Source organism: Telmatherina bonti, assembly GCF_933228915.1.
Source record: "Telmatherina bonti genome assembly, chromosome: 20".
Lineage (NCBI taxonomy): Eukaryota > Metazoa > Chordata > Actinopteri > Atheriniformes > Telmatherinidae > Telmatherina > Telmatherina bonti.
In genome coordinates, this window is record NC_136618.1 from 13,668,999 (window position 1) to 13,813,177 (window position 144,179).

The 144,179-nt window shown below is 39.1% G+C and overlaps 5 protein-coding genes across 5 annotated transcripts; 4 read left to right on the forward strand and 1 right to left on the reverse strand.

Moving 5' to 3' along the window:
* Nucleotides 1-1,339: 1,339 nt before the first annotated feature.
* On the forward strand, nucleotides 1,340-10,795 carry tnfrsf11a (tumor necrosis factor receptor superfamily, member 11a, NFKB activator; the record flags this gene model as incomplete). The annotated part of the gene is made up of 10 exons (XM_079259618.1): nucleotides 1,340-1,414; nucleotides 5,261-5,339; nucleotides 5,670-5,795; nucleotides 6,026-6,172; nucleotides 6,257-6,347; nucleotides 6,733-6,809; nucleotides 7,047-7,154; nucleotides 7,309-7,358; nucleotides 7,507-8,440; nucleotides 10,512-10,795. 10 exons carry the CDS (start codon nucleotides 1,340-1,342, stop codon nucleotides 10,793-10,795), a joined length of 1,971 nt encoding a protein of 656 aa, XP_079115744.1.
* Nucleotides 10,796-15,848: 5,053 nt separating this feature from the next.
* On the forward strand, nucleotides 15,849-18,551 carry LOC306770718 (retinol dehydrogenase 12; the record flags this gene model as incomplete). Its single annotated transcript, XM_079259619.1, has 7 exons — nucleotides 15,849-15,862; nucleotides 16,312-16,427; nucleotides 16,669-16,824; nucleotides 16,917-17,021; nucleotides 17,293-17,502; nucleotides 18,012-18,204; nucleotides 18,415-18,551. The coding sequence occupies 7 exons, from the start codon at nucleotides 15,849-15,851 to the stop codon at nucleotides 18,515-18,517; spliced, it is 897 nt and encodes a 298-aa protein (XP_079115745.1). The 3' UTR covers nucleotides 18,518-18,551.
* A 2,901-nt stretch (nucleotides 18,552-21,452) lies between these two features.
* On the forward strand, nucleotides 21,453-26,378 carry LOC306770719 (retinol dehydrogenase 12; the record flags this gene model as incomplete). Its single annotated transcript, XM_079259620.1, has 7 exons — nucleotides 21,453-21,463; nucleotides 21,881-21,996; nucleotides 23,964-24,119; nucleotides 24,345-24,449; nucleotides 25,589-25,798; nucleotides 25,950-26,142; nucleotides 26,276-26,378. 7 exons carry the CDS (start codon nucleotides 21,453-21,455, stop codon nucleotides 26,376-26,378), a joined length of 894 nt encoding a protein of 297 aa, XP_079115746.1.
* Nucleotides 26,379-28,349: 1,971 nt separating this feature from the next.
* Nucleotides 28,350-29,609, forward strand: sec61g (SEC61 translocon subunit gamma; the record flags this gene model as incomplete). The annotated part of the gene is made up of 3 exons (XM_079259458.1): nucleotides 28,350-28,456; nucleotides 28,794-28,897; nucleotides 29,503-29,609. The coding sequence occupies exons 2-3, from the start codon at nucleotides 28,804-28,806 to the stop codon at nucleotides 29,607-29,609; spliced, it is 201 nt and encodes a 66-aa protein (XP_079115584.1). The 5' UTR covers nucleotides 28,350-28,456; nucleotides 28,794-28,803.
* Nucleotides 29,610-30,462: 853 nt separating this feature from the next.
* On the reverse strand, nucleotides 30,463-113,719 carry tpk1 (thiamin pyrophosphokinase 1). The gene is made up of 8 exons (XM_079259457.1): nucleotides 113,650-113,719; nucleotides 104,153-104,227; nucleotides 94,726-94,795; nucleotides 76,895-76,967; nucleotides 73,961-74,056; nucleotides 64,795-64,941; nucleotides 58,782-58,890; nucleotides 30,463-31,159 (listed from the first exon to the last, which is right to left on the reverse strand). Exons 1-8 carry the CDS (start codon nucleotides 113,690-113,692, stop codon nucleotides 31,014-31,016), a joined length of 759 nt encoding a protein of 252 aa, XP_079115583.1. The 5' UTR covers nucleotides 113,693-113,719; the 3' UTR covers nucleotides 30,463-31,013.
* Nucleotides 113,720-144,179: the final 30,460 nt, after the last annotated feature.

Here is a 144,179-nt window from a genome sequence, read left to right on the forward strand (position 1 = left end):
AACACAGCCGTCATACTTCCAGTGCCGTACAACCTGAATTGTTGTGGAGCAACATCTTTATACATCAAAACAAGTTGTTTTTTAATTTGGGGCTATTAATGACCTCTGTATGCTGCCAGTTTAGCTTTGCTGTCAGGAGGCAACCTGATGTGAATGCTTGTGGTGCATTCAGAGTCCAGCAGAGGGTTTTTGTTTTTTTGTTTTCTTTATCGCTAAAAGATCTTAATTGCTACTGTGCAAGCTGCAGAGGCCCCACCACAAAACTGCTCCTCTCAGCAGGTTTTTACGGGAAGAGGAGGAGACGGAGGGCAGTCTTCTGGCTCCACTGGCCACGTTTAAAGCTGCCAGCATTCTTCTTTCCATTTAAACTCTTAAAGACTGAAGATTTCTATTGTTAATAATAGCACCCCCCCCCCCCCCCCCCCCCCCCCCCCCTTTCCTTTTCCATTTAACCAAGGCATCTATTTGAGATTTGCATAACTGTTATCTTGAAGAGAACATGTTCCCCCGCCATCCAATCTTCCCTCTCTTGACTTGTGAAAGTAGGGAAAGTAGGCTAGGCCATGCAAATTTACTGGGAAAGCATTCCTCCCCCCCCCCTCCATCCTTCTTTTCATGGGAGTTGAGATTGGCTGCAGCATTTCCTGGAAACAATCACAACACTTTAACAGTATAGATATGATGATGATGATGATGATGGCTCCAGGAAGTAGGTTCTATCCAGCCTACTCACTTCCATGACAGATGGCTCATGTGGGAAGTGAAATCTATGAATGTGACCACATGTTTTGCCTCCCTTATGTTACCTGGAAGAGTTTGGCTCTGAAGTGAGATCATCACTCCAGATGTGTGTCAAGTGTCCTGTCATTCAGAGGTCGTAAGCTTCACTTGGGATTTAAGCAACTAGCATAAAAGAAAACACACTTTTCTGACATAAGTCCATAGACAACTTCTTCAGGAACATGAGATCAGTGCAAGGACGAGGAAGGACGTTTTTCTGTGCGTAACAAGGTGGGAGGAGTTCCCTTTCTCCCTCCCTCCCTCCCTGCCTCCCCCTCATGCCGTTTTTTTACAAGCTGCAGCATGCAGCTCCCTCCACAACGCGTGGGTGAAAGCAGAAGAAAGATGAGGAGGGATGTGAAAACTGCAGCTGCCTGAGTTGGAATGAGACTCGGAATGCCCTGTGAGATGCGCGAAGCCTCCATCGCTTTTTACGCACGGAAGAAAAAGTGATCTGCAGTGATTTGAAGACGCTCGTGTGGACTCTTTCATTTGTGTTTTGCACTGGCAAAAAAGAGAAAAGTTTGTCTAAGAAGCAGCTGTTAATCAGTCAGCAAAGATGAGGATGAACTTTTCCACTAGCTGGATATTCCGCGGCTGGATAACGTGCGTCCTGGTCGCCCTTTACGCACAGGTAACACGTTATTTACAACTTCTAAGTGTTTGTTTACTAGTTAAAAGTGTTGATCCACTTTCTCTGCGCAACATCCATAATTCACTCAAGTATTTAAGCTCATGTAAAATACTGAGAGTCATGGCTTACTTATTTTAAGTATTACCCAACAGAGGATTTGCATAATGGGGGCCTGAAGAAAGGGTGGGAGACTTTGTGTTTTACACTCTGAAACTACTGGAAACTGGTTTATTTGGGTTGAGTCCACAGTTCCAGTGTTTTGACAGCAAAAACGCCGCTGGATGTTCCTCTTTCCTCCACCAAGCACCAACGAGCCAAATGGCACACCCGGAGCCTTACTGGATCCTGTCCAAGGTCTTCTTTTTTTCTTTTTTTTTTTAATGTTTTGCTTAAATATGTGTCCATCCTGCCTGCAACATTGACTTTAGGGAGTTTAGCTGATGATGCAGTTTGTTGAGTTCCTCGTTTCTCTCTGTAAAAGCACTTTTAAGTTATTACATAATGCTGCTGATCATGTCTCAGCTGACCGTCAGAGAAAAATGAAAAGGTCACAATACGCTGTTGTCTAGCAGCTAACACTGTCCAGGTGGAGTGGTTAAGATGTGGTCATGGTGGTGGGACTGCTGGGCACCAGTGAGGTATCACTGCCGGCATTTCCAACAACCATTACTGTAATCGTCCAGTCTTTTACTGGAACAGAGGCTCTTCCTTCCCTATTTTTCCTTGATTTCTCTGTCTGAGTCTCCTAAAGAGAAGGAAAACATGCATGAGATGATACTGTTCCTGCGAGGATTCAGAAACATTGGGACACAGGAGGAGGAAGAGAAGAAGTCCATGCTCAAATAAAGCAAGATGCCTGGAAAAGAAGCCAGTGTGTGCAAGGGGAATGTGTCGTTTTCATTTATGCTTTAAGGTGACTCTGCAAACTCTTGGCTTTGGTTATTTCTCACCGTCGCCGTTCCATCACTGACTCACAGTATCCCCCCAAAAATTCCCCTTCATTCTGTTGGGTTTCAACCACTTAGTCCATTTCATTCCAAATTCATCTCAAACTGTCTGTATGACGTTGAGCAATACTCAATTACTTCAAGATGTTCAGCGCAAAAGAGTCAATATTGTAATTCACAACAATGCTGTGCATTAGTGGACTGGTTGGCTTGCTGAGCCACAATCTAGGCTCCTGTATCTTTTTTTATTAACCATCCATTCATTCTCTCCTGCACTAATGCATTCATTCTGCAATCTTTGTTTTTTCAGTTATTTATTTGTCGCTGTTTCTCCTCTTTGTCTTCATGTCATACGTCCTTTTTTCATTGTGACTTTATTCACCATCTTGTTCTAAATCTGTTAAAGGTCAATCCACCCAGTCACTATCATTACGTTCAGTCTGAAGCAAAAGCGGCGTTGCCTCATAGCAGCAGAACCAAACTTGATGTGACTTTGAAATGCTCAGACATTTAGGGGAGAAATAAGTCATGTAATTACAGTACAGCTTTGTGAGGAGAAAGGAAGAGGTGATACACCCAAATCAAACTCCAGCACAAACATTTGGTAAAGAGATTATAGTTGCTCAAGATCTTGTTGGCAACTTTTATTATGTTCTTCTCAGGTAGTTACATTTCTGTTATATGTGCCTTTGTTTGTCTTCTGGTTTTTGGTTTTTGCTGTTTATGCAGGTTTTAATAGCATTTCCTCATTAGGTTATTTGAATTTGGGTTCACTTCTTTGAATTTTTTAAAAGACAAAAAAAGAGAGAAAAACAAAAAATGAAAATGTAATGTTATTTATGAAGCATGTATGAACTTATTCAATTTTTTGTGTAGGTTCTGCTTGTTTTAATAGTTTTAATAGATTTAATCACAGGTGCAGACATCATACCAAGATTTGGTTGCGCAATATGCTTTTACAGCTACTTATCACAGAACAGGTAAAACCCCCAGAGGCCTTAAAGTCACACCGTGCTTCTCTTGGCTCCCTGCCTACCGCTGCTGCAGCCGTTATGCAAATTCTGTTATCCTCTGGAATCAAAAGGAAAGCCCTCTGCATCATAGTCACGTTTGATGGGATCGCACAAGTATTGAAGTGTTTTGTTTATTTTTTGTTTTTTTACATATATAAAAAAAGACTGCAAGGAAATTGAGATAAAAAGGAGCCATACTGCCAAATGTAACCAAAGCGGTGAGACTTTATTTCATTCATATGTTCGACCTCTTCCCTTCTCCATTTCCACCATTTATGCATTCATACTTATATATTTAAATTTATATGATCATGTTTGCTTTGAGGTTGAAAGATCTATCCAGGCCGTGATGACAACCTATAATCTTACAGGGTGGATCAGCTGTTTTTCTTTCACATATACACATTTATATATTTAGTAAGTCAAAACAAATACCTCATGGACTTGAGACCCAATGTTTAGATGTGGCCTCGACAACAATAGAAAAATACAGTTCCCAGCATTCCTTTGGTTTCCTGCACATTCTGGCCTGACTTTGTGATTGTTTCAGCTTCTTTGTATGGGAATCATCCTTCTGTCACTTGGCTCTGTTGCAGCACATGGTCCTCATTAATGCTGCGGTGCGAGCATCTGAGCACCGCGCATCGTTATCCCTCTGGTTGGATTAGAAAACAAAGGCTGGCTGATGTGTGACTCTGAGAGGAGGTAGTTAAATGCATGCCAGTGTTCTTGTTAGGGATGTTTGTTGCCCAAAGCGGCACAGACTGAAACAGAGACCAAACAGAGTTCAACATGGAGGTGTGAGAGGGAGGCAGGAAGGGATATGATGATAAGAAAGAGGTCAGGGGCTAATTGTGATTTAGATTTACTGTTTGGGAACTGACTGCATTAAGACTTCATGTAAAGAATTGATTATGCGGGTAACATACAGATGCTCTGTGGGATAGAAAAGATGGCTGGTGAGTTGGGCTTGATGACAGGTGTGGAAGTTTAAATATACTTCCTCTGAATGTTGCCTGTGGGGTAAACTGAACATCTGCACTACCAGCAGTACAAATTACCGCATGAATGGCTGAATAAGTGTATGATTTCAAGGGAAAAAGGAAAGTGAAAAAAGCTGAATGACAAAGTCAGAGAGGTCGGTGCAAGGTCAGAGAGAAATCTTGCTTTCAAGTTGTATTTTTCTACTTTTATATATAGACGTTGTGGCTTTGGCATCAACTCTGTCATAACAGCCAAATACTCTAATTCAGCAGAGCAGCGAGGAGTTCGCAGGCCGCAAATTAAGGGCGAATGGAGGGCGTGTGCTGCTGCACTCATGTGTGAGACTTTGTTGTACATTTGCAGCCTTTTGTATCCACGCCAGATTTAATGTGTGTGTGTTTTTTTTTTTTAAAAATGCAGTTGAATCATCATCGTAGCAGCTGTGAACATTATACTTTTTAACAGCACACTGGTGGAGATCAGGAGCGTACCCACAAGTCCACAAGAGCTGATTTTCCTCTTATGTAACTGGGACAATGTGAGTTTAGTTTGCCATGCCGGCCCTGTGGTCAGGTGTTTCTGAGAGTGTGGAAACATTTCCTGGGCATGTCTTGGAAATCTTTTTAGCCATCCTCCTCCTCACATTACTCACAGCCATCTCATGAAATCACATGCTGCTTTGAAAGATGATCTGAACAAGATGAAAATGAAAAGCATGAATTCTACAGCAGAGAATTCGGGTTATCAAAGTCTAAATATGCAAACTTTTGCTTCATATTCTTGAGGTATGTGATGTACGAGTGTGAGAACTGATTCTTTTGATTCTTAATCCTCTATTATTTGTTGCCACGAAATGTCTAAACATGCATGAAGCTAATCTTAGGTTTTGATATTTCTTTTAGAATTCATTGTCCAAAGGTCTTCAGTGTGAAGTGACACAATACTTAAGAGACTCCAAATGCTGCAACAAGTGTAAACCAGGTAATAACACACTCGCACCAATTCACACTGACGCAAAATACAAGAGAGAAGTGTGAGAATCTGATTTACTCACTGCAACTGGCATCAAATAAAAATACATTTTCATTCACAAAGGCAAATCAAAAGAGGAAGGATGTCCATAAATGGAACATTTTGGCTTAACATAGCACAGACGTGCACGTGCTCTCACAACCATGCATTGAAATTTTAGTTTAGTACTTAAAAAGAGGAAATGGTTTGATTCATTTACCACTCTTTATCCATTGTGTCCCAGTTATTAAATCCTTCTGTCTGTCTTTCTTCCTCCTCTGGCTCTTGTCTTTTTATTAGGCTCCCGTGTGCTTTCTCACTGCAAGGGTTCGCAGCAGACGACATGTGTTAGCTGCAATCATGGTGAATATCAGCCTGGTATGACTCAAGAAACACGCTGTCTGCTGCAGAGAGTCTGCGATCCAGGTCAGTTTTGTGCACGGTGTGAAGCAAACTGGGCAGAACGGAGCAAAAGTTGAAAATATTCTCCAGGAAAATTGTCTCAAGAGGCTGCAGATGAGAAAATAAAGTCAGCTTCTATGATTTCTCAAGAGCAAATCCAGTGAAAATGTTCAAGAACTTTTAATGCAAAACAGATTCAGCTTATCGTTTATTTCAAGGATCTGTGCTGAGAAACTCACTGATGTGACTTCCAGGGAAGGGTTTCATGGCACGGCCTGAAAACTTTGAGGCAGAGGAGCCATGCCGCTGCCGGAAGGGCTTCCAGTGCCATCCCATCAACTGTGAATACTGTGAGAAGATACCCACCTGTGGCCCCGGTTTCGGTCTTGAAGCGGATTCCGGTAAAAAGCAGAAATCCTTGGTGGAAACATGTTCCAAAAGCCTTTCATTCAAAGATGTTTGAAAATGCATGTGCTTGTTTCCAGGCTCAGCAAATGGAAGAAAAATCTGCGTCCCGTGTAAGAAAGGCTTCTTCTCTGCAGACGATAATGCAGAACAATGCAAACCGTGGACCAAGTAAGTGCAAACACACACTCTGATAGGTTTTAGCCTGGAATGTTCTGATGTGTTTTGGAGGAAAAATGCCTTCAGGTTACTCTCCTCACCAGCTAGTATGAGTAATGTGTTCACCACTTCCCCTGGAATCCTGGCTGGAGGCACCAGCTTCCACTGCCGGCTGGTTCTGTAATGACGATAATGACGATGGTCAGAGATAGAAAGAAAAACAGTTTTTTTTGGCCACTTCTTTCTATTTATCGTCATTGTAGAGCCACTGGTACATATTGGCTGGTTGCCTGGTGTAAATATAAAGGGGAGGAAAGGAATAAAACAAATAGCATGTGAGCTTATGCAAATCTTCCTCTTCAGTCTTCAGTTCTTGTGATTTCGTCTGGTTTTGCAGTTGCAAAGCTGGAGGCAGGAATGAGACCCGGCCAGGCAGCGCCCAGGCTGATGCAGTGTGTGGACTGCCTCCGCATGGTAAGACAGACATGTTCACTTTATCTCAACATATACCGTACAAATCTTCAAGTTCTGTTATTGCAAAGCTCTTCTGAAGGTTAAATGTCAAAGAAAATGTCGAAAATCAACAACGTTTGCAGTTGACTGTTTGTATGTGACTGCTATCAGTCTGTAGAGAACATTTATGAGTGATAGCTGACGGACAGCAACAATAAAAAAATAAATAAAAAAGCTCTAAAAATGTATTTCTTCCAGGTACAGCACCCTCCTGGGCTATAGTTTCTGTCCTGTTAGTCATTACTGTTCTGTGTCTCCTCATTCTGCTGCTCTTCTGCTACAAGGACAAGCTAAAGCTACTCTCCGGTGAGTCAAAATCCTGCATTTTTAATACGGCTCTACACAAGCTTACGACTGATTTAATGCCTATGTCTCGAAAAATACATACATTTTTGAACACAAGTGGATTTCCTGTCCGCATGTTACTTCCTCATGAGATATATAATGTCAACTTTTTCAGTTAATCTTCGATCCTGTGTCCAGAATCTGAAGAGGACCAGGATACAGCAGGTATAAGATTTCTGTTGCCAAGCAATGGAGATGAATGAAGAAATTGCAAACCTTTATATTTCATACATCACATGTGGTTTAAAGAGAGACAAATGATACATTTCTTACTCGTCTTTTAATGTTTATTTCATTCTTTTGATCATTCTAGGAGACTTTGGCTCCTCTTTACCCAAGCGGAGCAGCAGGAAGACCTAAATGTACACCTTGTGAGATTACCAAACTCATGTACCAAGCACCCCAAGGTCCTGAAAATGATCCCCTGTGCAACTTCCCCGCCTCTGTCTCCGATGTCAGGGTCCCTCTGTCCTTCCCAGAGGAAATGACAGACAAAGGAGGGCTTAAAGAGAGAATGATGACAGAGGATCGAAGCGAAGGGTCGGCTGAACCGGAGGAGGTATCGGAGGAAGAGATTGTGAGCGTGTCTCCGCTTTTGGCAAGCTCCTGTGTGTGTGTCATCACTGTGCGTGAGCCGCTGGAAGTAGGGGAGAATGAGGACTGTAGCCAGGCTGTTAGTCCTGGAACACCGGGATCCTGCTCATGTGGTGGCCTGGAAGGAGACAGGGACGGAGAACAGAACGGAGAAGAGGACAAAAGCGAAAGAGCAGGAGAAAGCCACAGTGGAAGTCGAGAAAATACCGCATCATCTATGAGTGAGGCAAGCGTTGCGTCTCTTGTCTCGCTCTCTTGTCCTCTCCTGCACACCCACTCTGCGTTTCCTGCTTCCAGCCCACCCCCTGAGCTGTGCCTGCCTTTGTCTCAGGCTCAGGTGAAGCCACAGCTTAAATGTGACCTGACTGACAGATCGCTGGTGAAACAGGAGGGATTACACGGACTGACCAGCACAGACTCAGCCTCCACAGAAAACAGCTTATCCTCCGCCGTGACCTCAGTCAGCCCCCTGAAGACTTCTGTGTCTGTCGGAAATCTTTACTTGGACAATCTCCCTGAGGCCTCAGTCTCAGAGCGAGACCAGGGAATTTCCTGGGGGGATAGCAGGGAGAAGTTCTTGATGGGAGAGTCAGAACTGGAGTGCTTACCAGAGAGCCTCCACAGTCACCTGACTGAACCAAGTCTAACCTCAGGTGGGAAAAACCGAAAAATGAAACGATTTTCAGTTTAATTACATTACTTATTTGTGTGTTGCTCCTTCTAAACTAATTCAAACTTTATTTAAACAACAGAAGCTACTCCTATACATGATCTGATACTTTTCATAGGAAAGTTGTCTTTCCCCAGACTAGGTGGGACCAGCCACAAGCCATGGCTAAATGACATAGAGATTGGTTTTAATGGAAAGTTTTGCTGTCACATTGGTGCGACGTGTATTGTCCTCACAGGAACTCTTCATGTGCTGCCAAAGATAAAAATCTGCGGGAAACATGTTTATACAAAGCGCCTCCAGCAGCGAGTGATTCGCTCAGCCTGATGGGGACAGCGGTTAGCGCGAACTCCAGCGTTATTAGCCGAACACGTTGAATACAACTCATAACAGAGGATTGGTTTCAGTGCAACAATGAGAGGTTTGCCTGATTGTTTCCGAGAAGTATGTCTTATTAAAGTCAGTATTGAGAGCTGGATGCTGAATTCTGGGAGACCACACAGGGAGCAGGAAAAAGATATGTGTGTGTGTGTGTATGATGTCTCACTGAACCACCGGAACCACACTCTTACAAATACTCCTCATTGTGTGTGTGCGCGCATCAGTGTGAACTGTGCCATCTACAGCACAAAGCTCCTGTTTACCCAGAGTTCCATAGGGTTGCGCAAAGTGACCACAGCTTTAATTGAAGCAAGATGTGCAGCTTGAGTAATACTTTTATAACCCTAACCCTCCCAACAAAAACACACCATCTTTTTAAAGCTTTTTTTTTTTTTTTTCAACTCTCACTGATGACTATTTTAATTACAAGCCTGCTGGTTTAAAATGATTTCCCATCACGCAGTAATGACTAATTAACTCCAATTCCCGCATATGCTATTTCAAGGCTAAGTAAGAGTCAAAGGTTTCACCTGCAAACTCCAAAAGTCTCACAGCAAGCTCCCATTCTGCACATCAGAATTATCTTTTAGAAGCTGCTTATGATCGATATGGTCTTAACGTGACTGAATACACACATCTTTCTATCCCAGTGGCAGATTACCGGGAGAAAGCAGTAGATTTATTTTGAAGCTTGCATGGTTTTGTTGGACACCGAGTAAGAGAGGTGTTCTGCAGCAGTCTGGTTTTTACCTCTGCCAACGAAGCGGAGAGCTACATTCAGAAAAAAAAATGTGAGTGGAATCGAGACAGAATAAACAGAAGAACCCAAGCAGATTCCATTGAGCTTTGTTTTCAAAGCTGTGGTAAAATGACATATTTTCTTGCTCGACCTCTTAGACTGGTATTCTGGGAAAACAGCTCTGGGAACAGACACACACTTTCTGTGAGGGTGTGATGGTGTCTGCTTGTCTTTTGAACTTTTAAAGGGCGAACTTTGCTTTTCGGTGTGTGTATGTCGATGTATACATGTCCACCAGAAAGTGTTTGTTTTATTTAATGTGATTGTGTGTGTGTATGTGTGCATGCGCACGGATGAGACACGAGCTGTGAGTCACAGAGGGTCGGCTTGTTTTCTTGGCTGGAGAGTCAGACGGGAGTTGGGAGGAAGTAGGAAGCAGAGGCTTAAAGTCGTGAATTGGGACTTAAAAAACAAAAACACAGATTTTTCTCATAACTCACCTGATTGGTTTGGTTCTCAAACTTTACACCCACATAGAAAGTTCTCTTTTTAAAAAAAAAAATTATATTGTAAGATGTAATTAACGTCATGAGAGCTGTATTTCACCACATTCTGGATACATTTTGGTCTTCATAGGTCTTGAGTTTCTCACACTACATGTGCTGCTGGAGTGGCTAGAAGGAAATTATATGGTGGACAATGTAGCTGTGGTCTGTCTATGGTCATCCTGCATCGTCATGACACCCACTGTCCGTTAGTCACCCGAGGTTAGCCAACATGAAGTCCCTTTTTCACTCACGGGCCTGTGTTTGGTTGGGAATTGAAAGCCTTACGTAGTCATGCCGTGAATATTTCCACACATTTCATTATAAGGTGTTACATCACTTTCCTCTGCGTATAATCTCTTGTGTTTATGTCTTTTTTTTCCATTTAGGTTTGGTGTCTGGGAACCACAACACTACCTTCATCTCCAGCGGTCAGGTGATGAACTTCAGCGGCGACGTCATCGTCGTTTACGTTAGCCAGACGTCTCATGGCAGCGATGAAGGCGGGCAGGACGATGCCTTCGGGAGCCCCGTTCAGGAGGAGTCCAGTGAGACAGCTCTGTTTTTCCAAAGCAGCCAGAGACCGCAAGGAGACTCCATCTCCCACAGCACCTTGCAAGACGAGACGCTGCCGGTCCAGGAGGTGATGGAGAAGCAGCTCTCAGAAAAGTGAAAAGTGGCCAGTGTCAAGATGCTGATTGTCTCCACAGCCATCAGTTAGACCTTGCACAACTCTGACACTTTCTCTTACGTCACCTTGCTTCAACAAAGACAACATGTTTATTAAAATGACAGCATTGACTTCACTTTTCCAGTTTTTTTTTTTTTTCATTTTAGACCAAAGGAAGGAAAGATTTGTTCTTTGAATCTTTGAATTCAGTCTTTTATGATTGTTTCCTTTGCTTAATTTGTGACTGAATCTTTCCTGGTATTTATTTCTAGTGGAAATATTGCAAGACTTTTTCAAATGGAAACTCCCTTCTTTCCTGACAAGAAGGGGGAATTTAGTTGGGATGTTGAACTGGGGTTCAGACTGGAAAAAAAATTTTTTTCTTCTTTTTTTGTCATGGAAACACCAATTGGATCTTGACACCAAAAACTTGCTGCGGATTTAATTGGTCACCTTTGATTACGAAGAGCCCACGCTGAAGCCAGAAGTCTTTTCCTTAATACATGTGCCATCTGGAGGATTTTAAGACTTTCCTTACAAACAAAATATCCACCATGTGGAAATCGTTTTTAATATTTTCATCATAGAAAATTGAATTTTCTTGCTACAATGAGATCTGGCAGGACAGTATCTAAACTTGCACAAAAGTGGTGATGAATTTATAAGCATTTCATTGGTTGAAGTTTTGTTTTTCTGGTGTGCGGGATTGGACTGAAGCTATTTCACGCTGAAGAGAAATCTCCAGATTTGGTATGAAGCTTGTTTAGCTTGTATGTAGACATTGTATATTTCTCTTCTCATTGCACCACAAGTGCAGTTTTTAAAAAAAACAAACAAAAATGCTATGCATTTGTTAAGCTATTTTATTACTGTTTTTTTTTTTTCCATTTTATTTTAATGTGCAAGCATTGATGAAGAAATGTGTGTTTCAAATAATTTTACTAAGAAAATCCTTTATGTATTTTTTGGAGGTTGCAAAATGTGATTGATTTTTGTACAGATTTTAAAGTATGATGTATTTTTGATGTATTTTATTCTTTCTTTTTATGTGTGGTGTTACTGTGTGAAATCATTTGATGCCCCTATCACTGGGTACAAAATACGCACATTTTAACACTTTAAAGCAACACTATAGAACTTTGCGACAATAAAACTCTAAGTTTCTGAGGCATTTTGATGCTACACTGACATTTTTCATGCACATTCCTGGAGCTGCCATTGGCACGCAGAAGCCCAAAACCCAAAAAACCACATTCCACAATTTTTTTCCAGCCTGTAGCATCATATGACAGCTCCTTTTTTTTTCTCTTTAAGGCACCTGCACCACACACTCACTGCGGGATAGCAACACACTGGCCTAACGTGCTTTATTGCTGATTCAAAAATAAAATACAAAAGAACAATTAGAGGAAGCAAGAATAAGAAAGAACAAGAGGTAAGACAAAAGTAGACATTGAAGAGACTTTTACTGCCCGGAGAGCGCTCAGAGAAGAGACAAGACAGCCTTTATAACAGGGAGCCAAAATCAGAAAGATCTGCCAAAGTTCAGTAGTGTTGCTTTAAAGAAGCTGTTCAATCACAACTCCAACAGCTTTAACAAATCAACTTTCAAAAGAAAAAAAAAAGAAATAAATCATGTACATATAAATGAAACTTGTTTCAATGAATAAATATCAAACTATTTTGATTGGAAATTAAATGTGTTTTCAATCTAGTTTTTTCAAGCATGGCTGCTATTCTGCATTCCGTGGTTTCTCTCTGTCAAATTTCCTATTTTTGGGACAGACAAATTACAATGAAAGGCTTGTTGATCTCATGATGATCTTTAATCTCTGTGAGGCAATTTTAATTACATATGCGGTACAGCCTTATAGTCTTTGTCCCAGTGCTGACAGACAAGCAGCCTTTCATCAGGCCTGGGGATGGCAAGCAGCTGTGAGGAGAAGTCGCTCCAGCAGTCAGACCAGCTAGCGTCACAGAAAAGACCACATGAGAGTAACTGGCAGCATTCATTTAGGCCTGGTTTGGGTCAACAGGAGTGTGTTTATGCGTGTATGTGTGTGTGTGTGTGCGTTTATGTGCGTGTTGTCTCAGATTATTTTATGGTTGTTTGGGAAAACAGGAAGTTATGACTAGCTTTCACATGGTTTATAAAAGAGATGGCTGGCCGGCTAACAGAACTTGTCTGTAGAGGTAAAGTTTCAGCTTTTTTTTTTCTTTAAATGTGTGAGAGAGCAGTGAAGACAGGAAGTGTTAAATTCCTTAAAATTGCTAAAGTCCACCCTCTAGTGGTACCTGAGAGTCAGTCAGTCAGTCAGTCAAGCTGGAGCCTATGCTAGCACCCACCTGAGATACAACAAATAGAAAATAAACATAAACATGCAATGCTGGAAAAGACGTGAACATGCATTTTTCTGCATTTGTTTCTATCAGCAAGCTTCAAAAGAAATTGGATCTAATTATTCAGGCATATAACGTTGACTATATATCCTGACTTTGTATAGTGCACGTTGTTAGAACTGAACTGGGTCCCCTCTTGTCTTCACAGCTGCATTAATTCATCAAGATGTGGGAAATATTCCTGAAGATTTTGCATATTGAGGTGATAGCATGACTCAGTTGCTTCAGATTTGTCAGCTGGACATCCCTGATGAGAGTCTCCTGTTCCACCACACCCCAAAGGTGCTTCAGTGGATTAAGAAGGCAGCTGTGGACGGCGACTGTGGAGGCCACGGGAGTACGGACTCATTACATTCAAGAAACCAGTTGAAGAGGATTTGAGCTTTGTTACATGGTGCACTGTCCTGCTTTGTTAAAATATTTATTTTCTTATAATGACCCATTTATATCCACTGCAAATAGATATGAATAGATATAATTACCCATTTATATTTATTTGCAGTGGGTCCATATACATGGCAGCTGCCATATTTGTCCCACTATTTTTGCTATGGTGTATTTCAATGGCCAAACAAAGTGAGAAAGTGTAACATGAGAAACCTCAGAGTTTTGTTCTGGCTTTGCTTGATAGGTGCTCAACCAGGAGTCCCCAAGTCTTGTCCTAAAGCGCAACTATTTTGCAGCTTTTAGATGCAATCCTTCTCCAGCACACCTGAATCAAATGAATGGCTTGTTACCAGGCCGCTGCAGTGCTGAATGAGGGAATTCAGTCATTTCATTCAGGTGTGTTGGGGAAGGGTTGCATCTAAAAGTTGCAGGATGATAGAACTAGATGACCGGAGCATCACTTGAGATAAGTAGACACATTTAAAAGCACATAGAAGAAGACAGTACGCATGTACACAAATTGGAAGTGGTTTCCTTTATTGCAGTCAGTGCAGCGCTTGAGGCCTAAAGATGAACTCACAGATGAAAACATGTTTATGTCTGGATGAATTTTGGCCACTATGAGCCAAGCACAATTGTGCTTGGCTTTTAAAGGCATGTCTGTGCTCATCTTTGGTACTTGATGTCAATACTTCCTACACCCTGTACCTTTGATGCATTCTACATGAGGAGATGGAAAGATGCCTTTCAGTCATATGCAACAGATCTGTGAAGTCTCCTCTGATTCTAACATCAATAGCACACGTTGGTCCAGACAACTTCTGCTCACTTCATATCTTCTTTTTCTAACAATTTTGAGAAAAACATTCAGAGCATTCTATGTAAACCCCTTTCATTTTTCATTTTTTGTGAGAAAAAATTCAACTTGATCAGCAGTTCCTCAAATACTTAGACCAACCTTGTCTGCTGCCAACAACTGGACCACTTTCAAAGTAACTTGAATCCCTGCTCTTACCCTTCCAATGCTTAGTTTAAACTTCATCAAGTCATCTTGTATGTCTACATGCACACAGTTAGTGCTGTGTGATTCGGCCTAATGAAGTGACGACTGAGCGTAAATGGTGAATAAGTAGATATTAAGCAGAACTGCAGCAGCACACCAGTATATAGTTTAGTAGATTCTGTTTAAGGCAGAACTCTGCATATGGTAATTTTTTTTCCTCATGGTTATCTTGCCTTGTTTGCTGGTGCTGATTTCAGATTTCTTTGAGTTGTGGCGTGACTTTAGATGATCTAGACATTTAGCCACTCCAGCAGCACATGTAGCAACCAACCAGAGTGTCTGGTTGTTTCTCCTTTCATAGTCATTAAAAACAAAACAAAATATAGTCATTGAAAGCAAACATAATTCTCCTTAAAGAAGAACAAACCCAGTCTTGACTAATATTTTAAACTGAGCTCTCGTAATGCTGTCTTTAACATCAATCAGGACTAAAACAGCGGCAGCTATCAGCTACTGGAGCAGCAGCCAAACATGTTCAGTTCGGGGGACTGTGCAAGCCCAAGGAAAGCACCAGAAAATCCACATTAATAAAATGCTGAAATTACAGTCGTCTCACCTGTGGAAACAGGTTTTGAGTTTCCGCTGCAGACTTGCAGTAGATCCTGACAACCAAAGTTAGCTCGCTGAGGCAGTTTCTGGTTACTTCAGAGATACCAATTTTTTTCTGAAGTCATGATCTTTCAACTGTACTAATTATTTGAAAACTTATATCTCTAAACACTGTCTGATTTGGTTTAAAAAGTTCTGTAACTTTATATGTGTAAAACATCTGAGCACCCTCTGTATACCTGGCAGATGCTGCAGGGCATCATATATTAACTTTGGGAACAAAAACTGAAAAGTACGAAGCCACATAACATCAATATTCATGTTCAGTGCGACAAGTTTGATCAAACTAGCTCTAAATACAAAAACCTTCTCTGTTATGTAACCTCACTGAGATACTCACTAATATCTCTTGTCATGTGACCTTAATGGATTAGTTATAACAACTGACTTTGAACAGTGGGCCATTAAGAACCAATGATGACTTCCTGGTGCACAGAAAAGCATTTAAAGGAAAAATAAAGCAGTTGTTTTTATCAAATGTGCCTTCCTCTCTTCCACATTGCCAGACCAAAGTCCTGGAACAGCTTCAGTCAAAGAACGGGCGGCTTAAAGTTTAAGTGGAAGTTTTACCTTTTTATTTGGTCTCTAAACTCAAAGATGCAAACTTTAAGGTAAGAGATTTCTCCAAAAAATGATTAATACTATAAAGAAAGAAGACTGAAACAAAAAAAGACTTTTTAAGAGGTGAAGTTGTTGTGCATGGTTAGTATTCAGAGTAGCATAAAAAAGAAAAATCTAACACATTGATTAATTCCTGCAGATCAGAGTTTCAGCCAGTTAGAAAATGTTTCTTTGAGTTCAACCACGGAAACATCAAATCAATCTTTACATTTCTGTTTTAAACATGCCTGTTTCTGATGTTGTCTGTTTTTCCCGGGGGTGTGAAACACGTCACACACTTAGCAATAACTGCAAACCAACTTGTACTTACAAACTCACATGTATTTTTTAGATTGTTTCACAATTATTATTTCACTTTTTTATCTGACGGGACTTGATGTAATCTGTTCCATGTGTCAACACTGAACTAACCATTTACATCTCACGCCTAATTCATCAGGTCTCTGTTCCTCTCGAAGCTGTCCTCGGATGTGCGTTTAGAGGGGAAGACCGCCATAGTAACAGGAGGCAACACTGGAATCGGCAAAGAAACTGTTAAAGATTTAGCAGCAAGAGGCAAGCAGACACTTTTACACATTTAAAGACAAGCTAAGGCCATAATTATGGTTGTTTTCTCTGTAAAAGATGTTAAAAAATTTACATTAAAATGACCAAAATTAAATTCTACTGAGTCAATATTAATAAACAAAAAAAAAAACAAAAAAAACAGCAGAAGAAACTATTAACTTGTTCAGATTTCAGCGTGTGTGCACATGAAAACCCACTCACCATTATGTCATAAATCACTCCTTGGTAGGTGCTCGGGTGATTTTGGCGTGCAGAGACCTGGCAAAGGGAGAAAAAGCTGCTTCTGACATCATGACGGAGGTGAATGGAGCCAAGGTAGTTGTTAGGCAGCTCGATCTATCTGACACCAAGTCAATATGCCTGTTTGCTGAGAATATCTACAACAGTGGGTGACATGCACACACACTCTAACACACATAAAAACACAATTCTATGTTTTATAGCAACTGTAACACATAATAATATCCTGTTTTCCAGCTGAGAAGGTGCTTCACTATCTGATCAACAATGCAGGCGTGGCTATTTGTCCTTATGGCAAGACAGTGGATGGTTATGAGACGCAGTTTGGAGTGAATCATCTGGGTAGGAGATTTAAACGTAATAGAAATACACAACTTTGGGTAAATTTATCTGCATATTTTATGTTATGCATATATGGAAGTAATGATCACCCACTTCTTTCCAGTGTGTTTCTCCTAAACATTCAATGAATTGTTCCTAATTTCCTGGTTGTTATTTATTTTAAAGTAATGTAACACCTACAGGATGCAGCAAACTTTTCCTTTTTTTTTTTCTGTTGCTCTGAATTAGTCACATGTTCTTCAGTACTTCTGCTCCTTTTCTGCCTCCTCAGGTCACTTCTTCTTGACCTTCCTGCTGCTGGACTTGCTGAAACACTCGGCCCCATCCCGAGTGATCAACTTGTCATCGGCAGCTCACGCCATGGGCAAAATCCAGTTTGATGACCTGAACGCGGAGAAGGATTACCACCCTGTCAGGGCCTATGCGCAGAGCAAGCTGGCTAATGTGCTGTTTACCAGGGAGCTGGCCAAAAGGGTGGAGGGTAGGTTGTATGGCTGTGAAACAGAGACAGACCACGTACGCTTGATTACATGAGCCTTCTTGTGCTTGTTGGTCTATTTCTTTGTGCGTAGAAAAACTAATTTTTGTCTCTTGCCAGTGTGAGAGTCTCATGCCTTAACCACAAGTCCCCAGAGCAAGAATCAGAGCAGGCAGAAATGTTTCCAAGGAAAACACACAATCACTCTTCCACCAACCAGAGCTTGTTTGGCACTCTCGTGGTTAATCTGACAGTTTCTGCTGAAATAATAGTGTCTTTATAAGAACTTAGTCTTTATAAGCTGGAATTAGTTTATTACACTGTATGCATGGATTTCATATGCATTTTAAATTAAAACTGAGAATGAAGCAACTATACAAATAAATTCTAATTTGTTATTTAGGGTATTTCTTTTAATGTTAACTTGGATTAAACACAAAAGAATGAAGAGTCATAAGTATCCCGTTTATATAAGAGGAACCTCTGAAGCTAAATCCAACCTTGCTCTCCAGCTCTAGGTGTGATGGCATTCTCAGTGGACCCCGGCATGGTGAATACTGAGATCACAAGGCACATCCGGCGCCCTCTAGTGGATATTGCGAAGACATTCAGTTTCCTGATGAGGACCCCTGCTGAGGGTGCTTATACCACCATCTACTGCATCATAACCCCTGACAGCCAAATGCTCACTGGAGGATTCTACAGGTAGGTTTAAAGGCAGAAATTAGTCAAACATGGCCTCTCATTGAAGCAGAAATGACTGGCAATCTAACACCAAACAAATGTAAACAACAGCGTGTTTTTCATTTCTGTCATTGTTGGGAAGAAATGTTGTCAGGAACTGGAATATATTTATCAAAGTCATAATATCTAGAGAATTTATGTCTAATTTCGTCTTCTTCCCTCTTCGTACAGGGACTGTGCCCGTGCAGACATCTGCTGGGCGGGTCAGGATGACGGCACTGCCTTGAAGTTGTGGGCCATAAGCTGCCACATGCTAGGCATCCGCTGGAGATGAACAGCAGCAACATTCATATGCAGTGACACCCTTTTCATGCTATAAATTTAGCTAGTCTTACTCATTGCATGTGACAGACATGATTTGTGTGAGCAGACTAACACAGGTCTACATCAGACTATTGTAATAGTTGGTTGGAAACTAAACTGCTGAAATGAAATAAATGCAGAAATATAAAAATGGCTCAATAAACAAATTGACATGGCAATGAATTATACACAACAGAACAAAAGTTAATTTGGTTCAGAAAATGTGACAAATTTACATGCAGCAGTCTGTAATGTGTAATAACCTTAATGCATCGGAGCAGCTGTGAATCACAAGCTAACTTCTCAGGTGCTGTGATGCATCCTGTTACATTTTGAGAAACAAACATGTAAGTTTTATTCTCTAAATGGATCTTAATAAAGTAATTAAAGGTAATGATTGGATGAATTACACTGCTGAGTGCAGTAGACTGGACCAAACTGAGGAGCTGATCGTGATGCTCTTATCTGGCAGGGGAAGACTGGGAAATGAGACAATGACAGACATATTTATTCAGCAATTAAAATAATCAATCATAAGTTATTGAATTTATTTTTGTTTATAACAATCAGTGTGATGACAGAATTAAGGGAGGCAAGAGAGGCATGTTTTTCCCTGGCAGCAGCTGCTGTGGTGGAAAGAGGAGAAGAAGAAGGAAACCAGCATTTTGGGGAAGGTTCAGAAGGTTTATATGTTATTGTACACATCTGCAGCTGGAATCCTTTCAGTTACCTCATCTCCAAAACAGTCAACAGTCGTGATTTTTAGCTAAAGAAAGTGACATGCTGAAGTGCCTGTAGTCTCCTGTTGATAATCAGCCATTTCTGTGGGAGTGACCCTTTCAAACCCCCCTTTTCCCACCTGACGGCACCAGTGGCAGAACCAGAGTCAGACAGAGCTAGGCAGGCTTGTTCTCCCTGCGGTAACATCATGCTATCTGTTCAGTGTTGTTGACCAGTAGTGGAAGATCTGCCTCCAAGAAACTCTTTGAAAGAAACCTCCCCTCCAGACACACACACACACACACACACACACACACACACACACACGCACGCACGCACGCACGCACGCACGCACGCACACACACACTCACCTTTTATTACATATATACATGTAAAATTCTGACAGAGACATACAAAAAGGAAATTAATATGCTTGGAGAAATAAATATAAGGAGAAAATGCAAAACTGGAAATAACAAGGAAGTAAATATGACTGAATTTAAAAAAGTATCATCAATAAATGAATCAATTTTCAGTATTTTGGGAATAATAAAATCTAAAAGGAAAATAACAGAAATGAATAAATACAAGCATCAAGGTAATTTGGGAAAAAAATTAAAAAACATAAAATAAGTAAATAAACAGAAAATAAGGTTAAAAAAAAAAAAAAGTAGGACTATTTAATCCAAAGTTAAATGAAAAAGATTAAAAATAAGGATAAAAATCATGCACATAAATCACATTTTATAGGTCTCTCAATGAAAAAATAATATTTTAATGTTCTTTGTATGATTCATCACCATGACATTTTTTTATTGATCCTTTTTCTGTATTCATTTTTTATTTTGGTGGTTTCAAGTAGTTGATGTTTCCCAGTGAGAAAAAAAGGCATGAAGAAGATGCTCTAATTAAAAATGTCCTCAAGTATTCTTGTGAGTTCAATTGCAGTTTGTTTTCCTTCTACTTTCTTTCCAATTATTTTAATTCTCTGGGGAAAAGTATCCAGATGTTTGTTTTGCCTCTTTTATTGATTTCATTATCAACTTTTTAGATTTTTTGTTATTTTGTTGCTTTGAGTCATTTAAACAGCATGTTATTTCCCACTTTGCATCTTTCTGTTAATCTGTTTTGTTGAGTCTGCGATGGAAACGGTAACAACAATCTATTGTAATGGTGCAACTGGGAATTAATTATTTTTGCTGTCTTATGTGAAATAACTCATTTTCTTGTGTTAATAAGTGAGACAAGACAAATTAAACATTTAGAAGACAACCTACGAGGAACTTGATAATGAGCTTTAAGACTGCATGAAGAGTCTTGTTTACAGCAGAAAGCAGCACTGATGATAAAAGTACATCAGCTTCTTCTTGTTTGCTTCAGCCAGCAGCTGAGCAAAGACAGCCAGAAGGCAGATGCTGAAGACAACATGCAATCCCTGTTTGCCATCTGACATTTTCAGCCTAAATCACTTGCTACAGTTGTCAAGATACTACCATCCTTTGCTGTTCTAATACTTCTGATTCCTGGCAACCCCTCATGGTTTAATGGTTATTACCAAACAACCATTAAAAGTATTAAGAAATAATTGTAATGTTTTTTTTAATTTTTGAGTCACTTTATTTCTTCACTTGAAGGTTTTTTTATTTTGTTTTTCTTTTAAATTTGTTCACTCAAATTTTGCATGTGAAGCTAATTATTTTGAGCCCCTGCCAAGCACTGAAGGTCCCTTAGATATTTCAAAGGAAAGCCAGTGTGATATTACAATGGGGAAAAAAAGTAGCATGTGACTAATGGATTCTCTGAATCAAAGCAAGAGATTTAAAGGAGCAAATTTATTTGTTTTATTCAAATTCGTGTCACAATCTGCAGTGCTGAATTATGATCAGTTACTTTGGCTGAATGTAAAAAGCAGGAGCCTCGCTCTAATAGCAGGACTGTCAGACAGCAGGAGGCAACAGGAGAGCCGCCTGCTCCTCAGCCTGGAACTTGTGAATCAATTATGCGTCAGCTCGCTGCTGATTGGTCCAGCTCTGAGATGTGAAACAAACGCAGCGGGGAGGGGAGGGAGAGAGAGAGGGAGATGACAAGCACGAAACCCGCTGATGAACTGTGGGGTGCAGACTGAAAGAGGGTGCGTGGCTCATTTCACCGACCCTAAAGTGGAAATCAGTTGCTCTTGAGGAAGAATGTACTGCAGGTAGGAGGGAAAAAAGATTTCTTCCAGCTAAAAGGCTTGGCGTCTGGCTCCATTATAACAGGAATGTAAAATATTTTAAGCAGCTTAAACAAGAGGCAGCTGCAATAGGTTATCTTGTGTTGTTGGAATAGTAAAATGAAGGTGTTTGTGCCGATCCTTGTCATTATGTGGAGTTCAATTAGGATTTGTGTGGGTGTGTTAAATCTTTTCTAATTAGTTTGACATTTAAAATAAGCAACAAGACTGCTATCAGAGTCCCTGTTACCTACCATAAGATTGACCTAAACAGTTACATTTGCTGTAAGGTAACTTAACATTCTCCTCCATATCAGTAACATGTACAATGTGGATAAATTAGTACTTATAATGAAGGGTTTAATGATTTCCTTAATGGTTCTGCTTGCGTGTGCTAATCAGGAGTGTGTGCTGTAACCGCTGGTCATCTGAGGAGAGGTTAGATGGGAAAACAGTCATCATCACTGGAGCCAACACTGGCATCGGCAAAGAAACTGCTAGAGACCTGGCAAGGAGAGGTATTCCCCCATCCCAGCTGTGTGTCTGTCAGTGTTTGAATCATTTGTTTTTTTGTACACCATCACTGACTTTTAAACTGTAGCTTAACATGTAACCTCCTTCCCATTTCTCCAAACTGAAGCACCTTAGTGAATGAGCATTATCTTTACCTGTTAATCAGGCTTCAACTTCAATGTTTTTCTATATGGTTTGGATGGAAATATTGGCTGCATTGGTGGATTTGTTTTTTTTTTTGTTTTTTTTTTACCCTCACAGCGTAGCTTCACCTCATGTATCCACAGCTAAGGAGCTGGGAATGAGTGTCTTTATCTTATCTAAGTTTCGCACCTTGTTTAACATTCTACCAATCTGAGTGATAGACAGATGGCATTGATGTAAGGCTGGTGAGGCGTCAGGAAGACAGAGGGAGCATTGTGAGGGTCTGATCCCCTCCTCAGCCAGACAGACAACAAAGACAGATGAGGGGGTGCAGCCATGCACGGATACACACACACACACAGCAAGTAGTAAAAAACTAAATCTGCATACATCATTTGATTTATTCATCCGAGGTGTCGTCCAGCCACTTCCTGAAATAACCATCCATCAGAGTGTTAGGATAACAGTCCAAACATTAGCCCTTTTTTCTATTAATATTTAGATATTAGTCAAAATATGCTATTAGCTGCCATGGATCAAATTATAAGAGATCAACTGAATGATGAAAAGTTAAAAGAGAAGGAAAGAGGAGAAAGCGTGGAAAGAATAATCCCCTCTGCAGTGAAACAATGGCACTGTGCCTTTTGCTCCTGGAGGATTTCCTGTCAATTGATGGGATCATCTTTCAGTAAATGGGATTATGTAATGACATGATTAGATTTACACAGATTTATAACAGCCTGTGGTACCTGCAGGCTGCAGCATTCAACCATGGAAAATCTAGCCTAATCAAAACATTTCAAATCGCCTTTTTTGTCTGGATTTATAACTCCTGTTTTGATGCATTTTATATTTTGAAAAATGGAAATGCACATGGTGTTTTTACATGCAAGTGCTGTGACTGGACTACTTGTTCAGAAGTCTGAAGAGACTATAATACATTTAGTTATTAGACAATAAATATTTTAACATTGTGAAATCATCATTGGCTTATGAAACACCACGCTTGCGTATTACTTAATGCATATTGCTCTTTTACTGAACTGATTGAATGTGGCTGCCTTGGAAGTGTGGGAACAATTGGCTTTTCCCACAAGGGAGCAGCAGGACAGAAACAAAGACTCAGTGATGGGGCACAGATGCTATGCTCCAACTGATTAATGGCTCTTCTCTTTCTTAATTGCAGGGCACAGCAGCTATTTTGTTTATGTGGATGAGTGTGTGTGAGATTGTTTGTGGTATTGGGTGGTTTAGGGGTGTTGTCTCACTATATGTAAGTTGATTGTTTTTGTGGGGGTGCATGTATGCATGCTTGCGTTTGGCTGAGTGAAAGGGTGTATGCATGTGTCCTCAAAACCCCTTTCTGTGCTCATTAAGGAGATTGTGCAGTAATTTGTGTCAGCGGTGAATGAGGATGACATAGCTGAGAGGGTCTTGTGTTCATGCAAGTGGAGCAGTTGGCTGAATGAGATCCTGCGTGAGAGCTTAGAAATCATTAGAGGATGATCAGAGGTACACAGATTTGCAGACTCTATTACTTATCTGATGGCGGTGGTTTTGGATGACTGCAAATGAGCAAAGCTGCCAGTAGTTTGAGTTTGGAAACTTTAAATGCTTTGAACCTACACAACTTTTTTTTTTTTTTTTTTTTTAGTGGGGTGAGTGGGTAAACAACCTCAGTAAGTGAAATGAGAGTTGAGCATGAGTGGGTTGAGCAGACATAAACAAACAGTCCTGAGTTTACTTGAGCTGTAGAGCTGGAAGGAAACTGTTGTGGGATGGGGAGATTGTAAAATCAACAAGCTGACTTCTCATTGCTGCTTTTCAGGTGCTCGCATCATTATGGCGTGCAGAGACCTGGAGAGGGCTGAGGAAGCACGGACCGACATCTTGGAGGACACAGGAAATGAGAATGTAGTCATCAGAAAACTGGATCTGTCTGATACGAGGTCCATCAGGGCGTTCGCCGAAGTCATCAACAAAGGTAACAGTTAATACACGATCGATATAAACCCCTGAAAAAAGGCTCTTACAGCAAATGGGCTGGTTAAAACTCAGATGTTTTAGAAAAAAAGACATACACCTTGCATAATAATGCTGCTATGATGTAAAAATACTAGAAATGCATATTAACCTGATATCAACTACCTGTTTTCTCTTTGTTTTTGCTCCAGTTTAAAACATACATTGTGTTGTCTTCTATTTTCAGAGGAGAAACAACTGAATATTCTTATAAATAATGCAGGGATTATGATGTGCCCCTACTCCAAGACAACTGATGGGTTTGAAATGCAGCTGGGGGTCAATCATTTGGGTGAGTTATTATTCTCTCTGTATTCTTTCTTGTAATTTATAATCTGAATCTGAATTGTACTCATATTATTTGCAGAAGCAGACACAAATATGAGAACACGGTGGGGTTTGGCTGCTAAGTTAGGATAGATAAGTTAGGGCTTCATATATTCTTAGTAAAATCAGAAAGTGAAAAAAAAAAAACCCTGATTTAGAAGAAACATTGTGCAACTAAAACAACAGTAAGGAAATAAACTGCAATGCTTTCTTCAAGCTGTCATTGCTTTCACCTGTATTAGACCGTGACTTCTTCCAGATGATGTTTCCCACTGTGTTATTTTTGTCACAGGCTGTCAATTTGAACAGTCTGTGTTCGAACACGGTCGCCCACGCACATATGGACATCCAGATGCGCCCATGAAGACACATGCACAGTCCTACCTGCTTGTACAAACATCCTTTGCATGTGTCCATTTGAACTTAATGTAGATGTTTGGAGTTAAACAGGAAGTGGAGAACAATTGTAAGGGCAACGAAGCTATCCTTCAGTCTGCCTACAGGTCAACTTCTACTGTTACTTTGAGTGTGTGTTTTCCGAGCTGAAATGACTTTCTAGAAGTTTCTTTTTTCCTTTTTCCAGTGTTTCTATTTGTGTAAAGTTGGCATTTGTGCAGCACAAGAGTGACGGCATGTTTATTATCTAGATTTCTAGATCTAGAACAATATTAAAGACTTATGAAGAGTTAGAGGCATAATGTGAATTACCTTGAGTAATTACGATGGTGTTACATTTTGAATATCTGTAAATGCTTTCAAAACTATTAAAAGAAAGGAACATAATGGGAAATTAATGCAAATTTTGGAACAACTGGATATTGGATGTGAATATTGTAAAATGGATGATTATGAAATTAAGGGGCAAATATCATAAGATTGCTCTTCTTTCTGCTCCTTTTCATTCAAGCCATATTTAAATGGCAGTCTTGTTTTGTATTTATTTTTATGTTTTTTTGAATGAAATAAATAAAAATGAAATGAAAAGACTTCTCGCATATAACATGACACGTATATGATTAATGTAGCTGTGGCCCAACTTACAACAGAAAATATTCAGCTGTTCAGGAAGTGGCATTAAGTTTTGTGTTTCATGACTTTTCTCAGGTCATGTTCTCCTGACCTACCTGCTGCTTGATCTTATCAAGCGTTCAGCTCCAGCCCGTATTGTCGTCGTGGCGTCTGTGGCCCACACCTGGACGGGGCTTCGGCTGGATGACATTAACAGTGAGAGGAGTTATGACACCATGAAGGCCTACGGACAGAGCAAACTGGCTAACGTCCTCTTTGCACGCTCTCTTGCCAAGAGGTTAGAAGGTCAGGAAAAGTGTTTAAGATATGAACAAGCAAACATCCAGGGGATTATGTTGTGGACAGTCTATGTGATGAATAATACACAATATCATTATATTAACATAATAATATAAATGATAAAGTGTAGGTGACTGTGTAAGTGCATGTGTTGCAGGTACAGGAGTGAGTGTGTTCTCCTTACATCCTGGAGTGGTACAGTCTGACCTGTGGAGACACCAGCACCAGTGTATCCAGGTGGCAGTGAAGATATTCAGGATTTTCACCAAGACAACAGTGGAGGGAGCACAGACCACCATCTATTGTGCTGTGGAACCAGGTCTGGAGAGCCTGAGTGGAGGATACTTCAGGTAACTCTCAACCAGGATCTGCTTACACAACATAAGAGATATTTGGGATTTTTATCTCCTGCGTAAGCATTTGCATTTAATATTTTCTTTTCAAATTGAACAAAAACTAATTATTCTCCCTGTTTGTGTTTAGCGACTGTGGCCCTGCAAGCTGCTCAAGGGCTGCTGCTGATGATGACTTGGCTCGGAAGCTGTGGGAGGTCAGCTGCAACATGCTAAACATCCCCTGGCAGTGAAAAGTGGCAAATTAACTGTGCAATGAAAGACACTGTCATCTCTGCACTGTTGCGCACTTTTATAACTCCATCAGTGTTCTGTAAAAATGATGTATTTCATGACTCAGAGTGCAGTCCAAAAGGACTGCTCCAAAGTTTCTTTTTTTAATGTGCTGTCAAGAACAAATCATATATGGTGGCCAAATAGTATCAACAAACGGCATGATTACTTTTTTTTCTTGTGTGAAGGCATCTTTAAGAATTCACTAATACTTAAAATGTGGTCTGTTTATTAGTAGAATTTAATAATGGGGAAAAGAAATTATTTTACTTATTGTCTTTTCACTGTCCATTTTCAAGCGGATGAAGCCTTCCTTTGTTCAGATGGTTGTCTGTCCTGGGCATTTACCAGTAAAGGGGGTCTGGCTTTGGATAATAATAAATGGAGGTGTTAAATCTTTCATGTATGCCACAGACTTTTACTTCACAAGATGAGAATCAGAGGGTATTGTTTGCCAATTAACCTCTTTCTTCCTTGATCTGGCTGACATTTGCTTTCTAATTTATTGTATGTGGATGTATTGAGAAGCCAGATTGTGAACACAAAGTCACTTTGTAATCACAATGTGGCTGCACGCAGCGAGTGAGCACTTTATTAGAGATACAAAGTATGTTATGTAATGAAATATCATCATGTAGATATTTAACCTAACATAATGTAATATGAGACTTGTTTGTGACATGGTGTAAATAGTGCCACTGGGCTCTGTCAGCTTGACTGGTACAGATAAAGAAAACATGCAACACTTGAACTATTTATACTTAGAAGCAAAAAGAAAAAACAAACATTAAAACAAACCATCCACACAAACAACAACAGCAAAAGATGAGGACCTAGCTAAAAGCACCCAAAATAATGAGTCCCCCCATGGTTTATTCATCAAATAAACATACATGAAATCCTGCAGGCATGCCGTAGTGTAACGAAGAAAGAAAAATGAGCTAAAACATGAGAGTTGGGAACTTCTAATCTTAATCTAAACCACATGATGAAGTAATTACTAACTAAGGAATGTGGCATGAGCAAGATGTATGGTTATTTTGGTCTACTTCTAACTAACTGACTAACTAACTAAAGTGAAAGAACTTAAAAGGCCATTGTGAATCAAACCTTTCTTATAAGTTGTTCAACAAACATCAAAACAAGCATCATGAGCTGGTTTTGTACTCTTTAGAGATAATCTTTATGTTCTAATTATTTTCTAGGTATTTTGCATTTTTACAGCTGTGTCTGACAAAAGATAATCCTCAATTTCTTTGTTTTGAGTAATTTCATGGGGGATTTGCGAGTGTACTCAAAGTATTCATCATCTTAAGGATTCTAATTCAGATTTTGGACAGATTTTTTCTGTTCTGATGCACACTTTTTATTTCATCATTTCATCATCTGATCAATTATTTTGTGATAAAAAAAAAAATCAAAATAACTCACAGGAAAGGCTTTGCTCTAAAAATTAGATAAATGTTTGCTTTTTTTTAGGTTTGCTTGAAACAGGACCATTAGACCATTATCAGACGTATGCATAGACTCTCAATACAAAAAACTATAATTAAAATATTACTGCTTCAATGAGTCATATACCAAAAAGCATTTAATGAAAATTCAAATCGAGTCTGTATTTATTTATTTTATCTATTTTTTCTTTAACTTGTCAAGCATTTTAGAGAGCAGTGCTGGCTGCTGAGTAGTCCTGATCAATTTGCTTTGCAAAAGATAGCTTTATGGGTGCTAGGCTCCACTTTATATTTAGATTTCTCTTATTACTATTCATTTATTTAGAAAGTATACATGTTATATTTACGACAGTCAGTAAAAATAGTTTTTATGTAGGGTGAATGTCTGTCCGTAACTGTACTTAAACCTCCTATTCTGCAGGTGGCAGTGTCAATAGTTCAAGCAAAAATACACCATTGTACGCATGCGCTTTTTAAATCTACGTCAGCTCTTAGCTGTTCTCTAATTAGCGAGCTGAGTAAAGCTACGTGGCTCTTATTCCTCCGTCTCTTGTCTTAAGTCACGTCTAGAGGAACGCTACCAGGTAACCTTACATCCAGATTTGAATTAATGTTAGAAACCATAGCGTATTTTTATTGTGCTGCCTTTAAAGTTCTTTTAAGTATTATTTGTCAGCAATTTGAAACAGTTCTGTCGACACGACAACTAGCTTTTAGGAGGATAGCATTAGCTACGCGAAGAAACCCGAGGCTGACGTCTTAAAAAACACGATGAAGTCGGGGTTTCTTTAGTTGTAAACATTTAATAGAAATTGAGAATAACACTTTCCTTATATGTAAGGACAACTTTGAAGCCATAAAAATCTCAAGGCGCTTAGCCAACGTCGACACTGAAAGTGATGTATTTATTCATGTCTGCAGACCAAACATCATGGATCAAGTGATGCAGTTTGTTGAGCCCAGCCGGCAGTTTGTCAAAGACTCCATAAGACTCGTCAAAAGGTGTACAAAACCCGACAGAAAAGGTGGGATTTTACTTTTTCTTTTAAAACGACTCAAGACCCAGTTTGGGTACTAAACTAGTTTAAGTTTAAATATTTTTAACGAACGAATGAAAGAAGATGAGAAAAAAAAAAGTGTACATACCTACACATATATATGTACATACACACACTTATACATACATATACATACTAAGGAAGAATATATTATTATTGATAATAACAGTAATAGTTCCTCATCAATTCAACAATTAAATAAATTTTGTAAAAGAGTTTGAAAATAAGGAGTGGGAAGAAGTGTAGACTTATTTGGGATTCCCACCCCTTTCTACTTAACTAGTTTTATATATTGTGTCGCTGCACGTCTCAACATACTTATTCAAATTACTATACATATTTACATTAACATATATACACATACACATATTTACATATACATACATGTGTATATACACACACACTCGGATATACTACAGACATCCAGATACTTGCACCCATATCTACATAATTATATAAATATCCATACACTTTTAATATTCCTTATGATGTAAGGGTTTTATAACTAGTTTTTAACGTATTGTGACTTTAGGGAAAAGTTAAACATGTATATTGTTTTTTATTTCCTGCAGAATTCCAAAAGATTGCCATGGCCACAGCGATTGGGTTTGCCATCATGGGATTCATTGGTTTCTTTGTCAAGCTCATCCATATCCCCATCAACAACATCATTGTGTAAGTAAAACTCACTTGAAGTACCCCGAGTTGTGGAAGCAGCTGATTCATTCTGAGCCCATGTTGTGTTGGCACCATCTCTGGGAATTCAATTCAATACACAACACTTTGTCCCTGAGGGGCAATTGGATATTGGCCATTACCATTTCACCTTGATTTGCAATATCTGTTAGAGATAAGTTGGTATTTTCTGGCTAAAATACTCTTCCCTTGACTATCTTTTTTTTTTTTTTTTCAGGGCTAATAAGTTTAGTGTATCAGTTTGGCTTTCTAATGATACAGCAGATTAAAATATTTAACTTGTAATATAACTTTCTTATTGGGGTGTTTTTTTTCTTTTCTTTTTAATAACAATCTGATATCAAATATTAGCATTGTTGCTAACATTTAATTTTGCTTGCATTCATGCACACAGAGGAAAATAGCATTTCTAAATGTATAAAAACATTTTGCATTTATACTTTCAGATCAATCAGGAATAACTTTCAATTGTCAGGTTTATATAAAATTAATAAACGAATTGTCAAAGTTGAAGATAAATTTTTTTTTAATCAAACTTTTTGCACATGACATGTCCCTTATTAAATTTGATAAATACTAAAATGCTAATCAGGGTAAAAGACATTCTTGTTCTATTCAAAATAGTAAATACAACAAACATTGTTTGGACTCTTTAATTATAAAAAAAAAAAAAAGAAAAATCACAACATTCATCATAAGTGAAATTTACATACTTTTTCAGTTTCTCAAGTAATTGTGTTATTTAGTTTCATGTTAACAAATTTAAGGATATCTATGAATACATGTTTTTTTCCCCCAAACTAACACTGCTTTCCTTGTTTTTCTTCCAGTGGTGGTTAAATCTTTGTGTAACTCAAACTTCTGCTTCTACATTGCTGGAGAGAGCGGTGCAACATTTTGTTGGACTGGAGCAATGGGACTGAAGGGATGCCATTTTTACATTCTGTGCTCAACATTTATATTTGATTGTGTAAATAAAAACACGCAGCGACCCAGAGACAGACTTCCTTTTTTTTTTTCTTTTTTTTTCTTGAACACAAATTTACTATTTTTTTCTTTGGTTGTTAATCTTGAGTTTCCATGAGTAGCATTAAAATCACAAGGCACACATTTTTTAAATCAGGCACTGTTTGTCTCTGCTGTAGATAGCAAATGAAAATGAACTTAGATGTTAAAGGCACAAACTGGAATCTGCAGTACAAAGATCTTTTCACTTAAAAAAAAAAAAAAGATTTTCAAGTTAGGATTAAAATAATTTTGTGACATAATACTTAAATAACAAATATACTTTGGCCCCATATAAGTGATATGTGCTTTCACTTGATGTTTTAAATAAAAACATCCAAAAACTAAATGTGCTAACAGTTAGCTTTACACAGGCTTAATATTATTCCCCTCCTTTTCGAATGGCCATGCTCCAGAGCAGAGGCTGGTCTGTGGTCACGGTCACAGTCTTCCTGGGGGTTCCTGGGGCGGTGGGCTCAAAGGTGTTGGATGTGCTCACCAGCTTTCCAAACTGCAGGACCTGGTTATCTGAAAAGCACAAATGGATATGAGCTACTTAGTAATTTTGTCCACATATTATTAAGTATTAGTTACTGTACTTTAGTCCATTAAAATTAAATTTAATCAGTAAAAGTGACTGTTTAACATGCGAAGACAGACTTCATGCTTCATGTTGTTTCTGTGTGTTAAAGACAGGATGTGGTTTGGAGCAGCCTGTATCCCTGGACAACCACAGAAATTTACAATGGCTATTATGCTAAAAACCACCTGGACTACTCAGAATTTTTGGTTAATATTGTGCAAACAGTACAAAAGTCACACCAGGCGTTATGTTAGCCATAATTTATGATGCCAAGAAGGGTATAATGAGAATAAATAAGAAAAGCCAGATTTTGAGTAAATGTGATTTTACATGCATTCAATTTCTAATCAAGTTATTAGGCTGTCACTTCTCTCCAAAGCGACCTACATCTGAGGGAGAACAACAGAAGCCAAGAAATCAAACAGTAGGAGTGTCATAATTAAGTTATGGACTGTTTGAGTCCAGTTTGACACCAGTACTGCCATGACATGTCAGAGGCAGTGCATTTTTTTGGGTCCTTACAATAGTCCCTACAAAAGATTTTTCAGCTCTTATGTCAGTTCATAGCTCTGATTATTGAGGCTCTTTTTTAAGATCTAAACAATGAGTGTTTGTACTATTTTACCTTAATTTAAATGTAACTTTTATTCTATTTGGTGTCATACTTGATGCAAAAAACTAAGTGTTGCAAAAACAGTTATGTTTTTAAAAGGCAGCAGAAAGAGAAATGATCAGGCTGATCAAAAAGTAAAACTAACCAACACTGCCCTCAAGTGGTCATATTGGGAAGCTGCATGACTAAATCTGCTATCTGCTGGTTCCTTGTAAACAAGACAAGTTTATTGTTGTAGCATCTTTTATATACAAGACAATTCAAAGTGTAGGAACACATTAGACCCGGGGTATCCAGGTTGGACCCTGAGGACCAGTTTGTGATGCCTCCCTGCTCCAACACTGTTGGAATGAATCTGACTTTTTTTTTGGGAAGTTCTGCACAATTTGAGCAGTCATGTTGAAGCAGGGAAACATCTAAAACCTGCAGGTCAGTGGCCCTCAAGGGCTGGAGTAGAATAAGGTTTTAGCTCTGATTCCAAGATCTTATAACCCTTAAAACTCTCTTTATACTCCCAGTTCTACTTTCCTAAAGTCAACCTTATTGTTCCATAAATTTGACAACATAAATTCTTTTTAACCTGCTACTTTAAGTGAGTAAAGTAACATCAGATTCTGTCAGTGGTTAAACTATAAGTCCCGACTTCTGACCAAAAAGTGAATTAATAAACGTAACTGATCTAAATATAGATCTGAATAATTATGTGTGGAACTCCTACAAAGTGTTTGGTCTCAAATAACCAAATAACGAATCATTGTTCACGCTTCAAAAAGCTCAAATAGCAAATATGTGAATTTGCAAACCACTTTTTTTTTCAATTACCAGTTACATTTATTTATGCAGCATTAGCTGTGAACAAGCTGAGCTGACAAGCTCCCTGAGAAGGAGCCGCTCGATCGTGTCTAATACGAAAAGGGCAAACTCACCGAGAATATTTACAGCAAGGTTCTCCATTATTCCCTCACTTTTATCTGTCTCTATGTCATTAGAGATAGTGGCAAATGAAATGTGGAAGTAATTTATGACTCTGGCCAGCAAACCTGAAAAGGTCTGCTTCAAAACGGTTCATGCTAAAATAGCAGCTGTGGCTCTCAGGGAAGGTTTCCAGGAAGGCTTTCATCTATTCATGTCTCTGTGCTTTAAGAAAACAAAACTCAATAGATTTTTTTTTCTTTCTTTCATAGCATCTAAAGCATTTTATCTCCAGTTTTTGAAATAATCTCGATTCGATTATCTGGTTAGCTTCTTTGGTGTCAGCAGGCCCATAAGCAGTGTTTGAAACTGTGCTGGAGGATTAGTGCTCTGAGTACCACAACCCGCAGCGGGAGCAAAGGGGTCCAGGGGGAGGTTGTGTTGCTACTTGTCAATCATCTCAGCCACATTCAAAGAGCTACTTGAGTGTAGAAACCCCATCCCCGTTCTAAAAACACATCCTTGACCGAGGACAGTAAAGTACCAAACTGTAACCCTGAAAACACTTTACATTGTCAGTGAATCATGGAGGGACTCATTTGTGAAGATGCATCAAAAGATGGTTGTTTTTCTGCTGGTAAAATGCAACAAACCGCACAGACACATTCCAGCAGCACAGTTAATGTTCCAGCCATATATAACACTGCAAAAGAGAGGTGATCATTTGTAGGTGGGGGTGAGTACTCTGCAAGGCACTCATTCTACACTTTACTCAGATTTGGCTGAAAAACAAAACAATGTGAGAGGCAGGTTTGCAAAAAAAAATAAAAATGTTTTATCCAGATCTACTCAGCTTGTCCTTAAAGGTGGAGTATGTAAGATTTTCAATATTTTCAAAATGAACTAAAAAAATAACTACAATCATAACTAGATAATTTTTTTAAAACATGGAGGTTCCAGTCTGTCCATATTTGATGTGTTATTAAATTACAACTTTAATTAATGACAAAAACCCTTCTTAAATGTTTGCCTACCAGTAAAAAGAAAAAGCGCTTTTTGTCATTTGTCATTAATTAAACTTGTAATTATATAAAGCATAAAAAATGAACAGACTGGAACCTACATGTTCAAAAAACTATCTAATTATGATTGTAGTTATTTTTATTAGTTAATTTATTTAGAAAATATTGAAAATCTTACATACTCCACCTTTAATCACCACTGGGTCAGAAATATCCAAAATATCTTATCTGGGAAGCATCTCAGACTTAACCCTAAGTAGACTTTGCAACCAGCTCAACTGGTTCCTTCCTGTGTGGAGGAGTTGAAGCTCTCCTCTGAGGTTTCTCACATCTTCAAGGCTTAGCTCCTTACAGTTTTGCTTAGTTATCACCGCAATCTTGTCATTTTGGTTATGGATAACCATCTGTGGAGCTCCCGTGTCTCGAGTTCAACATTCAAGAGGTGGCAGAAGTGCCATGCTGTGGCTTTTTCTTTTATTGCACATGACTACCTATCAGTCATTGTTTGCACAGCTTGTCTGAGTGTTTCTACAAAGCCTGTACATCCCATTTCACATTGTCCAGTAGCTGTATTCAGCATGATTATGCACCACCAAGTGGCTTTCACAGTGACCAGATTTGGAATGTGATAAGTACATACAAGCATCCTAAATGCAAGAGTTTTTGTAGGCTTACGCAGATAAACCAAAGCAAGTTGTCTACATTCATCATTAGGGTCCAAGTATGAGAATATTTAAAGTGATGCTTTTTCCAGCTGTAGAAAATTAGTGTAAGGAAAGTTTTTTTTCTTCTTGTTCCTCCTTTCCTTCATTAGTACAAAATATCTCACAGGCAGCAAGCCTAAAGTTTGATCACAGATAATTTAATGATCTACACTGGACACATGAATTCTGGTAAAACACGTTTTCTACGTCAAGGTCGTTGAGTTCAGAAGAAAAATACTAATTACAACACAGTGACAGAATACCCCCCGCCCACAGATCTAACAGCTTGTAGTGTTTCACCACATCCTGGGGGGTAAAAAGAAAATATAAGAATTAGAACGAAGGAGTTTTATGAATATGCAAAAAAACAGTTGGTGAAGTAATATCGCAAGAGGGTGAAAATGAAAAATGAAGAACAAAGAGGGGAGGGAATGAAGCGAATCATTTGTCCACAGGCGCATGCACGCACATCAAACAAAAGAAAAGAAAGAAGGAAAAAAAAACCCCCCCCCACACAAAAACTTATGTCGCTTCAAAGACCCCCAAACAAGCAAGGTATTAAGAGCAGCTTGACTCGGAAGAGGGAGGAAAAAAGGCTTACATCAAGTAAGGTTACTTACTGAGCGAACACAGACGACATTCATTCAGCTGTGGGTGCATGAGCATTTTGTCTGACTGCGCTGAAATGTTGGAGTGAAGCTCTCTCTTGACAGGGCTTTATGTTATCACCATGTGTTTTTTTTTTTTTGTTTTTTTTTTTTTAAAAACCAGCATGGAGCACTCCGAGCTGAAAAAATACCTACATGCTGAAAATATTCACCGTACCATGTTTTCATTTCAGTTAGCATGCAAACTTTGTAGCTCTTTTTGGGAGGATCTTGGGTAGAGCAACAGGTAGGAAACAAAGACTTCCATCATGACTCATTTAAATGTAAATATTCAAAGCCACTAAAAGCTTCATTTTCTTATTATGCATAATGTGGTCCTAAATGAACATGTAATTTCCTGCCAAAGGTGGAATATTTGAGTTATTTCACAGCTGGGCTGAGGAAGCAGCGTGCCTCATGCATTAGTTTCCCCTGCAGACTGAAATCCTCCACACAGTTATGAGATGATCATAAGGCTGCTGCCTCAGGACACTGATTACATTACAATCAGAGTCTACATGTGAAAATCGAGGATGTTTTACAGGAATAAATAGTGTAATTAACCCAACGACCACCAGAGGCACCAGAGCACAAGAAAATGGTCAGCTATGAGCGTCTTCTCAACAGGATGGCAGTGATATCCACATTTACTAACACACATTATCTGTTTGCCTTCACATCCATTTATTAACCCAAACTTACAAAAAGACACACACACGCACACACATTTGCGTGCTAACTTTACTGATCACAAAAGGCTTTCACATGGCTTCATTAGTAATCCCCTCTTTAAAGCTGATAGCGATCAATAACGGCCCCCCTGTAGCAGAGGGGGCTGCGATGAGTGCAGCACCCTTCAGTGATAACAATGGAGATGTTTGCTGCCTGTAATTGCATTTCCAGCGCCGCAGCAGAAAGGGCCCGTCAGCTGTAAGTAGGGCCGTATTGACACAACAAATTACCCAGGAGAGAGGGTGGGTGAGGAGAAGAGAGACTCACAGACACTCATGCTGCAGTGGGCAGGTAGAGAGGGGAATTATGGGTGGCTGGGACCATTTCTGAAAGACACAGAGGACTGTCGCTGCTCTATTTTTGCCTCACCACAGTGTTCAGGAAAGAGGCTCTTTGAGGGCATGTTGGAAGATGCTAGCAGAAGCATTTTCAGCATTTTTTTTCAACACAGAAATCATTGATGTTACCAAAAACAGAGAAACAAATAAAATCTGTCACACTTTGTTTTACTGCACGTGGAGCATTTTGAGCTGCACAACTCTGACCAAACGGATCAGTGCCAGGTTGAGTAAAAGCAGCCCATCCTCTCATTAATGACGGGTTATATATGCTAATCATACTAATAACTTGTAACGAAGGATGAAATTGTTCATTGACAGGAAAATGAAACACGTGACACTGTGGTGGGAAAAAAAATGCACTTCAGCTGCATATGCTTGGTATTTAGGGTGAAATAATTCTTACGACATAGTGAAAGTCTTATAAAGAAACTGCTGACCTACTGGGATTTTCAAACACAAACCAGTGTACGGTGTGGACAGAACAATCTGATCATGAGGAAACATCAGGTGAGCAGCAGTTGTCTGGATGAAAATGCCTGACTGAAGTCTGGGCAGACTGGTTGGAGATTATAGAAAGACAACTGGAACTCATTTCCAACCAAGGTATGCAGAATATCAGCACTAAGCGCACAACATGCTGAACCTTGAAGCAGATGGTCTACAGCAGCAGAAAACACTCTGGGTGCCTCTCATGTCAACCTAGAACACAGAACTGATGCCACAAATCACACAGACTCACCAAAATGGGAAGATTCACATCATGGGACCCCTGTTGTTGCAATCCAGTCTAGTTAGTAGGGGTGGGAAAATCGAATAAAAAATTTTTAAAATCGATTTTTTTTTTTTGTTAAAAAATTGATTTTTTTCCCCCAAATAAATGAAATTAATCCACTATAAAATTTTTGTCTTTTTCATTGGTGTTATTGATCTTTTTATTTGTCCTTTTGGGCATTATAGCAGCAGAATGATGATCTGTGTTGTTTTTTCCTAACTGAAACCAAGAAAAATTACTAGCAAAAAGAAGTTTTATAAAAATTTTTTTGTTTTAATTACAAAAATCATCAATATTGAAGGATTTTGAGAATTGCAATTTAAATCGAATCGGCAGCCAGAAAATTGGAATCGAATCGAATCGGGACAAAAGCATTTCGTCACAGCCCTACTATATAGACACTCACATTGAGTCAGATTACAACCAGAAATTACTTGAAATGTGATGTTTTTTTTTGTTTTTTGTTTTTTATCATGAGCTAGTGTCAAAAACAGCTTTGAAATAACAACTAATCACAAACAGAAGGAAATCATTTTCTTTCTCATTATGTCTGAACGTGTTAAGCAGTCACCTTATCGTGGTGGAGGGGTTTGTGCGTCCCGAAGATCCTAGCAGCTATGTTGTCGGGGGCTTTATGCCCCTGGTAGGGTCACCCATGGCAAACAGGTGTCTAGGGGAGGGACCAGACCAAGCACGGCTCATAGACCCCTATGATGACGACCAACCTGGGCATGAATGTTCCCTTGCCCGGACGCGGGTTACCGGGACCCCCCTCTGGAGCCAGGCCTGGAGGCGGGGTACGAGAGCGAGCGTCTGGTGGCCGGGCCTTCGCCCATGGGGCCCGGTCGGGCTCAGCCCGAAAGGGTTACATGGGCCCCGCCTCCCGTGGGCTCACCATCTGCGGGAGGAGCCGTAGGGGTCGGGTGCAATGTGAGCTGGGCGGCAGCAAGGGGCGGGGACCCTGGCGGTCCGATCCCCGGCTGCAGAAGCTGGCTCTAGGGACGTGGAACGTCATCTCTCTGGTGGGGAAGGAGCCTGAGCTGGTGCGCGAGGTTGAGCGGTTCCGACTAGATATAGTTGGACTCACCTCGACGCATGGCTTGGGCTCTGGAACCAGTACCCTCGAGAGGGGCTGGACCTTCTTCCACTCTGGAGTTGCTCATGGTGAGAGGCGCCGAGCTGGTGTGGGCATTCTCATCAGCCCCCAGCTTGGTGCCTGCACGTTGGGGTTTACCCCGGTGGATGAAAGGGTAGTTTCCCTCCGCCTCTGGGTGGGGGGACGGGTCCTGACTGTTGTCTGTGCTTATGCACCAAACAGCAGTTCAGAGTACCCACCCTTTCTGGGGTCCTTGGAGGGAGTGCTGGAGGGTGCTCCTTCTGGGGACTCCATTGTTCTGCTGGGGGACTTCAATGCTCACGTGGGCAATGACAGTGAGACCTGGAGGGGAGTGATTGGGAGGCATGGTCCCCCCCCTCTGAACCCAAATGGTGTTTTGTTATTGGACTTCTGTGCTCGTCATGGATTGTGTATAACGATCACCATGTTCCAGCATAAGAGTGTCCATATGTACACCTGGCATCAGGATTCCCTGGGCCGCAGTTCAATGATCGACTTTGTAGTCGTATCGTCGGACCTGCGGCCACATGCCTTGGACACTCGGGTGAAGAGGGGGGCGGAGCTGTCAACTGATCACCACCTGGTGGTGAGTTGGCTCAGATGGTGGGGGAGGAAGCCGGTCAGAGCTGGCAGGCCCAAACGTGTTGCGAGGGTCTGCTGGGAACGTCTGGCTGAGTCCCCTGTCAGAGCGAGCTTCAACTCCCACCTTCAGCAGAGCTTCGAACATGTCCCGGGTGAGGCGGGGGACATTGAGTCCGAATGGGCTGTGTTCCGTGCCTCTATTGCTGAGGCGGCCAGCCGGAGCTGTGGCTGCAAGGTCGTTGGTGCCTGTCGTGGCGGTAATCCCAGGACTCGTTGGTGGACACCAGCAGTGAGGGATGCCGTCAAGCTGAAGAAGGAGTCCTATCGGGCCTTCTTGGCCTGTGGGTCTCTGGAGGCAGCTGATCGGTACTGGCGGGCTAAGCGGCATGCGGCTTCGGCCGTTGCCGAGGCAAAAACACGGGCATGGGAGGAGTTCGGCGAGGCCATGGAGAAAGACTTCCGGACGGCTTCGAGGAGATTCTGGTCCACCATCCGGCGGCTCAGGGGGGGGAAGCAGTGCTCCATCAATACTGTGTACAGTGGAGATGGGGTGCTGCTGACCTCAACTCGGGACGTTATGGGTCGGTGGAGGGAATACTTTGAAGACCTCCTCAATCCTACCAACACGTCTTCCCATGAGGGAGCAGAGTTGGTGGACTCAGGGGTGGACTCTCCTATCTCTGGGGCTGAAGTCGCTGAGGTGGTCAAAAAGCTCCTTGGCGGCAAGGCCCCGGGGGTGGATGAGATCCGCCTGGAGTTCCTTAAGGCTCTGGATGCTATGGGGCTGTCCTGGCTGACACGCCTCTGCAGCATCGCGTGGACATCGGGGGGAATCACACTCCTCAGCCTCCCTGGTAAGGTCTATTCAGGATAGTCGAATCCCGGATTGAGGAGCAGCAGTGTGGTTTTCGTCCTGGTCGCGGAACAGTGGACCAGCTCTATACCCTCTCTGGGGTCCTGGGGGGGGCATGGGAGTTTGCCCAACCAGTCTACATGTGCTTTGTGGACCTGGAGAAGGCATTCGACCGTGTCCCCCGGGGGCTCCTGTGGGGGGTACTCCGGGAGTATGGGGTACCGGACCCCCTTGTACGAGCTGTCCGGTCCCTGTACGACAGGTGTCAGAGCTTGGTCCGCATTGCCGGTAGTAAGTCGGATTCGTTTCCGGTGAGGGTTGGACTCCGCCAAGGCTGCCCTTTATCACCGATTCTGTTCATAACTTATATGGACAGAATTTCTAGGCGCAGCCGAGGGGTTGAGGGGATCCGACTTGGTGGCCTCAGGATTGGGTCCCTGCTTTTTGCAGATGACGTGGTCCTGTTGGCTTCATCTGGTCGTGATCTCCAGCTCTCGCTTGAGCGATTCGCGGCCGAGTGTGAAGCAGCTGGGATGAGAATCAGCACCTCAAAATCTGAGACCATGGTCCTCAGCCGGAATAGGGTGGATTGCCCTCTCCGGGTCGGGAGTCAGGTCCTGCCTCAAGTGGAGGAGTTTAAATATCTCGGGGTCTTGTTCACGAGTGAGGGAAGGATGGAGCGTGAGATCGACAGACGGATCGGTGCGTCTGCAGTAATGCGGGCTCTGCGCCGGTCTGTCGTGGTGAAGAAGGAGCTGAGCCAGAAGGCGAAGCTCTCGATTTATCAGTCGATCTACGTTCCTACCCTCACCTATGGTCATGAGCTGTGGGTCGTGACCGAAAGAACGAGATCTCGTATACAGGCGGCTGAAATGAGTTTCCTCCGCAGGGTGGCCGGGCTCTCCCTTAGAGATAGGGTGAGGAGCCCGGTCATCCGGGAGGGGCTCAGAGTAGAGCCGCTGCTCCTTCGCATCGAGAGGAACCAGTTGAGGTGGCTCGGGCATCTGGTCAGGATGCCTCCTGGACGCCTCCCTGGTGAGGTGTTCCAGGCACGTCCCTCTGGGAGGAGACCCCGGGGAAGACCCAGGACACGCTGGAGGGATTACATCTCTCGGCTGGCCTGGGAACGCCTCGGGATCCCCCCCGCAGAGTTGGCAAATGTGGCTGGGGAGAGGGAAGTCTGGGCTTCCCTGCTTAGGCTGCTGCCCCCGCGACCCGACCCCGGATAAGCGGCAGAAGATGGATGGATGGATGGATGGGTGTTAAGCAAGGCATATGCTCCCATTTAATGCGACTTGTCATGGAGAAGCAAATTAAACTCAGTCAGGTGATAGAACCGCCTCTCTTTCAGAGCACCGTGCCATCAGCTTTTATCATGCTTCACGGTGCGAGAGAGAAAATCATTTTCTATAAATCATGTTTGTTCAATACTGATCCATCCAAATGATCAAAATGAAGTGAATGTGTGACTGTGTTTCACAATACTTTAGTCCTCATCAGAGGGAGAACAAGTCCTGAGATGTGCATCGGGGCTTGCAAAGGAAAAATCTACAAATCGCTGAAGTGAAATAAAAGAAAAGCTTATTAAAAATGTCTTAAAAAAAAGAAAATAAAAAGCAGAAGTACATTCCAAAGTCAGAGCTCTGTAAAGACTGATTCTAACGATTGCAGCTTCAGGTCTCTTAGGGCATGTCTATGAGTTTGGCACATCCAGCCACTCAGATATTTGCCAGTTTTTCCAAAACAGAACTGCTCCAGCGCTTCTACGTTGGATGGCTTTTGCTGGTGTACAACAATCAGATTCTCAGTCTGATTTAGGTCTTGGCTTTGACTCTGCCGTACCAACACATTTTCACTTTTCCACTTCACCCTTAGCGATGTGGCAGTAGAGGAGTAGGTCGGATCCGTTTCCAGTGTTGGATTCTGCCAGGGCTGTGCTTTTTCACACATTCTGTTCAGAAGTATCTGCTTTTTACAGATGTGGAGGTCGTGTTTGCTTTATTGAGCTGTGATCTTTGACTCTCACCGGAGCGGTCTGTAGCAGCTGGAATGAGGAGTAGCACCTGCAACCTGCAGCCGGAAAAGGGTGGAGTATCCTCTCTGAGTTGGGAGGTCCAGGTTAAGAAGTACAAGTACAAGTGTGGGACGAATGGAGCGGGAGATCCACAGGCAGATCGATTGCAGTGATGCAGACTCTGCATCAGTCTGTCGAGGAAAAAGAGGACCAGAGCCAAAAGGCAAGCTCCTCAGTTTATTGGTTGATCTATGTTGTTCTTACCTGTAATTATAGAATGTAGGTAGCTATTGGGAGAGCAAGATTACAGATACAAGCAGCAGAAATGAGTTTCCCTCCACATGTCTGGGCTTTCCATGAGAGATGCAGTGAGAATATCAGTCATTAATCCAGTAGGAGCTCAGAGTAGAGCCACTGCTCCTCCACACTGAGAGGAACCAGGTTATGTAGCTCCTGCATCTGTAGGACACCTCTGAGATGAAGTGTTACATGTAGGTCCCACCAGAAGTAGTTTCCATGGAAGATCCAAGACACGTTGATAGTACAATATCGCCCCAGATGAGCTGAAAAAACTGGTTGTTGAGAGGGAAGCCTTGGTTTTCCTGCTTAACCTGATCTCTGATAAACACTAGAGGATGTACAGATGGATAGCACTTCCACCACTCAAGCTTAGTAGCATGTTTAGGGTCACTGTCCTGCTGGAAAATTGGCCTAAATCTTATTCTCAAAGATCTTTAAGGCCTAAAAGATTTCTCTAAATTTAGCACCATATATCTTTCCCTCTATTTGTCCAGTTTCCCAGTCCGTGCTGATAAACATTTGTGCAACAAGCTTCAGGAATAAACAGCAGACAGCTCTTGTAGTTACAGCAGAGTCCCATGTCTGCTTCTCCACTGCTGGCTAAAATAAAGGAAGCTAAACCTGCAGCTAGCTGCAGCGTCACCCAGGATTAATGACCTCGTCTCTGCCTCCCAACCTCCATGTGGAGGCGGAAGCAGGAAAGTTTAACAGCTGTTTCTGTCGGAGTTCTTTTAGCTAGAAGAAGTAACAGCATGGTTATCAAACCCTCACAGAAACGCGGAGCTTTAGGAGGAGACAGAAAGACGAGGAAAGTAACTGCTTTGGTTGTTGTAGAGTGATCCTGTGGATGCGTTTGGTTTACCTAGCGCAGCAGCTGCCCTATAAAGACATCCAGCCTTAGACTGCATACAAGTATACTTCTTTTCACAAATTAGGTAACTAATGTAGGTATCTGCAGGTATTCGATAGCTCAGATCATCTTTATAGAAAATAGATGCATAATAACTGAAAATATATATTTTCTGTCACCTTGCCAATTGCGATTTTATTTGTTTAATTTGTTATTTTATCTAAATAAGTAATTTAAATGAATTTAAGTTACAGGTTGTAATAGAGGATGAAAAATACCAAGGGGGTGAAAACTTTTGCAAATGACTGTTTTTAGAAAAAGACATTTTAACCTCAAGTCACCAAACATTGATCATATGCTAGGAGAAAAGTTATGAAATGTACAAAAATTCCCTGTTTTTCTTTGGTAACAAGAACAACCTGCATAAATGAAAAAAAAAGAAAAAAAAACACAAACAAAAAAAAGAAAAGAAAATTGTTGCTGTGATCCATACAAGAAATAAGCGCTGTGTATCACAACACATCAGCGCATGGTTTCAATACAGCAGTCTTTCATATTCCTTATATTTGAAGCTATTTACTGGCCCTGACATGAGCCAGGATGTGCAGCAGCGGTGTTGGCACCATCTGCTGTGCAACGATACCTGCTTCCATTAAATGCAGCCGGGTTTTAAGAGTGTGAGGTGACAAACCTTGTTTTGGCTTAAGTCAACCTTCAGATAAGAAAACTCATCTTTGCTGTGAATGTGCCGACGATCAGTCGAGGAACGATTGTGCAAACAGACAGCAGAGCAAATTCTATGTTTTGATATTAAAAAAGTAATTGTTGGGTTCATGTGTCTGGCTTGATGGAAAGGTTGTATAGATGAACTGATAAAGTTGATGTGCTTGCCATGAATACTTGAGTACATGCATCTCATACACTGGTAGGAGCGCTTATCAGCACAGTAGGTCATATAGCCATACATTTTTGGTCCAAAATACTTGCATGTGTGTGTGTGTGTGTGTGTGTGTGTGTGTGTGTGTGTGTGTGTGTGTGTGTGTGTACACTTCTCATCTGCCTCCTTGCTAGTCTGCAGCTCCATTGGTGGTACAAGAAACTGTTCACATCAGGCCGTTTTTATATTCGTCTCTGCCCGTGTGTGTGATGTACACAGTGTCAAAAATCTACAAATCCATAAATAAAACCATAAAACTGTGGTTTTCTCTCCCGCTGGCACACTATGCTACAACAGAAGACATACTTTTCATTTCCCCTGACTAGGACCTTGGTAAGCGGGAGTGAAGGAGAAAGGGAGGAAACGTGGGGGAAGTGAGAGTAAAGGATGGGATGGGATGCATAAGGGCAGAAAGGGGGTCAGCCTTATGTAGGAGGGGGAAAAAGGAGGAATGAGGTAAGTAAAACAGCACGACAGATAAGGAAGACCAGATTTATTTCTTGAAACTAAATTGTTGAAAGAAAGAGGAAAAAAAAAAACCCAAGGCAAAAGAACAAGCAGAAAAACAGATCAGGGAGAGAAGAGATATGAGAAGAATAGGGGAAGGTCAAGGTGCATGTTTGCATCTTGATACACAGCAGGGGAAGGAGAGATGCTACAGTAGAGATGTCTGCCTCTGGCAGGGACAGTGGGTTAAACCTCTGACTGAGCCAAGTTTGTCGGACAGATTTATCTGTTCTGAGTACAAGAAAACTACCCCCCCTCCCTTTTGAAAACAGTCCTTTCTAGTATTTAGAACGCTTCCTGATACTAAAATATGAGGGTACACTACTTAATCTGCATGACTAAAGGTCCAGACAACATATACCTAAATGTTTTGCTTCCAAATTCTGATCAAAATGCATTCCCCCTGCTATTTCAGAAAACTAATGTGGTACTGGAAGTCCTTGCATGTTTTTCTGATAAGGACTTTGAATGCTGAACCAGGCACACATCAAAAAACTTCCCAAAAGCTCTATTCAACAAAAAAATCCCTTCAGCATTTGTCTATAGAGTATGCATTAGTATAAGGCAAACAGGCCAGTTGGGGCTGTGCAGAATGTCTGTACAGCCGGTCAAAAGTTAAAGGCAGCCACAGGAAAAAAAAAAAGCTGAACATGTAATCAATTCTAGTTACATTAAATCTAACTTCCTCTTTCCCAGTAAATATTGATGAGTCTCCATGCAACTCATCCTGCGCACTTAAAATGTCAAAATACCTCACATCAGTGTACTCAACCATTCATCTTAGTGAGAGTGCGACTAAAAATACGGAACATGTAATGAACTCCTTATTAAAACACTGTCTCATTAGAATTCCAATGTGTTTTTGAAGGCTTACATTTCATAAACAGCATGCACTCATTAACAGCAGGAGCAAGCTTTTTAATCTTGCCCAAAGTTTACTTTTAATTAAGATTTTTCAATTGCTTTGGTCTCTTTGAGAGAGACTTTGCAGCTGAAATCCATCTGTGTTCATGTGTTTATTTTTGATCAAACTCTGCACCTGCTCATGTTGGATTCGAAGGTCTCATGATGTGTGTTCATGTACCTCACGTTGTACTTGTCTGTCTTTTTTTTTTGTGTGTGTGTTGTGTTCTCTTTGTGATCATGAGATAAGAAACACTACCGGGTAGGTCATTTGAAAATCCTTTACAGTCACATAACCTTTAAATTAAGTTTTTACCGTCTTTAGGTATCAGATAATGTAGATCCTTATCTGTGTGATATGTGTATGGTCAGGAGAGCCTCAAGAATGTTTGCGTGTGTTTGACCATACCTTACTTAAGTATTAGGGCTGTGACAATATGTTTTTGTCCCGATTCGATTCAGATTTTTTGGGTGCCAATTTGATTTAAATTGCGATTCTCACAATTCTTCGATATTGCTGATTTTTGTAGATTAAAAACAACAAAAAAAAGTACAAAACTTTTTTTCTTGATTTCTATTAGGAAAAAACACCACAGTAGCCAGAGCATCATTCTACTGCTATAATGCCCAAGAAGACAAGTAAAAAGATCAATAAAAATGACAAAACTTTTATAATGGATTATATTGATTAATCATAAAAAAAAAAAAAAAAATTAAACAAAAAAGACAATCAATTTTAAAATTGTGAAGCAAAAAATCCCAGTATTTGATTTTTCGACTAGATTTTCCCACCCCTATTAAGTATACACAAATCTTTACTGTTTTGCATGTGTAGAAGTGAACATATGGATACACCCATGTGTGTTTTAACGTACATAAAATAACTTCCATGACTATGACTATTTAATGTGACTTAACCACACCAGTTAAAAAGAAAAGCACTAAAAGGATAAGATTAACATTTTTTCCTCACTCAGAGAAATTCTGGGTTGTTACTGCTCTTTTTCCAGCCTTTTTGCACATTTGAGCCACAGCCAGACGACTGAAGTAAGAAGTCTAAAGAACACCAATGCAAACAAGCAGATGCATGAGAACGATTAGCACAGTTAGCAGCTCTTTATTTGTTGTTAGCTTTTAGGTAGCAGCAAACAGCACAACAAGATTTTTTTTCTGTATTTTGGCTATAAGTTGTTTGCTTTCTTTGGTTTTATGAAGGCTGATTGCCTGCATGTGAGGTATTTGGGGAACAATGGGAAACCTGGGCAGCAACACAAACCACCACAAGGAAGTTCTTTTCCAGTAAGAAGAACTGAAGTGAAATGTGGAGTGTTACAATAAATCTTTTCAAAGAAAATGACCAAGAGAAGGTCAGTTTCTGTCTTATTATTTAGAGTGACGTCTTTCTCAGTTAGCTGTAGCTCAGCTCCCTGGCTCTTCAGGACCAATACAGATGCATGCAATTCAGCTGCTGTATCTTTGTTTTCTTTCAATTTTAAAAAAGTTTTTTTTTTATTTTAATTTTTTTATTAATGCCATGTTAATGCGTACATGCTACTATTTCACAACTGTGTTTTTTTAAACAGTAGTTGTGCAATAGATGTGCAAAAAGAGATGCCAAAAAGAGGAAGTTTAGTGATAAATCAGTGTGTAGAAATATGAAGCTATCAACTGCAGCATTGTTAGGAGCAGATGTTACAAATGGAGCACCTGCTTTACCTTAAAAAAAAAAAACAACTAAAACTAAAAATGCTATTACAGTTTTTAACCTTTGCTGAAATACAGCACAATGCAGTCCCACTTCTGCTGTATACATATGACATTCATAGTAAAACTGCTTTTTTTTTTTTTTTTTTTTTTTAAACTGGAGAACTTTCTGAAAAACAATATATAGTAACAATTTATCAGATTAAATATTTTAGGACTAAAACTTTGATATTATAAAGGATTTGATTCATAGATCAACCTCTTTAATGTGTATTTCTTATCAACCAGTTGCAACACATGCACCCATGCAGCAATGCAAATCATTAAAAGATATTTTAAATAACCTACCCTGACAAATATGTCATTAAAACCAGTAAATGTAAAACTCCAGTTCCAATGAAGTTAGATGTTGTGCACATTAAAAAGGACTACAGTGATTTGTAAATCAATCTATCTTTAATTAAAAGCATAAAAAAGACATGGCATGCAATTCTCAAACTGATAATTTTTTTTTTAAAACCTGCAGCTAATAAAGGTTAACATTATCACCCTCTTTTCCCCCAAATTCACCAATACCATGATCAGATTGTGTTATACATTTAAAAATTGTGTCATGCCAAATCCCATTCTCGTTCAAACTAGGTTTTTGTGACAATAATTCTTGCACTAAACAGTAATTAGTTAAAAATATTATGACATAACTTGATACCAATATTTCCAAATAAAATATTTGGTAGATTTTCATGACATAAAATTCATTTTATACCAATTTTTAGTCCAAAACAGATACAGTCCTGCGGAGTACAGGCAGCTTTGTTGCATATTAACCGGAATGGAAATCTTATCCTCCACAGATGTTTTTACCATTGGCAGACAGTCATCGTTTGCTCATGCATAACACACATCCATACACACAGTTTAAATCCATAAACATACTTTTAAGGAGTCTACACAGAAAAACAGAAACAAGAACACAATGAAATGTGCACACTGGTATTCGGGATCTAATGCGAAACACAAGTGTACAAGGGATACATTCACTCATACCCACCCACATGCCGCGCAGAGAAGAGGTTTGAGGATGACAGCTATTCAAATTTGTTGTTCATTATGATCCACACTAAGCCAACAACATCATGATGAAGCAGGTTTTAACACACAATCACACATTAACCCTGCCAGAAGCTATAAGTCAGCCGCTGTTGCAGCAGGATGAATCCTTTTTCATTTCAAGCTGTTGGAAGGAAAAAGACTGAAGGTTTTTTTTTTCACATGCCAGCAAACAACAACACACTCACTGCTGCACACATAAAACGTAGGATAATAGTTCTACTGTCTCACTGACCTTCATAAACCTAATCATTGGTATAAGAGCTTAGCATTTAACTTACTAAAATTACATTCTGTGGTGATTTGAAAGTCCTCAAAATGCTCATTTGGAGGAATTCTCTTCACTTACTGCAGCTCTTGACCCCTACTCTCATCTTCAGTGACATAAGAGATGGATACTAATAAGAGGCATAATGAGTGTTTAAAAAAAAAAAAAAGACGTACAAATCCTGAAGCAGGTCAGGTGCCATCATTTCTAAGCTTATTGTGGATTTAGAAACTGCAGCTGACAAATATTTGCTTGTTTATTTGCCAAAAACTGGAATCAGAACCTAAGCAATGCGCAACATTACAGATATTCCAACAGGATCAGAAACTAATTGCGTGACTGTCATAATTAGAAAACTGCAACTTTCAAGTTAAATAAATACAGGTGGTAAAAGTCATGAAAACAAAAACAAAAAAAACCTGCTAAAAGAAATGATCTAAAACTAGAGCCAATCGACGTAATGTGTCTGCCATTTCCACTTTGTTCACCGGTTGGCTTGAATACCTTTATAAGTGGATTCATGAAGCTTTAATCATTTTAATGGCTGCCAAGAAAAGGTTTATCTCTTCAAGTGGCCTTTGTGTCATTAATGGGAGAAATTCTACAAAAGCAGTGTTGCAGAAAGCAATGGCAACAGGAAGAAAAAAAACCCCAAAAACATTCTGCTTCTCAAAATATTCAATAATTTTACTTCCCTGCCCACCAAAATGATAAAGCCACAGTGCTATCAAAGCACAGAAAAGCTACATGGACCCTCCTTTCATTACCCCCTCATGCCAATTATGTTTTACTGAAATCAAACCTTTGCGTGATGACTTCATTTTCACAGGAGAGTCCATATATGTAATGTCAGAAAAGTTTCAAACTTTCACACCTGCTAGATTATTAAAAATAAGTGGTTTGTTAAAAAATGGATACTGTAATGATGATAGATAGATAATATATAACATGTTAATATAATAATTCATTATGTCAACTTTCTGCCATGTATCTCATTATTCTTGGTACGATCTGGCCATTACGCAATAGGCTATGAGTATATTTTTATATTCAGCAAGAGGAAAAGTATCAACTGAGGATATTTTCAGTATGTCTATGGAATGTACAGATGTCTGTGTGTGCTCTGCATGGTGCACTGGAGCAATATGAAACTGTGTGTCAGAGAACATAATGACCCTGATTTCACTGTTTTGCCACATCTGTTTCTCATGGTTACTAAACCTGATGAAAAAGGCAGAAAACAAAGCAGGTCGTTATGATCCCCATTACAGCGCCGCATGACTTGAGTATACAATATCAGTGCATGTCAAGCTGAATATATCTCCAGCATGCAGACACTGCTGAAGATTGTAATCAGTGTAAATAAATCCAAAAGAGTGCTATAGAGTGCAGAACAAACCTTATTCTCCAAATAACCAAAGGAATTAATGTGTTTGAACCTGCATGTGCAGACACACATACACAAGCACAGTGTGATCTCAAGGTTGTTGTGCTAGAGCTGAGCCTGCCAATGGTTTCCAGTGGGCAACCCTTCTCTTGCGATCACAGCTATGGAAACTCAATGACACCCCTCTGTGACAGATTAATGTCACAGTGCTTATTTGTATTGTCACTCATTTTCAGTGGGGTAAGGCAAGGGCAAAGCATTGCACTGCACCAAGGAAAATGAGGGGGAGAAAATAAAGTTTAGGCCAATTTAATGCAAATATATTGGCAGGATTTCTTAAGTATTACAGCAGGCAATGTCATCAAAACGCAGAAGGTGTCCAGCAAGAGCTTGATTTGTGGTTATGTGTCCTGACATTACAAATACGCAGTAAAAATAGCTTCAGCGCTAAGTATTTTGAATAAGCACAGGCATCAGCAACCTTGCTTGAGCTAAGTAAAGGATAAATATGGGGTCTTGTTCCGAGTCCTCCACTGCTTATGCTACAAATATTTAAGCTTATTAAACATTTATGATTAAATGGGTTAAAAAAAAAAGAGGTTTAGTAACAGCTGGGTGGTTTTCTACATCCTCACTGTGATTAGACCAGACCCAAATTGCGTCCAGAATCTGTGAGAGTAACAGCAGACCAAACTGACGCTACGTAAGCTTTCCAGTTGTAATGGTGTAAACATGCATATGCACTCTTTTGGTCTGATGAGGTAAGGCAGGGGTGCCCTGCTCCGGTCCTCGACGGCCACAATCCTGCAGGTTTTCAATGTATCAGCGTTCCAACACAACACACTCATATCAATTAGTCATTGTGCAGAACTTTATTGGCTGTTTGATCCATTTAATGGAAACCAGGTGTGTTAGAATAGGCTTACATTGAAAACCTTCAGGACAGCCCTGGAGGACTGACTTTGTGCACCTTGAGGTAAGTGCACAAGACCTGAAAAGTTTTACCTTTTAAATAGAGCTGTTCAATGGTACCTCTTCAGCTATGTCTCCTACTACTCAAAATGACAAATTACAAGAGAGGTCATGTATAGTTTTTCAGATATCTATGTGTGTGTGTTTAGCACAACTTGCTCCAAAAATATCTGTATCGGCTGATAATGGTATCAGAAATGAAGAGTTGGATAAAACTGGTATACAGGAACAAGCCTACTTTCAAAGGTTTTGCACTTTGAGCCTCCGATGAAAACAAAACAAATATGATCAATGGAAACCTGAATCTCTTCAAAACAAACACTGTGTGCAACATTTTGAGGTCTTGTCTGAAATATGCTATTTGAACATCAAGGTTTCCTACATATCAGACATCATATTCAAGCGGTAACCTCTGGTGGTTAAAAGTGAAGCCTATGGGGAAAATGCATAAAACTGCAGTTTCCCCTTCATCCGCTAGGGGGCTCCAAAACAGAGCAAATTATGGTGGCCCTGAAGTGTCACAGCAACACAATAAGCCACAACATAACACAATAAGCTACAATGGATGTGACATGTTTTGTTTTTTTTATTAGTCTCATTAATTTTTTTTTTTTTTTTTTTTTTTTTTAACCATCTGTGTTTTATTTACTTCTCAGACTTTTTCAAAAGATCTCCCTTTTATCATCTGTAAGGACTGAAAACTGCTCACTTCCCTTGATGTTACGTACGTTGCTACTCACTTCAGTTTATGTAAATTCCATTGTGGTGGTCCCCAGACAAAAATATTAAAAAGCATGTCACTTCCGTTGTAGCTTAATGTGCTGTGTTGCGGCTTATTGTGTTGTGTTGTGGCTTTTGTTTTGCTATGTCACTTCAGGGCCACCGTAGCAAATCCCCATAGACTCCCATGTTAAACAGACCAACTTCACAGCAGAAATAAACATGTTTATAGCCTGGTACAAAAATCCATTTTTGGTTTAATAGGTCAAATTTGCCTTCATGACAACTGTGGGGGTAGTGAGTTTTTCTTAAACTCCCCTGTTTAAAAGTAATTTAATCTCAAAATTCAACATATTTAGGGGCGTGTCCTTTTGATTGACAGGTACCCGATCTTCCGTTTCAAGTAAGAAGAACGCAAAACAACCACGGTTTTTAGCAGGTTAACTTAGCTTAGTTGTAGCCCGCTTACTTCTGTTAGCTGGTTAGCTCTTGTTAGCTCTGGGTTAGCTCGGTAAGCTCTTCGCTACAGGCAGCTCAGAGTTCGCTCGATATCAATCATCCACCCCCACGTTCATAGACCCCCTCTCAGTTTTACCTCTTTGCCCATATTTTAATTTTCTGGGGGAGACGAAACGCAAGACCCTGCTAAGATGGCGATGGTAGGAACAACCCACCGAGCTTCAATTCTGCACTTCAGAAACCTATGGGTGATGTCACAGAGGCTCCAACCATCTTTTTATATATAGTCTATGGTCATATCTTGCTTCCACATCACAGGTCTTACAAATGAAGAGTTTGCTAAAAAACAGGCCTCATAACACTGTCCACAGATGGTTTGTTGTCCAAGGAAGGAACAGATGCAGCAGCTGACATTTAGAATGAGGACAATTTGGGCAAATAAAAGGAAAAAGGGTAATTTGGTGAAAGCATAGAACAAGACAAAAGCAGCAGACAAGGAAAGAGCAAATAAAATAAACCTCTAATTCTTACTGGTGTCCAATAAGGGAATAAGGCTGCAAAAATATATATAAAGAGGTAAAAGTCATCAGAGAGAGACAGAAATGTGCCTCACCTTCCTTCTTTTAGGTTTTACCTTATAATTCGATCTGAGCCTGAGAGAGCTCTAAACCAGAGCAGATGGGGTAAAGCCAGAAACAGAATCCCTGAAGCGAGCCCAGGCAGATGTCACAGGCCACAGGAAAACTGCTGCCAATGTGAAAGCAGGTCAGGAGGGACAGCATTTAAAACAAACCATCCTTGACCACAAGTAATCGTCACATTAGTCTTGTTTGAAAGATGGTTGATGCCTCTTTAGAGCAAGAGCATCATTTATAGGAAAAACCTAAATTCCTTCTCATATATTTGAATCTGTGTTAAAAGTGAGCCTTTCCACTTTAGTAAGGCTGATGCAGTTTACAAATAAATAAAAACATATTTTGGCCTCCCAAGCAGTTCATGGAACTGGTTTCTGACAATCAAGGTAAGCAGGTTGAGAAAACTTTAAAAGATTTACTGTAGACATGCCCACCGATACAATTATGCATAGAGCACAGATGGAAATTCTAAATGCATGGCATATATTGAGTCATCGTAAGTCTCCAGCATCTGTAGGCTGCATCTCGTCAGAAGTCTCATAAAAAGACAGAGAGAACAGCAGTACGTCAGGAAAAAAATGAACCTATCATAAGAAAAATGAATGAATTAAAACGTGTATTTCTTTTTCAAATAGGCAAGCATCTGCTGTAACAAAGCACACTGGAGAAAGAAAATGAGCACTGCATACCCATTCAACTGAGAAAAAAAAAAACTTGCCTGTGGCATCTTCTGTAATCTGATATCAAATATTTGGAACAATAAAAGCAGTGAACAGAGGAGGGGATTATATGAGGGGGATGGGAGAACAAGAACTTCCTGTACAAGGAAAAAAAAGCTCATAATATTTTATTTCAAACAGACTACATTACAGATGAAATTGAATGTGCGTGTGTGCGCATGTGCATGCGAGCGTGAATAAATGCAAGCTTCAGTTAAAAGCTCCAACAAACTTCCCAATAGTTTCCATAATCCCTCATTTCCTGCTGCGTTAGCATCCGGGAACATCAAATGAATGAGACGCCTGACAGGTCTCATTCTCTCCCCCCCCTCCCCTCATATGTCATCCCATCAACCCCCTCCCCTCCCTGCTCTGACTTCTTTGCCCAAATCCTTCTTTTATCTCCTCACATTTCTTCTGACTCAGCCGCTCCTACTCTGTCACCTGTGTGTTCCCCTCGCTTCCTGCCACATCCTTTTTACATTCCACCTCAGACCGCTTTGTGTGCTGCATTTTTATGAATGACAATAGGCTGCGCACGGTCTTTGCTGATGGAGCATTTCGGGATTATCAGACACAATCTGCCTTATAATTCTTTACAGATCTGGGCAGGTGTCAACTCCAATTGCTTTACCGACACAGCTTGAACATTTATTGAGTGTTCTGCATTAATCAGGATTGATTTAATTGAATAATGTTATAAGAAAAATGAATTATGAAGAAAGTAAATTACAACTATATATATATATTTTTTTTTTGGCCTTTAAAAATATCCTGTATTAAGGACACATTTTCCTCTCAATATGCATCATGAGTCTTCCATCTGTGGTGTACTTCCATGTAATTTTCTTCACAACCAACTCATGCTGAAGCAGCAATATGCTGCTTGATGGAGACCCACATGCTTTTTATTAGAATTTAAATCCAATGTGGGAGGAGAGCAGGTCATATTCAATCATCTCTCAAGTCTCAATGAAGTACTCATAACCATGTGATGAACCTTTGGGCATTAAAATCAAGAACTCACTTGATTGCTGCTGTGGACTTCCACTGACTGAAGAAATGCAGGGTCGAGAGAACATGCAGTCAGTAGCCACTTTATTAGGTACACCTTGCAAATATTCCATTGCATCGCCTTTAACCTTCTGAACTGTCTTCATTCATGTTTCAACATGGTGTTTAACCATGGGGGGGCTGGGGATCAATACAGTGACCTTCCAATTAAAAGGAGGCACATGCAACCTCTTGCGCAACAGCCAGCTGTAATAAACTATAGATTCCACCCTCTTCCTAATATGTAAATAAAACCAATGGTTTGTACATTCAATCCATTCAGAGAGGCAAGGAGGACTAAATCTTAGCATTAAGACTGCATTAAATATTAGACACAGTAACATTAATGATGGTAGCCTATGCTAGCAATCCACCACCATCTTGTTAGTCCCTGACTCAAAATAACTGTGGACTCCACCATAAACAACTCTTATTAAAGCGCCTTCAGTGAAATATTGCTGGGTCCAGCCTTGATGATTTTGGCTTGTGTGTATTATTCAGTCGGTGCTCATGCTTCAGCCCCCTTTATCTAGGCCACGTCTCTGAGCACTTAACACCTTCCTACTGGACACTTCAGGTAGAGTGCAGCGCTGGGACATGATGAGTAGTTTGTAAATTGATTTTAACTTGTTTTTTCTCCCCAAGTCTTTTTCTGATGACTATTTTTAAACGAATGGATGATAATCTGGTGGCCATGTCAGAAAAAAAATACACTTTCAAGTCTTTCAAGTTTGGATTCAATCTTCTTTTCATGATCATTTACATACTAATGCACATACTGAAAACCAATATGTTATCACCAGGATTCAATTACCACTTCCGTACACAATCAAACACAATTTGAGTTTTTTAAAATTTCAAAACACAAAAACGAAGAAGCAACTTTCCATGTTCTTGTTTGACTTTTTATGTGAACTTTGTGTCTTTACCTGGCTAGATGACGGGAATGTAGGAATATTGCAGAGCTGTCACTGCATACTTATCACATAAAATTATAAGGTTAAAATTACTGTAAGGGTGAAGTCATAAAATTTCAAGAACTCGTGTGACATATGAGCATACATCTAAAAATAGTGCACTAGAAATGTTATCATTAAAGAAAGAGCCCTGAGCTAGAACAGAAATTCCATATATATTAATATGTATGAATGAAAGATTATGGATACATGGACCTAACTAACAACACAACAACTTACACACACACACACACACTGTATTTAGACAGTTTCCTTATGAGAGGTGTTGATTATTGAAAATTAATGTTACACACAAGGGTGAGCTCAGCTGTCATAGTATGTCCTAATGAGTGGGAAGAGATGTAGGAGGGTGAGAGAGCAGGAAAGTAGATGAGAGTAAATTGGGCAGTGGTAAAAAAGGAAATGACACCAAGAAATAAGAAACAGTGTGAATTATAACTGTGTGAGAGTGTGACAGAAGAGAGTGTGAGTGACAGCAGTGGTAACACACACCTAATGCAGACCAACTTTGTCTCATCTACCTTTCCAGCCTCTGTACTCAACAATCATAGATTACTGCAGACACATTAGCCTCTCCTTTAGTGTGATTACTGCAGTACCGCCCTAACATTAGACTGAAACATCAACAAAGATTCTTGTTTAAAGTTACAGCAAACATCCTGATAATCTTAGAGATGCTGCTTCTCTTGCTTCTCCTTTGTCCTGTGTAATAAAAAAAACCTCTGCATTCAGGCCATTTCTGCTCAGGGAACACAATGAAAAGCCGGAGACTGAAATGGTCTTTTAAATCTTACATATTTGATCAATTCAGTAAATATCTATTAAAACCTTTAAAAAAAAAAAAAAAAAAAAAAGAACAAAACCAAGACACTGTTTCCTTTCATTATTGCAGTGGGTGTAAGTATGAGAAAAATTTGTCAAGACGTTTATCTCTTTGTTATGTTTCTCCTTGTCAGGATGGTGAAACCTGCCATTTAGATCAGAAATATACAGATTATATTCTCCTTTTTGGTGGTATTGTGGAGAGACAGCAGCAAGGACACTGGGGAATAGATCTGAACCTGACACAGGGACAGGTAATGTTGTAGAAGTTCTGGGAAAACTTTCACATGGGTATCACCTTCTATTAATATAGTGGCAACTGAATGTGTCAGTATAAAGTGTAAATTAACTGGTACTTTCAGGTACAACAGGGATTTTATCAGGTCAGACAAAACAACACAAAGGTGTAACTCTCACCATGGCAAAGACGTGATCTGCTGCACTTGTGTTAACAGCGAGGCACACATAGTGGAGCTAACTTTATTTAGCATGCAACCACTTCTTGTTGGCCAAACTTTCTTCTTTTATGGTTTAGCCTCAGCACAACAGTCAGTTTCCATGAAGTCAACCTATTGTTGTTTGTTTTTAACCAAGCAGTGTCGGAGCATAGTCCACTGTATTTAGAAAGCTGGATGTACTCTTCAGTGTGTTTTCCCTATGTGTCAGACAGACCGATCATTAGCATACCTGGTTAAGCAACAGACAAAGTGATGAAAAGGGGGAATGGCGCTGGGTTGAGTGCTGAGTTTACAGATAAATACAATTACATTTTTCACACAGCAAAAGCAAAATTTTGAATCGGTAAGCAAAAAAAAAAAAAAAAAAAAAAAAGCTTATCTTTGTATGACAACTCATTAAAGGCCTGGCATGTTTTAGTAATTGCGTTTACACAGGAGGGGACAGAAAATGCAAAGCAAGTGCATTCAGAGAGTTAAAATTGTAATTAGCTCTGCTTTATTGATGGAGTTCATCAACAGAAATCAACATGAGCAAAATGAGGTTATTTAACAGACCTTGTTTCGGTTTATGCTCTGCTGAACCTGCAAATCATGACTTCTGCTTTACTTTCATTTCAAATGTCTTATTTAGGCTACATGAAACTTATATAACCCACTTTTTATTTTTGCAAACCAACACACAGAAATCACATACTCTGGTTTTCCTAATATAAAGGGTCGTAGGTTTCTAATTTAATGTCATATATGTTTAAATTAGAAGAAAAAAAGCTAAAAAAAAAAAAAAAAATTCCAAAAGTCTGTATCATTGCAAACTTGAGTTGTTTTTTTGAAAACATAATTCTCCACTGGTTCTCTCAGTATACACGTGCACTGTGTCTGATCTGATCTCACAACAATTATGATATGATATGAATTATGATATGATATAATCTGCTTGTGCCAGGGTTATCCAGAACCCTTGGAGTGCAATAGCGTAAAAAAAAAAAAAAGTTTGCTCAACAACTGAATACTCATTTTAAATTTAAGCTCTGGATCAAAACAACATGAATCACTGAAGAATTTTTATTCTTTCAAGCAAGAGCAAAAACAACCTCGGGATGCAAGAAAGAAGTCTCCTTTGGGCCAGCAAGACTGTAATGGCTGACAGCCTAAAACTCTTTCTTTATAGAAATATCATACATTTTTCATCATAGAAAAGCTTTGAACCCAAGTGTGGGGCATCGTTTCAATGAACTTCTAAAGAGCCTCAGTGTCACCGGAGAATGGCACTGCTCTGACTTGAGCTTTCTCTGAGCGACTTGCATTTAAATTTTGGCACTGACACAAATTTATACAGTCAAAACAAACACAAAAACCAGAGGAAGGAAGTATTACCAAAAACGGCGCTGCAACATCAGTGTATATACTGTACATGCAGCAGTAACACATGTAAGAAAGAAGGGGGAAAAAAAAAAAAAAAAAAAAAAGAAGTGATATTCCTACTTTTTGGTTTCAAATTCTGGTCGTTCCCTTCAACCCCAGAGGGAAATCAGTACTTCTCGCCTTTTAAATATGCATGTGGTTAATTTTGCATCTTGTTATCACTGGCTAATCTGCATAAGACTCTCATCTATAAAGTCCCTCTCATTACCATTCAGAGGACCATTTCACAGGTGTGCCAAGTAAATATACTGTACGAAACATTGTAGCGCGACAAACACACACACACACACACACACACACACACACACACACACACACACACACACACACACACACACACACACACACACACACACACACACACACACACACAGAGTTGATAGACGGGGCTGGAAATGCACGAACACACGCAAATTTAAATCCGGACAGCTACATGTTCCAACAAGCGGACGTGCATGCTCGCTCGGGCGTAAAGACTCCCAGAAATGTACACATGCACGTACAGGCGCTGACAGCGGACCCCTACCAGGAGGCAGACACGTCATGCAACCCCAGTGACAGAAGGTCCAGGTTTCCCTCGTATGGGTGGCGGTTTGCTCAGTGCCAACTCATTAAGAGTACAGCTGGCCATACGGGTTGGAGTGGGGTAAAACCACAGGGGTCCTCAGATGAGAGTCTGCCTGGATCTCCACGTAATGCTCGAAAATAGAGAAAGCTCTTTGGGGCACATTATGCATCTTCAGCAAATGAAACCTGTTCAAACTACAACTTCATTTGAATGAAGCAAATTAGGCAATTGTTAACCCCTGCTCCTTTTTACGCTTGTGGATAATTCAGTCTTTAATCTTACATTTTTTAGGTGGAAAAAAAAAAACATTGTGGTCTTCAATTTTCTGCAAGAAGGGTCAGAGTCACTGCAGACTTGGGGAAAAAAAAAAACAAACACTTGGTTGTGTCTTTGACTCCTACAATGCTGTCTTTATGGATATTGAGTTGGGACTGTATAGTAGCAAAGGAAGTTTAAGATTAATAACTGTGAACAAGAAAAGACTCACTCAGGTTCCATTTAAGTCCAGTTGTGACTGTTTGGCAAGGCCCACCTACTGGAATGAGGCTGCACCAGTCCCCCTCCAGACCTGTGTTCACTCCAAGTCTGTGGCTGCCCTGCTGGTACACAGCATGAATGTGGATATAATTTAGAATAAATGAATGCGAACATGATAAACATTATGTAATACATTAAGAAGAAATGCAGAATGAAAAGAGAAAATAAAATGTAAAGTTAGTCTTGAACTTTGTCAAAGCCATGGTTGACAAGAACTCAGCTTCCCCACTGAGGGACCAAAGCTCATTATTAAAATAAATGATTCCTCTTGTCAAAACTTTAGCCCATTTCCAGCACCTTACACTTAAAAGACCGTACCATTCTGAAGTTTGGTCTCTTATACTGTGTATCATGAGGATTTGTGCCGATAAACATAATTACACTGGTAGTCAGCTTTGAACTAGAAAAAACTGTTTAAAAACATCACTTTAAGGTAACAGGCAAGCTGACATGTTTCTTCAGATAAAACAGAATTTTTTAAAGAAAGAAAGAATAGTTGTCTGTGTAAAAAGGTATTTTTTTTCTAAGAGTGTCTGAAAAATAAATAGACACTTGTTTTAGAGGGACAGTGTCTCAGTGTATTGAACATGTGGAGCCAATCGCAGGACTGAGAGGCAGGAGTTAGGCAGGTGCAGGAGTCAAAACTTTATCAAGAACAGCAAACAGAGATGCAAACTAAAACACACAACTGGACCCACTCCAAGGACAACACAGAGAAATGACAACACTCTGCCAACAAACAAATGAAAACGAGGAGTATATATGCACTGAGGAGCAGATGAAGCAATTTAGCAAATGAACTCCGGTGTGCTGGTGAACAGGAAGTGAACAGAATGAGAAACAGGCTAAAACTAAAAAATTAAACAGGAAAGCAGATATAACTCAGACAATGAAAAACAATAGGCCAGTAAAACAAGAAGTAAAGTAAAAGTCCAAAGATGTGGGTTTCATGACAGACAGTGGAATATTTGTGAAAACAGCCCATGAAAGATAAACTAAAACAACATTAGAAAATGCCTCACTATCCCTCAGTGTACATACAAAACATTGTCCACCTAATTATTAACTTTGCTGTGGTTTCAGTGCTGCTTCAAGCTTTTCCTACAAGAAAATATACAAAGAATCTGTGACTTGAGGTACGATGTCTGAAATGTAATTATCTGTTATGGGTGGCAAGACTATGAATGTCTAAATGCAAGAGACTATGCTAATAGAGTCACACTGACAATGAAAGCTCTGTCAGAGTCTTCTAATAAAAGCACACTGACAAAAACACTGCCAGCTCAGACACACTCAGTGGTTTAAAAACTTTGTGTGTCAGTTTAAAATAGTTTTTTTGTTGTTGTTGTTTTTGTTCTTGGAGCTGCAGGGCCAGAGGGAACGAATGCTGGCAAAAAAAAGAGGAAATTTTCATTTCATTCATTTTGTTAAGAAAAAAAAAAACAAACAAAAAACCTGGAGGTTGTTTTCTGTGCATACACTCAGCATCTTTGTGTAAGATCCTGAGAAGAAAACCAAGCAAAAAAAAGTAGATCCACACAAACTTGTGTCAGAAGTTTCACTGGGAACATGTCTTTTTCTGCATGTAGCGCCCAGTGGGATAACACCCTTCTCCTTTCTTTCTACTAGAAACTTGAAAAAGAGTGTGAGAGGCTCTCACACAGCATAAAACAGTTGTAGTCATCTTAATAACTTAAATGGTATCATTTTCTTGTTATGGTACACCAGCTGTAATTTTTAAAATAGATATTTTTTATAAAGTCAGATATATTGAGAAAAAACAAAAAACAGTCGAATCACTGATGGGCTTTTTCCCCAGTCTGGAGCATCACATGACAGCTGTATTTAACTTTACAGCACTGAGTCACACCCCATCTACTGGATATCAACACAGCGGCTGCTTTGGATACCCAAGAGGATATCATTACAGGATGCCAAAAATAAATAAATTAATTAATTAATAAGTAAGTGAACAAATAAATAAATAAAGGGAATGTGACAGGGCAAGAGGCCAGATAAGTGACTGTTGAACTGACTTTTACTGGCTGTAGAGAAGTCAGAGAAGAGACAGATGCCTAGTAAGGAGGCGGGGAGGTTATATCATCATCATTCATTCGTGTTTTGTTAAGGTTAAAAACACAGTTCTTCGCTTCTGTATTTCGCTTCTTTCAGTGCTTGGAAAATAACCAAAATGTGAAAAAAAAAAAAAAATCTAATTTTAGAATTGATTAGTAAATACTCAATGATTAGTGTCAATGTCTGATTTGTTTTTCCGCTTGATGCTTTACAAGATAACTCACTAAAGATCAACTGTTAATTCATTTTCTTAACCACTTAGCCCAAGTCAGGGTCGAGGGAAGCTGGAACCTTTCCCAGTAATCATCGAGCGAGAGAATTGTTATTAATGTAATTTATAAATACTCGAGACCATTTCTCATTATTAATGAATAAAGTCTGCATGAAGGAAGTTAAATAATTCCAGTTTTTGCTTAATAGTTATCCATACAAGATAATTATTTGACTGATTAATTACTAATTTACTTAGATGCAAGAACTAATGCAATACACTCACATAAAACACTCATCTGAAACAATGTACTGCAAGAATTAAACAAATGTAAATATTAATATATAAAGATAACATTTCTGCTTTGAATACAGTGAATATAATTTGTGTTGATTCATATGCATCTGCTGGCTGGAGTCCAACAAATGTAATAATTTCTATTTCAAGCTGCTCAGTTTCTGTGGTAACATTTTGGTCATTTCATTAACTTACCTCTGGTTGAGAAGAGCTTTGAAATGGCAGCGGAGTGATACATGTAGTTCTGAAAGGCCTGTTAGCTGCACACACTACCACCTCAAAACTTATTGTAGCTCTTTAACCTGTGCCTACTGCACATAAATACTTCACAGATAATAAGAAATGGTTTGTAAATGTGTTCTAAATGTAATTAGACATCCGCGATGGACTGGCGACCTGGATGTACCCCGCCTCTTGCCCAATGACTGCTGCGATACACTCCAACTTCCCCAAGACCCTTAATCGGACAAAGTGGTTTGGATAATGAATAAATGAATGTAATAAGACATAAATTTGGACAGATATGGTTTTAGATAGATCGATAGATCGATAGATCAATAGATCAATAGATGGATAGATAGATAGATCACACCGTCCTGACTTAGTTCTTTATTTGTGTTTGAATGCTACATCTTTTGCTGAGTTGTTGTAACACAACAACTCAGCATTGTGGATGACTTAACATAACCTAGGCATCACTTTATCATTTAAATCAGCGACTCCACTGACAAGTTTCACTCCTCAAAAGGGCATGTGGTAAACAAGCTTGCAGTTAGGAGCTCGAGTCTGTCTGTTACAGCGATTTATAGCATTCATTGGGCTGACGTAGCGTTGTGAATCATGTTGCACTTGGCTCTCTGACCAAGGTTCAATAGAGCAGACTGTAAAGGAAAATCAAACACAGCTGATGAACTCAGCAAAGCCTCTTTCTTTGTAGCTTTTAGATCCAAATTGAATAAATTTAGCACCACCCTGGGCTTTAGACTGGTTGAAACAAACTGTTGTGCAGAGAGTCAAAATAAAAAAGCCTGCAGCCCCTAAAGTGTTTGTACAAGTGTTTTAATCAAATATAAGAGAACTGCACAGTTACTACAAGCACAGTAATGTTGAAAATAACATACTAATTAAATGACCTGACAGTCTATGCAGTTCTGCACAAAGACTCATTAATTTGAGTCAGGTGTGTTGGAGCAGAAACACATTGAAAACCTGCCAGACTGAGACGCTCATATCACTGAACTGTGTAGTCCTGCTGTAGATGGTGGGATCTTTAGTCTTCGCATTGAGGAAAAATGTTCCATTGAGGCCCATTGTTTATAAAAATTTGTAGATGGTTTATTTCAGACAGATAAACTTCTGCCCATCTTTTGAGACACTCTGCTTCAATGGTGCATTCACATCAGGATAGTCCACTAGACTCGTCCTAATTGGGGACTCGGTTCAGTTGTTGGGGGCCAACATTATTGCAGATTGATGTTGTGTTTAGGCTGCACTTCTGAGATGAATCAGACTTTTAAAGGCATGAAAACATGGAGCTGCATCAGAGCCTAGTGGTCCGGTTGATCCAATTTCTATCAGAACTTTGACCAAATTCTGCCATGTGTTCTCCATGAGGCATTTCTCCTGTGCAGAGTCGTTTATCATCCCATATGCTTTGGTTGTGTTTACCCATGATTAAGAATATGCACTGAACTCACAATACACCTTGTATTCTAGTCTACTTCCTGTATTTGGTCTGTGTAAAATGGACTGAGACCTGTGTTACTTTGATCAGAATAAAAATTTGTACATTCACGTTTCCCCAAACAAAGCGGACTTTCCGAGCAAATGGAATAAAAAAGACTGGTATGAATGTACCCTTAAAGCAGTGTTTCTCAACTGTGGTCCTCAGGGAGGGAAGGGGGGGGGGGGGGGGGGGGGGGGGCTAAGGACTGGACTTGAGAAACACTGCATTAAAGGCATCGTCATCTTGCTGACCTGTTGTCAGTTTACCTAATTACTTGTTATATGTTCTTCCAGTTAATTTTGACTTGTGCAATAAATCACTTCTCCAGCCTTTCATACCACATTCCAGTTTTTTTGAGACATGTTGCTGCCATCCAATTCAATTATTCAATTCAATATTTTAAATAAAAAGGTTATCTAACATGACGTTTATGTCATATCAGAAGAATAAAACACGCATTTATGGCATTTTCAAATGACTACATTCTGTTTTTGTTTACATTTTACAGAGTCCCGACTTTTTTCGAATTGGAAATGCAACTTTAGAGTTTTAAACTCATGGTTATTTCACTTAATTTAATTTAATCCTGCATCTGTGTATGTAAAGAGGTTACTTGCAATTCCACTGGATAGGTGTGAGGATATTCTGCAAAAGTTGTAAACAGTTCCATTACAGATGTAACTTGAATAAATAGCACTGGGCCCTTCAAAGGTTGCGCTCACCTTCATGTACGGGCGTCTGCGTTCATCAGTCGCTGGCGAATTGGAGCTGCGTTGACAAACGAGCTTAATTTACCCTCACTGAAGTGAGATTAATTGGAGGTGTCGAGGTATGAAGCAGCAAATGACAACACGCCTTTGGAATAGTGACAAGAAGTATGGGGAGAGTGCATGAGAGAGAGGTTTCCTTATGGTATTACAAGGTGTCATCAGGAAGTGAGGCAGTTAGTTGTTTGTCCTGGAGACCTCGCAAAGAAAAAACACACGGGAGGGGTTAAAAGAAAGGTGGTGTTGAGGTGGGGGGGGTGTTCTAAATGGCTGCTGTTCAGCCCACTTGTAAACTCAATCAATAGAGGAGCATGAAAAGTGTCTGGCATTGAGGAAAAAACAACTTGGGAGCATCAAAAGAGAGCTCTCTGCTCTCACATTCGCACCAGCAAATTGGGACATCACAAGAGCAGAGAAATGCATGTGTATATTTGTGTGTGAGTATGTTCTTGAAGTGATTACTTAACAAAGAAACAACGTATTCAACACTCCAATCAAGATGGAAGCAGAGCAAAGGCAAAAAAAAAAAAAAAAAGATGGAAAGAGTGCAGAAAATGAAGAGAAAGACTGGCAGACGGGTGATTAGGGAGTTGTTGGGTTAGGAGAACAGAATGTCAGCCTGGTGGGAAGAAAATGTATTCTGGGTCTGCCTACGTGTGCAGTGTTTATATGCAACTTAATAGGAATACACAGCTGTAGTCAGACTATGTCTTTGGGAAGAAAGTGTAATTCTATACTTTGTGTGACCTTCACTCATCATGTGAAACAACTGGGACACCTGGAAGAAAACTGGCTGCTGGAGTGACAGCTGGGCAGAGCAGTAGGAGGGTGGAAGCGATAGAAGGAGAGACAACTTTACGTTCACTGCGATTTATAATTCACTCACCGGTCGGAGAAGACAAGCCAAGCTTGCCCCTTGTATGATCAGAACAGGGAGCTGCGTCATCGAAAGGGCGTGGTAGAGGGTCTCCACTGACGCCATGGTCTGGTCAAACCTGCCTGCCAGACCTCCCAGTGTCACTATACAATCCACCTGGGGGGGAAAAAAGGCAAGTTTAACAAGTTATATAGTAGCATGACAGAGTTTGATTAATCTAAGTAAAGAGTGATCGGTGTTTAGCAAAGTTAAAAAAAGGGCTGGCAGAGAAAATGTATTTTCTGTGTTAGGATCTTAATAAAATTTAAAACAAGTGAAATGTATTCACTAGAGGGAACCCAGTGTTGGGGGTAGGAAAATGCATAAATGTTTATATTTATATTTACATGTGAGTTGATGTACTGTACATGGATTAACTATGCAATAAAACCAATTTAAAGGTCTCTAGATTCATGAATGTAATTCTCTGTAATCTAAACAATATAATACAACTATTGCTCTTTCTATGTTTTATTTTGATAATTTTTCTTGAACTTGTGCTGAAATATGAAATATTTATGTAACCAAAGAGCAATATATCTTATTTATTTAGCCTACAGAGATCCACTGTTGTCCATAAACTACAATAAAAGACAGTGGCCATTCATTTTATTACTGTGCCATGAATATTGATCCAGCAATCTTTTATATTAGGTGGATTTGTCTTTTTTTGTTAGTTTAAGCAAGGCAGTAATCAGTGAACTTTTTTTCAACGGAATATCAAAATGTTTTTAATGTAGGTCTAATGTGTTATTAGTTTTGACATGTAAAAAAAAAAAGTTGTTCACAAGATCAGAAGAAAAACTTTAAGGAGAATCATGCTGTAAAAGAAACATAGTGAGCACAGGAAGTTTGGAGAAATGAAATTAGGAGCGGATAAGAGGCAGATAAAAGAATGAATGAGGTCATTAAATCTACGTTACCAGCCTGCTGTCGGTTCAGAAAAGAGGACATAACATAATGAGTGAAATGAGTAAATAACTTAAAACGATTTCCTGCAAACTCAGAGCTGGAATAAGGCTGATCTATAGTTTAAGCCACTGGCTCACTTAAGTACATTATTTACAGCTCTCAGCAGTTATATTCTTATACTAAGTCCCCAAGAAGTCAAGCTCCAGAACTGACAGCTTAAAACCCAACAGAGAGTAGAGGGCAAAAGAGCTGTCAAAGGCTGACAGCTGCCAGTCAGAACTTCACAGAAAATGAACCAAATTCCATCAGTCACACACACACACACACACACACACACACACACACACACACACACACACACACACACACACACACACACACACACACACACTTCAGTGTTGAAAAACAAAGAACTAATGGGCAAATTAGATTTTTTTATAGTGTTTGACAGTAATGTAAGAACTTTATCTGATTTATCCGCCCTGGATTATCGGATGCTTCTTTTTCATTCAGACTGTGTCCTCTTCATCTATTTATTCTCCCTGAAAAAGTCTGTCTTCCAAGTCTTTGGAGACCTTGTTAGATCTTGATGACACCATACATTTCTGCTGCAAAGAGAATTTGCTATTGGATGCCGTAGTATTGTGGTAAGCACTTGTCACCGGAGGGAAGCGGGCTAAAACTAAGTCACATTGTTAACTGGCTATAAAATTTTTTTTAAAAAAGCGGTTGTTCTATGTTCTTCTTTTTTGAAGCGGGAGATCGGGTACCTGTCAGTCAAAAGGACACGCCCCCTCCTCAGTGCCACTCCTTTAACTCCATACAGTTAAAGGACACCTCTAAAACATGCAAGACAGTGGTCCCTGAGGACCAGGATAAAAGTATATCTAAAAGATAACTACTACCACTGATGAGGTTACGTGGTCACAAGTCAGTAACATCACTGGCTACAAAGGGATAATTTCAGAGATGCGGATCATTTGTAAGATGGGCAAAGGTTCTCTGGCCTGGGACAAACTGCCTCTAAAAAGTTTTATATCAATTTTATAAAAATGTTCCAACATGAATTTGTGCCTTTGTGAAGACGGAAAACCCTCTCCAGTGTTATATTATCAAAAGACACAAAATCAGAAGAAATATGAGCATGAAACAAGGTCAGTACTCAATGTTGCATTAAAAACACTGCATGGACTCCAGAACACATGCAGAAATCCCTGTCTGTGAACACAGTTCACCATGCAATCATCAAATGCAGGTTATGGCTCAATCATGCAGGGAAAACTATCCAGAAAATCTGCCTTCTGTGGGCCACAACAAATTTAAAACAGCCTGATGCAAAGTGAAAAATGTTCTGTGGTCGAATGAATCCATATTTGTAATTCCTTTTGGAAACCATGGACACAGTTCAAGCAGCTTAGACATCTGTGAAGGCAAAAATCAATCCTGAAAAATACATAGGTGGTGAAATGTTTCACTTTCAATATCTTATGTTGTTTTATGTGGTACTGAGAATAAAAATGGGATTTATGAGACTTGCAAATCATTACAATATGTCATTAGTTTTGGTTTGGTACAAGAGGAATGACCAAAAGCATGAGACTGCAGATTAAAAGGAATTTATTGAGCAGACAGGGCAAACGTTACTGAGGCTGTGGATGCTCACACAGGAAGGGGTGGATGCTGGTGGAGATTGCTGCAGAAGATGAAACTGGTGAATCCACAGGTGAGTACTGGGAAATTGATCTGAAGTGAAATGAAAGTTCTGACTGTGAGGAGTTTCCTCAGGTGCATGAAACAAAACCCTCCAGGCAGGAGTTGGTGCAGAATGACAAGAGGATAGATGGGCTTACAGGACTGACTGACTGATGAAGGTGGATGATTTCCAATAACTTGAGGAAGTACAGAAATACAGTCCAAATGACAGGCTTTAAAGAGAGAGAAGAGAAAAAAAAACAAAAAACAAAAAAAAAATAACCCCAAAGTGATGATCACTTGAAAGCAGCTGAACTGGCAGCAGCTGAAGCGAAGATCCAGGTTTTAAGCAGGAAGCAATCAGCAGTCACAGGTGAGCTGCATGAGCCATCAATCAGCACCTGAAAGCAACACCCAGGGGAAGGCAGGAGCAGGAGACAAACCAACCACACAGCAAAAAACAAAAAACAAAAAACAAAACACAAATTCCACCATTTTTTATTTTTTTATTTTCAGAGGGAGGATTTTTTTCTTAATCATGACTGATTTTTTTCCTTGAACACTGGAAATGTTTGGAAGTATGTATTCATATGTTGTGAGTCCTTTATTTCTTCTGAACAAGCATGAAGGGATAAAAATAGCCTTCATTTTCAATTGTTGACAAAAGTCAACAATGTCCCAGGGACATAAATGTATGTACATTTTCACATGACCGTACAAAACCTCTTCATCAAGCAACAGTCGCTTAAATAGACGCATTTTCTTTCCTGTGGGGGTGCATGCATTAACCTATATTAAATGACTGCACGCTAACCTCCCGTTTGTCACTTTTCCACTCACAAATACATTTTCATTTCCTGCTGACTTCATGACACTGAGCAATTACTTTGGTGTATTCCACATTTTGCAGCAGATGAAAGAGATCAGAGCAAACCTGTGCCAAAATGGGAAGAAATTTACAGAAGCGAATGTGTCATAACTAACTTCCTGCCTCGGGAGGTAGAGTTAAAACAAAACCGAGTGCTGAGATTGAGGTTATTTCAACATCTGGCAGACGCCTCCACACACACAGATATTGCCTAAACTGTATACAATGTATGATAAACAAACTCCCCTCTGCGAGATAGAGTGACAGAGATAGAGAGACTCTAAAGTACTGAAGATGCAAATGTTGCGTCAGACACATGCATAATTTGATAACAAATATACTAAATAACAGGAAATATACAACGTACTGCTTTAAGCAACACAAAAAAACCTTAACCTGTAAACAAAATAGCACATTTCCAATGCTTGTGCTACTCTATAACCCCCCCCCCCCAACTTAATGCTTTCAAATCCCATTAAACATCTCGCTAATCTGCTTTCTATACTCTTCAAGCGCTGTATGGTCTATGGACCCCCCCCAAGGTAAACATTACAAGCTAATGTACGCATATTTTCAAACAGTTTATAAGGACTCAGTAAGTAACCCAGCATTATGTAGCCCTTTGCAGCACCAGGACTGTGTAAACAATCTACCAACGGGACTTTTGAATCTCTGGAAAACAATACGACTTTGATATACAATAAAATAACCTTTATTCATTTCATAAACAGTACCACCCCTTTTGCTAGTCTTTGTTAGTTTTTTTTTTTAACCGATACCTGACGTGCAGCATGGCTAGCTACCTACACTGATAACAGCTGTCTGAGGAAAGCAAGCTTGCTGTGCTGGTGACCTCATTTTACCATCTGTATATGAGCATCTATCGCTAGCAACAATCAATCATGAAATGTGAGCTGTTGGTGAAATAAGTCTTGAAAATGAGTCAAAGTGCAAAAACACCTTCAATAATGCTGCTTTCACTACATTCAGAAAGTCCATTTAAAAACCTCCTATAGATACCAGCATTGGCCGTCTGATTCTTGTTGTGGTGGCAAAGACAGTTGGGAGCCTGGCACCATTTATTCATGCATGAAGAAATGAATCTTGCAATAATCCAGCTCCCTCCCAAGATAACATAAAAAAAAATCTCATAACTCTTGTAAAGAAAAATGCAGTGAATGGACCCAAGTTACCGCATGGCCATAAGTTTATAAGAGATAGTTATTGACTTGAAACCAACATTGCTATTCATGCTTGTTGATGAAACTGGTAAACTTTAACTTTGGGAGTTATTCACAAACTGATGCGGATTGTTTATGTAGAACAGTCAGCATCAATTACTTTAAAGTGACATTTATCAAAAAATGACGATGCATTTCCTAAAGAAAGAATAACAGGAACAATAGTATATGGTGTCTCAACCATGAACAACATACCAGTCTGCTCAATCCTCTATAAAACTGCATGAATTATCATTATTTCTTATTTCATGGCTGTTTACTAAAACCAAACCAAAAGGCAGGGCAAAAAGAGTCTCACGATTGAATGAAGAATATTTAATAAGATAGCTCTATTGAACCAGCTGTTCTTCCTGCCGGTTGGCTGGGGGAACTGGAGCGAGCGGTGCTGGCTGCAAGATCCGACAGAAAAACTCTCACATCTGTTTATTGAGAACGATGAACAAAAAGCTAGAGGAAGGCATAAGGAAATAAAAACACGCTTTGCCTATTTCTGCAACTGTGAAGCTCGCAGAGAGAGCATTGAGGGGACTAATAGAGAAGCATACGCCAGACATATGTATTGCATATGAAAGTGCATAAAAAGCAGCTTCATAAACCCATCATTCAGTGGAAAAGGGACAGAGCCAAATATACACTTTTCCAAGCAAACGCAGACACAAACACAGATGCACATATAAATCGGAAAGGTTTGGACTTTATATAATCTTATGCTATTTAAAGCCTAAAAAAGGACCAAAGTTCAAGTATGAGTAAGAGTGGGTAAAGAAAACAGGAAAAATCTTGGCAAATAAACAAGAGTTCCTCATCAGCAACTCTTATAAAATGAGAAAAACTGATTGCCGGGCTACTATCTCTTGCAAACAGACAGTCAAACACTCAGAGCCAGTACAAAGGCAGATTAAATATTAGCCTGGCTGACAGAAGAAAAAAAAAAGATCCATGGAAGAGAAGGACAAAGCCTGACAAATAAAGTGGAAACACAGCAGCACGACAACATGTGTATGTATAAAATGAAGTATGTGTTTGTACGTCTCCAAGTGTGTGTTCTTCATGATCTTCCATTAGCTCAGAGATGTGAAGTGATTGGGACACTTGCCGGTGATTGGGAAAACTCTCACGCTGCTTGAAATCTGATAAACAAAGAGGGAACCAAAGAGACAGGAAAATACATAAAACAGCATCCTATGACACCTACTCATCCTAATGGTGATCACAGCCAGAATCTCCGTGCACTTCCGTTGACATTTTTGAGAGCAAGAATAGAAACCGAATCAATCTCTGGGTCAGACTGAGTGTTCAGAAGCTGGCTTGATATTTAAGACTCTAATCTGACTAGTAGCTCTCTGCAGAGTTTTGGATATGATGCTGTTAAAACAAACATAAAAAAAAAAAAAAAAATCATAATAGTATACGATCCCATTTAAAATTCAGCAAATTGCACCGTGCATGTATACGTAGGGCGTAAATGACGATTATTCCAATATATTTTTCCGCACTTATTTTTTAAGGAAATATTGAGTGAATATAGATTTTTTTTTCCCTGCAGAGACAGTGTTTCATATCCATACACCCACACACTCTCACCAGGGATTTGTCAGCACTAAAACACAGTCCGACACCGCTGACCTCTTCTAAAGCACCTGAGGACTGGATGCCTACCTTAAGGGCACAAAACACTCAGACTACGGATGCAGAAAGCTTAACTTGTCTGTTTGACCCAGAGCTGCATCTGCTACTTATTCTCATAATAAATATACAACAATAAATTCAACTAAATCCTGTGATACTCACATTCTAGTCGAGGCATCAACATTATGTAGTTTGCAATTTTGGTAGAAATGTGTGTTTGTATTCTTACCAAAGTCTTATCTTGCAGATCACTACTTTGAACTTGTGTGTTGCATATAAAGTAGAAGCCAAAAATGATTAGAATAGAGTATATAAAGTAAAACATTCGAATTACTTTATTAATTACCTTTGTTTATTTAAAATATGCAAAAACAACAGACTGAGCTCTCAAAGTGGACTAGCGACATGGGAAGTTGCTTTACCTGTACAACAAACGTCCTCACATTGAATTATCCATAAAAATGGGACTTAATATTCTTTTACTCATCAGTTTATACAAGAACCAAACAAATCATGTAGTATTTGTACATTCCTGAGGCTCAAACTGCTCAATATTGATAGAAAAATGCCCAAAACAGAGATGTGGAGGATCAGGCCATGTTTGAGCATTGGCTCAAAAAGCCCTATTTTATTTTGTGAACGTACAGTGTCACACATGTGTGACATCTTTCAACATCCTAATAACAACACTGGCATGCTGCAGCTTCTCTCTTGTCATATGGGGAGTTCTACAGTGTGTGATTAATAGGAGCCCCAGGCATTTTTTTTTGCTTGTAATGCAGGCAAAAACAAGACAAAACCTCTTTATGTGATCAGATTTTTTTTTTTTTTTTACATTTTTGTTCTCTGTAGCTGGTCACAGGCACTTGCATCTCCGAACCACTGTGCAAGCTGTGAAAGCCAGCTGTGTCAGCACAGTCACAGCAACAATTTATGACTTTATAATCATCCATCTATAATCCGACACAATGACGATCTAACTTGTTACGACTGTTTTGTCAAAGTTCATGGTGTGGAGCATCTTGTGCTGCAATAACTGACACTAAGAGCAAATCCTGCCTTATCATTGGCCGACAACGTCAGCAGTAGAAGATAGTGGTGGCGGTGGAATAAGTCATGGTACTTTTGTTTTAGTGAGCTGGATTTGAAACCTATCTGAGAGAAATGACTCTGCAGAATGGGAGGAGGTATCTATCAAGGGCCAGACGTGACTGGTTAGAATCATTCTCTATTTGTGATGACTTCACTGTATGGGAACTGCCTCTCACAGGCAGAAAAGAGATTGTGAGAAAGGTTCCCTGCTATGGATTGAATCTCTTCTGGCCTATACAAAGATTTAAATATTCTGTCATTTTTTGTTGTGATTAAGAAAAACTTTTACATAAATATGAAGAACCATTCTGCTCATACTGCAAAGTGATCTTATAAGTATTCTAAAACTTTCTTTTATTTTTCTTTTTGTGTGTTAAGTGCACACTTACAAATCAGCAGAATTAGCAGTATGTGTCCTGGTAATATGGCACACTATGGCAACAACATGGTTTTGCCAACTAAATGGTAATTTGACTGTACTTATATAACACTTTCTTATCATATATTGACTATCCAACCACATCTGCCCATTTACACACACACTCTCAAAAGAGTGGCTTAAAAATAATCTATCTGAGATCTAAAAGACACAATTTCACATTTAAACATGTGCATAAATATGTAATTCTTTTATGTAATAAATCAGACTACTAATAATAAAAGATAAAATAGATACACGATAACATTAGCATAAGTATTCAAATCTAAATATTAATTCTGAACTAATCTGAGCAAATACCAGCACTAGACCATCTGCCATTTTCATGGTGGTACTCATGTTATTGTCTAACAATGTAAAGGAAATCTGGGAGGACATCTTGGTTGTTCTAACATAAGCAGTAGAAAAAGCTAAACAAGAAGAACACAGACCTTTATTTCATGAAGATTGCCCATGTCTGAGACCTTTAGGTTTGCATAGATTCCCAGGGCGAGCAGAATACAGGAACGTTTGACAGAAGTCGGTCAAGCTTATGAACAGAAAGGGTTTTATTCCCAACAACAGCTGCGAGGTAGGTTAAACTGAAAAGTTATCAATCTGTTTCCATGTTTCTGGTGCAGGAAGTCACGTCATTCTGGTGTCACGCTGTGGACAACGTGGTGAAATATCGATGTTGGACATGTTGGTAACGTTATTCTCCCTGCAGTTTTTAGACAAAATTTCACAGCAGTCTTTCAGAAGACAGCTATGAAACTGGCGTAACCACTGGTGCATGTTTAAGCGTAATTACACGGACATGACTGCACCATTCACTGTGTGCATAGAGGTGATGTACCGAGTTGCACATAAATATCCCACATTGCTACTGCATTTATCATAATAAATTAGAACAGAACAATCAGCAATAACAAGAATACCTATAGTATTATTTGGCCCACCCACCCAGAGCCGAGGTATTTGTCCTTCAATTTTGTTTAACTCCTGTGTTTCTCTTTTCTCTATTCTGGTTATTTTTGTAGCCAATTCCTAACTAACATAAAAACAAATGAACTTAAAGGCAGATATGTTCATCTGTAACCGTGAGTCACCATCTAACATCACCAGTCCAGATTTCCATTCTGCTGTCAGTTTCTGCAAACAGCACAAGATACCAGGTTACCACTGCAACCGTGGCTCCGCCGTGAGATGGCGCAACAGACAAAATGGCCCTCTGATTAGTCTGTAATCTCAAGTATGTTTAAGTTTGAGTGGGGAGAAGTTTACCTGCAAGTCTTGCTTCTGAATCTCCTCCAACATGACTGCAAGACATTTGGTGTAGTCCGTCAGATCCTGGTCAGCTGTTTCTATCAGCTTGCACCCCTAAACACACAGAGAAACATTTAAAGCGCACACAACAACAAAACACAGCGCGATATTTGTGCACATACAGAGATAGCAAAGCAAATACCCAGGTAGAGATAAGTGATAGAGGGACAAAGAAACAGAAAGGGATGGAGACATGGAGAGAGGTATAAATCAGTGTTTTAGTGTTGTCTGGCTGCCTGCGGGTTGTGTTGTTGAATAATGTAGAGGTTCCAGTCAGTGGCCCTAAACTACAACATCTAGGTAAACAACCTCGCTCTGGCTTTCTTCCCCTCTATCGCTTTCTTTCTCCACAGTGTCACTTTCCTCCTAAAACACACCAACTTGCACATATCACAGACGCACGCACACAATACAGCAACTTCACACGAACTTGCTCGCTGTGCTCTGTTTGATCGCATCCGTCCTCCCCTCGCTTCCCTCCTCTTCCATCATCTCTCCATCCCCTGTTTCTCTTTGTCTCCCTCCCTCCCTTGCGGATGCTTTTCTGTTCACTCTCTTTTTCCATTTATGCAGAATTATTCACCGTTTGCAGCAAATCTCTGAAGGAACGCCTCAAACTTTTCCATTGTTCTGCTTCAAAAAGCATTTCCATAACAGTCTGTTCTCGCTCAAGGAAATTGCTCTTCATTGCTCTTACCCTTCTTTCCTTTTTTCAAACAACCTCTGTGATATTTGGGAAAATGGTCTAGTATTAGATAGCTAGATAGAGGGGGGAAAGGGGTCAAAGGAGAGGAAAAAAAACAAAAAACAAAGTAACACAACCGAATGCTTCAGATTTTGTTGTGTAAATGTATGATGAAGTTTTGGATCTGGTTACACAGACAGACACAGCCCAAACACCACATAGGCTTTGCATTTCTTTTTCTCTGAGGTGTACACATGCTTGCATGACTAACTTATTCTGTATTAATTATAAATTGAACTGAGTCTGCAGTTGATATTCTGCAAGCTGAAAACTTCTAAAAGACCACCCGATCGATTAATTAGCATGTTCTTTTAACAAGCTCAGATAGTTTACCCAAAAGTATCTGAATATACTCACTTTTGCTTCCAAGCAGAGATAAAGGGAGGGAAGATGATGGTAGAAAATGTAATGGAAAGACTCTGAAAAAGTTCTCTCTTAAACAAATTATTTTTTTTAAATATTTTTGTATTTATATTTCTAAAGACAAAGTTCTTCCATATGTGAACCATTGCAATTCTGTAATACACTCACTGTCTAGAAATAATTATATGCACAACCTTTCCTCTATCCCTGGATGACTGAAAGTGATGAGCTTCTGGTTACTGCAGAGTTATAAACAAAAATCATCAAAGTAAGATGAGATTGTATACATTCAGTTTTTATCAAATAAAAAAAAAGTACTATTATTAAAATTATTATGATTAGTACAATTATTAATTATCATTAATCATTGTTCTTTCACATCAATTAAATTATGGATCATGCATAAAAGTCCTGAACTTTTCTTTTTATTTTAATTTAATTTTCTATTACACATCTCAAAATTAAACTCTAACAGAAAAACAAAAAGCATATGTCCTAAAATCTTAAAAATAAATGCTTTATTTGTACATTCATACATGAAAGTACATGGAACACGTAAAATAAAGAAACAAAAAAAACACAGATAAATACAAAAACATTCAGGAATATAAAACTGTTTTCTGAGTTTATTCATATTACGTTTCAGATTTTATTATTTCTCCATTACTGAGATCTACTAAATATCCTTCTATATCTAAATGTAAAACACCCTGTGATGGACCGGTGACATATCCAGGAAGCACTGCTCCTCTCGCCTGATAGCAGCTGATAGACTACAGACCCAGCATGGATGTAAAGTAACTCGTTGATGTGGGTATTTTTAAAATCTCTGTTCACTGAACCCTACAAACAAAACACAGAGTCATACTGTATCATTTGCAACTGACAGACTCAGATTCTTTTTCTAATCAATATTGAAATACAAGATGGCTTAGGATTTGCATAGGATGTAAATAAATGCCTGTAAAATCAGAACAAACAAAAGCCTTACATTTATTTTTCTCAGGCCAACTCTTCCATGGTCTAAGACTCACAAGTCAGTGGTTTCCTCTCCCCAGTTAAGTTCCTGAAACCCAGTATGTCCTTCAAGGAAACAAGCTGAAACCCTTTGAACATGTAAATATATGGTGATACACTGATGGACTGCGTTCGACCATACTTTCTGATAAGCACCACATTCTGACAAAACTCAGTTTATTATTAATGGACGGATGGCAGAGCTGAGCTCCACATAGCAGGGTAGCAGGTGAGCTTCTGGCTAGTGAAACCCAACCAGATGAGTCTTTCTTTCTTTCTTCATTAAAATCTGTGACTTACTCTCAATTTCAAAGCATCTACATATGATGTCACCATGGGTAAATGAGTGTGTTATAAGAGAAAAGGCTGTAAACACTTCCATAAAGTTTCACAATGAAGGCATGTTTGCATGAATGTAGCTGTTTGAGATTTTGTGTTGACTGTCTTTAATGATAGGTTGAAAAGGAAAGAGAATAAGCTTATTTCTTAGTGCCTAATCTGCATCACCAGTTGAGCTGAAATCAGCTATTTCCAGTCACCAACCAAGCATCTGATTTATTCCTAGTGAATCTACACAGAAAGACTCAGCTATGGTACTTCTGTGCTAAGGTCATTTGGCTGCAGACTTTTTTTTTTTTTAATTCAGGTTTTAGATACCTCTTAGTATAGAAATAAAATATTTAGATTCATTTTGTTCATATTAGTCCCTCCTAAAGTGACATCAGGTCTACGTGTACACCTGTGGGTGCAAGTTTTGTTCCACTCACCTTGTCTGCATAGAAAGCTTTGACCTCGGCAGTAATGGAATCAAAATCTCCGCTGATATAGTCAGGGAGAAAGCTGGATGCAAGGACAGAGAGAGATGGTGAGTGACAGAGGGTTCGGGTTAAGATTGAAAGAGAGTGTGAGGTAGAGATAGAAGAAAGAAGGAGAAAGACGACATTGGGGCATGTGTCAGCTCTTTGATCTGTGCAGCGAGGGAGAAGAGTGACGCCGCTGGGGAAGACGAAGAGACATGGGAACTGACAGGGTGATCTTCTGTGGCGCTAAGCCTGGCCCCGTCACAATCACACTCACACGGTTGACTGCAGATACACATAGATTGATGGGAAAGCATGGTAAGCAAACACAGCTGCACACCAAAGCACAAGTTCATGTTTATGCTCTGATAATTAGGTACATATAGTCTGATAAACTCAAAGACATCAGCACAGCAGAGTAATTACAGGCTTTGGGGCAAATTTGCTCATTAGGCACAAGCAGTGTAATAAGTAGATCCCTGTCCCACATAAAAGAACACACACACACACACACACACACACACACACACACACACACACACACACACACACACACACACACAAACTTGCAAACAAACAGCACAATTAGAGTTGATAACATATTGACCACATCAGTTAACTCATTAGTGCAGTTTTCATCACAGGAAAATATCAGTTTGATAATTCAGCACACACCAATCAGCCAGGTGTCACACCAAGGACGCACATTTTTCTACAAGATCATTGCATTGATGCTGATACTGGTCAATGTAGGTCACTATGGGATCAAATCAGTGTGAGGCTTTGTTTACAGAGACAAAGACAATAACTGCTTGTAAAACTCACAAGCATGTAACTAGTTACTAGTATGAATTTGAGCCTAATTTTTATTCTCCAAGCTGAGCGGACAACTGAATCATGTACAGCGGAGTGGTGGTTTGTTGCCTCTTCCTTCATCAGAGGTCCTGAGACTGAAGTAGATTTCAAAGATAGAAGAGGCTTATGCTTTGTAAAAAGACAAATGTCACCACTAAAACTTCATAACATACATGATGGCTGAGTGACACGGCATAAAGTACATTATTTTCCATATGCAAAATCTTTATCCCAATATTTATGACATTATCATGTTTGCTACTACTGTCATTTTAAAAAATATATTTATAGCTACTGAAACATAAAAACTATAGTTAAAGTTAAACAGATGTTTGTACTGCAACCCCTTTCTGCCTTTATTTCATGCTTTTCAGATCATGTGATGGCTACAAACGATGGGACAAAAATGAACTGTTTGATTGTTGTAATGTAAGAGTTACATGCATTGGCCTGCACGTTCATGCTTTCTCCGTAGTGGGTGGGATTATAACTTTCTGAAGTGTGTTTCTGGTTTCTGAAAGTTGCAGTGGGTAGAAAAAAATCATAGATCACTGTCTGAAAAGTTTAATACATAATTTAAAACTGTGTTTCTGTTGGTATTTAATCACATTAATAAGATAATAGTTAACGGCTGGGGGCGAGGTGCTTGGGCAGTTTTATTTATTTATATATATATATATATATATATATATATATATATATATATATATATATATATATATATATATATATATATATATATATATATGTAAGGATTAAACAACGAGGAAGCGTGCATTAGACCATTCTAAGGCACGACGCGGAGTGGGAACACCACGACGCGCAGCGGAGTGCATTAGACCATTCCGCGGAGTGCCTTAGAATGGTCTAATGCACGCTTCCGAGTTGTTTAATCCGCTTATACCTTGGTCCCACAAACTGTAAACACTAAAAGAAATAATTTATAATTGCTGTAAACTCGCTAAATGTGGTTAAACATAGGAACTACTTTTTGTTAGTTTTTGTGTCTTAGCAACCGTTGTCAAGAGAAATAGAATGCCATGCGCCATAAATAATATTTATTCACACCACACACTTCAAAAACAACCACAGAAATAGCTAGTAGGGAACAATATTTGTAAATATATATATATCATACAAATTAAAAATTGGTTAATCTGCACAGGGGTTGGTAAATTAAAACTAAGTTGAATTAGATTCATTACAAATTACGCACTATTTTAAACCAAAATTTTTAACCAAAGAACAATAGGCTATCAAAACATTTAATAAACAGGCCTATTGAAAATTAAAATAATAATAATAATAATAATAATAAATAATGTATTAGGCTAATAAAACAATTTCAGTACAGAGAGTGGATCGGCAAACTGCGTGATGCGTAATTATGCATTGCGCATGCTTCAAACAAAATTTAACTGAATGTTCCCGTTGATTGTGCAATTATTAAAACACACTGGCGCCTTTTCCTCGCTGGATTTTTTCTTTGGCAGGGATGCTGCTGAGTCTTTTGTTGAGCCCGTAGACAGAATTTCGTGTTCTCTTCATCTTTTTCATTTTCAATCTTGTTGAGTTCTTCTGATGTTACCTGCTTGTAACGTTGCCTAGCTTGTTCTTTTATTGTTTCCTCTTCTTCCCAGTCATCATATGTTTTGTTTGGTCCAAAAATGTTAAAATTGACCTCAAAATCCACATTTCAGCGTCTTCTGTTATTATGTTATGGTCAGCCGTTGAAGCGTGTGTGACGCGTTGCTATGGTGACGCGCACGGCGGAGGACTACGTTGGTGATTAAACTTGCCGAACTAACTGTGCGTTTAGACCAATCTAATGCACGCCAGTTGACATTGGAATTCTCACTGACCATGGTATAAATATATATATATATATATATATATATATATATATATATATATATATATATATATATATATATATGTGTATGCAGACTAAAGCAACTAGATGCAAGTTCACTGGTATTTTCTTTGAATACAACATTACAAAATACTGATCAGCACAATCATCCCAACCACTTCAAACATCTGTTAAAAACATGATGAGCAAACATCCACTGCAAATTGGAAGTGACTGCATTTGGACACTTTTAAAATATCAATATTGCCAAAATACAAGACAGAATAAGGTTCAGAAGCTACCATTTCAGGATGTGAACAAATGTTTGTAAAATCAACTTGCACAGAAGTGTTGCATCTAATTCCCCTAACTCTCCCATGACGGTTGACTCATAAATAACTTTCTCACTGACAACAGGCCCATTGATCACAAAAATAAACTAATAGCAGCTAACTTTATATACAGGAAAGAAACACAGCATCATTATATGTAATTAAGACTTTCAAAGCTGTAAATTAAACCACACAGAAGGTTTGGGAGTTTTAGAGCATTCAGGCTTTGCATTCTGAAATAAATCTTCCTGTGTATTTCATTCAGCTAAATACCACTGTGTTTTGAGGCAACTTAATATCCCAAGGTGTGGGAATTAATATCTTTTGCATATATTACTAAAAAGAAAAGAAAAAAAAATCTACCAGTGACTACTGAATAGAACATTCTGTCAAAAGAAGCCGATAAGTCTCTGTTTATTCATTTCCTGTGTGTTTGTGTGTAAGGGATGAGACCATGCAGGGATACAGTTGCTGCTATCTGGAGGCATTAACAGGTCTGACATTACGATTTTATGGTTGGCTGGGTATTTGTGTTTGTGTACGTTTATTTGTGTGTGCTCCCCAGAAAGCCGCAAGGGCTATGTTCCGGTCGGTTGAGGAAAGAGATACATAAGGCTTATTCTCTCTTCTCCCCTCCTGTGTCTTCCCATTTACACCAACAAGATACACCAAACAAACAGAACTGGAGTTGTATGTAATCTCCTGCTGCATGCATGTGCAAACACATACATATATACACACCACAAGCATGATTACAGACAAATAAGCAACTACACCTAAGCGGAAGAAACACAAAAACGTGACATATATTCAAAATGAAAGTGTGATCACATAGATTTGTATAATACACAGCTACACACACCCACTGGTATAATTTGCCCTCTTTCTTTTATAAAACAGGACACCACAATTGCATCTCCATTCAGATATAACCTTCATGTGACAAATGGGACAAGATGCGTCTCAGGGCTTGATCAGCACACACGCGCCTAGAAACACACATCTTTGTGACCTGCATGCATAGCACACTCGGCTCAGAGTAATTGACTGAGCGTGATTCTAAATTCTGCGTTTGTGTCTGTGTGTACGGGCGTAAATGCTGTTTTGTGAATGTGTTTGTGTGTCTGCTTGTTGTGTGTCTGACAGTCTTCACTTCAACATTAATATTAACTGACACTTTAATTTGGATGGGAAATAGAGCATTTTACTACCAGTTTGTCTGTGCACCGGTGGCGGGGATGGCGGTGTGACCTTTGCCAGTGTGTGCGTGTGCATGTAAGTGTGTATGCGTTTGTCTATCAGACTGCTCCTCTCTTTCTCTCTTCATACTCTTGCTTCCTGGCATTTTCCACACTCTTCCTCGCACCCCCTCCCCTACACTTTCTCCTTCACTCTCTTCATCCCTTAAAGCGCCGTCTTTTCTTTTTATCTTGCAGCATCATTAAGACACAATGAAAGATTCATTTCCTATAAGCTCTTATACTTTCTTAATTTTTATTACTAGCATTGTTTTCATTCGCTTAAGCTAAACCAAATTTTTTGCTGCTTTTTTTTTTTTTTTTTAACATTTTAAAACCCTCCTCCATTTTTTTTCTACTTTCCAAGCACTTGAAGAGATGCAGCTCTGATTACGTCTCTCATCCCTCTCCTCTCCTAATCAGAGAGCAGAGAAGACAATGAATAGCTGGAGGAAAGATTTTGGATAACATCATTACAGCTTATGCACATAAACAACCTCAAGCAAAACACTTTGACAAGTTTAGCTTTCTGACTCATATGAGCTGATGTGAACTGGCAACAGAGACAATTGAGAAAATGCAACATATTTGGTCCTTTGTCCAAATGCAGTCTTGTGCGGTCATGCAAATAATGACGAATTAATGCTTTTGATTATGCTAACAAGTCTCCTTTCTCTCACTGGCATCTTTTTCTTCCTTTTCTCGGTGAGGATGGCTGGCTATGGCTGCCTTTAAACCCTATTAGCTCCTCAACACGCTGCCGTATTTTCGTCCACTGGAGGTGCATTTCAAGTATCTAAATACTCTCCATGGCGGCGGAGAAAAGATTTCCAGATAATGGGGGAAGAGAGAGGACACAAGGAAGAATAAGTTAGCATAATGAGGAGGGCTCCATATGTGGCCGTGCCACAACATTTCTTAGTAAGGACAGGTGGGGTGAACAGAATAACGTCAAAACTGTGACTACTGTTATTTCACTATTTAACCACAATGTTGTAGTTGCACAAACTTAACCAAGCCTGAATGACCTCTTTTTATTCACTTATCCAGATAAACAAGATCCGAGATAAGTGAGGAGCCACTGAGTTGTAGCATTTAACCTACTCAAAGACTACATCTCCAAAATATATCAATAACAGCGACATTTATATGTTGACAAATTAAACATTCCATCTCATGAACAAGCAGAATATATACTAACCAAAGTAAACACTTTCATACCAGCCTTTCCAACTTGAATCCTAGTCTGTTTGCTTGGAAAGTCCATTTTGTTTGGGGTATTGTGGATGCAAATGAGACGACTAAGTCAGATCAGATGTCAGACTTGGGAGAAAGATTATCTGAGTTTCTGTGATTCCTCAGATGGATTGAAAGACAACGCGAATCAAATCATTTTGTTTTTGTCACAAAAATGCTAATTTAAGTGTTGTGTTTAATTATATTGGCACAAAACTTAGTCTTCAATGGACTGATAGTTGCTTGATGTACTTCAGCCAATAGGAAGCTTTCCAATTGTAGTCAGGTGCAGGGCTTAGCACTGTGGCCTCACAGCAAGAAGGTTGCTAGTTCGATTCTTCCATGTGGAGTTTGCATGTTCTCCCTGTGTATGCGTGGGTTCTCTCTGGGTACTCCGGCTTCCTCCCATCGTCCAAGGACATGCATGTTAGGTTAATAGGTTTCTCTAAATTGTCCCTAGCAGTGAGTGTGAGTGTTGTTTGTCTTTGTGTTGGGTCTGTAATGAGCAGTTAAGAAAATGACTGACTGATAATTGTAGCCGTACAGTGAACTGGAGGCACTTTTTCTGACTTTTATCACATTTAAAACCTGAGAAAGTATCCAACAACAACAGTCACATCTGTCTTTTGTTCATATCTTCAAAGTACAACTCATAATGCCATCCTGTAAAGTACTTTCCCTACAATAGACAAGAGGGAATACTTATCAGTTTTTCCACAATGGAGCACACATCATTCATAAATTAAATTATACAGTTATAACTTTACTTTTGCATTGGAAAACAGCTCTGATTTCAACCAAAACTGATTTTTCATGGTTACATCTAACTATAAAATTAAACAAGTGCAATATAAGCAGTTATTTACTGGTTGGGTTTAGGCTGTAAAATAACTTGGTTTAGGTTTGAGAATGATCATGCGAGGAATAAATGCATTAATCTTTAAGGACTTTATTTTTATTCTTTACAGGTTACCATTGGAGGTCACATTTTCTTTACAGATAATCAGAGTTTTTTCTCCCTACATGAATATGCACCAAATGGAATAAGGACAGAAAACCCGACTACAGTAGCTTGTACCCACACTAACTAGTCCTGATCTTTGTGTGTTGCAAACAATCCAACATCTTGGAAAAAGACAAAATAGATGTAGCCTATAATGTGAGTCCAATCCAATCACATATCTATTGGAACCAATCTATGACAGAATAACTAACCCATAAAGATCCAGCCCATGTAAAAATGACCAAGTCCGATTCGTTGAAGTATTTATTTGTCCCTTTAACAAAATGTATAATAAAAAAAAAAAACTAATCCTTTTAGAGATATTTACTATTATATGACCATGTTTATTACTGAGTCAAAACTTTAGTGGTGTAATCTTCTGCTCTTTGGTGTCCCATTAAGGGGAAGAAGACAACAATCTTATTGTGTTCCACAGGATTTTGAGTAAAGCTTGTACCATAAAGTGATGCCAAATATCTCAGAAACTGTATGTATCATTTAAGTCACACTGGGTTGTTATGGGTTAAGCTATGTAAAATTAACTGAAGATGAAAATTTAAAAGATGATTCTTTTAACACTTATGTTGCACAGAGGTGTATGCACTTCTGTTGTATAAAGGTAAACTGTTAGATTGTAAAAGTGGGTTGAATTAGTGTGTGGTCTGTGTAAGTGCCTTGTTCCGTAATAAGTGGCACTACAAAAGCAGGCATGAAAAACAACCAATCAGTATTAAACAGACCTCTAATTATCCCTCTGCAATAAAGATTGTAATTATTAAAATCTCAGGTCTAATGACTGTTAGCTCACATGCATGCTGATGTTCTAGTGACTTTAACACGCATATCTTTATACTGACTGAAATACAATCAGGATCCCACAAAAAGACACCCTCCCCTTTCACATGATAGACTGCATGATTGTGTGTGAATGTGTGATCCAACAGTGTCTAATCCCCCAATTAATCAGCTTGAAGCTTGTAGGCCTCTAATAAGCAGATACCATCAATATTCCACACACCTCCGACAGCCAAGTGCACCAAGTTTATTAAGTCTCTGTATTACTCTTAGGGCTACTAGCTGTACTAGTGAGATTTAAGGTGGATGAGGGAAAAGAGAAATAATTGGAATTTTAATTATCCACAATTGCTACATTTCACTACAGTAACCTTAACAAAACTAGCATAGTGTGTTATATAATACTGGAAGAGTAATGCCCACATTTTAAATGGCAAACCCCAGTTCCCCTTGCTCATCAACTTAGCTAAATGTGCCCATTTTCAAAACACAGCAATAAAGCCAGAAATTTTTTAATAACAATACAAAATAAACTCCATTTGCAAAGCAGCAGAGGAGCATGTGAAGAGAGGCAGAGATATAAACCGGCTGAGTTCGATGACTGTGAATTTTCACCTTATCAAGCTTAAATGTGCAATCATCATGAAGAAAAAGCAAAAAGATACTACATTCACCACATTATCATTCGAATAAATCTTCAATGAACACATCTGAATGCATCATAGTCTTTTTAAAACACCAGCCACCACAACACACACATATACAGGTGTCTGCTGATCAGGTTCACGTGAAAAAAGAAAAAAAATGGGAATGTCTGCGATATCGGTCGAATGACAAATAATATAGAAAGGCTGTCACAGATTTATCTTTACCTCTAGGTCTTATAAAATAAGAAGTCTTGGTGTTGACAACTTAATTTGCTGAGTGTGACAGCATTATCTCCTCCAAACCAGGGTACATATACAATAATATGCTGACACAACTATGCTCTGAAAGTCTCCTCCGCATATCCTCACGCTCAGTCAAACACCGACACAATCACATTAGCTCTATCGGCATCTGCCTCAAACTGCACACACACACAAGGCTGCAAATGTTATAAACTCTGCTCGTACACAATTATCCCTTCCCACGTTCAGCAACGTTCCCATCCCTGCTCATCCTTCTTATCTTCTCAGAGGATTTGATTAGATGCACAAATTAGACAAACTATAATTTTCATTTGAAACAGGGAAGTTACTGAGATGGATTTATACGAGGGCTAGAGGGTGTCGGCTCACATTAAAAGGATGGGTAAAAAAAAGAAAAGCAAAGAGAAGAGCGAATGAAAGTACATTTTCCTCGGGTTTGGCAGCATTCCCTGTATGAAGGTAGAGATTATCCATTGCTGATTGTCGCTCTGGTCCTGCTCAAAATGTCAATTATCATTGTTAATCTGTTCTTGTCTTTCTTTTTAGATTTAATCACAACCTGGTTGAAAACATCTGCTATTGTCCTTAAATGAATAAAATGCATGCCTACTTATGCACCATATGGACAGGGAAGAGGTGTAGAATAATAATTATCAGCAATGATAATAAATTCACACTTGAACTTGAATAACAATCTCTGAGCCGTGAACGAGTGCTCCAGCATTTCACCTGGTGAGGCTCAACCATCTGATGTCAAGTTACTGTCATTTTCGACCAGGATCTGTCCTGTGTCGAATACATGTTTTTCAGGATCACCTTCTGTTACCTTAGTAATATTGCTAAGTCTGTGATGGACTGGCATCCTGTCCAGTATGTACCCTGCCTCCCAGCTAATGATTGCTGGGATAGGCTCCAGCTCCCCGCGACCTTTGATGGGACTAAGCAGTGGATGGATATTGCTAAGTTGCTAAGTACATCTCAGAGCGATGTAGAAAACTAGTGCAAGCATTTTTTTTAACTTAAAGATTGGACTATTGTCAATTCTTATTGCACTCCCTCCTTAAAACCAAAGCACAGCATGGAAACATGAAAACAAGCTTTTAATTCTGCACTGAAGATTCTGATGAGAATTAGACAAGGAGGTCGTATCTATTCAAGTTTAGCGTCTCTTCATTGCCTGCCTGTAAAATCCAGGTTCCACTGTTAAATGTGCAGTAAAGACCAATAATTTTCTTGTAGTGTTTCCTGAGAAGGTTAAGGTTTCAGAATAGTGCTACTTTAAAAAAAAGAAAAAAGAAAAGTCAAACTCAACTGAAAGTAGTGCTGAGCAATCTGCTTAAAACAAATCTCACAGGATTTTTTGGCTATCTCCCGATATATCCTGTGATATATCTTGGTTCTCTACAGTTATTTCTCTCCAGTCATTTGGCAGAAGCTTTTATCCAAAGCGACTTACATGTGATAAGTGATCAATTTCTCATAGCAATCAACCTAACACGCGTGTGGGAGGAGAGAACCTGTGTATACACGGGAAGGACATGCAAACTCTATACAAAAACACAAACTCCGCTGTTCAAACCTCCCCCCAGCACCACCGTGCTGCCATATTCATGTTTTAAAATGACCTTTATAACAATGTTGAAATGTTTAATTAAGCATTATCATAAATAAATAAGACATCAGTAGGGTTTAGGTAAACTCATTTTAGATAAAACAAATCAGCAAGACATTAAATTTAGCAAACTTTTTACTTTGAATCAAGGACCTACCCTAGTCAGATTTTCACAAAAACTAGAGGCTCCCTCAACAATAAATTAGGGCCCCCAGCTCCTCATCAGCACCCTCTGTCTACACCAAAACTAATTGATTTTTTAAAGTCATAACTTTTGTATTTCTTATTTCATTATTTTAGAGTCTAATATTATTATTATTATTATTTAGTTTATTTTTACTTTGCACCAGGTCACAACAGAAGTCATTTAAAGTTACCTTTCCTCTGGAATTATGACATGTTATTACTATGTACTATGTACATGTACTACACGTACATGCAGGTGAGCTACACTCCCACCAGCTGACAGAGATGTTGCAGCGTCCCCCTAAAAAACAGATTAAAAAAAAAATTTGAGTATTTAAATGCACCAGGGGTAGAAAATACTTCCTCTCCTGCAGGGAATAGTTGGAGAAGAAGAAGCAGGGGGAGGAGTTTTCTTATGTGTTTGAGGAGCTAAACTATGAAGTAAATTACATGTAGATGCTTAAAACGCTGCTGTAACAGTTTGCACTCGACGTTTGCGATACAGCCATTTTATAACATGAAGAACTTCTCCAGATACATCAAGTATACTCAATATATCGCCCACCCCTAGAATATATACAGAGGAAAAAAATGTGTATCTGCCACGCTAATGGGTTCAGTTATGTAACTTCAGCATAATTCATGTGAAAGAAAAAAAAAACAGCCTTTAACAAATAAGTGACTCAGTAGAAGCAACTATTGAGCAGAGTGCAGTCGGGCTTTAATGTCAGTTGAATATATCATCAAAGAAAATAAATATTTGGAATATATTTAGGTTTAAAGACAGTAAAGACATAAAGAATACATACCTGTCAACAGAAACACAGGTAACACATAATAACTACTGCATAATATGAGTAAGTGTTTTTCTTATATAAAGTAAAAGAGGCCATTTAAATAAATAAATTAAAAAAGTCAGAGATACAGGCTTCATCTGGATCAAAAAAACACAGCACCGCATTTCTTCTAACATGCCACACAGTGAAGTGGAATCACTGTCACTTGGCTCATGGTGAAAGGCAGAAAGCCTTAACCTGAAGCACCGGCTCCACTCTACATCCTTAATGTCTGCCATTAAGGCTGTTTTGACAGAAAATTATGTGGCACCTTTCTTTTAACTGTGTGAAGCCGTCCACCCACTCTGTTCTGGTGACAGCGCCAGAGACTTTGGAGGTGGCTGGCAGAACTTCTTTTTCAATCTTAATTATTTTTTTATGGATGTACAGAGTTGCAAGAAAAACACGCAAACAAATACACTCTTGTCTGTCTGCACTTCTTTTACTAATGCCATTACTTCTTCTAAAAAGCCTGGCATTATTAAAGACTGAAAAAGTTGTTATTGCTGTAAACAGTTGTAAACAGTTTGACCATAAAAATGCCTTCTTGGACACAGTCTCCCTTCTGATAAAATATGCAGAAGGATACATCTGTGAGAAATCTGACAAACCTCCATTTTTAATTGACAAATGTTAAAAATAAGCACATATTTTTATTTGTTCTTTAAAACTCGAAACTGAATTTTGTAAGACTCAGCAACAGCTAATGACCCAATTACAGTGGCTGTAATTAGTTTAAAAAAAAAAAAAAAAGCAACTCCAAAGCCAGGGTTGGTTTATGTCTTTTCTGCTTCTGCACAGAAATAGCAATAAATAAAACATAACGATGATTATTTTCCATGCAAGTTGTCACTGATTAACATTTGTTTCTATATTTGAACTCAAAAGTAAAGGATGCTCTGCTCTGTGTATGCAGTTATGTTAATTTAGTTTTTCTTTAATTCATCTTCATGCTGCTTATCCGGGATCGGGTCGCAGGGGCAGCAGCCTAAGCAGGGAAGCCCAGACTTCCCTCTCCCCAGCCACATTTGCCAACTCTGCATCCCGAGGTGTTCCCAGGCCAGCCGAGATATAATCCCCCCAACGTGTCCTGGGTCTTCCCCGGGGTCTCCTCCCAGAGGGACGTGCCCTGAACACCTCACCAGTGAGGTGTCCAGGAGGCATCCTGACCAGATGCCCGAGCCACCTCAACTGGTTCCTCTCGATGCGAAGGAGCAGCGGCTCTACTCTGAGCCCCTCCCGGATGACCGAGCTCCTCAACCTATCTCTAAGGGAGAGCCCGGCTACCCTGCAGAGGAAACTCATTTCAGCCGCCTGTATACGAGATCTCGTTCTTTCTGTCACGACCCACAGCTCATGACCATAGGTGAGGATAGAAACGTAGATCGACTGGTAAATCGAGAGCTTCGCCTTCTGGCTCAGCTCCTTCTTCACCACGACAGCCCGGTGCAGAGTCCGCATTACTGCAGACGCTGCGCCGTCGATCTAGCGCTCCATCCTTCCTTCACCTGTGAACAAGACCCCGAGATATTTAAACTCTTCCACTTGAGGCAGGACCTCACTCCCAACCCGGAGAGGGCAATCCACCCTATTCTGGCTGAGGACCATGGTCTCAGATTTGGAGGTGCTGATTCTCATCCCAGCCGCTTCACACTCGGCCATGAATGGCTCAAGTAAGAGCTGAAGATAATGACCAGATGAAGCCAACAGGACCACGTCATCTGGAAAAAGCAGGGACCCAATCCTGAGGCCACCAAGTCGGATCCCCTCAACACCTCGGCTGCGCCTAGAAATTCTGTCCATATAAGTTATGAACAGAATCAGTGATAAAGGGCAGCCTTGGCGGAGTCCAACCCTCACCGGAAACGAATCCGACTTACTACCGGCAATGCGGACCAAGCTCTGTCACCTGTCATACAGGGACCGGACAGCTCATACAAGAGGGTTCGGTACCCCATAATTCCGGAGTACCCCCCACAGGAGCCCCGGGGGACACGGTCTAACGCCTTCTCCAGGTCCACGAAGCACATGTAGACTGGTTGGGCAAACTCCCACGCCTTCTCCAGGACCTCAAAGAGGGTATAGAGCTGGTCCACTGTTCCGCCACCAGAACAAAAACCACACTGCTCCTCCTCAATCCGAGATTTGACTATCCGGGGGACCCTCCTCTCCAGGACCCCTGAATAGACCTTACCAGGGAGGCTGAGGAGTGTGATTCCCCTGTAATTGGAACACACCCTCCTGTCCCCCTTCTTTATAAGGGGGACCACCACCTCAGTCTGCCAGTCCAGCAGCACTGTTCCTGATGTCCACGCGATGCTGCAGAGGCGTGTCAGCCAGGACAGCCCCACAGCATCCAGAGCCTTAGGGAACTCCGGGTGGATCTCATCCACCCCAGGGGCCTTGCCGCCAAGGAGCTTTTTGACCACCTCAGCGACTTCAGCCCCAGAGAAAGGAGAGTCCACCCCTGAGTCCCCCAGCTCTGCTTCCTCATCGGAAGACATGTTGGTAGGATTGAGGAGGTCTTCGAAGTATTCCCTCCACCGACCCACAACGTCCCGAGTTGACGTCAGCAGCTCCCCATCTACACTGTACACACTGTTGACGGAGCAACACTTCCCCCTCCTGAGCCGCAGGATGGTGGACTAGAATCGCCTCGAAACTGTCCAGAAGTCTTTCTCCATGGCCTCGCCGAACTCCTCCCATGCCTGAGTTTTTGCCTTGGTGACAGCTAAAGCCGCATGCCGCTTAGCCTGTCGGTACCCATCAGCTGCCTCCAGAGTCCCGCAGGCCAAGAAGGCCCAATAGGACTCCTTCTTCAGCTTGATGGCATCCCTCTCTGCTGGTGTCAACTAACAAGTCCTGGGATTACCGCCATGACAGTCACCAACAACCTTACAGCCACAGCTCCCGCTGGCCACTTCAACAATAGAGGCACGGAACACAGGCCTTTCAGACTCAATGTCCCCCACCTCACTCGGGACATGTTTGAAGCTCTGCTGAAGGTGGGAGTTGAAGCTCGCTCTGACGGGGGACTCAGCCAGACGTTCCCAGCAGATCCTCACAACGCGTTTGGTCCTGCCAGATCTGACCGGCTTCCTCCCCCACCATCTGAGCCAACTCACCACCAGGGAGTGATCAGTTGACAGCTCCGCCCCCCCCTCTTCACCCATGTGTCCAAGGCATGTGGCCTCAGGTCCAACGATGTGACTACAAAATTGATCATCGAACTGGGGTCCAGGGAATCCTGATGCCAGGTGTACATATGGACACTCTTATGTTGGAACATGGTGTTCGTTATGGACAATCCATGACGAGCACAGAAGTCCAATAACAAAACACCATTAGGGTTCGGGGGGGGGGGGGGGGGGACGGACGGACGACCAAGCCTCCCAATCACTCCTCTCCAGGTCTCACTGTCGTTGCCCACGTGAGCATTGAAGTCACCCAGCAGAATAATGGAGTCCCCAGAAGGAGCACCCTCCAACACTCCCTCCAAGGATTCCAGATAGGGTGGGTACTCTGAACTGCTGTTCGGTGCATAAACACAAACAACAGTCAGATCCTCTCCCCCCCACCCGAAGGCGGAGGGAAACTACCCTTTTGTCCACCGGGGCAAACCCCAACGTGCAAGCACCAAGCTTGGGGCTGATGAGAATGCCCACACCTGCTCAGCGCCTCTCACCATCAGCAACTCCAGAGTGGAAGAAAGTCCAGCCCCTCTCAAGGGTACTGGTTCCAGAGTCCAAGCCATGCATCAAGGTGAGTCCAACTATATCTAGTCGGAACCGCTGCACCTCACGCACAAGCTCAGGCTCCTTCCCCACCAGAGGGATGATGTTCCATGTCCCTAGAGCCAGCTTCTGCAGCCGGGGATCGGACTGCCAGGGTCCCCGCTCTTTGCTGCCGCCCAGCTCACACTGCACCCAACCCCTATGGCTCCTCCCGCAGATGGTAAACCCACAGAATTTTTTTTAATTCAGTACCTTAAAATAATTGGAAATAACTTTTTATTCCAAAGGAATCCTACATATAGTTATTAGATATTAATACACATATCTGAGGGAAAAAAGTGGGCTTGTAACCCAATCATGATGAGATTCTTTCCATATGTTCTTAGAGTTATATCTTTATTTGCAATGAGGAGAAAATTGTCCTGAAAGATGCAACAGTGTTAATTCTTCTCATCACCAGTTGTGTGACTAATGAACATACATTTGCTATTAGCTTAGCTACATGAATGGGTTAGTTAGCTTCCTCTCTGATGCTGTTTTGAAAATTTGAAAGAAAAAAAAAAAAAAGGACAATATGTTATTATTTTAATTGAATAATCTTGTTTTGCATTGTTTTGTTAACACCTAAATCTGCCAGTTTGAAGTGACAGTTGGGTAACATCTGACAACTTATGGTGAGAAACAGGGTTTTCCATCAATGTTACGGAAACTGAAAAGTTTTGGTAACATAACAGCTTTATTTCCCAATTTTTCAGCATTGACTGCTTTATGGATGTAATCCTAACATCACCAATTGGTCTAGTTCAGCATTTGGACAGTCATCATCAGGCTCGTCTGAAACCTTGAGTTTTTGAGAAAATGTGGATCTCACTGATACTTGTAAAAAATGACGTACGGTGTTGGATAGGATTTTCTGAGTCATAATGTAACCCTATAGAAAAGCATATCTTACTTAAACCCTGACACAATCACAGTAGCATATTAATATATTCTTTATGAAGATGATATTAAATTAATGTCTATCAAGCCAAAAGTAATTCCCGAAAGAATATTACAAATTCACATAATGGATGAAATGGCAGGACTTCCCCCTTGCTCTTATTAGACAGAATGCATGTTTAAGGCACTGCTGTACTAGATAAATGTATGCAATCAGTTTGATTTATCATTATTATATGTGTTATGAGTCTTACAGAGAGCAAATGTGTCAAAGCAGCAGATGTGATTTAAAGCTTGGTGATGGAACTTTTGTAGTGACATGAAACTTTGTAAAAATGTTAATGAAATGCCACTATCAGTAGTTTTATACAACTAATATAGTTTTAGCAAAAAATGTTTAATAACATACTTAACAGCTTAAGAAGTATTAGTCACAGGTGGGTCAAATCCATCTTGAATTGAAGTTACACATTTTACAGTCAGGCAGAAAAATGTACAACTAATAATGTTATTATGTGAGTTCAACTTAATCTGTGGGAAGAACTGCTTAGATTCAGATGAGTCAGAGCAGCCCCAAGCACTAAATTGTATTTCTAAATCCAAATAGCACAAATATATCCAAACACAAATTTAGTACAAGTTTGCCCATGTTTCTGTTACATCTTTACATTGATTTGAAGAATATTTCCCAAGCCATCTGCCTGTTTTTAGCTATTTTCTTATGCAGCTTTTCTCCTCTTGCGCATTTCTCCCATACAGTTCTTCTTTAATGCAAGATACAGTGGAGGTTGCAGCCCTTGTCTGCATCCACTGTTTTTTTAAGATCTCATAAAACTCAGCTTTGATTGATTACTGGCATCACTGCCTTCCTCCTCTCCTCTCCCTCTCTGTAGGCCATTAGTATGGTAATGCTGGGTTAAATACATCTTAACTTGTTGATTAATTTACATATCTCCTCCCATAGACATGCCCTCTCTTTTCTTTTCCCCCACTTCTTTACCCCCAACCCTGCATGTGTAATATATAACTTTTCAGTACAGCTGCTGCTAGTTTTGGCAGCAGTCAGTCTAAAAGGAGTGCTGTGCTGTCAGCTCCACTGTGCAGGCTGCTGACAGAGCAGGAATGGGGTCAGAGGATGAATCTGCTATGTCACACATACCAGATGCCTCTGCCACCAGGGGTAAAGCTCACAGTTGCATTGTGCATCTAAAAGAAAGACCCAACTTTTTTCTGTTTAAAAAATGCAATGAAAAGAAGCTCATCCATGTTAATAAAACACACCGCTTCAGTATCTTAATGTCATAATTGAAAATGATTGCTGTTGGTTAAGCAGTGATTGCTGTAATCGATAATAAATTCCACTGCTGTCATCCCAAAGCCTGCAATTTTCCACCTCCTACTGTTTATGAAAGTGATCAACTTTGATTATGTGCATTCAAAACAAATTGCTGTAATACCTAACTAACAGCATTTGTTGTAATTATCATTTTCTCCTTTTTTTCTGTGGATAGAATACAATCATTTTCACAGCAAATCTTGGATGCCACTATTTTCTTGGCTAAGAGCAACTTTTTCTCTGACATATAATATAGCTACTGCTGAAATAAAATTGATCAAATTTTATAGTTTTGTAGGAAAATCTTAGACAAAGTTAATAATTAAAACTTTTAACTTTTGTCTAACTGTCAAGAAAAGTAATTTTTTTTTTTTTATGGTACAAAAGTTAGTGGGCTCAAATGATGTCACTTTGCAAAATTGTCCTCACCTCTGATGACTACAGCTTCAAATAGTTGTTACATTGACAGAGTAGCACGAACATGCACACAGACACCCATAACATCCCATTCACACCCTGGTGAAATGCACACTGATGTGCACAGCACCCTGGGTGTTAATGTGAAAGTGCTGACACTTCAGGGACCGAATGATCCCCAGATCCATCTGTCATGACAGCAGTCGTCCATTAGCCACAAAAACATAAAAATAAAAATGTTGCTGCGGTTTGGAGACCTATGTTATTTTTATCAGAAACACAAACAGCTTGCAGACATAAGCAAGGCTCATCTTTTCTCCTGGAGCACTCACAAACACAACATACAACTAAATGCGATGTTTGTAGGTGCTAAATAGCCTATGAGACTGCAAATACATCAACTGCCAACACTAATCAATCCTCGCCCTCTAAATCACACGGAAACTGCACAAACAGAAGCTTCTCGTTCAAAACAGATAATTAGCGGATGCAAATGTGAACACAAGGCTGACTTACCAGTCACGATCTCCTGCAGTGAGGGTGTAAAGGTGATTGGCAGCTCCATCAGCGCATGCCCTCAAAAGAGCTAAAGACAGACAGGTATGCAGTACATTAGCCTGTGTACATCAGACAGAATAAGCTGAACACTTTACATCTGCTTACGTTTACTATAAAATAAGATACAGTTATTAAGGATATCATCTCCCAAATTGAGTCGACTTCACTGGTGCAGAGGTGAGTATAGGATGAATAAGTCATTATGATGCAATGACTCCTCTCTAAATGGATCACAAAACTTAAGTGCATAAGGTTGTGCGGTTAAACCCAGCACTTTGGACACCAACATCAGCTATCACATGGTTTGTGCATTAATAAATGCTTTAATCACAAGATAAAAACATACTAAGCTAGAATGAGGTCCAATTTAGTTGAAACACAAATGGTTTAAAATAAAAAAGTCCAATAGTCTGCTGTTTACATTTCCTGAAATGTTATTTATGTTCCACTTAATTGCATGCAAACTATTTGCAGATGCATGCTCTTCTGCTGCTTCTAATACATTCAAACTGAATAGGCAGCCAACTTTTTAAGCCCCCCTTTTGTGTTTGGAGCTGTTGCAATTCACATTGGGGAAAACTTCAAAGAATCAGATGAAGTTTTCTACTTGCACCTTGTTTAAAACAAACTAAAGTCTGCACCCAAAGAGACGTATAACACTTGAATGTTTGTTTTCTTTATGCCAGCAGAGTCCATTCCCCAAACCTAAGCGTTTCTAATGCACAATATAACTCGTTTAAGCATATGCATTTTTAAAAAATGTTTGATTATTTTATTATTAATTATTTAATTAGCACTTGTAAAACACTGAGAAAATGTATCCTTGTGACAACAAACTTGTACATAGTGGCACAATGACAAGCTCACTTGACGCATGTAACTGTGATGCCTGAATTCCACCTTTATTAGCACGTTCAGTGCAGAGGAATGACTATTTCAACAGAAGGATGTAACCTTTATAATTTACCAGCCATCAACATCAAATCAATCTGTGAGAATGAAGATGCATTTGCATAGATGTAAATAAGACATACTGAAGATAGTGCCTTTACTCATAACCTCCACCACCTGCTGTCTGTATTTAGCATCAAAGAATGATGAGAATGTAAATCAGTCATTATCTCAGACTGAGAGCAAAATGGAAAAAAACAAAAAACAAAAAAACTTTTCAAACAACAACTTCTGGGGGGGAAAAAAACTTTCTGTGTGCCTGGTGACACACTGTGAAGTTATCAGTCATTATCTGTGTATAAGTTTCTGCATAAACACACACACAGACAGACACATGGAATAACTTTCAGCCTTTACTAAAAAAAAAAAAAAAAAAGGAATAACTTTCAGTCATACAGGTCTCAAACATATCCCTGCTTGTCAATCATTTTCTCAGCTTTGCGACTTAGTTGCCATTTAAGCACTGAACGCCCCTAAATCTAAGACTTAGTAATTCTATAAGATGTAGCATCACACAGATAATTAAAACAATAACAATCATACTAATATTCCCGACTGACTTTGATTAAGTCATATATCCATAAATGAAAGTATTTATAAGCAAATATGTCAACAAATAAATGCAATCATGTAATATATACACCCTGTCTGTTCAACCCTGAAGCGAAACACTTGAATTTGAATTATTCAAAATTCCCATTCAAAGTTTAGTCTTCAATAAATTTTTATTTATTTATTTTTGTTTTGTGTTTTTCCATCATCATTTTTTAAGAAATCAAGTGCATCTTCTTTCTCATAAAAGATTTAGAGTATGGCAGGAGATAGAATAGCAGGGAGGTAGAAAGAGAGAGTGGATGAGGGGGTGACATCGGTATATTGTCCAGGCATGATGCAATAAGGACAAAGTGAGCTAGTGAGCCGTGCTTTTATTAGACTATTTTACATCCTTGTCCATTTGCAGCTACGTTCATTTGCCAGCATTGGTGTTCCTGTGCTTTTTCAATATTAGCTCTCAGCTTTCTTTCCAACTTCAGCCTGAAGCAAAGCTTGTTCATTCATTGCTGATTTGTGCCACACATTGCCTGGCCAGTTTCTCTTGCTTCCATCAGGGTGCAGATACATCCTGCCAAAGTGCAGGCTGAACAGAAAAAGGCATTCTTTTATCCCTGCTCTGCTCAACAAATAGCCCTGTTTTTTCTTCTGAGATTTTTATTCTTACGTGTGACTGTGTTGATTGTTTTTTTTTTTAATTTTTTTATTTTTACTACTTGCTGCACAGCAAATTACCCTTTGGGAATAATAAAACTTCCTTAAAACTTAAACCTTAGCACCACCACATCAGAAAGCTGTAATTCAATGAAGATCATTGCAAGTTAATATGCAAAACCAGATAGTTTAATCATGGTTACCCGTTAATCTTGAATGGCTAGGTGTTTAAAAACTTTCTGGTGGTAATGAATACCTACTACAGTATACTTAAGTTTGTACTGAGCAACTGGGATGAACAGCTTTGAACTGCTAAGTCAAGCAGTCAGAAGTTATGGTTCTAACATTGCTGTTAAAGACACAAGCCATTTACTCTGAAATACTTGTATTACATCTGCTTCATCTTCTGGGAAAGTTTCACAAACGCTTGTGGGGACATCTGTCTTTCTAGATCTCTTACCATTCAATTAGTCTTCATCACACTAAATGGCTAAAGTGGATAATCTGAACTTGAGAAATATCTCTCCATCTGCTCTCCATCCACAGGCAGTGAAATCGCAATTACTGTCATTGTCCCACTGGAGACAATAAATTATTGGCTGTTCAAAGTGGGCTGCATGCACTAATCATGTTGCATGTGTTCTTTCTTGTCAGAATATTTGTGCTTAAAACGCCCAAACATCGGTTCCTTCAATAAAAACCAATATCAACTACCATCCACTGCTGATAAAAGGACAAACTTAGATCAAATTGTTCAAATGCAATGTTGAATGATCCACAGACACCAAATCTAAGCAACAAGCATTCACCAGGCGAGAAGTTCGAGAAGCTTTCTGATTGTAATGATATGAGCTGCACAGGTACAGCAGGAGGACTCAGCAAGAGCAACCGTGTGAGTAAACTGACCATCCTAATCCTTCCTTTCAAGCTCCACAATCAGCCATGTCCACTATTTGTTTTAGACTTAGCAACTCTTGTTTTTATGTTGCTGCTGAGTTTGATGTAGACAAGATAAAACACACACCGACGTGGAAACACACAGACAGATTGTTGAGGGGTATACATTTCAGGGTAGGCCTATATTGATGAGGTTTCAGGGGGGATTAATACCTGTCAAGTCAGGGCTTTAGCTCAGTGCAGGAGAGGGCAAATGGTCACAAAAAGCTGTGAAGAGATTATAGTCCTCATTATGATACTTGATGCCCTCCCATCATCTATCTGTATACCTATTCTGCTCCATCTGTCAGCCTTTCTCCGGATTCACCGTGATCTCTACACCTTTCCTTAAACGTGATCGATCTCTTGCACAAACATCTCATTCTGTCTCTCTAGCATCACTCTTGCTCTGTAAAGCCACCCAATCCTTCTTTGTTATTCTAAATGGCACAGTTTCACCGGTTCATTCTCTTTTCCCTTTGACAGTCTTGGTAGAATTTGGGTTTTCTCAATGTTAACACTCCCAAACAGCTTTTTTTTTGTTCTTCTCGGACTCCCCACACACCTTGCTGGTGTGACTTTTTACAATGCCTTCACTTGACTGCGTGAAGTTCTGAAACTTCAACAAAAGCAGACTTTCAAGCATCAATAAAAGATGAACAGAGGCAGTTACAATCAACATTGGTGCGTTTCACAGATTGCTTTTTTAAGCTTGTTAATGTCGTTGCGCGATGAGCAGGTGGAGCATCTCAAGGTAAGTAAATAGGTGACTTTCTGAGTGAATGAGTGGTGAATGAGTGGTGAATGAGTGGGTGAGCGATGACTTAGATAAGAGAGAGAGGGTGCATGAGGAAGATAAGCAGCCTGATCCAACTTAACAACATCACACCCAACATCAGTAAATGAGTTTTCCTTTGATCAGTGTTGCGCTCTCATAGCCTCAGTCGCTCCTGCGCTCCCTGCTGCTTCACCTCTCCCACAGGTGAAGAAGTGGAGGCCCAGGGGCAGCACATCAGAGGACCTGAAAGTCATGAGTGTATATTTGTATAAGACTGTGGATGTCTGCGTCTGCAAAGGTGGAGACCTGGCTGTGATGCCTCCAGGTGAACAGCCATCTGGAGAATGACTCACTAAGACATGCTCATGTGCGCGCTGACAGCTGCTTATCACACACACTTTATTAAAAAATATATTTTCAACTGAGAAATGATAAACTTGCTAAAAGCATGTTTACCATCAAACGGAGACATCTGAGATCTGTCCATCACACGCAATCATCAGCCTATCAAATCTTCTTTAAATCATTTGAGAATCTGTGCTGAGAGCAAAAGTTAATTAAGAAAGCCGTCCATCTTCTGAGATCCAGGACGCAGCACTGCTTGTGGCACTTTCGCAACCACTGAAAATCTCTCTGAAGCTTTTTTTTTTCCCTAGTAATATCATCTATAAAGGAGCAGATAACCATGTTCTATATGACAGCATTAAACTACATCACACTGACAAAGTCCATCACTCTCATAATGGCTCCAAAATTGTTCCGTTTTGTTTGATTCATGGCTCCTACAGGTAAACATTCTGCAAGATGAATGCATTTTTCATTATTGTTCTAAAGGTAAGTGGTACCTGTCACTTTTGACTTCACTTGAACTTATTAGATACAACTTATGGTCATCAAAATATTGACAAAAACATTTTAACCTTCATCATACTCCATATAAAAATTATACTTTTTCCTCATAAAACTACATTCTTTTTCACAAACAGAAAAAAATCATGCCTACTTGTTTCAAAAGCACATATATTTCTTGTTTATCGTAACAGCCTGGTATTTTGTACACGATTAAATAAAGAATGAAAAAATATGTTCATAGTGTCTTTTTAATTGTCTTTTGCATATATTTCTTGAAAAAAACATAACACACAAAATTTTTTTTTACTTTTACATTTGTAACTTACATTTACATTTATTTACAGTTTTCTTTGGAACTTTTTACTGGTGAAGATCAGGACAGTATTTCGGTGCATCCATGCGCCGGCAGCTGTCTAGCGCTTGCAAAGCGTGTTGAAGGTTAATGTAGTTTATCATTCTTTGATATTTAGTTTTTTTTTCCCACAGAAGAAGGTGTGGAGAAGTTATGCTATGCAGGATATTAACTGGAATGCTCTGGATATGCATGCAGAGGCTTTGATGAGATTTACCTATAGTTAATCTGTTTTCTTTACGGGTAACTTTTTTTAATGTGGGTTTCATTTACATTTACGTTCTTCTCCCCTCGGAGACTCAAACAGACCCAAAGACTGTTTATCGCAGGAAGCAGGCAACCTTTGGTGTGAAATCTGATGGGAACATTTGCTTTGTCAAATGTCATTTAGCATTTTGTAGAGGCCCTCTAGTCTAACAAACCAAGACAGCAATGTCTATCTAACCAAATGACTGCTGTGAGATTAAAAAACAGCTCTGGTGCCTCTTGGGTTTTTGCTAAGCTGATAAGAATATCAAAGACCCGTTAATTAAAATTCAATCTGAAATGGACTTGATTGGTTTATAATTATAGTGTACCTTCAAAGTTGTTCTGTTTGCAAATCTTTTTGCCAGATTGAATAATTATGCTGATTACATTTGATTAATAAATGAGTGTGTTTACAGGTTTTTTTGTCAGCTCAGCTCTGTCCCTTATCTAAGTTATGAATGTTCTGTTAGTAAGGTCATTTCTAGGAAAGAATTTGGTCACTTTATAGATTTTAGACAAGTCTAAAAGGTCTGGAGAGCTGAGTATCAGTCTATTGATTGGTTTTTAATCTTTTCACCAAACCCTTTCATGCATGCTTTTGTGCTTTTCTACATTTCAATTGGATTTTTACACTGATGACACTGATAGAAGGAGACTTTTTATCTTTATATTACAGCCGCAAAGAAACAACTTGTCAACAAATTTGGATCCAGCAGGGAACTGATGTGGACAGGGATGCCCACCGATTGTCATTATCACATCTACCAATTAATCCAGTTCTTTAACAATTCCCGACACAATTTTCTATGAGGAAATGGTGTGAAACAACTACTATATTATGACATGTATTAATGCAATGCTTCAACTTTCACTAGACAAAAATGTAAATAAATGAACAAAGTACAATTTCACCATGTGGCTTTAGAATTCTTTCTCTTAATTGTTTTTCCTTTACAATTATATCAGAGTGGCACCCTGTCTTCCCGTAGAGCGGATTTATTATTTATTGATGATTTTAAACAACAATTTGATCATTTTTGTCTTATTTCTCCTCTGCTGTTTGTATCTTGCATGGCTCAGAAATCGCAGAAATTCGAACTTTTCAACATTTCACTGAATGAATTCTATTACCAATGTGCCCAACTATAACCTACGAAGGGCTCCATCAACCACATACAGTATACACATCTGTGGCTGCAGGTGGGCTAATTGCCTCCACACACAAATACAGCAGAAACCAGTAAGAGAAAAACTCCTAGTTTGTGAGCGCTGAACTCCCCACTATTGACAGAAAGAAGGACGTTGTACCATTCATTTAATGGATTGAATTTAAAGAACAATATTATATTGCAATTCTCCATGGTAGACCTCCAGTAAGCACTCTACTCACATAATAATCACAGAGCTGAGACGTGATTAGGCTGAGACTCCTCTGTACCAAGATATAAGTTGGTCCTATGATTTATTACTATTATTAGTCTTTCCAATACAGATGTTAAAGCTTGTTCCACTGTCACGTTTCTTAATGCAATGTAGCCTCTTCCTGAAACAAACAGATGCACATGTCCGACATCTGTCAGTGAGCTGGCCAGCACCTGTAGGCACCGAGGTCAGCGTTACATGATTCCAATGGAAAACAGGGAACCAGTCCCTGAGTGGAACTGGTTTTCAATTCCCTTCCCTAGATGTGAAAGTGAGTGGTCACAGTTTTAGCTATTTTCGACAGTAATCATCAAAATGCCCTTTGGTGGAACAGCTATCCTTTTAAAGTAGAGCCAATCTTTGCCAACAACCGTATGTTTGAAAATAAGTGGAAAGCACATGGCCTTTATGAAATATTTTCCACCCTTCACCGAGCTGTGAGTCGTACGCTATCGTTGTGTCAGAGGTGTGCAACAGTGAAAAGACCTTTAGGAAGTGATACAAATGTAAGTGCATAGGCACAGTCCACTGAAATACCTCATATTTGCCCTTATTCTGGACTGGTCAGAGCATTTCTCCCAGCAGCAGAGCCCTATCTGCAACACAGTATCTCAGAAAGGCAGTGCTGAGGGTGGATTCAGTATGGACTGGGTGCATGTGTTAACCTTAAATTAACAACTGAAGGCATACCAACAATCAGGAATTCTAAATGTTGTGCTATTATTACTACGTTAAGACAATAAAATTACAATCCAAAAGCTTTAAATACATTGTTATGGTTGTGCATTTAGATGCAGAGGAAGAATAACAAGAAGAAAAACTGGGATCATTCTGTGAAGAGCAGGTACCACTGCAGATCTGGTAACACATCAGCACAGCCTGCAGCGCATTATAGAGGTTTAAAGGCAGCATACTGGCTCAGAAAACTGAAGGAAGGTAAGTGGATTCAATATATGCAGCTGCAGTGATAAAGAGTTAAGAATCAATGCAAATACCCCCCGCCCTGTAATTCAGCTTGTACATCTGCAGTCTCATGTTTCACTTCCCTGCTGGGATGATCGTACATACGCTGGTCGTGGCCTGTGTATGTCTACTGAATCCTCGCAGCTGGTATGTGTGGGAATGTAAGTTTCACCATCTAACAATGCCAGTAACCTAGTTAACAGCTGGAATAGTTCATACCTGCAGCGTATATGTTTGTGCATCCAAATGTTGGGGATTGGGGGTTTGTTTTGGTTGTAGTGATCTTCTCCTTGTTCAACATTTCAGCTGACCTGGGTTCTCTGAAGGTGGTGCTGCAACATGCACCTCAGTGTCTGAGAGTTTCTATAATTAACTTTTGGATGAGTCTGTGATGTGACAAACTGCGAACAAAGATTTATTTCTGCTTTAGTCAGACTTAAAGGAAAAAACTGGTAAAACAGCCTTCACAGCATGCTATGCCTCTGTTTTAATTACATTTTTATAAACTCAGTGCGACCACTTGGACCATCCCCAACAACTCCGCAAGCAAAAGAAGCTGGCTGTTGCTCAAGTAAGTCGGAAGACGTGAAGGTAGGACAAGTTGCCGCCAGTCACACACCACCACACACTTGCAAATGCCCTTTAGACATGACTCATCCATTTATATACGCCATTTATATTTTTAGATAATCCTTATTTAACCTTTAATTCCTTATTAAGAAAAAAGTATGCATTACCAATAAAATAAATACACTTTCAGAATAACCCTGTGCTGATGTAATATCGTGAGCAGCTCTGCGGCATCATTTATGCTCTTATCTCGGCTCAGTCTTTAGACTCTATATAATTAGCACTCATTTGAAGCTTGTTCTTAGCAATTTGCTGTTATAACGAGCACCATATGGCTGCGATTGGGTTGTCTTTAAATGAAGAGCTAAGATATATCACGTCTGCAATGTGATGTTCTACTTGTTCAACAGGTGTTTAAGAAATGATGGATGATGCAGCAGTTAGGGATAACGAGGAATACTGTCTTCACGTTGAGTGAGGTGCCTAAAAAGCTAAAAATGTGTTTTGTTCTCCTCCTCTAAATGGGACTCTGCTGTCTGCTACGTGTCTGAAGAGAAAAGCCCTTCCCTCAAGAACAACAGATGCAGCCACATAGAGAGGAGGGAAGAGAAATGAAAGGAAGTGGGACAAAAGAAAAACAACAATTACAGCCGAGTAATGTCCCCGACCAGAGCCCATGCTCCTTATTATTACACTTAATAACTTCTTGATAAGCATGAGTGGTTGTTCGTCTCTCTGTGTGGCCCTGCGATGGACTGGCGAGCTGTCCAGGGTGTACCCTGCCTGTCGCCCAAAGCCGGCTGGGATAGGCTCCAGCTTCCCCGCGACCCTGAATTGGAATAAGCGGTTCGGAAAATGAATGAATGAATGAAAATTATTCACTGAAATAAATATGACAGGGATTATGTGGGTAGAAGGTGGTGAAGGAGGATTTTAAACTACATGATGGCATCAGATAAAGATTTTGCTCAGTCAGGCATGCAAGAGACCACAAATGTACACAAACAAGTGGGGAATAAATGCACCATTCAAACCGATGCAAATGGGATCTGAATCATACAAAAGAGCTTTTCCGATCTATCTTTATGATTTGTGAGATACTTTACCTTTACTCCAGAGAATGTGAAGGTATTCTTTATCAAGCGGCTGGTTGAGAATGATCAGACAGAACCTCTGTGTGCCTGTGGACGGAGACCGAGGAGAAAGAGGAAATAAGGAAGACAACACGGAGAGCACAATAACCAAACAGTTCAATAAAAAGCTAAGAGAGAAAATATTATTACTTCCACTTCCAAGCCAAAACTTTTTAAATGCAAACTGGAGGCTATTGTTCACGGCACTGAATGTGCTGAAAGAGAAAATTAAAAAGCTGCAATAATGAGGCCATAATCACCCTCCGCTTAGAGATGGGGAAAAATAGGGCAAAGGATTAAAAACAGAAACTCTTCCAAGTCTCGATTTCATCAGACTTCGAATTTCTTTCCATTTGATCCAATTAAGTCGCGAGTGTAACATCAGAGGGTTATAAGACCAAGCTTGCTTAGAGACTGAATATATTCATCTCAGGAAATGAGTTCCTTGAACTACAACACCTTCCCTCTCCTTGACCAAGCTCACAATCACTGTCCAAGACCTCAAAAAAAATACACGGAAATCTGTGCACATATTTAATCTATTCTCATCTGAATACCTTGACCTTGGTTAAAACCAGAGATGTAGATACACGGCAAAGGAAAACACTTTCAAAATTGTGGCAGGAACAGGATCGGTCATCCTTGTCTCTCCTCTTTATGAATGTACCTTCCTTGTTTCTTTGTCACATTCTGTCTCACAGTGCAGCATTTCATACATCTTTCTTTCCACCCTCCCTACACCTTCATCAATCTTGTTTTTAGCTTTTTATTTTGCTCTGCTGCTAATGCAGATCCCCCGACTAATACTTTAGGATTGTCGTCTATATATCTGCAGGAGGCTGGAGGGAAGCGAAGAAAGAAAAGAGAAACCTGCATTCATTGCCAATGTAAAAGCAGACCTGCTAGAAAATTCTTAATGGACTAAATATGAAAGCACAACCTCTGTTCTCTTTGCCTTCAAACTTCCCTTTGCTTATTCATTTGTCTGTGCTTCTCATGTCTGCTGCTATACATATTTTGTAATCCATTTTTAAAGTTGCCTTCAAAAGCCAAGTGAGTGAACACGCCAACTCCAAGCAATATGTTCCAATTACTCCCCTGTCTGTTCTCGTGTTAATTCCACAGACACTATATGGAGTATGTATGCTTGTCCAATACACTCTAAGTGGTGTTAGAACCCTGAAAAAAACAACAATGAGGGACAAAATACATATAAAAATATGCTTCATTAAAGGATATGCTGTTTTTAGCTTTCATGAATTTCTCCAGGCAACATCACTCTGAGAAAAATAAAAATAAAGGGGAAAAAACTAAACGCCCTTTTTGGATTTATACCCTCTGGTATAAAGAGTGTATCCCTGCTTGGCTGAGTTAAAAAGCATCCTTTAGGTTTGCCTCTTTGCTTCAGCGGCGGGCTTGATGTTGTTAAAAAGTTCACATTCCTGGAAGGTCACTTCAAATAGGAAAGTCAATCCCACCCGCGTGTGTTAAAAGAGGATGTAAAGGCAAAGGAGGACTGAAAGAAAAGGAGGGCACAAGGAGGGGCAGGTGAGGAAAAGAAAGAGGAGGAGCAGGTTTGTCAGTCTTGTCTCTTAATTGGCTGGAAGTGTACAAAGAACAAAAGACGAACTCAACCAGCTGTGACTTTTCAGATAACCCCTCGTCACACAGGCACACACACAAGGAAGTGCGTGGCCTTTCGTGTACTCTGTTCAAAGAAATGTCACCTTGGGATTTTAAAAGTGCCAGACAGCACAAATAACACAAACAGAAACATGCACACACACACACACACACACACACACACTAAATCCAAGCACATAAGATAGCACATAGATATTCCAGGAATAGGCATTTATAATTAAAATGGTGAAATTTATAAGGCTAACTGTGCACACCAGGGAGTTTGAAATGCAGACATCCAGGGGCTGTTTTCATATTCTCCTCCGGGAGTCTAGATAAGCATTTCCTGCAAGAGATTAAACAGAAGACGCCACAGACTTCTATCCGGAATTTAACTAATGGGGGGAAAAAGTGTTTAACTATACTGCAGAGTTGTGGGGAAAGATTTTATGATGCTGGGGTTTGCAAACATTTTCTTTTACCTTTGAGGGCAAATGACAACAAATCATCAGGACTTGTTTACTCAGGTTTTCTCTGATTGTTTGTTCACCCTGTGAGATCTTTAGACTAAATCTCGTCAGCAAACCTCTGTAATGCTTAGCTAATGTATTTCGGCAAACATTTCTTTCAACAGATGCTTCAAATCTGCTGATAGCTTCTCAACAGAAGTGGGTGCCTCTTGAGTGATGTTGACCTTGGTCTGTTACCAGTCTTGGAGCTGAATATGAATGAAATGAAAGGTAATTTTGTGTTTCTGCCCTGCACACATCATGCATGTGGGAATGTCAGGTATACAAATACATACAGAAAAGTCTGAATCACAATTAAAGCAGCCACTGTACTGAAGCAAGATGATTACTGTTATTTAAAACCTGTAAAGCGAAATGTGAAAGCGTTCCAAAGGATAACACAAAGACAATGGCACAGTTTTTTGCTTTTTTTTTTTCAGCTGTCTACTAAAGTCATATATAAGTAACAGCTGAAGGTAATAACAGTGGACTGTAAGTGGAGAAATCTCTTCGATTTAAAAATATTCAAACCTTAACTCAGAAGAATGTTTGGAAATAAGGCTCTATCAGAAGTTCAAAAACATAAAATGATATGAAGGCAATCGTGCCTTAAAAATTAGGTTGTAAATATTACCAAAGAACAGACATCCTTTTAAGACCTCAGTAGTAGCAGACTAGAATTGTTGGTGGTTAGGTCAAGCAGTTAATCCTATATGAATATAGTGAGCGTTAAAAGCATAGAGACTATGGCAACTGTGCAAATGTTCAAATGTTTGGGCTGGCTGCCTACTCAACCACCTGACCTGGCATTTTAGAACAGTCAACACATGAAATATAAATTTGCACCTTAAATGCTTAAAGCTGTATTCATACAATAGAAAAAGAAGAAGGAAAAACGAAAGACAAAACAGAGTCTTCCAAAAGGATGTGGTGTAAATGTGTTAGGGTCTGAGGAGGCCGTGGTCGACCAATTCCAAAAGGTACATTTAGAAAAAGAAAAAACCTGCTACACCAACAGAATGCCATGCCCATGGTGAAGCATGGTGGAGACTGCATCCTGATATGGGCTCTGTCTGGCTATAACAAGAGATTTAGTCAATGTAGAGGGAATTATGAACAAATATCAGCCACTGTAGGCCCAAAATTATCAGGTGTCTGCAAGAAAGCCAAAGCAGAGAAAGAATTTCTTCTTTCAATTAGGCAATGACCACAAGCATACATCCACATCAACATAACAAAGGCTGCATACAACAACAGTCAGAGCCTAGAAAGTCAAAAGGAGGAAGAAAATACTAAGATGGCTGTAAATAAGACATAATCTTGTTATCTGACAGATTGGGGGCGTACTTTCAAAAACAGTGGGCAAATATTGTGAAAACAAGAATGTGCAATGTGCTACTGGCCTTCGAGCAAGAAGAATAAATATAATAAAAACAAGCAATCAAATCTAAGTTTCCTCAGGGAATTGATAAGCAGTATTAATTCAAGAGTTTGCACATGTATGCAACCAGTTTATAAACTATATTTTCTTCTAACAGATTTTACTGCTTGTTAGTCGAATTGTAGACTTACAGGTCACATTAAATGTGGGAGAAGTTTCACACTGTAACTTTCCATCATTACATATTTACCACAAGCTTCAGATCATGAACTTTGCTTTATTAAATCTGTTTGGCATGGACTGGTCTTAGTATTCTATGTTCAAATAGTTATTTTCCATCACTTTTCCAGTTATATAAGGTGAGCTTTTGTAAATGTTGCTTTTCTGTTTGTCAGGCTTATTAAGTTTTTGCATTGAGGTAGACATGGATAACAATATGACTGCCTGTTGAAGAGTGTCCTTCAGTAAGACAGATGTTGCAGAAGATTTTTGTTTTTTTTAATCATCACTGTTCTAGCTAATCAATGTTCTGAGGAAGACGAGGAGAAAAGCTAAAAAACGGGACTTATTTATCTATAGGATTCATCTAAACAGCAGTGTCAGGATTGGTGGAGGTGGTTAGGAACCAAATACAGAGTCAGGAGCCAGAGATTCAAAATCAGGGAGTTTTACTTGCAGAACACTGAAGGGAACACATGAACCTAACACAAACAAGCAAACATAATGGACCAGCCATGAGAACAGAAACCAAGGGGTATAAATACAGGAAAACCAAACAAGACACAGGTGTGGTGAATGAACTAAACAAGACCAGGTGAATCTAATGAACAGGAACAAAGGCAAAACAAGAAACAAGGGAACTAAACAGGGAAGATCAGAACTGAAGATGCAAAAACAAGAAACCAAAACTAAATAAAAAAAAAATAAAAAAACACTCATCATGACAAGCAGATCTTGTGTTAAAATTTACCCATCCCTGTTGAACCGGTCTATTAATGCAATTACTTCACACCTGGGCTGTGTTGAAAGTGGCACATTGCTGTTATTAGGTCTGATATAGTCAGATTCTTGTCTCAAAGTGTAAAAAGCACCAAAGCACCGGTAAGCAGTGCATATGTGAAAGACATTTCAGTAATAACTCCTGAACATTTAAAAGGCCATGAAATAATTGTTAATCTCCACTTAAAAAAAGAGGGATTAACACACTGAAAATGAGTCCTTTCTAAATCTGGATACGTAGACCGTCAAAGTAAAGCTACAAGTCTGATGCTTGCTTCTGTATTTATGACATAAATGTAATATCCAGTGTCAAAATCCCTTAGGTTTGGTTATCATTTGAAAAAAAAAATGAAGAAAATGAAGTACACTGTATCCCTCCTGCGGTACTCATCACCAGATGACAAGATGCATTCTGTTCTTTTTCATTTTCATTTCCAATTACAGACTCATCTGCCATTAACTGTGTCAGAAAATTGACAAAAGATAAATACGAAAAGCCTCCAAGATAGATTATTTTGTGTGATAAACACTTAAAGACACAAACTGGACCAATTTACAGAGATTTAGAGTGCAATAGAGAGAAGCAGCGTGTTTTTCTTTGTTTTTTGTGCGAAGGAATCAGACAGACTGTTGTACATAATTAAGATTTGTGCCTCATTGCTGGCTTTTACTTGCATTTTTAAATACAATTTCAGACAAACTGAGTTTCCCAAGTTTATCCATATAAAACAAAGACAGTTTTCTTCACATTTATCATAATATAATCTGAATGCACAATTACAGCTCAACATGAAGTAGGTTTTGTTTCCACAACTGAGGGCTCACACATAACATGAGCAAGCTCTGAAACGGTTCTAAAACCAGAGCAAACCAATGTGTGATCAACAAGAATAGATTTTCCATTAACTGTAGGTATTTATATCAAACTGGAGCCTTGTTAACATATACATTTAGTTGCAATTTATCATTTAGTAACTTGCCTTGTTTAACTTTTTTCTCTTTTTAAAGAATTTATACCTCTCTACAGTGCCAATCCTTCGCCCATATTCTCATCTAGTGGAGCGATCTTCACGTTCCTCCAAGTTTTCATCCACAGACACCAAGTAGAGCTGAAACCAGATCACTTCTGTGGCTGCTTAAAGGATGGTGGCCCAATTTGCCACAATCTTTTGTGAAAAATCCTTCAGGAATTTGGCAATTAGTTCAGATCACTGAAATGCATTAAAAGTCGCTTTTTTTCTTCTTCTTTATTGGACTGAGTCCTGTGATTTATCTTGTCACAACACACACAGCGTGCTTATTGTGTTATAGGACGCCTGTGATTGTTATATGCCACAGAAGAGGATCAGACAGGCTCAGACAGTGTTGAGCATACGAGGGATATAGCAAGTTCTTTTCAAGTATAAGCTCTCTTTTTATATTTTTCTCTGGAGGGGCAATATTTATAGCATGAGGAAAATCACACACACACTGCACTTCATTCTGGACAAAGACTTGTTCTTTTTTTTTAATCCCTCAAAAAGTGACCTCCTCCCAAATGTATTGCAAAATACTGTCTTACCTTGTTAATTTTTTTTTTTTTTTTTTTTCCCCCACAAGCAGTGATCAGAAAAATTATGTAGGCAAAACAATTAATTGTAGCTGAAACACAAGAAACGGAGAAAACTCGAATTTTTTCTTCTGCTGCCAAACTCTTGTATCTCTTTGCCCTTTGCAAGCCAAGTAAAACCTGTCTTCAGGCTTATATAGGCTTTGCTTTCTCTATTCTCACTGACATACAGCGCAACCACACACAACATGCATTACCAAGAGGCTCACGTATTTCTCATACCAGGTGCCAAAAGACGGCCATCTTTTTCAACCCACTGTAGGTAGCATGTTGCTACAATGGCGATTACATGTTTGCAGATGTACATAGTTTACATGTTTGCTGCCACTTGAAAGCATTGTCAAAAGTATGTGGAAGCCTGAAATGTGAGCTACTTTTGTCTTAAAGTGCATCTCATCCAGTTATTTTATGCTTCTTCCTCTTAAAGAGAACCTTTTGATTTAATTGTGTAACATGAAAATCAAACAACTATTGAAGCATCTGCTATTTTTTTGTTTAATCTTAAAAAATATACAGAAAAAACGCAAAAACTTGGTACAACCCAAAATGAAGAAAGACATGATAAATTACAGAATCCTATTATTTACTCAAACAAAACCAGAAATAAGTCACTTTCTTCTGCCACCACAGGAAATTGGAGGAGAAGCAGCAGACAGGCGCTGCTGATCAACACTTAACTGATCATCACAAAGTATTCCCACATCTAAAAACAAGATTTTTGGCTACTTGTCAAACACGTGCATTAATTTCGGAGACCTTTCCATCATTTTATGGCAGGGGTCGGCAACCCAAAATGTTGAAAGAGCCATATTGGACCAAAAAACAAAAAACAAATATCTCTGGAGCCGCAAAAAATTAAAAGCCTTATATAAGCCTTATCATGAAGGCAACACATGCTTTATGTATCTATATTAGCTATATTAGCCTACTATCAAAATGACTAAGTTGGCTACAAATACATAATGAGCCTTAATGATAAAATGTTTATTTTCCCTGCAGCGCATCCTGTAGAGAATGACGCACCACGTGACTACTCTGTTGTACAATCCCGTCTCATGTTTAACTTCATTACAATGATTAAATTAAAACAAAGCAATAAAGAAATCCGATTTTTTTTTTTAATGTAATTTTTATTTTTAAGAATTCGAAAAAAACAACAAAATGGACTGTGCATAACGCGCCCCTTATCTGGGCAACAAACAGAGCGCAATAAAACGCAGCCTGCATTTATGAAAAATAAACCAGCAGCCTTTTAAAAAAGGTAAAGTATATCAAATCAAATGAACACAGTTTGATTTCTGTCAGGCAAGTCAGTGCGAGGGTAAAACGCAGCAGCATCCTCTTCTCTTTAGACACGCAACCAACGCAGCTATCCTCCGACCTGAGCACCAAAACCCGATTATATTACCAAGTGTCATTTCAAATATATACTGACAAAAATCAGAAATAATTTTATAAAAACAACCACTTTGTTACTCAATATGTGTCTATGAAGGATTATGTTCTTACCCGTTTAATGTGACTTCTGTTTCACTGGTCAGCTTCTCAACATCGGGCATGTAAGATGTAACTTGTGCTGAATTAATGTCCTTGATTTGCTGATCGGTGATGTTGCCTGCCATTTTAATGGCCCCTTTCCTTCATTGTCTTAGCGGAAAGGGGCATGTCTTTGATTTTCTGTATTGTTTCGGTTTTGTTTTTGAAGTTAGCAAATACGTGTTCTGATATGCTGATGACTGACTCCTTCATGTAGTCACCATCTGTGGACGGTTTTCCACAGTTTTCCACGCTTTATTATCTCCCGGGTTGGAAATGCAATCCACTTAAATCTATTTTTGCGCTTCTCGAATTTCTCCAGAAGTAATGCAATCACACATGCTTTCCCTCGAAATGTCTTTCCACGTTACTCTTTTTTATTTTGGTCCAAGAAACGTTGAATCCATCCTTAAGAATGTTTGTGTCATGTTTGTCCTCATACAGAACTATATCAAAACAAAAATATATATCCCTCCCCCATCTTTTTCCGTTTTTTTAAACATTTTTGAAAAAGCTCCAGGGAGCCACTAGGGCAGCGCTAAAGAGCCGCATGCACTTTATGGTAAAAACTTTGCTAAAACCTTGTTGTACGCAATCTGATGCATGTCTTCTGCCCCCTGGTGGATGCAATGATAATACAATCATTATGACGCTTCGCATGGTGATAAACAGTAAATCTGCTAAACTTACTTTAGTTATATTTTTTACATTTTGTTAAAGAACCAAATAAAGTCTTCAGCTTTTTTAAAACTTTAAAAGGGTTACTAAGGTCACTGCTAAACAATCAATGTTATAAACTTTTCCTATTTTCCCAAAGAACCCTTCCAAAATTCATCCAAAACAATGTGAAAGACAAACATATAGAAAACAATTCATGCTTCATAAGCTACTGGATCAGAGGGATTTACTTAGATTTTTTACACACTGCATCTGAATTTTGACATGTATTTTGTTAAATACAAAAAGAAAGAGTGCACATATAGTGTCTTGTTCATCTGAGGTTACATTTGTCCCATTTTAAGACCCTGTGAGAACAAGGTTATATTTTATGACATTCTTATACAAGAGACTTGGTTTGCCTCCAGCTTTTCATTTAACTTTATGTTTCATAAGGCTTTAATAGAATAAGATAATATAAATAAATAATGCAATATGTCAGATTTACATGTTTGGAAAAATAATCTCTAAAAAGTTATCTTGCTTTTGCTGATTTTCTTAGTCAAATGCCCCATTACCATCTACTACTAAGTTAGAGAAAATGTAATTTAATTCATTCAGGAGCTTTCTTTATTATATATATTTTTTACAACATATCAAAACCCAAACAACTTTCTCAAAGCAAGCACATCCAAACACACATCTCATCTGTACACATAATGAAAGTGGTAGTGATTTGTTTCTGAAACCCAATTCCCTGAGTGTTTGAAGCAGGAAGCAGCAGAGAAGTGGGACAGAAATGTGAGTAAGTGCATTTTTACCAGTTCCAGACAAATCAGCACCCACAAATCAGCCATGAGTGAATATTATTGATCTTCTTGTAACATCCAATTCGCCCCAAACAGACTGAAAGACAGTTTCAAAGACACCCCCCCCCAAAAAGAACTCTGCAACCAAACGCTGCAGATCTAAATCTTTTGAAGCTTCTGTGATACATGGTGACAAAAACAAATCCACACACACTCAATCAAGCATCAAGTATTACAGAGGCCCACACATTCCTAAACAGGTGGGTTGTGCAGCTTTTGCATAGACTTGTATTACTGACCTACAGTGATCATGTATATTTATGAAAATGATGTCTAGAAGGCTGTACCTGAAGGCAACAGGCAGTCCAGAGGTGTCCACTCTTCGTCCATGCTGATATTTCACAGGTTCTTGTCTTCAGTTTGCCAATTCAGATGAATCTGTGGAGGAAAGGACAGACTTTAGTGACTTTTCTTGAATTTTTGAATGAGTCCTATGCTTTCCTATGTAAAGGTTTCTTTTTAAATGTTATCAATATTTCCTTTTTATTTTTGTTTGGTAAAACACTTTGTGTTGCTTTCAGAATGAAAAGTGCTATATGGATAAAAATTTGATTGATTTATTTAAATTCATTCCCAAAAATAATATAAATGCAATCAGAAATAAAAAACTTTTATTTCACTTTAAAAGGAATTATATTTTACACATCGCTGACACATACTTCACTACACCTGCACCCCTGCAGCCCACCTCTCAACATCTTCTCTCAAAGCAGAGCAAAGCTAAGTTTAAAAAAAAAAAAAAAAAAAAAAAAAAAAAGGACACCTGTACAGAGTTACTGATCACAGTAATAGTTCATCCTCAGCTGAACCTTTAACCACTGGTTACACCTCAGTGATTATCACTGTCAGGTGTCCTTTCTGTCACCTGCAAGAAGCCATTATGTACACCCCCTCCCAAGTTAAAAATGACAGTATAAATGTGTTTAAACTTATATAAAACACAGTGAATACCTCCCCAACAAGACATTACAACAAAACACAAAAAATTCTCATGAACAAGAGTAAATGGACAGATGAGCAGTATCCATGTATTCATGTATAGATAATCACACATCTGAACAGCTTTCATGTGCTTAATTTAGATAGGATCACAAACATTACAGGTACTTTCATTGAAGTGAGAAATTTGGACCAACTATTATAGCTATGCTACAAAACTACCACAAGGCAGAGCATGCGTCCAGCAGGGAAGAAAGGGGATTACTTCATACCATGGTGAGTGACAATTCTAATGCCAGCTACCATGCATCATTTTGACATGTATGCACATGTAGTTTTGCAAGTTAAATGCTATAACTGTAACTGTAACTATAAACTGCTATATTATGCTACTACGGTTGTCACCATAGCAACGCATACTGGCTCAGATCAGCTGGCTTTTGACAGGTGAATGAGAGAAAAGCTCTGCAGCTTCACAACAGTTTAGCATTAAAGATTACATCGTGTTCAACATAAAATAGTTTTTGTGATTTAGTAAATTTAGCAAGTTTTGTAAAAAAGAAAAAAACAAAACAAACAACAACAAACAAACAAAAAAAAAACCCCATGTTATTAAATGTGCACTGTGTGGGGCCATGGTATAAGCAGATTAAAACAACTCAGACCTGTGCATTACATGCTTGTGGTGTTTTAGACTCAGTCATGCATTAAAACCATGTAATGCATGGCTCTTTGTTTTATCCTTAAGTAAATGTAGCATCGTAGCTTGTGCCAAATGATTTGGTTCAAGTACCGCTAATCTACTGGGATTTCCAATCACAACCATATCTAGCGTTTACAGAAAATGGTGTTGGAAAAAATCAAATATTCAGTAAGTGGTTGTTGTCTTGATAAAATGGAGGAGAATGGGCAGAGTTGGTGATAGAAAGGCAACAACACTAACTAAAAAAACCTCTGGCTAGAACCAAGATGGAAGGGTCAGGATAAGGTGGTAACAAGAGGAAAGCATGCCATCGATCCTGTCTTTCAGGCTGCTTCTGGTGGTGAAATGGTGTAAGGAATATGTTTTGGCACACTAGTAGCTAATGAGTATTATTTAAATGCCACAAATACCACAGCCTACTTCAGGGGTGGGCAACTCTGTTCGTCAAGGGCCGTAGTCCCGCATAACCGACGTAAATCTATGAGAAACTGGCAGAACTGTGCAGAGTTTGATGTTAGGCACTGCACAAATCTTCGAATTAAATGGTGCATTTTAGCAAGGAAACTCCTAACATTCACAGCACTGTGGCCCTCAAGGACCAGAGTTGCCCACCCCTGCCCTACTTGAAAATTGCTGTGGGCTATGTCCAACCTTTTACATTATGACAGGGCATCTATCATCAGATTAATACTTTCAGCAAGACAACACATCATTTCACAAAGCTCAGAAAATGTCAAACTGGTTTCTTGAACATGATAATGAGTCACTCCACTGTCACCAGATCTCAATCCAGTAGCGTATCTTTGGGATTTGGTGAAAAGGAAAATCTTATCTTGTATGTGCAGCCAACAAATCTGCAACAAATATGTGATGCTATCCTGTCAGCATGGAGTCAAATATCACAGGAATGTTTTCAATGAATTTGTGACACAAAGAATTAAGGCAGCTCTGAAGACAAAAGGGGGGTCAAACCCCGTCCTAACAAGGTGCACCCAATAACGTGGCAAGTCAAAACATTTATCAGGGGTGGGAAAATCAAATCGAAAAATTGAAAATTGAGATTTTTTTGCTTCACAATTTTAAAATGGATTTTTTGTTAAAAAAAATCTTATATAAAAATAAAAATAATCCATTATAAAAAATGTTGTCATTTTTATTGATCTTTTTACTTGTGTTTTTGGACGTTATAGGAGCAGAATGATGATCTGGCTACTGTGTCATTTTTTTCTAATTGAAATCAAGAAATATTACGAGCAAAAAAATAAATAAATTTTATACATTTATTTTGTTTTTAATCTACGAAAATAAGCAATATCAAAGAATATTGAGAATCGCAATTTAAATCGAATCGGCACCCCAAAAAATCGGAATCAAATCGAATCAGGACAAAAGCGTATCATCGCAGCCCTATTTGTTTAGTAAATTTAAATAATTTTTGTGCCTTCAAATGTAAGTGACATTACTCAGCAATGTTTCTGTTCCGTGTCCTCCTATAAAAGATAAGATAAAAGTCTGAGAATAATGAATGGGTGTTATTATAATTACCTTGCCATGCTTTCAGACGTGATATAAATGGATTATCTAAATGTAACAGCGACTTATTTAGGATAAACTAATACAACCGAGCATGTTTAATACTGAATCGATCGCACAGTCACATAATAGTCAATATTTCAACTCGTAATTTAACTTTTAACATATTTTTTCCTAACCTTCACCCAGTTCACAGAGCTCTACTTGGTCTCAGTGAGGCAGAGAGACACTGCTGCTCTGCTCCGGATAAAACTAGACTGTTCTGACAGGAAACAAAACACAGCACGCATATCGAGTCTGACTTTTACTTTATATGTTTCAGCTTCATCCTGTAAGCCTGTCATCAACCAAACGATGTGGAAAAAAGAGCAACCACTTACTGAATGGACCAACTTCCGCCATTGAGGTTGTAAAACAGTCAACGTGTCTGATGAAGAGCTGACAGAGATGCGAACCGGCAGGAAGGAGTAGGGGCTTGGATTTGTTATGGGGACCCCTAGAGGCCAAGCGTACTCCCAACGTATGTCACTCAAGTATTTCAGCTTCAGGCTAGTACTTTCTCTTTCTCTTTTTCTCTTTCTTTCTTTTTAAACTAATATAATATATCATGAATTCATATGCAACTTTTTAATTAATTTATTCTCTAGACCAGTGTTTTTCAAATCTGTGCTGTGGCACACTAGTGTGCCGTGAGAGATCATCCGGTGTGCCCTGATAAACGATCCAATTTCACCTGATTGGTCTAAAAAACAGCTTTGTGTTCATCCCGGGCCCAGGTGATAGATAATAAAATTCATTTTTCTTGTGTTTATCTTATTTATATTGAAGGCCACTTTGACAAGGTTGACTTTATATTAATAATATGGGCTTATTTTTAACAAAAAAAAACAAACAAACAAAACATTTTGGTTTGTGGTGTGCCTTGTAAGTTATCAGTAAAAATAAATGTGCCTTGGCTCAAAAAAGGTTGAAAAACACTGCTCTAGACCAGTGTTTTTCAAATCTGTGCCGTGGCATGCTAGTGTGCCGTGAGAGATTATCAGGTGTGCCCTGAGAAATGACCCAATTTCACCTAATTAGTCTAAAAAGCAGCGCTGTGCGTCCAAACAAGCCCCAGTGAAAGATAATAAAATTCCATCTTCTTGTGTTTATCTGGTTTTTATTCAAGAGACTTTGACAAGATGGACTTTATATTAATAATATGGACTTTTTTTTTTAAACAAAAAACATTTTGGTTTGAGGTGTGCCTTGTGATTTTTCAGTGAGAAAAAGTGTGCCTTGGCTCAAAAAAGGTTGAAAAACACTGCCCTAGACAGCATTAGATTAAAAGTGATAAATCTCTTCATCCTCTATTTATTACAAATATTATCTACACCATAATGAGATGCAGTCTGAACATATAAAAAATCTGTTATAAAAGATGTTACATGAAGAGCCCCATAAACAAATCTGTATAAACATCAGTATTTCACACGTGATTGTGCTTCTTTTGAAGAAGGGGCTGTTTTCATGTGTAATTCTAATTGAGTGTAATGAAGCATTAACAGCCAGACAATTAGTTGCTTCATTGATCCTACTAGGAGGATCTACCAGGTCCTATCTTGTTAAAGCAAGGTGGATGAACTAGTTAACAATTCTCCCACCATCTCTGCTAACCCATATCTCAGGAATGCCTTCAAATACTCAAGTTTGTATCTGGATCCTCTGTTTCTTAGTTAAGTAACAATGAATTTAAGTATCTTTTGATTTTGCCTGAGAGAATTTTTAAACTAGGACAGCAGTGGCATCTGAAGACATTAGGATCACATCTTTGTTATGTTTTGCATTCGCATTTTCCATCGGCTGTTTCAATATTTAATTTCTTCGGTTGCCGTGGTAATTGGGGAAATGGTTAACAACCACTTTCCCAGTACACACAAATACACAAATTCCCTGTAAATCACTCTATCCTCTTCTACATTTTATCACTAAAAATGAAAACACAATCTGAAAAGGCAGATGTGCTGCACAAATATACACACACACACACAAACAAACAAATACGCACACACAAGCTGTGGACTCATGGTGAACGCTTCAGAGATCCTCAAACAGCAGCAGAAGCAGAGTAAAGCGAGAAACCAAATCTCTCTCAAGGTGAATCCACTCTTGAGGCTCGTTAAAACAAACGTTCTCTCATCAATCAGCACTTGTCCTGTCTTCGCTCACATACTGCACATACTACACCACAAACACACAGTCCGGCACAGACAAGCATCAGCTGCACAGATGTGCATTTGTGCCACACACTCTATGGGAAGTCATTCATTCTGTGGGCATGCATTATAAATACATCTATGAATAAATTCCAGGCTGAGTGCATTCTTCATTGGCAGTTTTTTTTCCCCCTATAACACCCCTTGAATGTTTGATCAGACCTCTCTTTTTCACTGCATCTTTTCAACTACATCACCCTTTCCTGTGCATTAGTCTTTCCAAAATACCCCCCTTTCCTTTCCTCCTCTTTTTTCACTTTTCTTTCTTTACATTTCATATTGTCTTTCTGTCATTCCAATATAATTTACACTCCTCGGTTCGTCTGTTTTGAAGAAGACTAGTAGGCAATGCACAACTGCAGAAATGTGAGATGCCGGTGGAGGTAAAGAAGAAATATTTGTGAAAGGTGGAGGTATGGTCCAATATAAAACAGGTGGATTGATGGGCATGACAAATTTTTAACTACTTAAATCATACTGACCCGCCACTGGATAAGTTATGAAAAGTTGTGTTTGTACACACTGCAGGCAAGTGGTGTTCACACACACAGATGTTTATCTTTAAATATATTTGTAGAGCCCAGGGACACCAATTGCACCCAATGAGAAAACCTAATCTTAAGGAAAGTAAATTAAATGAATGAAGCATCTAGAATATTTAATGGACTGATGAAACCATGAAAAAGTAGCAGTAATTTGTTTATATTGAGTAAACATCTAATCCTCAATGGATAACTGGAGCAAAACCCTCCAAAATACTGTCGTTAATAATATATATTCTTATTCTTAATATAAGAAATAATATATGAACTTACCATGAGTATGTTTTTATTTCTGGATGATATTTTAAGGATTTAGACCACTTGTGCTGGGTTTAAAGGGCTTTTATGCATGTGTGGAAATGCACTAAGTTTGAACTGAATGCCTCTGATCATTAATTAATGTAATAATGACCACTTGATAAATTATTACTGTATGTTTAAATCATTATGCCTTTGAGAAAACTCTTTCTCAGAAGAACTAATGTTACTATGTGGACACCCTTTATTCTGGGGCTTTCATCTCTAAATATTGTATCCTTCCCAGAATTCAGTGTTGTATTTCCAGTAAATGAGATATAAGTTAGCTTAATTTTTCATTTTCAGGGAACAATGCAGGGAAGCAGCGGGCCCTTTCTCGTGATGATGAGTGAAGGACGTTTTTATCAGCTGGGGAGAAGGAGCCAAAAATAAGATAATTTTTTTTGTCTTTTCAGGAGCTCAACCTGTGATTTATTATAACAGCAAAGATTTTGCAAACCTCAGATTCTCATCAGTTTAATACAAAATAAACTAACAGAGAGTTTCCTTTTTCTTTACTTCTCCACAGCACACACATAAAGGTACCTTAAGACTGGCAACATTCTTCCTGTGAGGCCACAGTCCCAACCACCACACCGCCATGCAGCCCAATGACACTCATGCATTGTTCGATTGTCACAAATCAGAGCACATGACCGGTCCCAGACAGTCGTGTTTACACCTGACAGTTGTTATTATTGTAGATCATTCTTAGAATTTGGATACAAGGTTAAGGAATGAGCAAAAATGCAGCTTAAACACATTCTCTGTTTCTTTTTAGGCTTTACAAACAGTTTACTGAGAAGACAAGCATGAAATGCTGCAGAACAAACACCAAGTGTTGGTTCGGTGTGCACTCAGTATGAAGAGAAAACTCTAACCTTGGCTTTTATCTCCAGAATATGAGGAAAGAATATGAAAGTACAAAGATGTACCAGACAAAATATCACAGTTTGAATGTTTCAAACCATGTCGTCCAAATAAAACTTTAGTTTTTTCAGCTGGTCTTCCTCTCATGTGTATCATGTTCCCATGAACTGGTGACTTCTCCAGGGTATGTCCTTCTTCTAGTGCAGTAGCGGCTGGGATGGGGTCCAGACCGCCTGCAACCCCATATTAGTATAAGTGGTAATAGGAAATAGATGGATGGGTTTCATATCTCCCCAGGATTGCTTTGCAGATTGAGCTTTAGCAGAAACACACAGGAATCTTCTGTTCACCAGCTTTTCTCCTGTGTCCTGCTGTTTTTTCTTCCTTTACTATTAGCATCTAATCTGAAATCCCTGGTTTTAATTTCATGGATGTAAAAATCTAATAAATGTTGGTAAATAATATAGAATAAGATGCATTTTAAATCTAAATAGTTAAATTCAGTTATTTGATTATATCACTATGGAAAAGGTATTATTCCAATGAGGATTATGTTTGGTCTAATTATGGTGCCAAGAAGTCTACAAGGTCTACAAAATAAACTTAATTTTTGTCACATCACTGCATTTATATGGTTCCAGTTTCTTACAGAATACTTGATAATAAAGTCGAGATAGAACTATTCCTTAAAAAGAGGGTGAAATGCTTTTTTTTTTTTTTTTTTTTTTATCTGAACGATGATGGCTGCTGTAAGAATCTCTTGCTTATGTGACACAGCCTTTGACCAAAATGACCAAAACAACTTTATGAAGCTTCTTACAGCTGGCAGATGGCTGAAAGAGGAACAACACCCCTGAGAAGTAAAACTCCTTTGGCTATTTCCACAGTGCAAGGAAACAACGTATATGCTTCAAAATCTTTCACCACTTGTATTTTTATTATCTCTTTGTGGCTCATTTAAGCTCTCTTCTGAGAAACAAATAACTTTGTATTGTAATAAATCCTCTTAGTTTCACAAAAAATAGAAACTCAGTCAGAACCCTTAAACAATCATTAGGTAATAAGGGAAGGAAACAATGAATACTCAGCGGAAAGACTGAACTGGGGGGAAATCCATCTTTCCAGGACAGTTAATGTTTCTACCAGTTCAGTTCAGCTTTATTTGTATATCGCCACTTCACAACAATGTTGTCACAGGGCACTTTACATACATGAATCAACATACACATCATTTCAAGCCAATTCATACATATCCTATGATAGAAACCAACTGATTGCATCAAGTCATGACTTTGATCCAATCCCCCATCCTGAGCATGCACGCGGCGACAGTGGGAAGGAAAAAACTCCCCTTTAACAGGAAGAAAACCTCGGGCAGAACCTGGCTCAGGGAGGGCGGCCATCTGCCTCGACTGGTTGGGGTGGAGAGGACAGGAAAGACAGATCAACACGTACAACTGCTAATATCAACTATTAGCATCACAACCCCACATTGAGAACTTCAAAACCACACCACCATCTTCAAGAAATACTGTGAAAGACTACAAGTAAATATGGGGGAATAAATTAAACTACCCCCACCCTCAAAATCTGCTTCCCCTCTTTGATAATTAAAACCTGCAGGTCCATACAATTACCTAATTAGCTTCAAACAAAGAAAAGTTCACTGAGCTCAAACGACTGGCCACTTTCTCCCCTGCAAAAAAAAAAACCCCCAAAAAAAAACATGAGTTAATGACTGGCCCCAAACACCAGTACAAGCTCCTTTACCTTGGACACCAATGACTTGTAATTTTTCTTTTAAATTACCGCCTGCTTACGAGAAACTGTTACTCTGGACAACTTGATTTCATTTTCTCATTGAGATCATACCATGGTGAAGAGAGTAGGTTTGTCCCAAGTTCAATTTAATATCCCCCTATCAGTTGATACATGGGTCACATTATTACCCCTCTAACACCTGCTAGAAAACACCTGTTATTGTGCCAGATAATGAGACAGAAAAGGAGGGACTGTTACTGACATGCAAATTCAAACTCTCTCTCTGCCTTCTGCACTCTCTCTGCTTTTAATATTCACTATCATTACCTCCACTCCCTCCTGTCATTTCTCTTCCACCTTTTCTTTTTTTCCCCTCACTAATGTGCTTTCTCTTTGACTCTCTTTTATTCCTTTTTATCTACCTTAACCTCACATCTCAGCCGCCTGGCTCCCTTTTGTCTCTTCTTTTGCTTTCAGCTTTACTGCACTTAATTCTGCCCGTCTGTTCTCGCACCTCATGTTCTGTGGGTTGTATTCATGCCACATTTTATTTCATAGCTTTTCTTTTATAGAGTGCGACAACTCAAACATGCAAGTTCCGGTGACTCCAGGGAGCTATGCACACTTCGGGGTTAACCTCTCACACTGGCTACTGTTGATTAAGTTGCACTAGGTATGAATGAGGACTAAATAGGTCACTTATCATTTTTATCTGGCAATGGTGATGACTCATTTCTTTCATATAAATGAACAAGACAAGAGCAATGCAGGGTAGACTTCTTTTAAATAATAACAGAGTGCAATGTTTCTTTCAAGTGGACTTCTTTCCCACAGCGAAGGAATATCTCGTAGTAAAAGGGATTTAGAGGTTTAAATTACTATATCTTTAAGACCAAGAGGATTGCTCCTTTAGCTTAGATTTTTTGGCAAAGTGGTTTTTGGGGGTAATTTTTGGCAACAGTATTGACTCAAGGTTGGTGTCCCCTCCCCGCCCTCAGATTCTAATAGGTGCTATGGTCAACAAATGTGTAAAAGGCAACGACTGTTGTTGTTTTTTCCTCACATAAAGCCAAAGATTAAGACTACATGTTGTTCATTACTTATGCCCCTAATTCTCCACATCTGTCCTGAGGACCTGGCATTCTCCATGGTATACATTAGCAGATGGTGTAATAAACCACGGGGTAAAAAGTGTACATATGGGGCTGCAGTGGAGTTCTTTGATCTGAAAAATGAATATTTCCACTGGTGCATGTTACACAGAGTTGGCCAAAGCATTACGTAGTTCAAACACATCCTCTGTTACCTAAGGGATGAAAAAGAAGAGCAGGATTGGATCGAACTGACCTGCCAGAAACGGCTGGAAGGGTTCACAGGGGAGCCGCTGTGGGCCCTGCCAGATCCTGCAAGGGGTGCTGCAGATGGCGCCTGGTGATGCCACGAGGGAGGATCTCTCGGAGCTCCCTTTGCAAATAAACTGGGGCTTGGCACAAGGGAATGCATAAAAACTTTCAGGGGTTATTTTGGACAGACGCAGTGTGAAGGTTTTTAGGCACAAGTGTGACGGTTAGGGTCAGGATCAACTTTTAGTGTTGATAACATGAGAATACAACAAACTGTAAGACCTTTTAATTGCCAGTGATCTAAATAGAGTGTGAGTAAGTCAAACTTGAACAGCTTGTGGAAATCAGAGGAGGCAGGTGGATCCAAAGTTCTGCTGCTTTGGAGATCAACAACAGCAATGAGAGAAAATGTTGTGCGGTGTTGCTCGATTGCCAACAGGCTTCAGATGTCTGGACTACCTCAGTCCTCAGTTTGAATGGCCTGAAGCAAACTTTGTTTGGACTTCATCAGGCATGTGCAATCGTTCCTGGGGTTATGCACAAGACAATAACAATAAATATAGGTTGCTAAAAATACAGTCATTCATTTAGTAAAGTTTTATTGAAGAGGATATATATTACGTAGCAGTGAAATGTAAAAAAGCAAACGAAACTTTTGTTGTATATATATATATATATATATATATATATATATATATATATATATATATATATATATATATATATATATATATATATATATATATATAGATAGATAGATACACATTTATCTATATTTATATATGTATATATATATATATGAGGCTACATATTGTCACCAGGAAGCTTGTTTACAGGCTACAATGACAAGTCTCTTTTGAAAGGAAGTTGCTGTCGTGCTGACAAGGTTTGGAGTTGAACTCAGAATGCAGACTGTGATGATCAGCTTGCAACAAAGGTCTTTGATAAAAATCCAAGACGGAGGTACAAAGCGTGGCAATCAGACAAACAGCAGATTGGAAACTGGCAGGGAAGACACAACCTGACACAGAGGATGACCATGACATCCTCTTCATCTACTTGCATTTAGACTGAGCGGGTTGCAAACAATCTTATTTATGACTGACTCACCACAACCGTTAGAGTTTCTGGTGCTGTTTTTGTATCAAGAAGTTTCATTTAGTTGTTGAGAGTTGGAAAAAGTTTCAGAGTAAAATATGATGAAAAGGACGGGGGAAACTAACAGATACCTGGATAAGCTGAATTCAGGAGCAAACATCATTTACACTCAGATAACTAATCATCAAAAAATTCCTTTAGTCAGGAATGAACGTTCCAGTAAGTTCTCTGCAAGCTCAGCTTGCTTAGAATAACTGTTTTAAACCCCAAAGCTGCATCTGAGACGCTCCAGGCTTCATTTATCATGACATCATGTCATGACACTAAGTCACATTGTGTGTTGTCGTGCTGTGCGGTCTTTGCCATGTGTGGGTTCTGGCACAAATAATTGTGGATTTATTACTGTGGATGTGTGTTTTAACATGATGAGTGATGGTTGTACAGCTCCTGTCTGTGCTTCAGTTCCCCTGGTCTGCTCTGCTTCCTGGATGTTAACCTGACCATCAAGCTGAAGTGTGTTATGTTGTGTTATGTTAGTCTGTGCTAGGATGGTGTTTGTGTAGTGTTACAAGAATAACCTTTTTTGCTACTGGACAGAGACAAAACTTTCAAAAGTGAACAATATGAGTAGGTGTAGGGCTGAAAGGCTTGTTTCTGCTGTTCAGGGAGTTCCATGAGTTGTTTCTGTTTTTGTTAGAGTTTTCTAAACTTTGGATGGATTTCTTTGCTTTTGGCCTCACTACCACTGTCTAATATACATTTTTTGTTAACTAATTTTGCACAGGCCCTGCGATGGACTGGCGAGCTGTCCAGGGTGTACCCTGCCTTTCGGCCTAAGACAGCTGGGACAGGCTCCAGCTTCCCCGCGACCCTGAATTGGATTAAGCGGTTTGGAAAATGAATGAATGAATAATTTTGCACTGCAGAAAAAGATAGTAGTAGTTGTTTTTGGAAGGGTAGTGAAGACAAAAGAGGTTAAGTTTGCCCTGAGACCTATCAGTATAACATGGCAAACAAATAAAAAAAATAAGAACCTGTGCAACTTGGAGGAAAAAGGCTAGTCTCACCCAAACTAACATGGCAGCACAAAATAGGTTTGCAAAGTTTCATATCAGCAAAACAAGAAGATTTCTGGAACAACACGCTTTGGGCAGAGGAGACAAAAGTGGAGATATTTGGTGAAACCAAATTCAGCGTTTCAGACCGAACTGTTTGATTTGAGTTTGTTCTTTAGCGACGGGGCTTTTCCATGTTGTAGTTTTTGAGTTTGCTGTTAACTTTTCAGAAAACTAGTTTATTCTAAAATCAAATGACAGGCCATCTGTCAGATAGTTAAAGCTTGGCTTAAATGTTATGGATACAAAGCTGCATTTAACTTTTTAAGATCTCAGAAATAATTTATTCCAACCACAGTTTCTTATGAAAGACTTTTGGTGAAAATCAGGTCGTATATTTGTTAAAAGCCATCAGTACAGTTTCTGTTTGGCTTCTACATCATCTCACTCTCACTCTATTTATGCCATTTTCTGTGGCACTCTCTCCCTCCCCCATACCTATTTTATGCCTCTGTCAAAGCAGCATTGATCTTTCTCCCTCTGGCCTCCCCAGTCTCCTGGGTTTCTGTGGTGTCAACACACACAATTCAACAGAAAGCCTGACAATGAATCAGTCAGTTTAATGAATGAACTGTCTTATGTCTCTCAGTTGCCATTCTTCTGAAGGACTATTTGCAGAAGCTTGTCTGCACTTTTCTCGCTTTAATTTCTTTTTTCAAACTTCCTTTTGTGATTTTTACAGTTGAAGTTTTAATCCAACTTTCTTTTCCCCGTTTAAACTTCTAACCCGTTTTTGCTTTTAAAATGCTAAATCATTCTTAGTCTTCTGTGCTTAATCAGCTTATTGATTTTTCAAGGTTTTGTAGGTTATGTGTTTGAAACATTTCTAATTTGGAATAAGAAAAAAAAGGGATGAATAGCATTGCTAGAATGTTAAACCTTCAACCAAGCATTCTGACAGATTTTCATTCATTTAATAATGCAATATTTCCTTCTTTTAAATGTTGTTTCATTTAACTATTTCACTTGCTTCATGTAGAATCAAAACAGCAATAACTGGCTGATAAATTTCTTATATTTCTTGACCTGAAGTGTGGGCATGCATGGTCTTTTACTGGTTTAAAGGATTAGACACCTGACCTGATGTTTATTAAAAGGTCAGTTTAGGTGCCAGAAGATGTGAAGTTATGCTGCGACTGCAACAGCAGGCTCCTTCTCACACTGCCTGCACAAAAGACGCCCTCCAAACTAGCAGCAGAATATTTATTTTGGCTTCAGTCCAAGGACTGCCGTTAACCTTTGTGTCAGCGCTAGCCTTCTAGGAGCAGCAGCAAGATTCTTTGTGATGCATAACACACTTGCTGGAAGCAGCCAGACCACGTAATAGGAGCTAATAAAATATCCAAACAGAAAAAGTACAATAAAATTAATATGATTGGAAGAAAGTAAACTGTTTTCACAGGTTTGGGGCAGCTCCAGCTCAATAATCCGGCTTTGTGGACATCTAATTGGAACTAAGATAAGTGATGGCAGCGCTCTTACAAGGTTGTGATGTGCATGCTAACAAAATCTGTTAAATAAGGAGTTGATCCATTAAAAACTTTAAAGGTAAGTAATATAATCTCAAAATCAGTCAGACAGGGATATATATATATATATGTATATATATATGTATATATATATATGTATATATATATATATATATATATATATATATATATATATATATATATATATATATATATATATATATATATATATATATATATATGTATGTATATATATATATATATATACACAGTATATATATATATATATATATATATATATATATATATATATATATATATATATATGTAGATGTGTAAATTAATATGTTTGTGTACATGTATGATTTTATTTTTGTATTTAGTTATTTTGTCTTCATAAAAAAAAGAAGAAAGAAAACTGACAATGGACTAATTTAGGAACTGCAGGGAAGAAAATATGACTGCAAGACGGGGTAGGAATAAATAAGCATTGCATCATCCTGCTCCTTTTCGAACTCTTAAGAAAAAAAAAAATTGTTTAACCTGTTGATTTTGTGAAATCATTTGATTGTGTCATCACTATTATTGTTAATATAATTATTTTGTCTGAAAAAGAAATATCAATCAATCAATCAATCAATCAATCAATCAATCAATCAATCAATCAATCAATCAATCAACCAACCAATCAATCAATCAAACTTTTTTCAACAAATCTGTCTGTTTGTACCATTTAAGAAGATTTGGACTGGTAATCTGCTAAAAATCTAAAATTGTGGAAACAACCCACTTTGTTAGATCCCCATAATTTCAGTAAATGCCAATAATTATGGCATCACCAATCTCCAAAAGAAAGCCTAGCCTCTGCCCTTTAGTTTAAATTCATATATTTTCTTTCTCTTCTCTACTCCGTTTAAGGAGTGCTGACTAGAAAGTCTTTCTTTTGTTGTCACACTGAATGAGGCATTGTAACCCCAGGAGAACGTCTTTCTGAGGTTATTTAGCTGTCTGCAAGTGTTCATTCTCTGTGGGGCCACGTTATATGTTGCTTACTTTTAAAAATTTACAACAGAAGAGCAGCATGGTGAGGTCACTGTAAAAACACAGCGGGTGAGACAGCAGTTATGCTATTAATAGTTTGAATGGGATTTTTTTCAAATAATTAATTTGATTGATTCGAAACATGACCATGATGCTTTCCTCATACTCATAATTGTGCTTATTGTGGGATGGCTCAAGGTTCCTATCTGCTGTTCTCATGTAAAAGCCTAGATTTCAAAGCAAGATGATTTAAATGGCTTTGGGTGTCAATTTTCCTAAAAGTTATTGAAATGATTTCAGATCTGCATTACATTTCCTTACATAGGATAAACAGTTGTCAGTGAGTGTGAAAGCTGAAAATCGGATAGTTAAAAACACTTATTCGCCTGACAGAAGGTCCTCAGAGACCTGCTGCGCACTTACGCTTATTTCATTCAATCATACCAATAAACTGCTTTGCATAAGTACTGAGAAGACTTACAGTTTTGGAACGAAAGCAGAGTAGATGGAGGATTTTCTCTCCCCAAGGAGAGTCTTTAAATTACACTTTCCCTGATAGTTTATAGAAAGTCCATACCTCTCCCCCTTTGCAGATTTTCAAAGCTTGTCCATGAATTCGGACTAGCACGCTGTTTGGTCTCGAGTTCAGATCTTTAATATTCTTCCAGTTTGCCCTGCCTGAATTTATGTCAGGCAAAAGAGCAGGGACCTAAGGAATCCACTCATTTCTTCTGCAATGGAGAATGTGTGACTGAACAGCAATGTAATAACTTCTCTTCATAAAATATGTCCTTGGGCCATGGATTAAATCTTCTACGGGTTTGTTACAGCTTCAGCTTCAGACTCAGCACTGTATAACTCAGAGACGTGTTAGCCTGATGTGCCTGCGATCATGTTGGTTGGAAATCTGCATCCCCCTTCAGTGCACCTAAAAAAAAGTCTTCCTTCTAAAACAATTTCACATTAAAAACACCTGAGACATAACTTCACTGATTATGTAAGACAATGAACATTGCACTCTTGGAAATTTGCACTGATTGCTTGGCAGAATATTATCTCTAGAATGTGTTATATAGAATAATATATATATATATATAGCCTGTAATTACATGTTATCAGGTCTCTATGCACTTGAGTTTGAAGCTCAACATGCATGTCACCTGTGTGTCAAGTCATGCAACACATATACATATATATAACTCAATCATAATATCAATGAATTCTGCATTATTGTACATAATTCCTGTAAAACTAAATATAAGAAGAAGAAGGAACAGGTAGACAAGAAGGAGAAAGCACTTACAACCAACTTGCTTTTTTGGTTTTAACTTTTAAAGTCACTTCTTCAGTGTTGAATTTGTTTAACAAATATTAAAGAAAAGCCTGGGGGAAGCTTGTCAGACTTTACTTCGTATTTGCAATTTTGTCCATTTCAAATCAGTTAAATACTAAAATATTTGTGTGAGAACAAACATGAGGAGGGAGGAAGAGGTAAGATGAAGGCATGTCATAGAGATCTAAGACTCTTATGTTGTATGATGATGAAATGTAAAGTTGAAATGAAAAACAAGTTTTTTTATTTATTTTCTTTGTTTTCGTGCAGCGTTTGTGGAAACAAAACAACAAATTTACAAAACAGGCCATGACTGTGTTGACTCGGCTCATCTCAGCTGTATTCATATAGCACTTCTTAAGCATTTGAAGAGAAACCCAATGTTCCGAGCAATGAAAATCAATCAACAGAGTACAAGATTAAAATGAAAACTTACAGAAAGGTGAGCAAAAAGTAAAAATACGCAAGCATGAAAGATGAATAAATTAGGTAAAACCTTTTAGACAAAAGTATGTTTTTAGCTTTGGCATCACCACAGAAAGGAAGTTTGAATCTTTGACCTGAATTTAACCCTGGTTCCATGAAAAAGGTCTTAAATCTGCAGACTCTACCTCCCATTCTGGTCTTGGGAGCTCTAGAAACAACAAGCAGCACTGGGAATGAAGAGTACTAAGTTGATTTGAAACAATGAGGAAGTATGAAACGGACCAGTAAGGGCACATGAAAAGAGTCATCTGTGATTTTATCCACAGTTTCGCAAAGAGGCAGAGTCGAGAAGAGAAAAAAGTGCTGTTGGTGTTGGTGCCAGTCAGCACCCTGGCTTTAGCTTTTTGGATCAACTAAAACGTTTTAAGGGGTTTTTGGACATCCAGCTGAAATACCATTACTGCTCAGTCTAGAAGTAATAAAAACGTGGACCAGTGTTTCCTTTGTGGATGCTTGAATCTGAGTTTGGTAATGTTCAGCAGATTAGACCAGTTTATTACGTTAATTAAAACACAAATCATGGTCAAAAACAACTGTGGGGTTTCTTTCTGTGACACTGGAAGGCAAGATAACATCTGGAGTAACTTTATCTTTTCATAATAAATCCCTGAAGAGCTTTGTCCCTGAGACAAGCTGTGAGTTTATGTAACCTATTATGAGCTTTATTGTATCACTTGACTGTAAAAACTTTACTCAAAATGCCATTGAAAACAATCTGATACAATTTACAAAACACAATCGTTCTGAAATGACACAGTAACAAATTGTACATATGCAAACTGCATAACTGCATACTTTATTATAAGTTATTCACATCAGAATTTTCTGACCAATATTTCTTTGGTTGGGCTTTAAAGGGTGAAGGAACAGAGGTGGTAGGAAAATTTTAGTGTACAACTGAAGTCTGCTGATACACAAAATAACTCTCCAAATGATGCAGGAGTTGACACAAAAGTCTGGTTTGGAAGGAGAATTTGGCAGGTCTGAAGTTGATGAGGCAAGGACAAGGTGGTCTGTCACCGAATCTTGTGGAGGACATTTGCATGTGTAGAACATCGCTGTTGTTTCAGACTTGGCTGCTTCTTCTCGACATTCTGGAAGCTGTTGTGTGATCGACCCTGTCAAAGAAGCAGAAATGCATACATTAAATACTATGTGGACATGATGTTATTTAAAAACAGGGAAAAACCATAGACTGTATATAAAAAGATGGACGGAGTCTCCGTGACGTCACCCATAGGTTTCTGAAGAGCTGAAATGAAGCTCGGTGGGCGGTTCCTACCATTGCCATGTTGGCAACGTAATGCACGTCGCCTCGCCTGGAAAATACAAATATGGGCAAAGAGGTGGAGCTGAGAGAGGGGCTGTGAGCGTCATGGTGGATGATTGACATCGAGCGAACTCCAAGCTTTCTGTAGCTAAAGGCTAACCAAGCTAACCCCGGGATAACAGGAGCTAACCAGCTAACGGAGGTAAGTGGGCTAAAGCTAAGTGACGTTGTTAACCGACTAAAAACCGCAGTTGTTCTATGTTCTTCTTACTTGAAGCGTGAGGTCCTGTCAATCAAAAGGACACGACCCTAAATATGACAAACTTCGAGATTAAATTACTTTTAAACGGGTGAGTTAGAAAAAAAATTCACTCCCCTCACAGTTGTTATGAAGGTAAACCTGAACTATAAACTGAAAATGGATTTTTGAACCAGGCTGTAAACATGTTTATTTCATCCGAGAAGTTGGCCTTTTTAACATGGGAGTCTATGGGGATTTGCTCTGTTTTGCAGCCAGCCCCTAGAGGATGAAGGGGGAACTGCAGTCTTATGCACTTCCGCATAGGCCTCACTTTTTACCGCCGGAGGTTGCCACTTGGGAAAAACACATTTGTAAAAATATCAATTATTCCTAAAATGGTTTAAATCAAACAGGCCCAGCGTTTCTGCTGTGTCAGAGGCTCTTATCATCCTTTATCGGAGCTGATTTTCTCAAGGCTCTTTTTGTAGAGTTCATAGTTTTTCTCTGTTATGTCAAGAATGTTTACTGTTTGCTTTCAATAAGATTTGGAACTATAGCTGATCTTAGTCAGCAAAAAATGTTAGATGCATAGTGGGGATGGGAAGACTCAGCCAGGCATGGAGAGAATACAAGACAATAAAATGGAAGGTAGAGAGAGAGAGAGAGAGAGAGAGAGGAAAGAAGGAAGGGAGAAAAAGAGAAGAGAAGTGAATAGACATAGAGTGGAATAGATTATCCCGCAAGAGCTGCTGTTAGGGCAAGATTTAACCTATAAGCAATCTTCCTTGAGTGTCTGCGTGCATGTGAAACACTACTTTACAATCTCTAACGTTTCTATTCTACAGCACAACATAGCTCACATGGTGCCTCTTTATATGCCAAGCACAAAAAACACACAGTTTCATTCATGCTGCTTCCTCCTGCATGGCCTTTGCTTCATAAAACCTCACCGGTACTTTGTGCAACATTTTCTGAGCGTTTAATATGAACTTCATTTGATTGCTTATTAGATTTTGGGAGAAATTCCCTAAATGACTAATTTACCAAAAAATGAAAAAGATGAATCCAATAGTTTGTGCTATTAAATCAACAGCGTCCCCTGTTTCCAGAAACAAAATGTGTTTGGTAAACTATTCCACCTTTTTAATATGAATTTGCACACAGTCTTGCTCGTGTTGAAGCTGGGGTATTATTGCAGGGATGGGGGTATTTCTTTGCGAGAATCAGTAGCATAAAAAGCCTGACATAATAAGATGATCATTTAAAAGGAACTGAGTTTCCTTTTGTCAGTAAACATTTTCCTTGTGTCCTTAAAGGTGGAGTATGTAAGATTTTCAATATTTTCAAAATAAATTAACTAAAAAAATAACTGCAATCATAATTAGTTTTTTAAACATGTATGTTTCCAGTCTGTCCATATTTGATGCGTTATTAAATTACAAGTTTAATTAATGACAAAGACCCTTCTTGAATGTTTTCTGACCAGTAAAAAAAAAGTACTTTTTTTCCACCAGTAGGGGGAGTATAAGCCCATTTATTGCAGAGCGGCTCTGAGCTACAGCTCACAAGCGATTCCTGCCCTCATTGGAGCTGGCAAAGAGGAGGGGTGAGGGGTGAGTTTTGCTCATTACTGCCAACCTGTGGTCATTTGTGGAGGTTGCAGTGTTGTGGTTTTCCTCATGACCTGGTGTTTGCCACCTGGTGGTGGAAAGAATCGCCTTGAAATCTTAAATACTCTGCCTTTGAGCAAGAAATGGAATCCTTATATGCTTTTAACTTGAAGTCCAAGTTAAATGGCGATATAAATCTTCCCTGTTTTTTCAGCTCACGGAGTTGGACATCTGTGTTTACCTTCTGCAGATGAAGGTAATGTGATACTTATGGATTTTTTGTTAGCTGAACTGAACCCTGTATTCAAGGATCGATTTTTCACTGGCATTTTGCTCTGTGCCCTTGTTAGTATAATGCTGCATTCCTCTCTCTTTCTCTCTCGCCACTTGAATGAGGGAAATTCCAGTTCATTTACCACCTAAATGGTAAATGAACTGCATTTTTATAACACTTCTCTTTTCTTGTCGACCACTCAGAGCACTTTACACCGCGAGTAACATCCACCCATTTGTTCATGCTGCACTGCGTAACCCATCCAGCTTTTTTTTTTTTTTCAACCCATGTCTTGCTTTTACTTTAACATATGCACACTCACACATCCAACATGAATGCAACATAGGAAGTATGAGATTAGGTATTGTACTTGAGGAAACTTCAGGATGAAGTTGCATGAAAAACCAGAAAAATGTGCATGTAATTAAGACGTGGCAATTTCTCTCTTGTTATGAAAAAAGAAGAGAATTAAAACATGACATTATATATTTAAAGGCAATGTTGCCAATTTAAATTTAAATTTAATTTAAATTTAAATTTAATTTAAATTTAAATGCCAATGTTGTATTTAAACTATTTGTTTTCATATTTTCTAGGACAGAATTTACCCTGAAGGTAAGAAGGACAACATCAAACACCTACACAGATGGAAAAAGAAAAAAAAATTAAAAAAGGACAAAACACAGCATGTAATCTCTACTAGAGCACCAGATGTTTTTACCTGTCTGGTAATATGATGAAATTTAGGGAAACAATGATGTAAGAAAATGTTTGCATGAGTGACTGGCAGCTGGCTTTCTCTTTTCTTTTCTTTTCTTTTTTTTTTTAACTCATCACAAAACTGCTGACTGATTACTTTGCAAGGAGAGGAGCATTGTTGGCCTGCAGATCGTCATGACTGACTGACTTTCCTGAAATGCTGACCACCACGCATCAGAAGCAAAAGAATTAAAAAGCTGTGTACTAAGAGAAAAATCAATAGCCATTGAAATGTGTAAATAAAATTAAGCTTTTGAAGAATCTAAACAAGTGTATATTTAGATTCCCGCCCCCCCCCCCCCGGCATGCTAGCTGTGTTATTAAAAAAAAAAAACTTTTGTGTTGACAGAAAACGGGAAAAACACACCACATTTAAAGTTGCAGGATTAAAGCAAGGCATTTTGCAGGGCTTTAGCACAATATCACAAGCTCTTGCACCAAAAGCAACAGTGCTTTTGCTGTACCAGCAAAGGCATTTTTAGTTTATGCTGGGCCAGCATGTGACTACAGTAGACTACAATATTCCAGAAGGCAGATAAGTCTGGGACCTTATTTGCGGACAGCATGTTGGAAGTGGTTGAAGGTAGTTATTAACAACTAAGACTATCTGAGTCTTTCATTGCACAAAACAATCAAACTCAGACTATGAGGTGGATTAAAGAGCGGACAGCTTTTTCAAAGTATCAATTAGTTGGAGGTGACAAGATTTGTTTCTTAGTTTGACCTGCAACTTAACACTGGATTAATGGATTCATTAGTGCCACAAATATTTCTTTTATGTCTCTATCTCTTTCACTCATACACAGACACATACACCCCTTTGTTTTCTTGGTAGCTACATCTTTTGACGACATTGATGGTGCGCTCCAGCAGAGACATCAAATGATAGTTAAATATTAAAATTTTCCTTTCAAAAGGCGCACTCAGGCTTTCAGGTTGATGTGTTTTGATCTCTCAGCAGGCAGCTGGACCACAAGCAATAAGCTTAAGATTGAAGTTTGCTTTTTATATATATATATCTATATAACTATAAAGACTGCTACCAAACTGTCTGTGGTGTGTGACATGTTGAAATGCCTTAACTTTATGCCTTTTATAGATATGCTCAAGTCTGTGAATGGTTTTATATTCAGCCTCAATAGATCTGCATTCCTCATTCATTTAATTTGCATGTAAAAGGGTGAAACCATGATTTCTTATATAACACTTTCAGAAGTATAGCTCACATGGCAGCAAAATCGGCTATTGCGTTTTGCAGTGGCAGCACTGGTGAATTTACTGACACATTAGCTTGTTTTTTTATGCAAATGTAAGACCCTTTCCACACATGAGACAACTATTCTCTATGCTGATGGCAAGTAACTGTTTCACAATGGAGAGAACAGCATGTACTGTATTTAATGAAAAAAAAAAACAACTAAAAAAACAACATAGTCATCCAACCTTCCTCTGATAGTAAAATACACTTGTGTGTATGAAGAGCAGAAATCTGTGCCGACCCAAACATTGATTGTTTGGGTTACTTGGAGTCAGACAAATTCTGTATCAAATGGATAGTTCATCAGTACAGGGAACGTATCGATCAAGCGATGGAGTACGAAAATCAGTTTTCCCCCAGACTTCTATGCCAACAGTCAGGAAGCTTAAACAATCTCTCTCTAGAGGGTAAATTTCAGTCAAGATCCTCGAAAAATGTATCACTTAAAAAGAAAAGATTTCTTTGAAAAAGGAAGAGGAAAACTGTGGAAGGTTTTGCAGGATAGGTGTCACCAGACCTCCTAAATCCATGTATAAGAGGTCTGTGCCCTGAAGCTAATCAGCCAGCAGTGAGGAATTAGGTTATATAATATTAAAAGGGACAGAAGACAGTAAAACTTGAATGATGCATTTAATTAAAAAACTGTTTTATGGAAATAAAAGCCCCAGACAGCTTCAATTTGCTCCTAATTTGCCATTTACAGTGCTGATGGATTTTTCTGAAGCCGTCTCACCCCTTTAAAAAGGTTTAAGAGTTTGAGTCCACACATGCACCGTGTGTGTTTGTAATTAGTGACAAAAGCCTGTCTGTGTGTAGCATGATTAGACATAGGAGGCAGAAAAAAGTCATTTCTTTCCCCCAAAGAAGTAAAACCAGCTGACATAAAATGAAGAAAGAAGAAGGAGAGAAAATAAAGACCTGAGAAGAAGTTGTTTCCTTATTTCTTGGAGAAGAGAAATAAGCATCAGAACTTAACAAACACCCAGTTTGAGCTTCAGCCAGCCGAAACTTGGGATTCATATAGAAACAACTGTTAATTATTATCAGAAAGTTTTACCACCGATTGTTTGAGATGAATAAATGCACAAAACCAGCAGTTCAACTTTACTGCTGATACTTTATCCCTTCTCCTGTAATCAATCACATAATATTTAATGCCAATAAATCCTTTATTATCTCAGTACTGTGAAGATGTCACTGTCATCTTTCTTTCTGGAAAACTGAATGCAACAGACCTAAAAGAAAACAGCCATTTTTACACCAAATGATCACTCATCATTTTACAGATGAGAAAATTGGTCTAATGCATCTGACAGGAAAATTTTTCCAAAATAAGTGGAGGATCATTAGAATATGGCAAGATGAAATCATATAGAGAAAACGTAAGCAGTATGCATGAACAGAGGAGAAATATGCAATATGAAAGCATTATATGCAAACATGAAGAATTGCTACTGTCAAAAAATACCGTAGTAATACTGCTACAACTGGATATATGCTGAGAAATAAAAAAAGATACATAAAAATAGTTCTTATTGACAACAGTTATTGATGCCCTTCTCACCACAGCTTCACAAGTGAAAAAAAAAACCCTCACATGTGAATGTTGGCCTAAAAATACATGCATGGCACAATGGGGGTGGTCGGAAGATTACAGGTGCCAGATTTGCATTCATCAGATCTCAAAGAGAGGCGTAAGATAAGCAGAAATGGAGGGAAACTGAAATAAGAGTCTTGATGATGTTCGGCAGAGTGTGCACGATCCAAAGGATAATGACACTGGCTGGTGTGGAAAGTCGGCTTCAGAGCACACAGCTACTTCACCCTGGAAACAAATCATCTCTCAGGAAGCCCCCTAATGCCAATCTTAATAAGATATCCTATCCTGGAGAATGCCACATATATGAACCCGTACCCTTCACCGCAGATGACGAAGTCAGGAGGAATTTTTTGGCCTTGTTGGAAACATTATTACTGCCTGCAGGAAAATCCCCGAAAGGTTATAATTATATGAATCTTATAAAAAGGAAGGAAACGGGAGGATAAACGGATTTGATATGCTCCCGATGCTCACATTGTCTCTGGCTTCAGCTTTTTCATAGAAAAACTAAGAATGAGTCATGATCAACATGATTGACATACTTGTAATATTTAACCAAAAATCTGTCGACACTTACTCAGGGCATGGATTTGTGTCTTTCCAATCTCCCAAAGCCCAGTATATCAACACGGTCGGCTAGATCATTGTTTTGTTCTGAATAACCTGACAAGCTGCAGCAGCTTGAACAATCCTTGTCAGGTCTTTCAGCACAGTGACTGAGTTGGATGTTTAAACAACAAACTGTCAAATGTCTATCACTCAGGTGAGATTTCGTTCACCTCCATTGACCTATTTAGTTAATAAGCCATCTTTCAATCATAGCCCTTCAGCTCTGTCTTCTGAATAATGGATTAATGTAGTCATACCCAACAGACGGCAACAGTGTTGCAGTTATATGCGCGACTAGCCTGGCACTGTCTATCACATCACATTCAAAAGCGCATATTTGATTTAAAGCCTTTACAATCCTCATTAAAATGAATTCCCTTCACCCCCCCTTTACTGACTGAAGTGGACCTAGCATGTAAAATTAAATGGGGATCACAACTCTCACCTAAATTTACTCGATCAGTCAGTTTTAGAGGAACATGAAGATGATGTTATTTTTACCACATAGATAGTAACTGGCAGGGCCATTAGCAATTATTTTCATCATTTTTCTTTAGTTTAGTAATAGCTGAGTTACATGGAGCACTTATGACCTTATGGAATGTCCTATCAGAATAAAAATTAGACAACTTTCTACTTCTACTCCTTACATTTCTCTGCAATCATCTATACTTTCTACTCCTTACAGTTTAAAAATACAAATAAAAGTAGTTTACTCCTACAGCTTCCAATTATCACTTCATTTTTTTGTGTGTCTCCTAATAGAAATCTGTTGCCCTCACTGATTCCTGCAGGTGAGCTTATATTTACTTATATTCTAAGGTTACTGATGCCTTTTAAAGTTGGACTCTTTGTAACAATGCTTTCAGTCATATCATCCAGGCCATAAAATACATCTAAATGCTCATATATGGTTCTTTCAAATATTTGTTAACATTTCATCAGAATCTACGTGTCTGAAAGGGTGTAGTGTTTCCAAGATTTTTCAGTATTAACATTCTGAGATAACATTATAGTCATTATAACTTTCAGAAAAATGATGTTTTTGGGGAGTGCACTGTCGGCTCCGGTGCCACGGTTTAAGCGTTCCTTTTTAATGGTATTTTTCACACTTACATTACTTTTACTTTTCTACTTTAAGTTTTTATTAAAACTGTACTTTTACACTTTTACTTAAGTAAAGAAATTGAGTTGGCACTTTTACTTTTACAGAAGTCTTTTTAAACCTGAATATCCATACTTCTATCTGACAAAAGAATGTGAATACTTTTGATCTGATCAGTCTTGATCAGAAGTAACAGTCAGTCTAAGAGGGTTCTTAAAACCTTTTCATGAGCGGATCAGCAGGAAAAACTAACATGTATACACTCATTAAGATTGTTCCTGTGGTGTATGGAGTTTCTGCATAGGCTGGAAGCACGTGGGGATTGGATGATAGAATGAGTTTCAGGGAATGAAGCAGCTGAACACAATGGGACATTGGTTGACATTGGAAGAGTCAAGGATTATTGAACATTTCAACAAGCAGAAGATTAAATATATATTAAAAAAAAAAAAAAAAAAACTCCTTCCAAATTAGCATGCACTGCACATGTCAAAAATGTTATTAAATCTTAAATCCCCTTTAAAGTGTAAAATGTCAGCTGGAATCACTGATCTGATTCACTTCTTTTGGATCGAAGTCCAGCTAATGTCGTTTTTTATCTAAAGATTGGCTAAATTTGGCCAAAATTTGTCATGATGTGTTATTTTGTGTTTCTCCTTAGTTCTGGTTTCCTGTTTTGGTTTGTAGTTTTCCTTGTTTAGTTTTCTGATGTCTAGGTTCCTGTTCATTAGTTTCCCCTGGTTTGATTTTCTGATTAGTTTTACCCATGTCTCGTTGTGTTCTGGGTATTTATACCCCTCAGTTTTTGTCTTGAGTTGCTGGTTCATTTTGGTAGTTTTGCCCTCGCTTTTGTTAATGGGATTAAATTACATCTGATTTCTGCATCCTGGCTTCCCGACTTCTGCTTTAAAGCATAAAATTAGATTGATTTAAACAGAGAGAACTGAAGGATATCACAGGCATTTTACAAACCATTTAATCACAAACAGAATAGACGATTTAAGCTTAAGTTCACAACCACTTACACACATTAAATTGCATGCACAAAGAGCTTGTGGATGGGAGGGGAGAGGGGTAGACGGAATGAAATTAGACAGAGACTAGCTACTTTTAAAATCCCATCTGGGACTCAGTCAAGCAGTCATGACACCAAATTAGCATTTACGGTGAGGAGCAATTACTGGGAGAAAAGCTAACTGCGCTCAGCGTTCTGCAACCGTACCTGCCTTTAAAACCTGGGACGCCATCTCTTTCTGTCACACACAGGGACGTTATGCATAAAATCACTTAGGCTCTCACACACTCTTAAACATTTGTTCTCTCCTGTCTTTGACTCCTTCCTCCTTGCAATCAGATTCACAAATTTTCTAATTCATCACCGCTTTCATCACATGCATGCATACACAAGCTCTTGCTGTAGCATCAGTTTTATGAGCTGCAAAGACTAAAAGGAAAAGCGGCAACGTGAGGAGTCAGGGATGGAGGTGAAACGGGAGAAAAGAGAACGAATGATTGACTAGATGTGGCTAAGACATTCATTTTATGCATTAAGCACCACTAAACCAAGACTCCTTATCCATGGGTTTTCTTTTTAGTCACTTGCGCATAGGGAACAATGTAAGGTCACCCTCCTATAGACACTAAGCCTCCCAAAGCTCGCTCCATGTTCCTCGCAGCTTTTGTCTGTCCACTGCTGAGACAGCATAACTCTCCACAAGGGAATAGCAGAGTATTAAAAAGTATTAAGAAAGAGTCAGTGAGAGAACTGGAAGTGATAAGAAATGAAAGTTTACGTACAGCACAGCTATCTTTGAGGGATTAGCGAAAAGGGGGGGTGGTGGTGCAATGGAGGTGAACATGAATAAAAATTCTTGTGGGGATAAAATGGATCAACACAGTGCATGCAGACTTATGATCTAGAAACATAATTATCATATTTTATCATGAAAGAGGACGTTGATAAGAGCGTGAGAGTTAAAAAGAGATTGTAATTACTTCAAATTTACCTTAACTTTCCTCAAATATCAAAGCAAAGGAGAATAGGTACGTAATTGCCACAACTGCAGATTTGAAAGCGGGACACGGAGTCGCATCTCAGTACTCTGTGACATTCGCTTTGTCACAAGCATGTAGATTATTCTTCTATTCATGAGCCAAAGGGGTTATCTTTGGAGCTATATCAGTAATAATGAATCCTTGATGTTTCATTTTGGGGCTAGATAACATGACCAGAGCTGAGATTAGCTCCTGTTTAGACACAAATCTCCTTTTCCTCCTCCGAGCACTGCGACCACAGACTGTCTATTAGCACTCACCTGAGCTTATTGTGTTTACAAGGGCAAAATCTGATGTCTCTGTAATTCAAATGCGGTTCACACCTTTAACTTTTTTGCATATGCATGAGCATATTTCCTTGCCTCAGCTCTCAATGAGCGCTAGAGTTATGAGTCGCCTCAATGAATGGCAAGTGGCATGTTTCATATCTAAAAGCTGGAGTTTGAAGTGGAATTTTCCTGTAAACTTTAGGAGAGATTGTTTTTGCTGTCAGTAGGAAACATGTCATCATTTAATTGAATGTTTGGTTGCATAAATGTTTTATATAATAGATTCCAGCTAGAAGTCAAACACAGATAGCCTGAAAAAACAAGAGATTAAATCCATGCAGAGGCAATGAAGAAACTGCCCAAAATTGATCGCCGTTCATTAAAATTCATGCAGATAAATTCATTTTCTCTTTTTTTCTGAAGAAATAATTCCTTCATGCCCTCACCATGGCATAGTTGTACCCATACACCTTTGCCTCATTTAGTATTCAAAGATCTATGAATATGCAAATTAGACCTTCCTCAGCCCATGTCACTTACCTGCAGCACAGCTTCATTTTGCAAATACAAGCATGCCTGATCACAAATTTTCTCTTTGCAGAGAGGCAAAGGCATGACCCATCCAACTCTGCCTCTAATTGGCTGACATTCTTAGCCTAACCCTAACCAATCCATGATAATATTAACTTAACCTTAATCAATCTCACTCTTCACGCCTAATTTACCATTTCTTTTGCAGACCTGTCACTCACCAGCTCTCCTGCATGGATGAAGACACAAAACCTGCCAACACTCATTGAAAAGTGTGTGTGTGTGTGTGTGTATGTGTATTCAGTCTGTAAAAGAGGACCCCAGTGTTACTCAGAAGGTCCCGGAGCAGACAGAGGATGGTTATTAGATGAACACTCGATGGGAAACTTTTATTTTAGCAGTAACATGACAAGCTGTTGTCAGCATGAGTAAGTGAAGAAACCAATTTTCCTTTCAGCTGAGCCACGTGTGTGTGTGTGTGTGTGTGTGTGTGTGTGTGTGTGTGTGTGTGTGTGTGTGTGTGTGTGTGTGTGTGTGTGTGTATGCTTTGCTTAAAGCATATGGCTTAAAGCAGTGCTTCTCCATTCCGGTCCTCAGGCTCCCCTGCCCTGCATGTTTTAAAGGCAACCCTACCATAACACACCAGAATGAAATAAAGGGCTGGTTAACAGGTTGCAAAGAACTTGATGAGGAAGTTCAATAATTTCACTCAGGTGCTTTAGAGGAGGATCATTTCTAAAACACGCAGGGCAGGGGGGCCTGAGGACCAGAATTGAGAAACACTGGCTTAAAGGAAAACACCTAACTTCCCTGACTGGAGTTTCACATAAAGCCTCAAAAATCCTTATTCTGCCCCACTGATTTCTCATTGTTTTTAAACATTAGTCATTCAAGTCCCTCCAAAATGAATTTAGCAGCAGTTCTTGAACTATTAATAATATTTCTTAATCTTTCTTTGTAGATTGAGTGTACATATACAATGGGATTGTATATGAGCTATTTCCCTTTCATGGACTTCTGACTCTAGCTGGCTCACTGATGGTATCAAACTTACATTTTTTTTTCCACAGCGGGAGTTTTTTCATTATCACAAAATCTTTCAGAAGAGACGAGTGATGAAAGTTCGCTCTGACTTAAATGGTTAATTATCTAAAATATGATCTTTATTTAAATCCACATGATCAGATATTTATTTTCTATTTGGGTAAAACGACATCACATCACATGCAAATGCAGCATGTGTAATATTAACCATGAACCTCAGTGTAAATTAAATAAGGGTTATTAGTTTAATAATAGTGGTAAGTTCATTGTCTTTGATGTTTTACCCCTCGCCCCCTTGGTGCATTTGCATTTCTCTGCCATCTTCTGGGTGGGTGCGTGGTCATCCCCTGCAGTCCCTGTTGGCTGCTAGGGTACTCTATAGGGGCCACTGGTTGACCCTATGCTGGGGCCCTCTTTGTCTGCTTTTGATCCTTGGCAGGGCCACGGTCGCATTTGCATGATTGCACTTATTATCAAACACAACTCATTCCTTCTATCTTACACTCAGACTCGCATCCACTAACATGACTGGCTAGGTTTGGATTCCATTATTCTGCAGGTTTTCTCAAGAATAGTAACAGTTTTTCTTTTACATCATGGCTGCTGGTGTTGTAGTTGTTCATGTCTTTCTCAGTTTGTCATCGTGTGTTGAATTATAATATTACCCCACATTTCATCCTGAATCAGATTGCGGTGGAGCTGCATGTCTTGTGACCAAATGGTCGGTGGTTCGAATCTTGCTCTCCTACGCTGCTGCAGCTCCGAGGAGTACATGATTGTTCCCTGAAGGCCAGACCTTCAGGGAATAAATGCAAAGGGTTGCATCAGGAAGTGCATCCGTCATTAATGGTGCCAATTTACCTGTGCAATGATTCACTGTGGAGACCCTTTCAGAGGGACAACCCATTAATGAAAAAGGTAATGCCATTTGTACTGTCATTTATTAACTGAAGGTCACTTCAGTCTTGAATTTCCCTTCTGGTAAGGATAAAGGATTGTTGATTGTTGATTACCCTTTTGCCAATAGGGACTTTGTACAGGGACCGGCGACAGCCTCTTGGGGATGACTATGTGCCAAAATACTAAGTCCAACTTGACATCCTGTCATGATTGACAGGCTTCTCCTCTATCATCTTCAAACTCCCTAACATTGTTCCAAAGACAGAAAGCTGTCATCGTTATCCTCAGCTCCACATGTTCAACGCTAGGAGAAACTGTCGGGGGTGTAAATACATCCTTGTGTTGGTCGTCTCATCGGTTAGATGAGAAAAGAAAGAAAGACATTTTTAGGTTGTTTTTTTATTTAAATAAACTAAATACAAGAGGATTTAACAAATAAAAAGGAGTTTGGAACTTGAAAGTTCAGCCTTTTACTCAGAAGCAAGCACTTCAGAAACAATTGTATCA

What these genes read in the sequence shown, in the direction of transcription:
- tpk1 (XM_079259457.1), bottom strand. Translation starts at nt 113,692, where the DNA reads ATGGACGAAGAGTGGACACCTCTGGACTGCCTGTTGCCTTCAG. An exon ending in ACTGCAGGAGATCGTGACTG is followed by an intron (nt 76,968 to 94,725) that starts GTAAGTCAGCCT and finishes CCTTGCATCCAG; the next exon opens with CTTTCTCCCTGACTATATCA. An exon ending in TGGCTTGTCTTCTCCGACCG is followed by an intron (nt 58,891 to 64,794) that starts GTGAGTGAATTA and finishes GTGTACCAGCAG; the next exon opens with GGCAGCCACAGACTTGGAGT.